The sequence below is a fragment of the Macrotis lagotis genome, chromosome X (genome assembly GCF_037893015.1).
Source record: "Macrotis lagotis isolate mMagLag1 chromosome X, bilby.v1.9.chrom.fasta, whole genome shotgun sequence".
Lineage (NCBI taxonomy): Eukaryota > Metazoa > Chordata > Mammalia > Peramelemorphia > Peramelidae > Macrotis > Macrotis lagotis.
Window position 1 is genome coordinate 692,245,153 of NC_133666.1, and position 112,002 is coordinate 692,357,154.

General features: G+C 42.2%; 1 protein-coding gene, 1 long non-coding RNA gene and 2 pseudogenes across 5 annotated transcripts; 2 read left to right on the forward strand and 2 right to left on the reverse strand.

Moving 5' to 3' along the window:
* Positions 1 to 12,377: 12,377 nt before the first annotated feature.
* MORC2 (MORC family CW-type zinc finger 2) lies at positions 12,378 to 66,783 on the reverse strand. 4 transcript variants are annotated; one of them, XM_074206365.1, is made up of 26 exons: positions 65,966 to 66,783; positions 55,005 to 55,058; positions 45,017 to 45,051; positions 36,038 to 36,106; positions 34,437 to 34,527; positions 28,762 to 28,870; positions 27,245 to 27,404; positions 26,331 to 26,442; positions 25,906 to 26,031; positions 25,375 to 25,454; positions 24,775 to 24,857; positions 24,125 to 24,210; positions 23,326 to 23,466; positions 23,080 to 23,234; positions 22,871 to 22,999; positions 21,854 to 21,959; positions 21,575 to 21,707; positions 20,853 to 20,927; positions 20,365 to 20,757; positions 19,208 to 19,351; positions 16,763 to 16,817; positions 16,330 to 16,471; positions 16,054 to 16,245; positions 15,863 to 15,956; positions 13,787 to 13,975; positions 12,378 to 13,067 (listed from the first exon to the last, which is right to left on the reverse strand). In XM_074206365.1, the coding sequence occupies exons 1-26, from the start codon at positions 66,031 to 66,033 to the stop codon at positions 12,999 to 13,001; spliced, it is 3,090 nt and encodes a 1,029-aa protein (XP_074062466.1). In that variant the 5' UTR covers positions 66,034 to 66,783; the 3' UTR covers positions 12,378 to 12,998. The 4 variants fall into 4 exon arrangements, with proteins under 4 accessions (XP_074062466.1, XP_074062469.1, XP_074062465.1 ...); XM_074206368.1 differs by lacking the exon at positions 12,378 to 13,067 and adding an exon at positions 61,110 to 61,173 and having other exon boundaries at positions 13,503 to 13,975; positions 65,966 to 66,782; XM_074206364.1 differs by lacking the exon at positions 12,378 to 13,067 and having other exon boundaries at positions 13,503 to 13,975.
* On the reverse strand, positions 28,877 to 34,429 carry LOC141501928 (small ubiquitin-related modifier 2 pseudogene; annotated as a pseudogene).
* On the forward strand, positions 46,124 to 46,936 carry LOC141496989 (proteasome subunit alpha type-1 pseudogene; annotated as a pseudogene).
* Positions 66,784 to 67,219: 436 nt separating the features above from the next.
* Positions 67,220 to 69,446, forward strand: LOC141501929 (uncharacterized). The gene is made up of 2 exons (XR_012472340.1): positions 67,220 to 67,466; positions 69,167 to 69,446. It is a non-coding gene; the product is annotated as an uncharacterized LOC141501929 (long non-coding RNA).
* Positions 69,447 to 112,002: the final 42,556 nt, after the last annotated feature.

The following is a 112,002-nucleotide window of genomic DNA, read 5'->3' on the forward strand; positions in this document are numbered from 1 at the left end:
ATTTGTTATGTGGGCCCCCAAATTAAAAATTATTTCCAGAACTGAATGAAATAATCCCTAAGAATTAGCTTAAGGAGAGTTAGAACAGATCCAAGCGTAGTGGAAAGTGCATTGGATTTGGAATGAGAACATGTGGTCACTTCTCCTCACATGGATCACATCCCCATCACCCCTTCGAGGGTAACAAAGGTTCTATGTACCCATTTGCTCTTCACAAGTATCCTGTGGGGTCAGTGCTGCTACTAATTTCGTTTCACAATTGAGGAAACCGAGGAAACCATTGACTGACTTACCCGGGGTGGCACAGCAAGTCAGTGTTGGTGAGGGGGCAGGGCTCTGCTCATTAGACTACATTGTAGGAGTAGCCCAGTTCGGCTGCCTCGTCTGAGTGACCTGAGGAGGGTGGCAGAAATCAGCCACTTCTCGTGCTGGACAGCTCCCTCCATTAGGAAGTCTTTGGCTTCATTGAGCCTCGCTCTGCCAGGACCTCATCCATGAGGGCCTCCCACCCGGGGTGCCCCAGCACCAAGCAGTCCTTTGGGGGAGCAGGACTAGGCCCCAGCGTGTGCTCAGCAGGAAGCCTTGGCACTAGCTACAGGGTTCTTGGCTCTGGGGGGGGGGGGGCACAGAAATCCTACCGCTAATCCCTTTCACCATCAACTTCCCGGCACCTGCAGGCTGAGGAAAGAGGGCTCTGTGCAGAGAAGAAATGGTGCTGACTCCCCCTCCCTGACCCTCCAGAGAAGAGGAGCAGCAGGCCCCTGGTTAAAGATGCCTCTTACTGCAAGGAGGGTTTCCCTGGAGACAGGAGCCTGGCTTCTAGTGGAGGACAGAGAGCGGCACACACTTCTGTGCTTGGACTCAGATGCAGACAATGGACTGCTTCACTCATGGGCACCTCTGCTTGGACCCCCACTGACTTCATAGCTACTCTGGCTCCCACCTGCCCCAGGAGGAGGAGGCAACAGTGAAGCCAGTGTCAGCGACTGAAGAGAGTGAGCAGGACCAGAGATAACTCAGGAACACCAAGCTGGAGGTCTAACAGTCAGGTCAGTGAACTGGAAAAGCTTCCTTTGAAAGGGATCTTGGAATTTAGATTGGGGTATATTTTAGCAGGGACCTTAGAACAGAGAAGGGACTTTAGTATGTGAAATTCTAGCTCTGAGCTTCTCTGCTCATTGAATGAATGTTCTCTTCTAACTGTATATTCTAGGGTCCCTTCCAGCTCTGAAATTCTCTGTTCTGAGGTCTGTCCAATCTCTGATATTCCATATTCTAATGATATCCTGCTTGTCTGCCATGAGCAATGCAGGGGATCAAGGAGGTCATTATTATCACAGCCAGGAAACTTAATCAGTCCCTCCCACCGTGAAGCTCGAGGTCAGGAGTTCTCAACCTGGGGTCCAAAGACCCCTTCCCCCTTCAATTCACGGATAGATTTTAGGGGACTGTAAACTAAGGGGGAAAATCACATCTCTATTTTTGCCAACTTCTGATTTCCTTTATAATTCTATGTATTTTTTGCATTTAAAATCATGATTCTAAGAATCTATAGACTTCACCAGATTGCTGTCCAAAGGGTCTTATAATAGCAAAAAGTTTAAGAATTCTTGCTCCAGGGGAAGCCATTTTTAGGGTTCTTTGGCTCCCTGTCTCACTCTTAACTTCCCAAAGAAGGAAAAACAAAATTTTCTCACCTCTATCTCCCCTTTGGTTCTTTTTTTTTTCCGCCCAGAGACTTTCTTTATATTGTCAGCATTTTAGAATAATGGCAGCATTTCTGGGAGACTTTTGAGGTCTCAGAATTTCGGAAAGGGATAGGATATGGTGGGGTCAGCACAGACTTAAATGAGACATTGGCTGAGGAAAGCAACTCCACTAGGAAGCAAGTACCAAAAAAGACAATGGGTCAGAAATCCTATATGGGTCTGGACAAAGATTCAAAGAATTTAGAGATAAGTGGTTTGAGGCCGTAGGCAGACAATGTGGTTGGGGTTTTTTTAGGTCTTTTTGCAAGGCAATGGGGTTAAGTGGCTTGCCCAAGGCCACACAGCTAAGTAATTATTAAGTGTCTGGGGTCAAATTTGAACTCAGGTTCTACTGACTCCAGGGCCGGTGCTCTATCCACTGTGCCACCTAGCCGCCCCTAGGCAGACAATCTGAGTCCAAAGCTCAATGACAGGTTCTTATCCATCCTCCCTTCCTCCTTTCCTTCCTTCCTTCCTTCCTCCCTTCTCTCTCTTTCCTTTCAAACCCTTTACAGTTTGTTTCCTCCCTTAATCTACCCTGCTGATCTTCTCATCTCTTTTCTCTTTTCCTCCTGTTTTCTTGATGAGTGAAATGCACTTATCTAGTGAAATGCAATGTACCGCAATTAATGTGTTTAGCACAATCACACATGTAGAGCCTAAAGTAGATTGTCTTCTGTCAGGGGAATTGAGGAGGGAAGGGAAGGAGGGAGAAAAATGTAAAACTCGAAGCCTTGGGGAAGAAAATGAGTGGTGAAAATGACTGTTGCTTGTTGTTGGAAAAACAAATTTTTTTTCAAATGCAATGAACCTGACTCTGTTGGTATTATCTTTCTCTCCTTTGAAGACTACTCTGTTCAAGTATCATCTGCATCTTCATTTATAGTTTTCTACTTTTGCACCCCAATTATAAGAGAATTTTCCCCGTCTTTCATCTCCCTCCCCCCTCCCCTATGTATTCCTCTTCCTTTCCCTTCTCATTTTTCTTTTAAGATTATTAAACAAAAAACAAAAGAACCTGCTTGGTTTTAAACCTTCTGGAATATTATATTCCAATCTCTTCACTTTTTTGCTCTTAAAAGTGACTTTCTGGTACTTGAAGATTTTTAAAAATTTGTTTTGTTGGGGTATTTTTGCTGCTTGTAATAATTTTCCTTTGACTTGAAAGTTCTAGATTTTGATTCTACTATAATTGGAAGTTTTCATTTGGAGATTTCTTTCAGGAGGTGGCTAGTGGATTCTATTTTTCACTTTATTTTCTGGTTCTAAGAAATATGGATTAGTTTTTTTAAAAAGGATTTATTGAAATAAACAGAACACAGCACCATGCTTCAGCTGCCTTTTCTTCCATCCAACAGGCCCCTTTACCCATTGATGAGTTTTTTCTGGAAAGCTCCATGTTGGAAAAGGGCCCCTAAACAATCATCCTTCATTCTGTGGACTATATACCCTGTCCCTGACTGGGTACCTCCTCCTCTCCTCCCTTTGCTTTTCTGCTCCTCTTTTATGTATTTCAACCTAGTCTGAAGCCTGCAAAGGAATAACCAGGGCAGGAATCTCAGACCAAAAGATCTGGCTGAAAATGACATTAGAATATAAGCTTTTTGCAGTCAAGAACTGACTTTCTTATTTATAATTGTACAATTAATTACATCGATTAACACAGTGTTTGATATAAAACAAGGATTCACATTTTTTTTTTAGTTTTAGGTTTTTGCAAGGCAAACGGGGTTAAGTGGCTTGCCCAAGGCCACACAGCTAGGTAATTATGAAGTGTCTGAGGCCGGATTTGAACCCAGGTACTCCTGACTCCAGGGGCTGTGCTTTGTTCACTGTGCCACCTAGCAACCCAATTCACATTAATTCTTGATGACTCACTGACTAGACTCTTTTCGTCAGGGTTTTCAGGTACTCCTCAATTAGTTTTCCAGCTGAGTTACTTTTGCTATAAGATGCTTTATATTTTTCTATTTTGTTTTCAGTCTTTCATCTTAAAAAAAAGTTAGCTTTTATGAATCATTATCTTCTATTTGATACATTCTAATTTTCACACAGTTTCTAGCTTTGGTAAGGATTTTCTTTTAAGTTTTGTCAAGTTGTTCATTCTCTTTTCAATTCTTTTTTCCAAAGCCCTCGATTCGTTTTCATTTTTCCATCACTTTCATTTTTTCAACAAAACATTTTAAAAAAATTTAAATTGTTGCATCTTTTCTATGAATTCTAATTGAACTTGGGCCCAAGAGATGTTTTTCTTTCAGGTTTTCCATGTAGATAGTTCAGGATCATTCACTTCTGCACAGTATAATAATAGCTAGCATTTATATAGTGCTTACTATGTGCCAGAATTGTAAGGGATTGTTGTGTGTGTGTGTGTGTGTGTGTGTGTGTGTGTGTGTGAGAGAGAGAGAGAGAGTACTGTAAACTTTCATCACCTGGTGTCCTCCAGCACCAGAGCACTATTTTACTGGTTGATTGTAGAGTGCCACAGGAGTGGGAGTGGACCAGGGCCTCGGGAGGATATTTAAGCACTTGTATTTGGTTTAATAAATGGAGAACTAGGAGAACTTTAAGAACTCGTCATCTTAGTCTTCCTTGTCTCCCACCCCTTTAGCTGGCTGGCCAGAACCTAACACTTCCTGAGCAGCTAGTCTAAAAGAAACTTAACCGAACCTTTGTGAAATAGATGTATAAAAAACCTATAGGTTTATAACTCTTAATTCATTTGCTCCTCACTACAACCCTGGGAGGTAAGAGTTACTATCATCCAATTTTACAATTGAGCAGACTGAGGCAAACAAAGGTTATGACTTGCCTAGGGTCAGAAAGACCAGATTTGAATTCAGATCTTATGGCTTCCCTTACTGCTCTATCTAACCTTGCTGCCTCATATATGTCACCATTTATGTGGGGTTCTTTTTTACTTTGCTTATGTTTTTAGTCAACTTCCTGACTTTAGGCTTTAAGATAGGGTTAGGCTCTATTCACTTCTGAGGGAAATCTCTGGTTCAGCTTGTACTATCTTGGGTCCTTCTGGGGCTTTCTTGGGGTATTTCTTATTCCAGGCTCTCGGGGACAGCTCAGACTGGGGACCTGCAAGTTTTCAGTGCTCCGAAAGTGGTCTGATTCAGGGTCAAGTTTGACTTCTGTCCCCATAGTCTGAATTCTAGAAGTTCCTGACCTGGGTTTAATGAGTCTGAGCAACAATAGCCTTACCCCTGGCTGGAATTCCATTAGACTTCTGCTAGTTTCCTTCAGAGAAGGCAAAAACTGGACTCTCGGCTTATTCCACTTTGTATCTGCTTTCCCCAACTGGTTTCAATACTACAGAACAAGATGCCCTCCTTTTATGTCTTGCCCTTTAGATTGTAAGCTCCTTTGAGAGTAGGGACTATCTTTTTGTCAACTGTATCTCCAGTGCCTAGTATGTAGTAGGCACTGGAGATAAAATCAACAAAAATTATAGTCCCTCTAAGTGTTGTAGTGGGTAGACACTGGTCAGGGTCAGGAGGACAGGCGTTCAAATCTGGTCTCAGACACTGGACACTTACTAGCTGTGTGACTTTGGGCAAGTCACTTCACCCCGATTGCCTCACATCCAGGGCCACCTGCAGTCATCCTGATTCCTATCTGGCCACTGGACCCAGATGGCTCTGGAGGAGAGAGGCTGGGGACTCAGCACAGCCCCACCTCAAATACTATTCATGTGCCTGTCATGGCATGACCTCCCTACCGTCATGGTTGTCTTCAGTAACAAAGGACAAACATCATCATCATCATCATCATGTAGTAGACACCTGATACATGTTTATCAGATTGGATTAGATTGGTTTTAACCACTATCAGCCAGCTAGAAGGCTCTGCTCTTTCATGGTCTGAGACTCCTGCCCTGGGTATCCCTCTGCAGGCTTCTGACTAGGCTGAATTCTGGACCTGTAGTACCAGTATTTAACATAGAGAAATAGAAGATATAGGCAGCTATGTGGCACAGTGAATAGAGTATTGGATCTGGAGTCAGGAAGACTCATCTGAGTTCAAATCCAACCTCAGACATATTTCCTAATTGTGTGATACTCCAGCCAGATTATAAAGAGGTAGATCCAATTAAAAACTGACTCAATACTTGAGACACTGTTTGACTATTAAAATACTCCTTTTTCCAACTATTTACCTCCATAAGGCTGGACTCTTTAAAAAAAACATATCTCAACCAAAGCAGCAAATTCCAATAGACTGGATGAAGAAGTAGATAGGAGAATCCAATTGCCTTCTACTGAGCCAGACATTAGATTTGTAAAAGTAAAATAATGCCACACTTCTTCCTAATTTTGTTTTGGAAAACAATGACTGTCATAAAAATATTTTATATTAACATTTAATATGTTTATTATTTTTAAATTAGTTAATATTTTTTAATGTTTCAGTTTAGTTCTCTAATACAGTAGATATTGAGAGATATAACCCACATAAACAAGCCCTTTGGGGAATCCTTGGTAACTTTTTAAGTGTAAAAGTTTCTGAGATGAAAAGTTTGAGAATGTTGGACTGGCCCATCTGCTTGCTGCCTGGACCAGAGACCACATCCTGTAGGATTTAACCTTCTTAGCCCTGAAGCTCCCACCATCCTCATTGGTGAATACCACCCATCTAGGTCAGCCTCACTTATCATCCATCCATCCATCCATCCATCCATCCATCCATCCATCCATCCATCCACACAATTAGAGTTGCTCCCAGAGGTCATTGCCTCCTTCACTACAGGTCCCCTAGCAACTGGATACTTGCTTAAAGTTTGTAAGAGAGGATTCTTTTTTAGGTATGGAGTGAAATAGATGGCTGCTGGGGTCTCCTCCAGCTCTGATAGTCTTGCGAGAACCAAAGGTCAGATTCTTTGACTGGAATCACAAGTTCTGGGAGGGACTGATTGGGAAGGCAGAAGATGGGGAAGATTCAGGGTGAAGAGAGTGGTAAGAGATGCCTGAGAAGTCGTTGGATACAAAATTGGAGCTTCATAGACTAGAGAAAAAAAGGTAGATTTTGAGAATCATCAGTAGTCACTCAGTAATTCATGGGAGCTGATAAGATCATCTAGTGAAGTAATATATAGAGAGCAGAGAGCTCAGGACAGAATCCTGAGGGACACCTCTGATTAGAGAGGGTGATGTGGAGATGATCCAGAAGAGAAGACAGAGAAGGCAGATCAGAGAGAAAAGAGGAATGTCCCAAAAACCTAGAGAGAAGAGAATATCAAGGAGAGATAAACAGTATCAAATCCTGCAGAGAGATCAGGAGAATGAGGATTGAGAAAAGGTTGTTAATTTGGCAAGAGATCAATGGTAACTTTTGAGAGAACAGGGTTGGTGAACAATGAGGTTGGAGGAGAAGATCGTAAGGGTTTAAGCGGGGGGGGGGGGGAGAGAGAAGTGGAGGACCTTATAGATGCCATTTTGAGTTAAATTCAAATTTAGCAAGAAACATGTAGGACAATATTAGGGATAGAAGGATCAATGAGTCTTTCAGGACTGGAGAGACTTGAGAATCTTTATAGGCAGTAGGGTAGGAACCAGTCGAGAGGGAGAGATTACAATAAGTGAGAGTGGAGATGATAGAGGGAGCAGTCTGTTGGAGGAGACTGATGGAATGGCATCACTTGAGCAGGTAGAGGGGTTAGTGTTGGTAAAGTTTAAAGGTGACTTCAATATGTAAGGGCTGATGGAGAAAGTGGCAGAAGGCATATGAACAACAGGAAATGAAGAGGGGAGAAAAAAAGCTCATAGTGAATGATCTCAACTTTTCAGTAAAATATGAAACAAGGTCTTCAGCTGAGAAGGTGGGGAAGGGAACTATGTGAAGTTTGAGGGGAAATAAGATTTAGAACTACTGTGAAGAGGGAATAAAAAGCTTACTTTCCACACTTGTACTCCTTGACAGTTATATTGTCATCTTTCTTGGCCATTATAAAATACTCCCATCTCCTGCACTTGGATATTTTCAATGGTCCCCCAGTATCTACCTCCTCCATACCTAGCTTGCTTTCCCTTCTCTTTTTCACCTCTTGACTTTCATGGCTTCCTATAAATTGTAGGTCAGGTCTTTCCTTCTGTCATCCCTGATATCCCTTCATTCTAGTGCCTTCCCTCTGAGATTATTAATTGCTTGAGCTTTATTCTGGGAACCAAGCAATATCCACTGACTTCCATTTAGCATAAGATAACATTAAGTTTTTCTAAAAAATAAAATCTACCTACCTGGTTCCCTGTAGCTAATCACGGACACTGGAATCCTGCAAATACCCATCTCTTATTTGTGCAAGTAGTAAAGACTCCGTATTTACCCTAATGGAAGAGTTGCTGCTAATCCTGGTTCTTCTTGAAGTCCCATAGAAACAATCGTTTTCCTCTTTTTTTTTTCAGGCTTCACACAATCATTCATGGGCTCAGCCTGTGGCAAAGTCCAAGGCAAGCACTGGCCAGGGCAGGAGTGCCACCACGTGGTAAGATCAGACTATAACACAACTTTGTCTTTGCAAGATACCCAACCTCCCCTTCCCCTAGCATCCACCCACATCCTATCTATAATTTCTCCAATTAGTTATCCAAGCGTTGCTTAAAGAGGCTCGGGGATGGAGAGTTTAGAATCACAAAAGTCTCAACATGGGAAGGACCTCACATATCATCAAAGGCAAGAGTTCCCCTTTCCCAACATCCCCAACTATTGTTAAGAGGAATTCACCCTGGCTGTCACTTGGCTTTGACCTTGACACATGACCTTGAACAAGTCCCTTCTCCTTCTGGGCCTTCATTTACTCCTCTATAAAATTAGGAGATTGGAGTAGATTGCTGCCTGAGATCCTTTCTCTGAAACCTCACCATCTTCCACTTGAGGACTGCTCTCGTGTTGTTTTGTCGGGGTGTGGGTTCAAACGAACACACTTGTACCTTCGACGTTTGACAATATGGCACCTGGTTTAAAAAAAAAAACACCTAGCTATAGCTGAAGGATCGTACCCCAATGCCTTAGATAGAACTGGAGACTGTCACAGTGATGAAGATGTTGAGGAGTGTGAGGTCTTGACAGGATAGCCCAACATTAGGATTGTAGATCTGGAGCCAGAAGAAACTTTACACACAGCAGTCTAACTCAGGCCCAGAAGGGGAAAAGGCCATGGACATTAATTGTAGAAAAACCCACATTCTCTCACTCATTGATTTTGAGACTTGGAAGAGACCTTAGTGGTTGAGTCCAAGCCAAGAGCCTCTATTATAACAAATTCCAGTCTCTGTTGAAAGATCTCCAAGGACAGGGAGGCCATCATCTTGTGAGGAATCCATCCCACTTTGGGGCAGTCCTCGTCATCGGGTGGCACTGTCTCTGTCACTTCCACTCATGGTTGTCCTCTAGGGCCAAGCAGGACTGATTATGGGCCTCCTTCTATGACTCCTTCTAGCTAAACATGCTCGGTTCTTCAGTTTTTCATAGGATGTGGGCTTCAGACTCTTCATTATTCTGGCTGCCTTCCTCTGGAAACTCCCCAGAGTTCTTAAACCAGAGCTGAGAACTGTCGGAAACTATGTATTGATCTCCAAGCAGCCCATCACCCTGCTCATACTGAGCTCAAAGTCCACTTAAATCCCCAGATCATCTTCAGAACTGCTGTTCCTCCATGTCTCCACCTTGTGCTTGTAGTATTGATTTTTGGGGAGACCTAAATATGTCTTTTTCGTTTACCCCTACTGAATTTCACAAGATTCACCCCAGTGCTAGCCTGTTGAAATCACATCATTATATATAATTATGACTAGTATTTACACCGTGCTTAACAAATAACTTATTTGATCCTCACAGCAACCTTACAAGGCAAGTGCTACTATCCCCATTTTAAAGATGAGAAAATTGAGCTTGAGGGAGTGACTTGCACAGTGTCACCCAGCAAAGAGTTTGAGGCTAGAGCTGGGCCCAAGCCAAGTGTTCTATCCGTTGAACCACATCCTATGGGGTCTGGATTCTATGGTTCCCCACTTGGCGTCATCTGGAAACTTAATGAGAATAATGCCATCTATGATTTTATCTTTATGAAATATCAAAGGGCCAAGTGCCAAGCCCCAGGGGACACCAGAGTTGCCCAAAAATGTACGATATTTACGGAGTCCAGCTAGCTCATCACTTCTGAATCCAGCCATCTATATTATTATTTAATCCTTCTCTCCACAAGGACACTATGATATACTTTATCAGAAGCATAGCTGAAATCTAATTAAACTCTACTCTTGGCATTCCTCTCATGTACTAATAGCTTAATGATCAAGTCCAAAAGGGACAAAGTGAGGACACGCATCCAATCCAGGTTCTTCTTTCCTGGCCCCCACCATCTCCCAAAGGGGGGTGAACAAAGTGCAGGTGGTTACAAGGACAGGCCAGGGTGAAAACTCAGAAGCAGCAATCAGACCCAGTGCACAAGAACTAAGGAAGATGATCTTCTGGTCAACCATTTATGACAAGTTTTTGTCTTTGCCGACTCCAGGAAGAGTATGTCATGAAACCATCCCAGGTCTTCTTTTTAAAGGCTATTTTCTCAGTTTAATCCCACGACCACCTCTACAAGCCGCCCCATAGCGATTTGGGAGAGGTCTCAAAGGTCTTAAAAAGGTAATTTTGGTAGTGGCAAAAATCATTCTGGGTACAAGTTTCTGGGGTATGGGGCCTCCTTTTTAGATCCATGGTAGTTGAGTTCATTTCCTGGCCAAGTTTTGTTTAGTCACATCTGACTTTTAGTGATCCCATTTGGGGTTTTCTTCAGAGATACTGGAGTAGAAGTCATTTCCTTCTTCAGCTCATTTTACATTTGAGAAAACTGAAGCAAACAGGGTGAAGTGACTTGCCTAGGATCACACTGTTAATGTCTAAGACCTGATTTGAACTTGGATCTTTCTGATTCCAGCACTCTATACACAATGCCACCTAGTTGCCCCTGGCCAGTAGGAGGCAACAATTGCCTTGGGAGAGCTAAGATAAGCCTAGGATCAATGATGCTTATGGCTTTGGGGTTTCCTGCCATCTGTGTACATTGGAGGAATGGCTCACCTTCCAGATTATCACTATTTAAGCTTAAAGTCCTTCTCTCCTTCCAATGAAATGCTTGGCTTCCAAATGGAGTCATCGATGACTAGATGGACATTGGGACACAAATCCTCCTGGTCTGATGCTATCATCGCCTACAGACGTGTTCAGTGATATCTGTGCCAAAAATCCATGGGTCTTAAGGCAGAGCTTCAAGAGAGACAGGGTGGGCTGAGTAGATGACATAGTGATCATACTATTAATCTGAGTCCCAACTTGAGTCCCAAGCCTTGAATCAATCCCAAGGCTTCCTGGATTCCTTAGGCAGACTGGAAGACAGAGGGATGGATACCAGTTAGGCCATAGTGGGACTACTGAATGCTGGAAGGCTCTGGTCAGTTTTCTTGATGACATTCTCCAGCACTGGGACTCTGCAGGCAGGAGAAACTGCCAGGCCCAGCTGAAGGCCACAGGCAGAGGCCTTCTCTTTGGCAGGTGGGCTCCCTTGGCCTCAGCATGAAGGCCCAGGACCTAGAACAGGCTGGGGGGCCTAGGAGAAAAGGAGAGAAAACAGGTCCCAAAACACTTGGGAGTCGCCTATACAGCTGTAATGGACAAGCTCTCAAGCTGCATCATTTGGGGATGGGGAAAATCAGAGGCTGGTCCACAACACATAGGAGTGTAGTCCAAACCAGATTAAAATGTAATTGGGAAATATTTAACAGAACAGATAAAAATACAATTAAACAGAGATAGTACATTTTAAAATAAAGTCAATATACGGCCCACAGGGGTCCAGTCCCTGTTTCTATGAGCTGAATACCACTGGTGTAGAGGACACAGCACCAGACTGGGGAACACAGAGAGCTGTTCAAATCCTGCCTCTGACATGGTCAAGATATTTCAGTTTCTTCATTAACAAATAAAAATAGCAGCAGCTAGCACATTTGGTGTGCTTTTAAGGCTTCCAGAGCACTCTACACAGGTTATCTCATTTGATCCTCATGACAACCCGAGAAAAACTGAGGCAGGCAGTGGTGAAATGAATTGCCCAAGGTCTCAAACTGGTGCCTGAGGCCAGAATTGAACACAGGTCTTCCTGAGTCCAGGAGCAGGGCATGACAGGTGTCACCTCCTTCGCCTCCTCAAGGCCTCTTGATGCCCAGGGATGATGAAATCACAGGTGGAGACTGCCCTCCCTGCCGTACCCCTCCCTCCACACGGATGTCGATGTGTATTTGTAGATACAGCTCAGTGACCGACTATACATTCCAAGCAAATCTGTTATGCCTGGTCTATCCAGGACAGATGACCAGACTCTTCTAAGGATTCTGCTGCCGGTGTAAGTCATTCCCACCTATGTAAGTCAGTTTAGAATTCCATTTGAGAGATCAGCCCCACACCTGGGGGGGGGGGGGTGTCTTTAGAAACCACTGAGTCCCACAATCTTCTTTTTTTTCAGAAAAGAAGTGGGGAGAGACAGCCAGGGTTCAAGCCCAGGGACCTGGTACACTGCTGTGGCATGGTAGGAAGTGTCCTCAAGCCAGCAAAGGAAGAAACAAAGATGGCAGGGCACAGAGTTTTAAACCTTTTATTATCGGGTCAGGGAATATCCGCTAGATGACGTCTCGTGAGGCATCCTCCTGGATCCTGCTCTCCGAAGGGTAAGAGGACCTGCCAGGATGCCCAGCCATTCCTGCTTCTTCCTCATCCCTCCTCCAAAGTCAGAAATGGAAAGAGCACCAAAATCCATGGATTCCACCAAGTGACTCTCCTGCCCCAGAAGGCCCCAACCCTCTCCTTTGGTGCCTTCATTCCAGAAAGTGGAGGATGGAGCCCCCTCTGCCACTGCCATCCATGTGCATAAGCAGGAAGATTAGGCAAAAGGAGAGAGGGCTTCCATTCCAAAAGGACTAACCCCCCACCAGAAGGGCCTCCTGCTGCTGTAAATGAAAAAGCATTACCTCGTGGGCTCTCGTTTCATTTAAAAATAAATATTTATAAACAAAGGGAGGGGAATCTGAAGAACTACAAGGTTTCTAAGCTTCTTGTGAAGACACAAGAGTCCTGGGTGGGTCAGGGCCCAAGAAGATGTGGTCCCGCGCCTACATGCCAGGCCAGGAGTTGCCCTTTGCGGTCGCCCAGGGCCACCCTGGCCACAGCGCTCGCCTCCAAGTTGCCCCGCTGGCACCCGGCTCAGTCTCCTTTGGTGATCAGGTCCTCGATGTAAGCATCCAGCTCATCATCGGTGTTGATATCAATGTCCTAAAATGGGGAATAAGAGAGAGGCTGAACCAGGCGGACATCCCAGGGGACTCTCAGTCCCTGCCCTCCAGTTTGCTGGCCCGCCCATCTGAGACCCTGGGGGGGAGGTGGTGAGGGGTACAGAGCCACCTGTCTTCACCTGGGGCCACCTTTCAGGCTTGGCAGGGACCACCTCTGTTGATCTGGCTGGCTGGTCAGTGGGGACCGTGCACAGACGATTCCCTGATACGTAGTTAAAGCCCTTCCTGTAGGCCACGGCTCTTCACACTGGCCTCCTGGCAGCTCCTCGGATGTCTCACCTCCAGCCTCCACATCTTTGCCGAGGCTGTTCCCCAAGCCTAGAATTCTCCCCCTCCAACTCCTGGAATCAATCCCTGGTATGCCTTCCCCAACACCCTCCAGCTGCTCCTGCCTCCCCCCAACAACAACTCAGAATAAATTTTGAATATATTTTACATTTACGTATAAATTTGAATGTTGCCTCTCCCAGCTTGGCTGTAAGATTGCAGAGACCAACGCAGGGCTTGGTGTATTAGAGGCGGCTCCTGAATGCTGAGAGACCCTCACTGTTGCCCCTGGAGATGGGGCTTTTGCCCCTGGAGATGGGGCTTTTGCCCCTGGAGATGGGGCTTTTGCCCCTGGAGATGGGGCTCTGTCTCAGAGATCAGGCTGCTCAGAGTCTCAGAGCTCAGAGCGGCACCCCAGGGAGGGCCACCCACCTCTTGCACTTTCTGGAGCAGGGCCACAATGTTTGTCCTCAGCTTCTGTAGCTTCTCCTCTGCCTCACGCAATTTCTTCTCGGAGGCACGGAGGTTCTCCTCAGAGGCCTTGGCACGGGCATCAGCACGGGTCTGGTATGAGTTACACAAATTCTGCAGACCCACTTCATACTGTTTGAAATACTCCTTCTGGAGAAGAAGAGGAAGAAGAGGTGGCGTCAAGGCAGGCAGAGGGGGGGGGGGGGCGGGGGGCGGGGCCAGGTTTGCATCTGAAGGGCTGGCCATTCTGAACACAAGACAAGAACTGAGGAAAAAGACCTCCCCCTTCCTGATCAACCTGACTTGTCCTAAACTCAGGCAGATTTTTTTTTTAGGTTTGTTTGCAAGGCAAACAGGGTTAAGTGGCTTGCCCAAGGCCACACAGCTAGGTAATTATTAAGTGTCTGACACCGGATTTGAACCCAGGTACTCCTGACTCCAAGGCTGGTGCTTCATCCACTACGCCACCTAGCTGCCCCTACTCGGGCAGATTTTTACAGGACTTCACAGGGACCCAAGAACAGCCCACCAGGGACAGTGTGGTACAGAGGACTTGAGGGTGAGGCAACTACGGAGACCACTAGGCCTGGAATCAAGAAGACTGCATTCAAATTCTGCCTCACACCCCTATATGACTGTAGGTGAGTCAATGCATTGCCTTTTATTTGCCTCAGTTCCCTTATCAACAGAATGGATAAAACAACCACTACCTGCCCTACAGATGTTTTGAGGATTAAATGTGATCAAATGTCAGATCACTCAGCAAACCAGAAGGGCCATGAATGCTGACACCTGCCCCTGCCCAGGTGCAGCACTCCATTGCTTCAGGTTCCCAAGGATAGGCTGCAGTGCAGCTGATCAAGGATGCTCCACATTTGATCACAGAACCCCAGAACCTCAGACTCTGCCTGAAGTCCTCCAAGGACTGCAGACTCTGGCCATCTTTTGATATTCCCAGTGTGTGTGGACAGTACAGGTTCCTTTGAATGGCTGAACATCTCTTCCAGAAGATTCTGCAGAGTGATGAGTCAGTAGGGTCATTCACTTAGCCTAGCCTCTTCCAGCTGGCTTCGAGGTTGGCCCTGGTTTGGTCACCTCCTTCAGTGAGCCATCTTGTCTCTCACTGTGCTGTGTCCATTATTTAAAGGTGGCCAAGCACAGTCCCTTTGGTCCCAGTGCTCAAGGAAGCCCAAAGGAGCTGGGTCTGTGGATGGGAGAGTCCTCTGGCAGTGAAGAGAATCTTGTTTCATGGAGTGAAAAGACCAGTACCCATCAACCCCTTGGACCTTCTCCATCTTTTAGGCACCTGTGACTGCTAATAACTACAGACCCCTGCTGAGTGAAAGCTCAATTGCTCCTATGCAGAGGATCCCCTTGCTCTGTGTTCTAGATGGGCATGTGTGGGCCCTCGGGCTGGGGGCCAGCCACTGGTGTTCCCTCAGTCACTTCTCTTCAGTTCTAACAAGGACCAAAAATTTCTTGCCAGCCTTTAGAATCTTCTAGAGTCCCTCAGCATCCTCCCACCTCTGGCACCAGACCAGCAGGAGGTACAATAGCTTCAGGCAACTTAGACCCAGACTCACTCAGCACCAGTCCCCATTGTTCTCCAAGTCTTGAATGTATGATGAGGCCCCCTCCTGAATTCCTTTTGACTCCCCTCTGCCCCAAGTCCAAGCTTCACAAACACAGGACTCTTGGAACCAAATTCACCTTGGAATTCCAGCCTAGGACAAGAAATCTGACCAGCAGGTCCTCAGCCTGAACTCCAGGTTATCATCCTCCAGAATGGGCTGCAGAATGCTGCTGCTGGGGGTATGACTGTACCAGAGCCAGCCAAAGGCACCTTAGTGGCCTTTCAAGACCCAAGGATCATCTTCGCTGTCTTCATCCCTTGACATCAACTGACAAGAGGTGGGAAGCTGCGGGGAGGGGAACTGAGGGAATGGGCTAGAGTGGGAGTAGTCACCTGGTGACTGGGGTGGGGAGGAGAGGGTGCTAAGGGATTGAGGAAACAAACCATAGATACCCTCAACTCACCAGAGGAAAGGCCATCAGCTCATCTGGGGTCATGGAACTCAGCTCCTTCTTTGATATTGGGAAGTTGGGAGGCAAGAAATACCGGAGACAATTCCTACAGAAAAAAGAAATTAGCCAGAGGTGAGAGATCAGAATGAACCTGGAAGGGGTATGCTGTGGAGGCCGACAGGAGCAGAAGCAGACGCGCTCACCGAAGGGTTTGGACCAGCAGATCCACTGTCTCTTGGCTGTTGGGGGCAGTGGTGTCCGGTTCGATGCGGATGCAGTCTGAGGTTGAAGGTTCAATGGTGATCACATCTTCATCCTCTTGTTGTGTGTCGGGGCTTTGGTACTCAGGGGAGGGGGGCTTCATCAGCCTTACGTCATCACTGCCTTTCTCAACCCTGGTAAGGGCCAGAGAGTCAGACTCAGTGTGGGCCCTCCCAGGACTGCCCCCCCCCCCAATCCAGCCCTGACACCTTCCTCACCAGCGGTCTCTCGGAGTGGTGTCTGTGGGCACGTAGTCAAACTTCACCTTCCAACGCACCACATGCTTGCTCACCTCCACAGCAGTCACACGACCCGTGTACCACTCTCTGTTCACCCGCACTTCCACATGGAGCCCTTTATCTAAGAGAGACGACAGTTACGGGGTTTCCACTGCCACCCCTGCCTTGGCTCTGCCACAGTTTGTCCCTCCTTGGTCCCAAGAAAGGACTAGGAGGAGAGACTGCCCACCAGTCAAAGCACAAGCCAGACTAAGCTTCTGAAGACAGCTCTTGGGTCAAGCTGCCATCAGAAGTCATCTGGGAAGAGAACTCGGGCCTCCTTGTGGCTACCGTACTTGGCCATAAAACTGGAAGTCTATGTTCTAATCCATCAACTCCAGATGACCCTACCCTCCTTCCTTTCCCTTCTCACCTTTCTGGGCTTTTTTCAGTTCTGTCAGGTCTTCTTCACTGGCACTGTCGGAGAGCTGCAAACAGATTAAAAAAAGTCTAATATGTCGTACAGAAGCGATCCTCTTGCCCCTACCCAGCAAGACCTGCTTCCTTGCCCTTTCTTCTCCTTGACACATCATTTCCAAAGGGGGTCTAAGGACAGGGGAGAGGGGCTGCAGTAGAAACCGAAGGGCTTGACCCCAAATGGCTGTGGGAATGAGAGTGAGATTGTGAGACCCTTGGCAGGAAGGGTTTGGGAAAAACTCATCATGTGTCCAGGCTGGAACACATGGACTTTTAAGATGTTTCTTAATTTCCAGGCAAACATCCAACAACTGAAAATGGAAGATGGGAAGTGAGGTCAGGTCAGGGTTGGAGAAAGAAACCAGGGGCCATCAGGATGGTTATCATGGAATCCATGGGAACTGATGAGCTCATGGAGAAGAGGACAGAACCTCAGGGTACCCATCGCCAGACAATGAGACAAAGGAGCAGCCAAGCATGGAGGAGGACAAGCAGGAGACTGAGAGGGGAGGGGAGGACTGGCAGCGTCCCAGGCTGCCTAGGGGTTGAGAAGAATGGAGAACAGGCCCTTTGGACTTGGCAGCTAGGAGACCCCGATCACTGTGGTGTGATGAGGAGGCAAGGATTATAGGAGAGGGGAGGTATTCCCAAGGGGCAACAGTAAGAAGAGACAGATGAAAGGCAGGGAAGAAGGGATGGGAGAGAGCAAAATAGCTGGGAGAAAGATAGGAACATGGAAATGCTGGAGGGATGGCTCTAACCTCCTCTTTCCCTTTTGTTCTCAGCTCCCTCCTTCTGCATGTTGTCTAAGCAGAGCACACGAATTGGGAAAGAAGAGAAAGTCATAAAAGGGGGATGTCCTGGAAGTCAGCAGGCTAGAGCTACATGGCAGCAGAAGTAGCTTGAGGTCAACTCAGAGGAGGAGGAGGAGAGGGACAGTCTGAAGTAGCTACAAATGGAGAGTGAGGGAGCCTCAAATAAAGAATATGAGTCAAAGAGCAGTCAGCTAGACATCATGGCTAGGGATGGTCACCAGGAGGTCAGGTCTCAATGAGGGCAAGAAGGAAGGACAGAGAAAGGAAAGTTTGTCGCCTTTAGTGTAGCTATTCTAAGGCACACCGTGAAATCTTGGAGTAGGGAGTGGGAAACAGACTAAGTTAGAATAATGAGAATGGATGAAAGCATGTCAATGATAGAATCTGTTAATCATGGAAGAAGAGAGTCAGACTCAGTTCCCTGGGCTCGGTCTTAGAGCAGGGCATTTTTGGAGAGCTGCAGATGTTCAAGAGCCTCAGAATGAACATTCCACAAAAGAGCCCAATGCTTCTCTCTTCCTGGAGTGTGGTTGTCAAGTCCTCCTCAAGACCTCAGCCTCTTGTCCTTATTCTTCTGGTCATTCTCTGGCTGGGTCTCCTTGGTTCTACATGCATTCCACACTGGCTGAGATTAAGAAGCCCCATCACCTCCTGGACTATTATTTTCCTGTCCAACACATTGGCCCTGCTTGTCAGCCTTTGTGGCTGCCTCCCTGAGGTCTCTGGAATCCAACAGGACCCTCCCACCTGGAACCTGGTGTTATTCACCATCTGGCTCCAATCTAATGGCCCTACTTCCTCCTCTCCAAACTGGGCTTTTCCCACCCCTTAAGGAGATTATCAAGGCTCTCTCTCCCTGACCTTAACCTGAATCCTTCCTTCTTGGCCTTCATGGTGCATCCCCAGCACTTGGCTCACAGGGATAGATGCCCACTGTGTCCAATGTGTATCGAGCAAGGGAGCTGAAGCAGAACCCAGATTCTAAGGGAACTAGAATAGAGAGGTTGCAAGAAAATGTGCCACAGGTCGGGTGGGCTTCCAAGGGTGAAGGTGCTTTTTAACCAGGAAAAGCCTTGGGAGGAGTGGCCCAGCTGCTCTGGGTCCCAGCCTCTCATCTCTCCTGCTTCCAGTTCCTCTTTCACAGTCAGAAAAAGGCACCAGATCTCTCCCTTGGTCCAAAAACTGCTGGGGTGTCCAGTAACTATAATGACTACAAATGCCTCCTGAGGACCCTGCTCCATCTTCCACCCTTGGTCATCCTCCTGCCGCAGGGTTCTGACAGAGGTGGCCACAGGCCTTGCAGACACCAACCTGTCCACGTGAGGCCTAACCCCATTGAGGACCCAAGAACCTGGCACCTTTGAGAGCCATCTCCAACACAAAGTCTGCCCCAACCCCTCCAAGGTCATAAGACCACCAGATTATCTAGGGTTGCATAAAGGAGAAGAATGAGGCTTGAGGAGGTCGGGGGGCGGGGGGGAGGGGAAGAGAAGGAACTGCCAATGGTCACCCAGTTAGTAAGTAGTTGCCCTCAAGGGGGCTCCTAGCGTGGTCTCCTGGGGAATGGGGTGTGAGGCCTCACTCACCTCTACAACAACTTCGCTTGAATCCTTCTTTTCATCTTTCACGACGAGGACTTTGCCCCGCTTGGATTTATCCTTCCTCCTATCCACATCTTCCTCAGCTTCGTCCTCTGTCAGAGGAAAGCTTCTCTTCCGGGCACTGACAATCTGGAGAGAAAAGGACAGTAGTTTACAATGGGGACCAGGAAGGTGGGGTTGTGTTTGAAGGGGCCCTTCCCCAAGAATCCCAGTTCCACATGCCATGGCCAACTGTTTGCCCAGCTGCTGAGGGGTGTCTTGGTTCCTAACCCCTCTGAGTCTCCCAAGATGCTCTGCCCCACATCCCTGGCCCCTTAAAAGAGGAGCCAAGGGGACTCCAGGAAGCCTCAGGTTAGAGATCACTTCTGACAGGTGATTTTCAGGTGAGAAATCGTAGGAAGCTAGCCAAACTGGGCCTCACTCTGAAGACACTGGGGTGGGGGTGGGGGGTTGAAGGGAGGAGGGAATCAGTTCACCTCGGAGAACTCCAAGAGGAAGCTCAAAGACAGGAGTGTCTTCTGAATGCACAAGGAGTGAGGGGCCTAAGCAGATCTCGGTCTAGGTTGGGGCAGAGGTGGATCTGCACTGGCAGAATACTTCTTGGGACTTTTCCTCATCTGGGTTTCCCCTGCACCCTGGGCAGCACCACCGTGGCAGAGAGAAAGGGGCCCTGCTCCCAGAAGGGCATTTCTTCCTTCTACCCCAACACTAAGGGCCACTTCCTTTTGCCCAAAGGGGTGAGCAGACCCAGAGCAGGACAGTCCTTCTTGAGCCCTCCCTTCCTCTAACATGCTTCTACTCAAGGCAGTGAGGTTCAAAGAGCCCTGGGAAGGTTCAAGTTTCTGTGGGCCTCAGTTTCCTCTTTGATTAAACAGGGATAACCCTGGTCTACTTGGTCCAATTACTTGAGAGACAGACTTGAATGGACACAGTGCCGACCTGAGTCAGGGTTTGAATCCTTGGACCATTCCTGGGTGATACACACACCCTTTCACCTTACCCGGAAGGTCCCAGGTGGCCCCAAGTCTAGTGTAAGCAAGGCTCAGATCAAGCAGTGGAGGGCAGGCCTGAGACCCCTGCATAGCTGGGGAGACAAGACTGCTGTGGGTGGGCTGTTAAGTGGTGGAGAAGCAAAGTATCACCTGAGGTTTACTGGGCGGGTCTGGCTTCTTGAGCACTGGGGTCTTCACCGGTTTGGGGATGGGCACGTCACGGGGGGGCCTGGAATTCAGCACAAGCGATGTGGGGGACCTCACCACGGAGACCACTCTGTGAGCCGGTTTGACAGTGGGGCTGCTGGGCTTCCGAGGAGTCAGAGCTGGGTGGGACATCCTGGATGTGCTGGCCTCCTCCTGGGCTGGCAAGTGGGTTGGTCTCGGGGAGGCAGACAAAGGGCCCCTTCTGGCTGGGAAGACTGGTCTGGGAGATGGTGGGGGTGGGGGCGGAGGGGGAGGAGGTCGACTCGGAGCATTCTTAATCACAGCAGGCAGTGGAGGGGACCTGGGACGTGGAGGTCGGCGGACAGCATGGGACTCCTGGAAAAGATGGGACAGGGTGACAACAGTCAAAACTTCATCTGGTCTCCCCTTGGAAAAGCCCCCAAGTTTGGGGGGGCCCTGGATGCACTTGCCTCCATGGCAGGCCTGCTGCTCACTTCCAGGGGTAACTTCTTCAGGTCAGCTTGGGATCGGATAGGAATTGTTTTCTGCAGGGAAGACAAATTAGACAAGTTCACCCATATCCCTTGATGCAATTAACAGCTTGCTTCTCCCCCACCCCCACCCCACTGAGTCAACTGAGCCCCACAGAGGCCCCTGTGCTTGAGAAGAGACAAGAGAGAGAGTCTGGGAGCCAGCAGGCTTACCAGACATTGGGGGACACACTGGGGAGGCATAGGAATAGAGGGCCTCGGATTAAGAGATGGAAGGGGAGTAGAGAAGGGATTGATGATTCAAATCCTCAAGAGAAGAGGACTTGGCCCAAGGTCAGAAGCATCTCTGTGGTGCCAGGCCCTCTGTTGGGCAACACCTGACCTCAATTGGCTGAGTGAGATGCTCTCTCTCTCTGGGGGACACACCCCAGGCACACAGTGATTGGAGGAGGAAGAGGGAAGCTGTAGAGTGGGGAAGGGGAGGGCTGCTGGGAAGGGAGGGGAGCAGGTGGGAAAGGGAATTCTAAGAAAGGAGGCTGATGGAGCCGGGAGGGTTCAGAAGTCCAGCTTGGGGCCCAGGCTGGAATCCTGCCTCTGGGGCCCCACATCCCGCCAGAAACGAAGAGTCAGGCCCGATCCCACTGGCTCCTGGCCACTGTCCAGCCTGAGCTCTGGCCCAAGGACAGCTGGGGCCCACCCACCTGCAGGGCTTCCAGTTTCTCCTGCTGTTGTCGGATCTTCTCTGTCAGCTGTTTCTGTTTCTCCTCTTGGGTCTTAAAGTCCTTCTTCAGGGTCCCCAGGGGAACTTTTTGCTTCTGCTCAGATGCACTGCAGCTGTGCCCCCCCCCAGACAGAAGGTGGTGCTGAAGGGGAACCTTGGGAAGCCCAGGAGCCACCAAGGGAACCTGCTTGGGCCCAGGTCTATTTTACAAGCATGCAGTGTCCCTGCCCTCTGGGAGCTTCCTCCCTAGGCCCCTCACCTGTCCTGCTCAGCATCAGGGTTCATTGTGCACACCCATGTGTCTGGATAGTCCCTTTCCACAGAGCTCAGCTGGAAGGGCAGCGTCCGCCATTTCAGACACAAATCTGCCAAATGAAGGGTCCTGGCAGTTAGCACCCCACCTGGGCCACTCATTTACCAAGTATCAAGCTCCTGGGTGGGGTGAGCAGAGGGGACCCAAAGGGTCCCACAACCATCCACCATGTCCTTAAGGAAGCAGAGTTCTCCAGAGTTCCGGACCCTCAGGGATGACAGCACCCCTCTGGTCTGGCCTCCATCTGAAACAGGCACCCCCCGTGTACCAGCCCCCTTCTCCTCAAAGTCACACTATATGTATCAAACCTCTTTGAAGACTTTCCAAAGCACTTTTCCTTATAACTAGTCTATTATATCCCCATTTTGCAGATGAGAAAGCTGGGACTTAGATGAGAAAAAGGACATGTCCAGTTTCTAAGTTTAAGAGATGAGACTCAAACTCAAGTCATTAGATACCAAAGGCAATGTTCTTTTCCTGACACAGCTGCCTAAAGATCTCCAGGGACAGAGAACACCTTCCCTGGGGTGGCTCCAACTACCAGGAGGTTCCGACTTCTGGGGAGCAGGAACTAGCTTATCTCTTGGGTCTTGCAGAGTGGCTGTCAGAGGGTCTCCAAGCACACAATATTTTGTTCTGAATCACTTCTGGATACTGCGTCTGACCACAGGCCAACTCCAAGCTACAAAGTTGGGAGGCAGGAAATCACCCTCACCCTGGCTGAGTCATTTCCGGACTTTTATATCCCAAGGATAACATGGGGTCGAGGGGGAAAAGTCCAGGCCTCCGAGAGAGTTCTCCTAACCTTGGCCCCCGGGGGGAGGCTGCAGGAACAGGAGGGGTCCAATCTGTCTGCAGTTCCTCTTAGCTGGTTCTGTCTGAATGTTATAGGGGAAGGCCTCAAAGAGGGCTCAAGGGGGTGGGATCTAGAGCTACCCATCGATCCTAACTCTCTGGACTCACCACACTGAATAGTGGTAGGGATCTCCATGGCTCTCCTCCGCTTGTAACGAAGCTCACTGGATGGGGGCTGGTTCCAGCTGGCTGAGAGGTAGCCAAACTCATCCCAGAACTTGATGATTCCTCGCTGGGCTGGAAGACAAACCGCCATCAGCCATGGGGAAGGGGGCCACAAGAGGCCTCGGTACCACTCCTCCCAATTGCCTTCTTACCAATGGCCACATCCTTCCAGTACTGGGCCAGGTGCTCGCCCATCGCTTTCAGCAGATGCCGATATTCTTTGGCATCAGCAAAGTCCTGCTTGTTGTGGGTGGGCTCCAGGACCAGATAGGGCACATCCACCACTCCAACAACCCCGCCACAGGCCCTGGGAAGGAGAAAGGAAGAGGCCCTTCATTCACAGACCCTCAGGGTCTCCAGAAGAGGCCACCTCCAGATGATTCTTGGAAGATACTCACATGCCTCCTTCCAGCTGCGGGCCCACCTTCTCGTACATCTTAATCAGACGACTACAATTGTAGATAAACATGCCATCCAGATCCCGTTGCTCAATGTTCACCCCAAAGACAAAGTTGAGCTCCTTCGGTTCCTTGAGGGCCCTGGACGGAAAGGAGATCCTTAGTTTGGCACTCACTTCTGAGGGATCCCAAGCTCTCATTCTGGAGCTTGTGGCAAAGATGGAAGGGAGTCCCCAGGACTTTGGGCCAGGGGGATGCAGACACTAGGACTGGGCCTGCGTTTCATGGGATACAGCCAATCAAGTCTGTGGGCATTCACCACATGCCTACTGTGCCTGGTCAGTAGAGCCCAAGGCTGGGGATTCAAGGACAGGAAGCTACCTGGGCCCCGCCCTCAGTCAGCCTGGAGATCTCCAGGGACAGTGGCTCAGAGGTGAATCTGAAGAGATGGTGGGACTGCCACAAGCCTTTCCCGATTCTCACAAACTTGGCTTCGATGCAGCCAGGGTGAAAAGGAGGCCACGTCTGGGAAGCACTTTATAACAAAACCTTACAGAGATATAAAAATGCTAGCTAACACCCCAAGGTCAGTTGGTGCTGCCCATCGGAGCATTTCAACTGAATCAAGGCCAATACTGCTGAGCTCTCCAGGCACCAGAGGCTGAGGCACAGGACCCTCAGTCACAGCGATGCTTGGGTGAATTCTGGTGCAGTGTGGGGGCAGGGCTGTGGGGAGGCATCAGGACGCGCCTGAGACTCAGTTTCACCAAAGGCAGAGAGGATGAGGCTCCGCACTCACCGCTGTTTGGCCTCTTTGATGCGCTTCTTAATGTCAGCTTCCCGGCGCAGGTTAATGGCAGTGCCCTGGACCTGGCGCAAGGCCACCTGGAGAGACAGGGAAGGGAGGAGGTTGGGCATCAATGGAGCAGTAACAGAAAAACAAAAACACAAACCCCCAAAGTCCTGACTCAAATAGATGCTGAGGCCCCCGCCCCTATCACATTGAGAGGCACTGGCTCTTAGCAGGAATTTTAGACTCAGTTGGAGGTACCCCCATTTTAGGGTCTCACAGCTCCCTCTTCCCTACCTGCTTCCCCTTCCTCCCCACTCTGAACATCAGCAGGAGCTCCCCAAGGGCAGGACTTGTCCTTAACCCCAGCAATTAGCATGGTGCAGGAGGCCCCCCTTGAGGTCACCAGACCCTGGCCTTCAAATATCTGAATGACTTTCAAGGAGCCAGATCTAAATTCAAGTGCTATCCTCAGAGGCCATGGCCCTCAGGCTGGACAAAGGAAGCCACCCCCTTCATCCTAAGTCAGTAACTCTGAGCACAGGTCATCCCCCACACCCTATTTTCTGTGTGAGGAGGATGGACAGTCAGCAGCCCATCTCCTGTGCCCTAAGGATGGACAGTGGGCCATCTTGGTGAAGGGGCCATTAGCCGCTTACCCTGGATTCCCGGGTGAGATCTCCTCCAAGTCTCAGTTCCAAAGCTCGGGCTTTGCTCTCAGCCTCACGAGCTTTGTCTTCCGCTGAAATCCAAACAAGGTCACACTGAGGGATGTGGGAAGGAAAGGGGAGGGCAGCCCTGGGCAAGTGAGGCAGTGGGATGGGGTGGCCAAATTCCAGCCCCACAATGCAAGAGTAGGGAAATCTGGGACAAGGAGCCAGTCCCAGGTTCTTGTGCACTTGGGAGGCAGCAGCTGGGGGCTGCAGCACTTACTCCCTATCTGACCTTGGGCCCCTATTCCCTCCTCCATACAACAGGGTGGGGGCATGACAAATCTGTTGACAATCTCTTCCCCTCAGCAGGTGGTGATGGTGGCTTAGCCTGCAAGGCAGAGATGGAGACCAAGAGATCTCAAAGCCCCAGTCATGTGGGAGGGAATCCAAGGCAGGAGAGGAGTGTCATCCCCTAGGACAAACCCCCATCTTTAGAAACAGAGGGAAGCTCTGCAGAGAAGAGTTGGGGAAGGGGGGCACCTTGTCCAGAGATGGAGGCCTGAAGGGGAGGCCAAAGGGCATATGGAGAAGGGGGGACTGATTTACCTATGCGAGCTACATGTTCTGCCTTCTTCACCTCCTGTTCGGCTCTCGTCTTGAAGCGGTTGGAGGTGTACTTGTACATCCTGTGACAGGAAAATGCATTGTTCCCCCAACTGTCCCAGATATGAGACCTGCCCCCCAAAAAAGGAGGTGTACCCTACTCAAAGGGCAAGGCCCTGCCCACTGGGCACTCCTAGGGCTATGATTCCAGGACACAAAAATGTCCCATGGCTTTTTGTCATGGCCCTCAAGTAGTTCAGCAGGAGTTCCTAGCAATGCCCAGTCTCTAGTTACCTCTTCCCTCTCACAGGCTGGGGGGAGCAGAAGAGGAGGCAGGTATAGCCAGGAAGAGGAGCTAAGGAATGGAGGCCAGCTCTGCCTCCCGTGATGCCCAGGGAAAGGTAGGGCTTCCTCCTCTCAAATCACAGGGCTGGGCTAGTTCCCATTCCGACATCCAGTGCAGAACCCCTTGGCCCCTTTCAATGGGCTCCACCCCAATTCTCTTGTGCCCCATGCCCCAAGGCCTGGGCCTACCTAGGTTTATACAAACAGCAGGAAAGACGCTTAGTCTGAACTTTATGGCCGTGGATGAAGATCCTCATTCTGGGGTCAATATAGAGTACTGCAGCATAGGCGCGGAAGGAGCGGCGCTCGGGCTTCCTGCAGGGATGAGGCTCTCATTGGTTTCTACCCCAGCTCATTCACAGACTGCCCAGTGTGGGCCCCGGGCAGCTCATCTCCCCCTCATGCCTTCCTGGAAAATGAAGGCTCAGCCTCCACACCTTTGTGTGGGGAGAGGCCTGGTGGCTTGGGGGCACCTTTTTGGGTCTCTCTTTTGCCAACTTCCCTAAGTGGAACTGTGCTGAGGACTTGAAGACACAGGGAAGGGGCCTCTCTGCCAGTGCCAAAAGGGTTCAAAAGGGCATGCCCAGCACCCACCCTAAACCCTCTCTACTCACGTGCCCTCAGGAGAAGTTTCGGCCATCTGGATGTCCCGGGGGTCTGACACAATGTCCAGCTCAGGTTCCCCATTGTCCGTGAGTTTGAGGTTAAAAATGATAACCAGTGTTCCTAGTGAAGTACAATATCAATATTTGTGTAATCCCTGTATAGAAGGGGGTCCTTGACACCTTTCTGGGCCCCGAGAAACTCCTCAGAAATAGAACTTTTGCTAGGCACCCTTGGGTCTGAAAATAATCTGACAGGACCCAAATGCTTGACTCTGGGGGTCACAGATAGACCATAAAGTTGTCCAAAATTCACACAAAGCCCCCACTGGTAGCCTAATTATCTTGCTATATCTTGCAAATCTCTGCTTCTTCCCAGGACTGCCTCCCCTTCCCTGGATGCGGCTGGAACCCTAAGATACTAAATTTCCCCCCCTCAAACCTGTGGGAAGCCCGGGAATATGTGACTCCCTCAGTCTCAGGAAACATGTTCAAACTTAATACAGAGAACCTGATCCTTTCCCACTCTGTCTAGGCCCCTATCCATACTGAACCACGTGTTTACATATGTTTTTAATACTCTGAGAAGACAATACATCTAACTGCTGCCTTTGCTTCTGTCTCCCATTTGCTCTCAGTACTCCCCCCCCCAAAAAAAACACTATTAAAAACCCTATCCCCTGAACACTCAGGGACTATCTGATTTGGGTCCTCTTCATCCCCAGGCAGTCGCTGGGAAATTAAAGATCTCCAAACTTATCAAATTTGGTCTCTGTCTCACTCTTTGGGTGCAGCACTAGAATACATATTGGATGTCTCTTATGCTGCTGGGGACCACTTTTGTGGTCAATCCATCACCCTGTCCAGGCCATCCCTCCACAGGATTCAGGGATAGCCATATCCACCTGGGGCTGAGGACCACTTACCTGTCTCCCCAGAGATCTTCTTAAATTGTTCCATTACTTGTTGTTCTGATTTGAAGGGTGAATACTTATAGATAAGTTCAATCTCAGTGGAAAACTTGTCCATGTTTTCAGTGATGGGGTGGTGATTCCTGGCACTCCAGGTGGGCAGTGGCACAATCACCTACAGAGGGAAGTGAGTTAGTCCTTTAAATAACATTGACAGGAAGGGGCAACTAAGTGGCCTAGTGGGTAGAGCACTGGCCCTAGAGTCAGGAGGACCTGGGTTCAAAGCTGACCCCAGACAATAATTGCCTAGCTGTGTGACCTTGGGCAAGTCACTTAACCCTACTGCCTTAAATAAATAATAATAATAAATAAATAACTGACAGGGGATGGGCTGGGGGCGGAGGCTGAGTTTGGAAGGAAACTTTGGTCTGACATGGACCACACACTGAAAGAGGGCCAAGATCAGGAAGGTCAATCTGTATGGCAGCCTCTGCACCACAACACATTCAGGAGGCCCTGCTCCCACTAGCATCCCCATTTTAGAGCAAGTGAGACATGCTCCAAGGGGCAGGCCCAAGTCCCTAGCTTCAAGTCAGTGTCTGGCCCAGCTCAGCAGGTATGAACACCACCTTACTTTGTATTATTTTTCCATTTATCATATACAAATGATCATCCCACTATATACTGGTCAGTCCCTCATTTGGTGAGTGAGTTTCCTTAAGCCAGTAGCTTCATGTGCCTACTTTGAAATTTGAAAATTGGTATTTCACAATTAATTATTGATTGAGAATTGTATCTCATCAGTATATCTAATCAGAACCAGTATTTGTGGATTAAATTCACATTTGACTGTACTGAATTGTATTAGTTAACATTTCAAAGGGTTTAATTTCCTTTTTCCTATGAACCAAAGATATTCCGATGGTGAGCCAATCTGGTAACGGTATCTTTGTCCATCAAGAGACACCCCAATGGATGTAAGTCAGAGGATGGAGGTCCACCTGCTGAGGAGCTGATGGAAGCAGCCCCAACTAAACAGAAATGAAACATGTCTGTAAAGTCCCTGGGTAAAGGCTTCTGTCTGTCAGGTGCATCCTTGATGATTGAAGGGCTTGGAATCCATGTATTGGTTTTCACCAGCCATACTAAGAAATTGATCCTTGTCAGAATGTGGTGGTCTCCTGTAGCTTGTTTGAAGAGAAAGGCCTGGCATAGGGTCTCCTACCTAGGACAGGAGCCCTGATCCCTTGACATCAGACAAGAGGTCATAATAATGCCAAGGAATGGCCCAGTTCCTTTTTCCTGGCCCTGAGTCCAGGACCAAGTTCCCAAGACACTCCACAAGGGCAAGAGCTTCCCCTTCTTCTGATGAGTGCCATGTCCCAGACAGCATCCTCTCTCTTCTGGAATGGCCACAGGCTCCCATTCTACAGACAGGGCTGGCCTTGGGTCAGTTTCAGAGAACACTGGCAGGCAACCCAGGCCAGCTGTGTCTGAAGGAACTCCCCAGAGCCAAACCAAAGGGTGCCTACCTCATCAATCCCTTCTTCTTCATGAAAAGTACGAGACAAGAAGAGGCAGGTCATGGTATCGTCCTTCTTGGTAAAGAGAATAAAATCCTTCCCAATACGCATGGATCCCCTGGAGAAGAAGAAAGAAAACAATTCTTTTTAGACATGGAAAGGGGGTCTCCAAAGAAGACTGACATTATCTCCTGGGAGGTGCAGAACACTTAGGGGGAAACCACAGAGCTGGGATGGGAAGTCAAGCACTGAAGTCATCTAGCACAGGAGAAAACAAAGCGATTTGAACCCAGGCTCCCTTCCAACACTTGAGCTCAGGTCTCAGCTCTGCATGGCTACAGACTGGACTTCTTGGAACCCCAATCTTGCCAACAAAGCAGAACAAGGGGAAGCAGCACATGCTGGCCCTCATCTCTCAAGGCTGACACCAGGATGGAAAAGTGAGGGAAACATTGCTCTCCATTGGGATGGAGTGACCATCATCCATTGCCAGTTCTGCCATAGAACAAATTTTTTTTGATGCAACTGAGGTTATTAGGGAATGTTCTGAGCATCATGGGATTTGATGTATAAAATGGCACCACTTCGCACAAAGTGTCCATCCAGACATACAACCCTCCAGGCAGCCACTTCTGGTCAAGGGTCCCGGGGCAAGTGGAGTGGGAGCTCTGTGGTCTCGTGTGATCAATATTTATGGAAACATTTATCTATATCTTATCAAGTAACCAGTATAAAACTTTGCTACTGTTCTTGTTAGGTTTCCACCTTTTTTTTGATGTGTCTCCCCATTTTTCCCACGTGGTTTTTCTGGGTGACTTTGCATCATGGGAGATTTCTGAGAGCACATGTCACATTTTAGAACTGGAAGTGCCCAAGAAGAGCTTGCATATCCCCCAAGAGCAATGTTCACACCTTGTGGTTATTAATTGCTGTCCTTTGTGCTCAAAGAAGAGCAAAATGGTATCACCATGTTGGGGTCAAGGGTTAACTTATGAGTTCAACTGTGTCTGATCAGACCAGGATAAAGCTTGGAAGACTCTCCCATAAGTTGGGAACAAATCATCCACATCTAAATTTTTTGTTTTAAACAAGAAGTTTATTTAAACAACAAGATGTTTGACTTGGAAGGGAAATCTAGGATCAATTTCTTTATAGTAATTTATCCCTACTGAGAGACAGAGATTGCCCTACATGGAACAGCTACGTACAAAAAAGTTATAAAATCGTCCTTGGTTTTACAATGATAAAAGAAAAACATTGAAAATTATCCAATCAAACAAGGTATGCAGGGATTTTTTTTTTGTGGGTTTTTTTTGTTGTTAAACAGTGAGAGCAAAATAACTTACTGAAATATAAAGATAAAAGTTGAATGAGCATGCCACTAATGGAGAAAAGGGATATTTTCACAGAACCAGTTTGTTTTTCCCCTCCCCATCTCCATTTGATGTTGATCAAAACATACCATCAGCCATTTAGTTTAAAAAAAATATGCATTATGCCTGTGCACATACACCAGTTACTTTATGTACAATAAAGGAATGGGGGAAGGGAATCAAAGAGAAAACTATACTGCAGTAGTCAGGATGTGGATGAACCAAATCTTGGTTTTCTAATTGTGAATGTATTGTTTTCCTTGGGAGCACAGTTCTGGAGTACAGTTGCAGGTTCTCTTTTTAGTAAACACCTCCTGTCTGCTGCTGGAATACATCAATTATATCTTCATCCTCCATTTCCAACTGTGCAGGTGTGTCTGTTTCATTGATTGGTTGCCCATCAAATTGGAATCTGATCTGCCTCACTGACAAACCCAGTCGTTCACAATAGGCTTTCATTAGTTTACTAAGTGGTGTGTGCCTCTTAATCTTAAATTGCACCACTGAACCATCTTGCCCTGCCACCTTCAAATTAATGTGGTCGTTGTTTTCAGTCTTGACTCCTTCCTTCGGCTTCTCGTCGGCCATTGCGAGTCTGGGGTCTCCTCAGCCGCCGCTTCACAAAAGAGGCACCAGGAGGGTCTGCTCCAAGGGAACAGGGGGCGGGGGGAGAAGCAGCAGCGGCGGGAGGAGGAGGAGGATGGTGGTGATGGTGAGGAGGAGGAGGAGGAAGTGGCAGTGGCGGCGGTGCTGAGGGCACGCACGTTCTCCATCCATATCTAAATTTGCGCATCTAGGGTTTCTTTGGAGCTGCTGCAATTCTGTGTCACTCACAGAGCGTAGCAAATTGGGCACCACTGAGGGCACACGCACATTCTCCATCCACATCTAAATTTGCGCATCTAGGGTTTCTTTGGAGCTGCTGCAATTCTGTGTCACTCACAGAGCGTAGCAAGTTGGGCACCACCGAGGGCACACGCACATTCTCCATCCACATCTAAATTTGCGCATCTAGGGTTTCTTTGGAGCTGCTGCAATTCTGCGTCACTCACAGAGTGTAGCAAGTTGGGCACTTCTGGGCCAGTGTCTCCCATGTCACATAATGGATTCTAAAGTTCTTCCAAGAGACCTTGAGAAGGGCCCTGTTTCACTTCTACTGATTTTCCTGAGTACCTGTCTTGTCTGTAACAGAAGGGTCTAGCCCTTCTCCCAGAAGTGATGGCACTGTCTGTGATCCCATCCTCAACCTCCAGGACCCTCTGCAGGCTCCATCCACAGGGAGGTAGATGGGCCAGGCTCCTCTTGAGAGCTTATTTGGGCTCCTGGCATTATGGGAATGGCTTCTGATCCACACAATCTTGTCTTTTCAACCTCTACGAATCACGTGACTTGTCCCCATTCACACAGTGATGCCCTGGATTCAGACACCCATCTGCTCACTCACATCTTGTACGAACTGAAAGGCAAATGGCCTTTGGCTGTGTGAGTCCCGCTGCCCGTCCCTGCCTATTCCTCCTCTGTATGGTTAATACATAAGATATAAGATTTTCCATGGTAAGGCCTTATTTAGCTACAGAGAATTGATGACCTCCAATTCACCCCGATGTACGGGGAGGGGAGATGAACAAGATTGATCTTATGCATATATTTAAAACAGATTGAGTATTCAAAAGAACCAATGAATGTCCTTGACTGGTCTTGGCCAGACCCTCAAGGCCATACTTGATTAACATTGCCTATCTCTCTTCAGGAACTAGCTATTCCTGAATGCAAACACCATAATTCTTGGGGTTTGGGAAGGGGTGACTCCCTCCTCAACTAGGAAAATTTGGTTTTATTCCACAAAAAAATTGGCAGTCTCACCCATGAAGAGGATGCTCTGTCTGAGACCTTCCTGATTGGGACTCTGGAGGCTGTACCTGGGGACTCCCCAGCTGCTGCTGAATCAAATGTTAAAATTCCCCTGAATTGGTGATATTTTTCTCTTAATATTTATGTTGGCTTTATTCTTCTTTTTTATTACATCAGGACTTATTGGTTACTTTTGCTGTAAAACTGATTTATTTCTACCTGTTTTATAATCTTTTAATTTTGTTGATGTGAATGTGTCATTTTGTAAGAGCAAATCAAACATCCTCCTCTAGAGCCATATCCATAGCAATTCTGTAGCCCTTTGAGAGCTCTTCCCAGCCTGTCCACACTGTCTTTGCAAGTTCACTAGACACTGAGCATTCCCTTACACACAAGACTTGATGTAACAGTGGCCTACCAATTTTCCTCTGTGAGGACCTGGGCCACTGCCTTCTCCTGACCCAATCAGACACAATTTCCACAACTGGGCATCAACAGGAAAGGGGGCATCTGAGTCATTACTTTTTGGTATCCTCCTGGGTCCTTTGGGAGGGAGGGGAAGCTAAAAAGGTCTGGGATTCTTTCCAAGGAAGATAAGAAAAACTGGGCTCCCCAGATATAGTTAGAGAACTAGGTTGTTATAAAAAGCCTGCAAAATTTGGACATCAAGATGTCCAAATGACTAGGCTTTCCAGGCCTCCCCTTCTGCTGATGGAAGCAGAGCTCCTGAACGCTCTTTTAGTCACTGCCACCCAGCTCCAGAGCTCTCTGGGTCTTTCTCCATTCCTGGGTCTAGGTGAACCTACAACTTTCCTGGAGGCCACCCAGGAAACAGGGTCTTGCTACAGCAGCTGGCCGCTGGCAGTACCTTGGTCACTGGAAGAAGCAAAGGCTGATTAAACAACAATACTGTTCCAAACCCCTTTGCTGGAGGCCTCAGGGGTTTATGGAATATTATCTCAGTCCCCCATGTCAGGGCAACAGTACTGGGTTCACTATGCACCCACGGATTCCTATACAGCCTTCCAGGACAGGCAGGGACCAGGGTTACCTGGAGTCCTATGTCATCACCTCCTTCCCTCCTATACCAAGAGCAATACTGATGCCGAGCCGAACTTCTCTTAAAGTTTTTCTTGGCAAATTCCTGGAATATGTTTTTCTTCTACCCTAATTTGGCAATGATGCTTCTAGATCCCAATCATAGCTACAAAAGAGGCCTTACTGATTATCTAGCCTAGCTCATCTCCCCTTAATTTGCAAAGGGGGGAAATGAAGGCAGTGAAAGTGTGCTTCTCTCAAACAATGAAAGGGTCTGAAACCAAGGCTTTGAGCTCCTGTTATCTCCATCACTCACTCCTCACTTCACCATCACCCTGGAGGCAAAATCCCAGAAGGGCACAGTCCTCATTTGGATAACTTCAATATGAAATATTTTTTAAGTACGTGGTGGTGGGGGGTAGACTATGAGGTCTGAGAGAAAGGAAAATTATTGATCAGGGAAGGCTTTCCATGGGAGATACTATCTAAACTGTCTTAAAAAGCACAGGTGGAAACTTCACAGGTGAAGAGAGGCAAGAAGAGCAGTCAAGGCCTGAAGGACAGGACTCCTAGATCCCAGCTCTATCCCTCATAGGGAGGATCCTCTCAGAGGCTCAGCAATTTCCTCAGCTCTGAGGAAGAGTGAATGGCTGTCTTGCCCGGCTACCCCTGCCCCCACCCCCAGGGCTCCTGAGGATCAAATGAAAACCATTTGTGATAAATTGTGGTCATTGTGGTTTGTGGGAAAGAGCTCTATGCAAAAGTTAAATAAAGATAATGATGATGACAATGATGATGTCCTTTATAATCCAGGCCTTGGTTACCCACTGGCGGCCCATCACTGCCCTCAAGGCTACAACCTGTCAGCTTTCCAATAGGTATCTCCTGGACTTGGCACCCCTTCCCCCCACCAACGTTGAGCATTACCCAAACCAGACTCGTACCCTTCCAGGCACAGCCACTGAGGAACTACCAGAACACCTGCTACAATAAGGTATTCCAAGTGCTATTGGTGGGGGGGGGGCCCCTCTCCCCCAGTGCATATAATGAGAAATTCTTTAAGGGAAAATGGACAACTACCCATCTAGAATCACGATTCATCTGGGGGAGCAGACACAGCACCCCCAACAACTGGCTTTAAACAAACACACCTTCAACAACTTTCTATCTCTCAAGAAAGTCTTAAGACCCTTAACTGGCTTCCAAATAAAATCTGGACCTGCCTGAATTGTCTCCCACTCCAAAGATGGTCAAAAGGAATCAATAATAAATATGTGGAATTTAGTGACTTAAGTCACTTAGGAGGATGAATGAGGAGGAGGCAGGGGCGGGGGTACACAGATAGTCTTTCATGTGGAAATCAATGGTATTTCAAGGTCTCTGGACTAAGCTAAGCCTTTGAGGGGCTGCCCCAATACTTACGATTTCAAGCCATTGCCATACTGCCCAATCTGTGTGGATTCGGGGGTCCGTTTGGCTGACTTCCCAAATTGTATAACGCTGGCAGCATCACCTGAAACACAAGACATAAAAGGAGTGGGAAAGGAGAATTTGGTGCCCTCATCATCTGAATAAAAAACCAGGAAATCCAAATGAGATATATATCAAGTCTCATAATCCAGTTCCAAAAATCAACTTCCAAGCTCAAGGTGTGGGAAGGCACCATGGTCAAGGACATATGGAGATGTCTGTGTGTGAAAATGATCTGGGGATTTTCATGAGCTCTGGATTCAGAAGCCAGCAGGGTGAGGGATGTGCCCCAAGCCTCCACAGGTCAATCTGGGAGACCAAGTGCCTTTCTGGGCACAAGTTTAGCTGGGGCATTCACTGAGAAGCTGCAAAGTTTCCAAAGATGGACAATCTGACCAGTCATGGGTCTCAGGCTCCTGGCACCCAAGAAAGTCAAAAGGGAATGAATGTCTGGCCTGAAGAAGCCCTGGCAGTCATGATTTCAGCAAGGCTTCAGGGAACAAATGTTCGAGTGTTCAACATCTGTCCTATAGGCAGCAGGACTGGGGTCAAGGAGGGATAAAAAAGCAAATGGGATAAAAAAGGGGATGGGCTGCCCAGGGAGGAGATGGGTAACCCTCACTAGATGGAGATAATGGCTTCTGACAAAGATCTGAGGGAAGGTCAAGATCTGGGCTAACCTAGCTGGTCTCTGAGGACCCATCTAGCTCAGTTATTCTGTGACTGGTCTTACTCAGCCTCCCAGTCTGAAACCCCTTCCCACAGAGGCCCGGACAATCTTCAAGCTTTTCCCAGACTCCATCTCCTAAACTTAGCACATTTAGGATCCAGGGCATGATCATCTTTGCTCTGAGCCTCAATTTCCCCAATGGTAAGGCATATGTTCTCTCTTTTCTTACAGGTGTGCCACTTTGTATCCCATGAAGTGCTACAGAAAGGGGAGCTGGGAGAGGGAAGCCAAGCTCAGAGAACTGGTGGAGGATGGAATTGGGACCCCCAATTATGGTCAGGCTATAACAAAGTAGGAAGCAAAACCACCTGGTAGGCTTCGGGGGTGCATTATCTAGCACCAAAAAGATGGATGTATAATTGAACAACCAATGCCGTCAATATGGCAAGGTCCTTCCCGGACCCCCAGTGCCCTCTAAGCAGACACTCAAGTCCCAGGCTTCTGTGCCCAAGGTTAGCAAAGGCCACTCTGCAAAAAGCAAGCCTGGTAAGCTCAACTTTGTTGCACCAAAGGATAGAATGCTACCAAAGCTGTGCTGAGAATGAGCTCCATAGACCCTAGTGTCTGGCCAGGCAGCATCTAAAGGCTCTTTACTATAGAGGTGCTTAACATGGGGCCCAAGAACTTGGATGAGAAAAAATACATTCCCATTATCACCAACATTTGTCTTCCATCATATTTCTGTTTGTCCTAGTTAATGCACTGAAAAACCAAAGAAGGGACCCAGCTTCATAAGCAAAGGTTAGTTGACTCTTGCCCAGGGGGCCTGTGAATCCCCTCCCTGTGAGCAGCAACTCCCCTGCCGCCCACCCCAATCACTTACTTGGATCCATTCCTGCACCATCATCTAGAAAGCAGAGCATGAAGCCTCCCTGGAGGTTCTCCCGGTGCTCTGTAAAGGAGACATCAAGAGAGACAATCAGTGGGCGGCCATGGGAGGCCCTCTACCATGACTAAGCCTTCCTTTTTCCAATCATCTTGTATTTTTTCAGTTGTTTCTGGAAGGATAGGGTTTCCCTAATGAGCTGGTCAGTTCAAATGGTGGCTCTTCTACTTCTTCCATCAGAATGAACCAAAACTTTGTTTGGATGTGCATATGCATGCAAATTAAATGGTCTAGTTAAAATTATGTGAAACCTAGTCCAAGAGAGACTAGAAATCATATCCCAAATGATCCCATTAATAAAGCCTAATAGCTAAAGAATGGCTTGGGGGGGGGGGGGGGAGCTAGGTGGTGCAGTAGATAGAGCACTGGCCTTGAGTCAGGAGTACCTGAGCTCAAATCCAACCTCAGACACTTAATAATTGCCTAGCTGTGTAACCTTGGGCAAGTCACTCAATCCCATTGCCATAAAAAAAAAAAAGAACAGCTTTGGGAAGTCTGGGGGAGCAGAGGAACAAGAACCCTTGAGAAAGCCAATAGGATGTAACAGAGAGTAAGCAGGGCAGGAAAAGCCCCAAATTTCCTTCTAGAAGCAACATACTATTGAGAAAAGAAAAAACTACTAGAAGGCCCAAAGTGGGTCACAAGGTCATCAATTTAGAGCCAGCTTTGTTGTAGCTCTATGAAAGCAATGCTGGTGAGAGGCTGCTTGTATCCCTGTCTAGCTATGCCTATATGGCTGAAGGGGCATAGCTTTGGCAGTGGGCCAGGGACCTGGGGGAGGGGGGATGGAGCAGTGGAGCCCTGAGGACAGTCCAGTCATAGACTGACCCCTCTATAAGGAAAAGAAACTCTGGGGGAATGGAACACAAAGAGCTCCTGACCTATCCCACTTGGTAATCAAATTATTGACATTAGCTCTGAGGGCTTGAAACTGGACTTCCCAGACCAAAATAAGTGTACACTATTTAGGAGAAAAAAATGTAAAATCCCTGAGGGAAGGGGATATCTTGGTTTGGTATTTGTATCTCCCCTAGAACCAGTTGGGTCTTGTCATGGAAAAAAGAGACCTGGAGACAGGAAGAACAATTTGCAAATCCAGCTTCAATCACTTCCTAGCTGTGTGACTTTAGGGAAGTCACTTAAATGCTGTCTGACTCAGTTTCCTCAATTGAGAAATGTGGTTAATGAGAGCACCTTGCTGACAGGCTAATTATGGGATCAAATGAGACATATTTTCGAAGGTGCTGAACAATTTCCTGCTCCCAGGAAATGCTTATTTTTATTCCTTCTTTTCTGGCAAATATTAAGCTTTTTAAAATTCATTTATTTACTATGCCACATAAAGATGGTCTCTGGGTCTCAGTTTCTTCATACAAGGGAGCTGAATTAGAACAGGGCTTAACCTGAGGTCTGAGAACTTGTTTTTCTAAAAAAATTATTTTGATAACTCTTTTCAATTTGATATATTTTGCATTTCTGATTTTTATTTAAATCCCAAACATTCTGAGAAGTTACCAGGCCAAGGGGCAAAGTTTCCTGAGCAAAGGTCACATGGCATTAGGTTTCCCTTTGAAGCCTTAACATTAATTTGTATCAAGGACTTCCTTGATTTCAGGCCTTAGGCTAATCTGGGTCCTGGGTCTACCATCTGACTGGGCAGTGCTAGCTTTTGGGATCAAAATGTTCTGGCCCCATCTCTTTCAAGGTTTTTAATATCCTCTTGCCCTTCATGTACTCTGCAGCCCAACCATAGGCTCTAATCTACCTATTCCTAACTCACAATGCTTTAGTCCCCTGCCTTTGTATTGACAGCGTCACTGCCTCCTCAACCCCCTCCCCCTTAGAATCCATCCCTGGCTTCCTCTGAGATCAGCTTGGTATGGACACCTATTTATATATATGTATATTCTAATTAAGGCCCCTTATATGGAGAAAGACCACAGGCTCCTGAGGGCAGAGAGACACTTTTTCTGTGTCTTCAGTGCTTAATAGAGTGTAGGCTCTTACTAAATCTTTATAATTGCATTAAATATAAACTGTTGGTAAGGCTGGGGTTACCTGTGGGCTGCCAGATTAGGACTAAGTCCATTCATTATAAATGGGTGACCTGGCTTTCCAATGAAATCTTCCAGGGCCTTTTCTGGGTCCAACTGACTCCCAAATGGGGAGGAAACACAAAGAGCAGAAAGGAAACTAGCCAAAGGAGAGAAGTCCTAGGCAGACTGGCATGAGAGCAATGTGGGGCTAAGGTCTAGGAGATGAGGAAAATGGATGCCTAAAATGAACACAACAGAATTCAAACTTTGACTCTGTAAACTTCCAACAGGTTACATCCTGGCTTAGATCCTACTAGAAACCTAAGCTGTTCTCTATGCTCTTCCAAGAAAGTCCCACCCAATATGATGACAAAGATGTTCCTCAAAGTCCTGAAGGTTTTACAAGTATCCAGGGAACAAACAAGAAGGTCTCCAGCTATAATCATTCACTTTGTCACATGACTCCCTCCTCTTCTGGACATTTCTTCAATATCATCTTTCATATTGCTTCTTGAGGCCTGGTCATCTTTGGAAAGGCAGTATAACCTGCTCTTACCCTTTAAGAGTCTTCCCAGCAAGTCTGCTCTCCATTAGGACTGCCATATTTGTCTGTCCAGTACCGTCAGCACTGCACAATTATCTAGGCACAATCCAATCCACTTTGATCATTCAGCTGCTTGTCACTCTGGACCAGAGAAGTTTTTCACACATTTTTTCTCCAATGGATTGTTAGACCAATTACTTTTGAATAATTCTGTACCTCAGTGGATAGTACCTGTTACCCATAAATATAAACATCTTAACAGGTTCTTCTGATTCTAAAGAGAATCCCCTGTTCCTCTTGGACCTGGCAAAAAGGCAGCGACAGAGGCAGATAGCTGTATATCATTCCTCAGTTGAGATAATCATTCATTTCAAAATTGAACAATTGACATAAGAATTCCATTCATCAAGGAACCATGCCCCAACATATTCCCTGGGGGGAGCTTTTTAAGGCTCTATATCAAACACCTTATAAAATTTAATTTCAATTTTTGATCATCAATAATCAGGTACAAACAGGGCTAGAGCATTTCCTGCACATTTGGGTCAATTATAAAAAGAAAACTTCATAATTGTAGAGAATTGTTAGTAAAAGGCTGCCTTTTCCCTTTCATTTGCATCCAAGATATCCTCAAAATGACACTGAGATAGTCACTCTTGATTTCATAAAGAAAAGCACAGAGGTAGTAGCTACCAATATACTCTCGATGGCCTTTTGGATATGATTCATGTGTGGTTTCCTCCAATCTTGTGGCTCCTTCCCCAACTGAGATAGTAAAGCAATTCCTGCATACTTTCATGACAATGCTGACAGCCTCTGTATATCTTTGGTCTGGTCCAGTTGAATTCTCAATTTCTTCTCTATGGGGATATTTCTCAATATCTGAGATGGTCCATCCCTGTAATAATATCAGCATATCCATTCCATTTTCTGTTTTTATGTTGTCCTCTTGTGAGGTTTATCCAAGAAAGACTCCAATCTTGGTGGGATGGGACTCAACTGAGTCTCAAATCAATGTTTCTTTACCCATTGGTCCTTCCATGGCTTTTGGCAGTTTTCTAAAACAGTACTTCCTGGAATCTCCCCTAGTGTCTTAACCAACATTGCCTTTATGGGCTCTCAGTTTCAGCCTGGTAAATGTTTGTTAGTCACAGACTTCTGGGCTCTTCTTTTTAATTGCCATTATCAAGGTAAATATCTCTGCCTTTTACTATTTCTCAATTTTCAGTATCAACAGCATATTTGAATTGGATAGTTAAATGAGATCATTCACATCACCTTTTCAGCCTGTTTTTCTTCTAAATTGATATTATGACCTTTACTTGCAGTCAATTCTCTGACTGCAAAGACGACCAATTCTAATGTGACTTTTGCACTGGTGACTTGGGTCATGTTCGTCCATTTAAACAAAGTCAATTTCATTTTTTCTTTTGCAGTGTTATTCAGTATTATCCAAGTCTAACAATAAAAGAAGGGATTCATGAAGGCTATGTTACATAAGACTCAAAATCCTCCTAAAATTCAGGCACATGCTTTCCTTCCCTAAGGTAAAGACTGCATATACTGTCAGATCAGTCACAACAATGACTGTTTTGGCTGAATCATGAGCTCCAGTTGAATTTGAAGTTCAATAATATGGACTGAATCCTAACTTGGCTGGCCAATACAACCAAGTCAACCTCTCTTGGCTTCAGTTCTCATCTGTAAAGTTCTTTGGAGCTCATAATCTATTATCTGATGGGTTGTGTTCCTTTGTTGCAAGGAGGGTTTCTGGGGATTGGAGGGTAGGGAAAAGAAAAGTGGGTATAATATGTGCAAAAATGAGCTATTTAAAAACAATGTTTAGATGATTTTTTTTTTTGCCTACTTAACCCCTAACTAAGCACTCCATTCTCTCTCCATGAATACCTTCCTTGTAACTTATAGAAGGGCCCTTCACAACATCAGTCATGTGGAAAATACATGGCTTATTCTTAGCACCGTGTCCAGACCAAACTGTGGCAAGTGCTTCTTCCTTGTCTTCAAATACTATTACTGATCATTGCTTCCATCAACTGAGTTCTGAGCTTTCTTGAGTTCTTTCTCTTCATGTTATCATGGTAGAAAAGTTCTAGCTGTACATATTTTCCTCAGTATGTACAGGTCTTCATTTTCCATCAGTCGTTTTGCTTGGTTTTTGATGTCTTGGAACATCATGAATATCATCATGCCCTTGCACTGGGTATTTGGTGGTGCCTTTTTTTATCCACTTTCTTTTGTATATAGTCTTCCCCACTTAGATTGGGAGCTCCTTGAAGGCAGAAACTCTTTGTATCTCTAGGGCACTTAGTGCAAAGCTTGTTTGTCATTTAGTAGAGCTTCATAAACATCTATTGAATTGAATTACTTAACTCAACATCTCTCTCCAGACCCTGTCAGACCTGGTAATGTGAAGCAGGGAACAGGTCCTAACTGGTGTCCCAGACTCAGAATTGGAAGGAACTTCAGATAGCATCTCGTCCTGGCCCCTCTCATAAACAGGAAACTTGAAAAATCCCCAAAAGAAGTTCTTCATGAAGACCCCCAGACCAACCCAAAATAGTTCCTCTTTGGTATAAAATTTTCCTAGGTTTCTCTGAATTTCACATTTAGTTTTTATTATAGCACAATAATATTCCATTCCATTCATAATAATCAATAAAGATTTAATGAGTACCAGGAACTCAGTACTAGGCTTTGAGATACAAAGACAAAATCCAGGTCTTTGCTCTTAAGAAACTTACATTTTTTTTTAGATTTTTTTCAAGGCAATGGGGTTAAGTGGCTTGCCCAAGGCCACACAGCTAATAAGTGTCTGAGGCCGGATTTGAACTCAGGCACTCCTAATTCTAGGGCCGGTGCTCTATCCACTGCGCCACCTAGCTACATTTTAATGGGAGAGACATTGTGCCCATACATTAATGAGGCACCATTCCTGGTAAGTAATCTTGGAGCTCTGTCAGTGCTGGGAATACAAAGAAAAGCAAAAAACAAACAAGTCCAAGAGTTCATTCCACTGGAGGGAAACAAGACCCTCAATAGTAACATCTGGCCCAAAAGCATGGTGACCTGGACGACCTGAGAACCCCTTGGGGGGCAACCATACAATCAGAGGGGAAGTCTGGAGGGGTGGAGTGTACTTCCAATGGATGATTTCAGGGCTGGAGTGTGAACTTCCACAAGAAAATCAAGTCTGGAGTGAAAATGCAGACTGAGAAGGACTCTTTGGAAAGTGAGATTTGAACAGTCTTGCAGGAAGCCCAGAAGGTAAAAAGTGAGAACTCTCTGGGTATGGAAACATTCACAAAGCGCCTGTGATTTGTCCACCTCCCAGTGAATGGGCACCTAGTTTGTTTCCACTTCTTTGCTTTTATAAACAATCTTGAATATATGGGTCCTTTCTCTGTCCATTTCCCTGGAAGACATGACTAGTAGTAGTAGTAGCAGTAGAATGAAGTCAAAAGGTATGTATACAATTCCATATTGCTTTCCAGAACTGAGCCTGTTCTTCCACAACCTTTTTGAAAAGTGCCATTTATTTCCTCTTGACTATCTTTATCAGTCTATTGATTCAAAGAATAATTCCAGGAAACACCAACTAGAATGATTTTCCTTACCACTTCATTATACGTTTGTGTGTGTGTGCGTGTGTGTGTATACATACACACACCCACATACATCTACACAAATTTAAAAAACCCCATACATAACCTTCTTATCCAAGACCTGTTATATTTTGAGTATAAAAATGTTTATGTCTGTTGATGATGGTTAGATTTATAATACAGAAAAACAAAAGGCAACACTAAAATGGATCTTCAGAACTGTCAGGTGTGAGGATTCTGAGCAATGGACATGCCTCAGGTCTTTTCTCAATTCTCTGACAGTCTGTGTCATCTTTTCCCTTGTGCCCACCTTCTTATTAAAGTCACCAAGTGTCCATTGCCCAATTTGGAGGACCCTGTTAAGTTTCATCTCTGCAGCAGAGATGTGTAGGCTGCACTATTACCAACAAGATCGCTTCTTTACTTCTGTCCATCTGGAGTCCACCGATGTAACATGATAATCAGGACTCCCTTAAGTAATTAAGTCAACTCTGCCATTTCTTCTGCCTCCCAATAGAGATGGAAGCATCAGGATCACACTGCTTGCCTTCTCAGTGGGTGAAAGACAAGTGGGAAGAAAATCTGGGTCTCTTTTATTTTTTAAAAAATGTTAATAATTTTTAAAAAGAGAATAAAGTTTACATAGTTCATTCCTTTAAATAGTAAGTTAATGGACAAAAGTTACAGGATCATGGATTTGGAGCTTGAACTTTAGAGATCATCTACTGCAACCTTCCCTCATTCTGCAGATACAGAAATTAAGGCACAGAATGACTTGGTTGAAATCAAAAAAATTTATCAGTACAGAGACAGAGCTCAATCCCAGATCTTCTATCAAAATGAAGGGGCCTGGACTGATGGACATCTCTCCCAGATCTTCCCAATGAGTGTTCCAGGATTCTATGGATCTTCTTTCATGATGAACATGATCACCTGTTCCAGTGGAAAACCAGGCCTTGACAACATATCTTTCAAATGATGATGTGCCCAACAACCTTTTTCTTGGTTTTTTTTTTCTTCTGGAACAAATAAAACTGGGCTTTTTTTTTGCCTAGTTTAGGTTTTCAGGAATCAAACATAGGGCAGCTGACCAAGTTCGGTGCATATATTCTTGACTGCAGGGTGAAAAAGAAAGGGGAAACTGAGCACCACCAGGGGACATGATGAGAGATGAAGTGACTATTTGCCTGGTACTTGTCAAAAGGCAGAATGTACCTAATCCCCAACAGAGAAAGAAGTGAGGCACATCAATTGTTAAGTCAACATACAGTCTTCAGGTATCAAAAATCTCATTAATGCTGTTCAAAATTACTTCAAATTTTTCAGAATAGCTGCGATTTATAATGTTAAAGTGCTTTTCATGTATTATCTTATTTGACAGATGAGGAAACCGAGGGCCAGAGAAATGACTTGACCAGGATCACAGTTAGCATCAGTCAAGAAACTCTACATTCTACCACGTCTCTTCCACAGGACCAGTTCTTCCTGAAAAAACATGACAAGAAATCTCCATGCTGCCTTTCTCTGCTCCCTTTCCAACTTTTCATTGCTCAAATAATAGAGAGGGAGAGGTACCAATAAAAATAATCAACATACAGAATGCAAAGTAATAAAGACACTGAGATTCTTAAAATATTATTGCAAAAAGACAGTGCCAATGAAGCATGGTAATTAGCTGAGATACCATGGAGCTTAAAATGAGCTAAGTTGCATGAGTTATTACCCTACCGGACAGAGGCAAATCTTTGCCAGTTAACACTCACAGATGCCGAGGACCCAAGGAACCAAGCATCTGGTCATTCTCTCTGAGGGCTTTGAGAGTGGGATGACTTGCTTTTTACCAGTGCAGAGTGGCACAAAAACAAATGAGTCCTTGAGAGGTAGTCTGGTGCATTCCTTAGCTGTGTGCTTCTGCTTCTCCTATAATATCCCAGCTCAGCCAAGGCCTAGGCATTTCACTTTCTTCTATATAGACAGATTGGTAGGTTGCCTGCCTGACTGATTCTGGATCTTCTGTCTCCATCTCTCAAATTTATTTTGATCTGCCATCATGCTATTTGCATGATCTTTGGACAGCTCATTTTGCTCTGTGGTACTTAATCTGAGGAAGACTTATTATCAGACTTTACTTTTGTGGGTGCATTTTTCCATAAAGGTCTTTTGGTTCAATGTCCTCATTTGAAGATGGAACTAGTAGCTGGGGATGGTAAATGACTTGCACACAGTCACATAAACAGTAACTAGCAGTGCACTTCACTGGAGTCCAAATCTGGTGTTTATTATCAGGGCTGTCTAACCTTACTTTTTAAAGTTTTTATTAAAACAGACACCATAAAGGGGCGGCTAGGTGGCGTAGTGGATAAAGCACTGGTCCTGGAGTCAGGAGTACCCGAGTTCAAATCCAGCCTCAGACACTTAATAATTTCTAGCTGTGTGGCCTTGGGCAAGCCACTTAACCCCGTTTGCCTTGCAAAAAACTAAAAAAAACAAACAAAAAACCCCAGCATATTTTGATTTGCCATTTAGTAAATTTAATAAAACCTTAAGTGGGCAGCCTAAAATCACCCTGCAGGCTACATTTTGAACAGACCTTGTTTATATCAAAGCAACATAAATCAAAATTAATTGTTCCTTTTCCCATCCCCTCTTTTTTTAGGTCAGGAATCACTACATAAAAAGAAATGGGTCATAGAAGACTACATCTCTGACTTACCTGCATAAATATCTATTCTGGTGGCATCAGCATCTCTAAAAAAAAGAGAGAAAGAAAATATCAGTGTCTAAAGTAGGACTACGAAACTAGCTGCCCTCAGTCAGTATTATTCTACACTCACGCCTCTTCAAAACATTTCTATAGCAGGCATTTAATATTTACCAACCCTGGCCCTTGTGGAGGAGTTACAAAGATTACAAGATGGTGGTGTTAAATTCTTACACCTGACTCTTCAGTCAGCAAAATGCCTTGCTTTCATACCTTTGGGTTATCTGGGCTCCATGGTACAGGGGGAGCCAATGAATGGGAGACATCTTACAAATGCTAGATAGGGGTAATATCTACAAGAAGACTAAGAAAAGTTTTCTTTATGTTATCATGAATCTTTTAAATTTTCAACTGTGATTTTGGCTTGTCATCAAGATCCTGGCCAGAGAAACCAGAGACAAAGTCAGATCTGGAAGGATTTTTTCAGAAAGGTCCCAGATTCCAGGAGGAATTGACTGGCCTTGAGGTAGACAGCAGCAGATGGAAATCAGTGTCAAGTCTTCCCCAGCCAATCATGTTCTCCCCAGGGTTAGGGGAGAGCAATGTTTCCAAGATTTAATGAAAAAGAATATCATGTGAAGAGAATACAACAGCAACCACAAAAGATCGTTTTGATTTCCCCTGATTCTGAAAAAGATATTTTTTCAAGGAAGTTTATCTATTTAACCTTCTTCCAAGCCTGAACTTGAGATGCAGAATTCAATCACTAGGGCAACCACCCAAAGAGGGCCTGGATCTATTTCCATAAGATAAAATTTCATTTAAGAGCTGAAAAGATCAGACAGTTGACAGGGCAACCTCCAACACCCTCATTAAACAGATGAGCAGAGTAACATGGGAGTGATGATCAACCTTGAAGGACTCGCTCATCAGTGCAACAATCGGGAACAATTTTGGCCTGTCTGCAAAGGAGAGTGCAATCTGTATCCAGATAAGGAGCTGTGGAGTTTGATCAAAGTTCAAGGACTATTCCCTTTAATTTAGAAAATAAAGCTCTGTCGCACGCCGAGCCACAGCCACGGCCTCGCCTGGTCCTCCTGCTCCGCCACGAAGGCAGTCTTGAGAAAATGTTTCGTAACCAGTGTGACAATGATGTCACTGTTTGGAGCCCTCAGGGCAGAATTCATCAAATAGAATATGCAATGGAAGCTGTCAAACAAGGCTCAGCTACTGTGGGCCTGAAATCAAAAACTCATGCTATGCTGTACTGGTTGCATTGAAGAGGAGCAGTCAGAACTGGCAGCTCATCAGAAAAAAATTCTACATGCTGATAATCATATTGGAATCTCAATTGCCGGGCTCACTGCTGATGCTAGACTCTTGTGCAACTTCATGTGTCAAGAGTGTCTGGATTCCAGATTTGTGTTTGACTGACCTCTTCCAGTGTCTCGCCTGGTGTCTCTAATTGGAAGCAAGACCCAGATACTGACACAACGTTATGGCCGCAGACCATATGGCGTGGGACTGCTCATTGCTGGTTATGATGATATGGGTCCTCACATCTTCCAAACCTGTCCATCTGCAAACTACTTTGATTGCAGGGCTATGTCCATTGGAGCCCGTTCACAATCTGCTGGTACTTACTTGGAGAGGTGTATGTCCAAGTTCAGTGACTGCAATTTGGATGAACTGGTAAAACATGGTCTATGTGCCTTACGGGAAACACTTCCTGCAGAACAGGACCTGACTACAAAGAATGTTTCCATTGGAATTGTCGGGAAAGATATGGAGTTCACAATCTATGATGATGATGATGTGTCTCCTTTCTGGGAAGGTCTTATGGAAAGACCATAAAGAAAAGCACAGCCTGCTCAATCTGCTGATGAGCCTGCAGAAAAGCCTGATGAGCCAATGGAGCACGAGCCTGTCTAAATCTGTGTTAGCAAGTCTAAAAGGAACACTTCTCTCCATATGACAGCCATTATCTACACTTTAAACCAGAATGAGATGTTCTTAGGAATCAGTCCTGGAAGGATTTTTCCAAGAAACCTAACTGAAAGGTTATAACTGGGTGCATTTTCTTTAAGAGGGAGCATGTAATCATTTTCTAGAAAGAATGGGGTATCAGCACTACTGTTTTTATATGAAAAACATATTGTCTTTATGATTTTAAAGACAACTGTGAAATAAAATTGTTTCAACTGATAAAAAAAGAAAAGAAAAGAAAACAGATTATCTTATTGTCTGATCTTGTTCTCTTAAACTTCTTGTCTCTTCTTTAAGGATATGATTTCTCTCTCATCACACTCAATTTGGATCAATGTACAACATGGAAACAAAGTAAAGACTGACAGACTGCTTTCCATGGGTGGGGTGGAGTGAGGAAGTAAGGTTGGGGGAAAAATTGTAAACTCAATATCTTTAATAAAAATAAATTAAACAGATGGGCAGAGTAACAAATGGTTCATTAAACCATCTGAGTTTTAAAAAAAAAAATCAACTTCAAGAATCCAATTCAGAGAAAATCTGACTAAACAGCAATTTGGGGTGGGTGGGTGGGGGGAACCACTCAGGCTGATTTTTTAATGGAATAAAGTCAATAGTGTGTTAGTTCCCATCACTCTGCACTGTCTTCAGCTGGTGCAATGGTGACATGAGAATAGGTTAAGACTCTAGGAGGGGGGCAGCTAGGTGGCACAGTGGATAGAGCACTGGCCCTGGAGTCAGGAGGTCCTGAGTTCAAATCTGATCTCACACACATGATAATTACCTAGCTGTGTGATCTTGGACAAGTCACTTAACCCCACTGCCTAGAAAAAAAAGACTCTAGAAGGAGGTGGAACAATTGAAAGTCACATGGTATGAAGAAGAGCTGAAAGAATCAGGAAGGTTTCCCTTAAGAAAAGCTTTTAGGGTGACCTGGAAAACTGTCCTGAGGAAAGAGGCTGATCCTTTTGGGGGGATGCTTCAAGGGTCAACCCAATCAAAGAAGTCATACAGAGGCAAAGTCTGACTGGTTAGTACTGTGGATAAGTTAGCTTAAGTCCTGTCTAAAGAGACAGAACTAGCCCCTCCTCTATTGAGGTGTTTAGACCCCAGCTGCATAGCAATATGCTGAGAACACTATGAGCTAATTCTCCAAAGGCCTTTTCAACTCTCATTATTATAGGACTCACTGGCCAGACCTCAGGAGAGAGAGGGTGCTGCGCTCTATGAGGAAGGTAGAATGGAAGCAGCTCAAAGGAAATGTGACATACATAAGAATATCCCAGTTGTTCACATGGACTATTTGTGCCCGATCTGTGGCAGGGTATCCAAGCTCATATTGGACTAATCAGTCACAGAGACACACTGTAATTTGTCTCAGTGATGCCATTTTGGTGGTCTTTAAAAGCAAAGGACAGTAATCAGTCGATTATAGGACCACAGTTAGTTTGGTCAATAAATATCTATGAAGCAGCACATACTGCCATGCATTGTCTCTGCTCTTGAGGAACTCACACTCCATTGGAGATTATGTGTTGGCTGCTGACCTTCATTCTTGAAGAGGATCAAACTGGCATCACTTGGGGCCAAGATGCCATGTGAACAACTGTGGCCAATCAGACCAATCCAAGTTTGGAAAGCTCTTACCACCAGTTGGACACAAAAATGCAAACAATTCTAAACCAAACAGTATAGAGAGGAATTTCTCATCAGATGGAAAGCCCCACAATTAAGAAGGCTGAGAAAGGCTTCCTGGACAAGGTAGGATGCTGAGACTTGAAGGAAGCCAGGAAAGACAGGAAGTGATAAGGAGGGAGAACATTCCAGAATCAGAGGTCAGTGAAGATGCCTAGAGGTGGGAAATAATTATCTTTTCTCAGGAATAAGCAGGAGGCCAGTGTCACTACACAAAGAGTAGATAAGGGAAGAGGAGGATGGGAAGGTGTAAAAAGACAAGAAGGGGAATGTTACATTATGAAGGGTTTTGAATATTATCAGAACTTTATGCTCCATCCTGCTGTTCCATCCTGGAGGGACAGAGATCTACTGAAGTTGATTAAGAGCACAGTGACATGTTCTGGACTCAGCTTTACAGAAATCACTTGAGTGGCTGAATGGAAGATGAGATTCCAGGTCCAGCCTTGGAATGACAGACTTAAGGCAGGCAGATCAAAATCAGGCAATTGCTATAGTCCAGGTACAAAGAAATAAGGCTCTGCCCCAAGGTGAGGGCAGAATTAGAAGAGAGAAAGGATCATACATAAGAGAGATTTAATCAACAGGTTCGGACAAGTCAGGATTTGAGAAGTGAGCAACAGTGAGGAAGTCAGTCAATAAATACTGAACAAACAGCTCCTGTGCTCCAAGTACAGTGCTAGGGATACAAATGAAAAAACAGGACATTAGTTACTGCCCTCAAGGAGCTTACAATTTAATGGGCAAGACAATATGCATTGCTTGACTTTTGTCTTTCATAACTGAAGATGACCATGACATCAAAATAATGGCCTGACAGGCACCTTGTGCAAAGACATCCTTCTCCCTGCCTCTTCCAGAACTGTCTATACCTGTGTCTTGTTAGTACAGGAAGCATGACTACTGGTGATGGTCTGCATATTGGAGGCCTTGGGGTCATTTAGATGTGGTTCCTCCCACGTAATTGAGGCATTACAGTAACACTGGACAAAGTGATAATACGATATTTTTGGTGACAAATTTGTGACATTCTTGATGGTTTTAATCATCGACACAGTGATAATCTTTTGACAACAGGGTTAAACATAACCCAGCATTTGATGGTCTAATTGTCAGTACGGTGATATCTGATGACAAGGCATCAACAGTAGGGCAAAGCTAAACTGTAATTTGATGGATCTATGCTACTCAGCTTTGCAACCATATTCCCTCCCAGAACCCAAAGACTTTGGTCTTCTGGAAGTGGCCCAGGGGTCATGGGAATAATGCTGCCAGTTACTACTCAGCATTGTTCATGGTCAGAACTACAATGGTACCTGACTATCTTCAAACCTCCAACTTTCATTCCTGATTAATGAAAACATTTTTGGCAAATGCTTGTGCTCTGATCCATCTTGTAACAGTCCAGAATTTCAGCTTTAGCGACACAATATGAATGTTCCCAGCCATCCTTCTTTATCACAGCCCCAGTTCTGAAAACCAACAAAATAGAACAGGGATCCTATTCCATTTTCTAGCTGGGGTATCAAGGTGACTTGGGCCTGCTTTGAACATCCTAATTTTTTCAAAGTAAACTCTTCAGCCCAAAGGGCATTCAGCTTAAGAGCACTGAGGAGACCCCTGAGAGGTCTCCTGAGAGGATGAGGCTGGTTCACCTCTCAGCACAACTGCCATTTCAATTCCAAGAGCCAACTATGAGCTTTTTTAATTGCAAGAACTTTAATAAACACTACTGAAACTGGAATCATCGAAATTGCTGGCACCAGACTTGCTTTCCAATAGATCCTAGTATAAGGATTTAAAATGGACTCATTGCAATGACAGGACCTTAAGAGTCCGGCATTGCTATTTTTCGTCACTGAACAAAAGGAACCTGAAAAGGCACCAGCAAAGCACAAGAGTACGCCTGTAGAGCCAAACAAAGGGAAATGAAGCAGATCAGTGAAGGGAAATGAAGTCAGCTGGAAAATTCTAAGCCAGTTCCAATGGAAGGGATATCATTCCATCCTGCAGCCATTCAATGCAGGGGGAGGAGAGGTAGTGTTGAGATGTGTGGTTTCCAAGCTGAATTCATCTTCTGCAGGAGGCAGGATATTTGTAAAGGATAAGCAGTCAGGAGACAGGGAAGACTAAAGATGAGTAAATATGGATGACAAAATAGGATTGTGATGAACATGATGGAATGGAATGGGATCACTCAAAGATGGGGAAGACATCTTGGGGATGTGAGGTGAGAACGGGAGAAGGAACTCCCAGTAAATGGTCTCAATTGTTTTCAGTAAAATATGAAGTTCTCAAGATTCTCAGCTGAGAGTAGGCAGAGTGAAGTGAAAGGGAAGTAGAACAGGATTGCCAAGAAGCAAGCTCCAAGATGTTCAGATATTTACTAAGTGAATATACTTCTTGACAAATAAATGGATGGTTCCTCCAACAGTGCAAATCCATCCATATCTATCCATTCTGTGAGAAGTCAGTCACATTTATCAATATTCGATTTTTGTTAGTCTTCTGGACTTCTTGAGATTGGCACAGATCCCAATGGAATACAAAGATTGCCTTTCATGGATTCTTCATCTCATTGCCAAACCAGCCTTTTTTTCCTGGTCATCTCTTTCTTGGAATGCTTTAGACTACTTCAGCTGGGGATTCTTCATTAACTACTGCCTTCTCATTCTCTCTATATATTTCTCCATCACTTTTTGGATGACCTTCAACTCCAATTGGGAGACCATGAGTAGATGACAGTCTAGTCATATAGCAACAACATCAGAAAACTGCTCTTTGGAATCATTAAAAGCACTGAACCACTGCTTATAGGTGCTATTCAGTTACAACCAACTCTCTGTGATCTTATTTGGGGTTTTTCTTGGCAAAGATACTGGAATGGTTTTGCCATTTCCTCCTCAGCTCATTTTACAGATGAGGAAACTAAGGCAAACCTGGGTAAGGATCAGGGATCACACAGTTCAAATCTGAGCTCAGTCTTCCAGAATCCAAACTCACATGCTCTATCCACTGAAACACTTAGCTGCCTCCTATTCAAACCGAAGTGGAAAATCACACTTTTGAGTAACTTGGGTATCTCACTGAGATGGTTCCGTAATATTCTAAGGCTTGATCTCACTACCCAGATAGATTTAGTTTTGGAGGGTTGAAGGATGGAGCAATGAACACTTCCCAAAGTCTTCCTTTATAGAGGGAATTCTCCATTTTCCATCAGCAGCTTTGCATCATCTCCACTTCACAGACCATGTTGTGAGTGTCCTTATTGGCTCCTCTGACCCTGGCTCTTCAGCTACCTTTGTATGTTGTCATCTCAGGATTGTGAGTTCTTCCAGAGCAAGAACTATTTTTTTTCTTATTGATGCTAAGCAATCCCTTGCACGCAACAGGTACTTAGTAAATGTTTACTGAATTGAAATTGAATTGATGCAACCAATATGTTTACCTATAAATAGGGCCACTTGGAATCTCTTCCATTTGAGCTATGACCTAAACATCCATCCAAACAGTGGTGAGTACCTCTGCTTTTAGAATTCATTTGATGGGAGTAATACAAATTCATTTCTTCTACGTCTTTCAGAAAATCTTTTAGGACTAGAAGGGGAGACATCTTGTTGGAGGAAAGCTTCATAGTATATATTTTGTTCTACTGCACATGTTCTTAACCTGAGGCCAGTGAAGCTTTTTAATATTTAGATATATGTATTTCAATGGAATTGGCTTCTTTTTAAAATTCTATGTTTTAGGCATTTGATTCTGAGAAGATGTCCATAGGTTGTGGCCAGCTACCAAAGGAGTCTGCATTCCAAAAGTTTAAGGATTGCTGCTCTATGGAATCTCTTTTTTCCTTTGGCAGTAAAAACAATGAATATAATGAAATCCACAGCACCTCTTCACATTTGGTCAATTATAGAACTATGAAGATGGGGTATGCCACAGAATACAGCTTGTGAAAGCCTTTTGTTCCCTTCTCAGACTGACTTTGATAATGAGACTGGTTGAGCTGGGACAGATGATAAAACCCCAACCTCCCTCTTCTCTCAATGGAGGTGAGGGCCAGACACTATCATTGGCTGTTAGCTGGGTCAACTGGTTTCATCTGACTTTTGTTTCCCCTAGGAGGATGATTAGACTGAGAAATGACTGAGGTATAGAAAGAAAAAACAAACACCCCAAAGGAGACCCTGGATGCATCTTCAGGACATTCTAAGATTACACTCAAGAATTTCAAGGTCAAGGCCTTAGGGATGACTGAAATTGTTGGTTTTGCATTGTCTTAATGAAGCAATAGCATTGTCTTAATGAAGCAATAGGTCTAACAAGCTTTCTCCCCTTTGGTTATCTTGACAGCTGGTACCCAAGCACACCCAACCCTTTTGTGTCCACAGTTCCAATTGAGCTACACTCTCTTTTTTGTTTATGAACCCTCATACAGGTCACACAACAATACTGAAGTCAGAGGTAGTGAATTCCACTGCCCCAATGAAGGTCTATCATAGAAAGCTTTGATTTTTTTTCATACATTCAATTCTCTCCTTTCAATTTCACCCTTAAAAACCCTAGAAAGGATGAAATACGGACATGAAGCAACTTTCTATTAGTCATGTTAAGTTTTGAAAAACTCTTATATAAAGGACATCCAGATGAAGATGTTTAACAAGGCAATAAGACTGAGTGGGAGCTCAGAGAAATATCAGGGCTGATCTTTACGGAGGGGAATCTTCTGAAGAGAGGTGATAATTGAATGTGTGGGTGATGAGATCACTAAGGCAGACAGAAAATCACTTTTTAGAGGAAAGAAAATGGAAGAGAATCCAGGAAAGGAGACTGAGAAGTATTTAGGCAGATATAGTGGCAGAGAACCAATAGAGAAGAGTGACATAAAAATCTTTTTTTTGTTTGTTTTTGCAAGGCAATGGAGTTAAGTGGCTTGCCCAAGGTCACACAGCTAAGTAATTATTAAGTGTCTGAGGCTGGATTTGAACTCAGGTACTCCTGACTCCAAGGCCAGTGCTTTGTTCACAGCCACTGAGCTGCCCGACATACAAATCTTAAGAAAATAATTAGGAGGAGGAAGTGATCAATAAGGTCAAAATCACTGAAAGATGAGGACTTGGAAAAAATCATAGGACTGAATAACAGTAAATATGGAGAAAGTAGTATTATTTGTGTGCTAGGGCTAGAAGCTAGAAAACAGAAGTGAGGGAAGAGACAAGAAATCCAGGCTTAGCTCACATCAACAAACTATAATTCCTTAAGTTAGGATCAAGGCTGATGTAAGAAGCAGGACACTCAACTGTTTAATGTTTTAGAGGATGGTAGAGGAGGAAGGAAAATGATTGATTACCTGCTTAAGAAAACTTCCAAATTTCAAAAAGGAAATAAGAGGAGTGGTTGGGAGACAGTAGAAATATGGAAGAAGGAAATGTAATACTTCTGGGACTAATGATCAGAACCCCAGGCTGACAACAGACATTCCTTTGGCAGATACTAGTTAAAAACATATCTTATTTAAATACATATCTTATTTTCTGGAAATTGGAAGAGAATAGTCTCAAGAACTTCAGGATGTGATTATCAGGAGAAACATCTGACTTAACTATCATGGAGTTAGTGACCTGCACCTGTTGTTAAACCAGGTCTTCCCTACTGTGTACTCCAAACCAATGTAGGAGCATTGGACTTCTTAAAGGCAATATGAACAAACAATAAGATCATGGGGGATGGAAAGAGAGACCTGCAGTAGCTGCAGGGCCTAGAATAGCAGAGTCAGTGAAGATGTTCCACATCAAACGTGATATTTGGTTCATGCAAATTGAACATCTAAAAATGAGTCACTGCAAGATCCTAAAAGAAAAATTCATATAGACTATTCTTAATAGGGCGGAAAAAAGGTCCCAAACACTGATTTTCAATAAGAATTAAAAGGAAAAGTTATTTCTAGTCAAAGCCTCATTAGTCAGAGGCTAATCACCTTGAAGACTTTGGCTGATGGAAATTTTTCTGTAATAGCTACAAGGGGAAAACCATCAGCAAACAAGGACAAGGGTTATTTATTAAGTGCCTCCACTGTCAATTTTAACCCATCAGCCTAAGCTCTTTTGCCTCCATTAAAGTCTTTAATGCTGGTGGACAAATTCAAGAAGTATTTGTATGATTCTGAAGTGAACAAGCAACTATCTTTTACAATATAACAAAAAATAGAACTCCCACTCATCTTGCTTTGGAGGACAAAGGTTAGTGAGTTAACAAAGATTCAACCATAACACCAAAACCTCCCATCCAAACAGGACAGATAAGCCCAAAGGATACAAACCTGGCATTGTCCACAAGCTCAGCAAGGGCTCCAAACAGGAACTCATGGGTGGTTCTGAAAGGTCAAAGGTAGAGTCAGTGAGGTCATCACAAAGACATCAAAACAAGCACCATTAGGAAACAAAAAAAAAATCTAAGTTATTATGGGCATCAAAGAATTGCCAAGAGGCTTCCCACTCACTTCCTCCAATTTACATATCTTTGGGTTTTTGGGGTTTTTTTTAGGATTTTGCAAGGAAAATGGGGTTAAGTGGCTTGCCCAAGGCCACACAGCTAGGTAATTATTAAGTGTCTGAGACAGGATTTGAACCCAGGTACTCCTGACTCCAGGGCCGGTGCTTTATCCACTTGGCCACCTAGCCGCCCCCAATTTACATATCTTTTGTATTTCTAATTTCCTGAATGCCATCTATCAGATGGTGCTTCTCAGCATCACAGAAACTCAACCCCCTCAAAAATATGTGACAAGGGAAGGTTGTCCACTATTTCTTACATTTCTGCCTCAACTCTACTTCTGTATTCTATTTTGTGGAGGAAACAGCTTCAGATTTAGAGAGAGAAGCCTTGGGAGAGAATGCTGGTCCTGACACTTACTACTATTCTACATGATACCAGTCTTTTTATTCTCTTTGGGTCCATCTCCTGATCTTGTAAAACTAGATTGGAAGAAGGAGTCACTAATCACCTTCCTGTTCTAGCTAACAGTTTCCCACTTACAATAGTGTTCCAGGCAGCTCTAGTTCAGTTCAGAATTATGGGCCCTCAGAGGTGAGAGGGAACAACATTCACACTTGCAAAGAATCTTCTCATTGACATACCCGACTGATTGGTCATTCTACCCTCAAAGACCTCTAGTGAAGGCAAAATCTTCTTTAAGAAAATTTTCTAGCTACATTTTGAGAGCTCTGCTATAAAGAGATGATTCCTGACAGCCTGTTTTCCCTGTTCCCTGCCTTGGCTGTCCAATCAGGACAGATTATAGTGATCCCATAACTCCCCATTATCAACATCATCCATTTGGGATGGATTTAAATCCTCATATACTTGGCTGATAAATCACAAGGTTGGCTCATATGGAGCAGTAATAGCTCCACTCTTCAAATGAAACATCTGGCCACCTTTCCCCTATCATATCTTTATAAAGGTGATTTCTAGAACCCAAATTTACAACTCTGAAATTCAGCCTTTCAAATCTTTTGGATTTGGAGCTTACTTGGAGTTATCCCTGTTGGCTTTGAGCCCTCTGAAAATTGGAGAAGTGTGTAGCACTGCTTTTAGAGAAGCCACTGACAAAAAGATGAGGTAGCAGTGGGCCAAATATAGATTCCAAAGGCCTAGAAAGCTCTTTCCAAAATGACATCAAACCACTCATTATTCTTTGAATTTGCCTTAATTAAACTAGTTCCACATCCACCTGGCTGTCCTTTTAACCCACTTCTCATTCAGGAGAGCAAGAGATTGTCAAATTTTTTGCTAAATTTTAGTCAATACTACACAAACTTAGAAATCCTTGATATATCAGTCCACCTATCAAAATTTCTTTGATAAAGCCAGGCTGCTTCTTTGGAATTGCTGCTGCCTTTTCATACTGTCATGAAGAATTTAATTCTAGAAAGTTCCCTGGCCTCTATTCTCTGGGAGGGGAAGGAAATCCAGACACTACCCATTTTTCAAGACTGCAGGAGGCTTTTCATCAAGGCCTAGCAATGTGAACTCATCAAGGACAAGTTGGAGCTTCTGTCCCACTCTCCCCCAATTATCAGGGGTATCAACTCCCTGCTGGCCATTTTTTGGAGGGGGGGGTGGGGTGGGAAGAAGACTGACTGGCCTTTTCCCTTAGTCACAAAGAATAATCTCCAGAATGCAGAAGCAAAATAAAAAATTAAGAATTATCACTTTCCACTGTGCCACCAGATGACACCCAATAAACCCTTTTGTTTACTTCACTTCTCAATTCTTTCCCCATTCACTCCTCAATTTCAGCACATCAAACAAAAACTCAAGTCAACATTTTCCCTTGATGAGGAAGACTTAGGATGAGACCAATTCAAGCTGAACAGAACCTGAAGGTCATCTAGTCCATACCCCATTATGTCACAGTCAGGGGAACTGACAAATCAAGTCGTGAAATGTGAATTCAAACCCAAGTCCTCTGAACTAAGGTCATCTATAAGACTTCAAGTGATAAAAGCACTGCAGGTCAACCAAACTATTGTACGGGGAGGAGAGCATTCCACTTTTTGTTGCTCTGTCCCACAATAATGCTTTGGGGTAAATTTTGCCTGTTCTTTCAGGTTTCCTGGGCAGACATCAATTCTAACACAACATAGGATGTCTTCATATTAATCTGCCTTTTGGCAAAGAAACCAATAATAATTACTAGTCTCAAAGCTTAAATCTAGATCCTATTCCTAATCTGAGGGCCACAGAATCCCAAAGGATCCATGCATAGGTTTCAGAGAATGTAGATGGGGGAAAATGGGCATATCTTTATTTTTATTTGTCACTAACAGAAAATTAGCATTTCCCACAATTATTGTAGCAATAAACATGAGCCTGAGAAGGGGCCCATGGTCTTCAGACTGTTAATGTGTTCTCTGACATAAATATCAGTAAAGAACACCAGATCTGGATCACAGCATCTAGAATTATTAAGAGTCCCTAGAGATTATCCATCCCAAGATTTTAAAGACGGAAACAAAGAACTAACATGGCCTGTACAGAGTCACGTGGGTAGTACTAGCACAAGTGTGACAGGAAACTAGATCCTCTTCCATTCCAAAATGTGTTCTCAAGGGCAGTGAATTTCTAGAATTAAAAGTCAACTCTACTTGAACCTACTGCTCACTCCCAAGGAAAAAAACTGTTGATGAAACTCAGCTACTAATCTTAATAAGCCAATTAATTAAGTGTAATTGGCTCCTAGTTCATCAACCATGTGAAGTTCAGTCTTTCAGGATAACAAATTCTCTTTGATGAAATCAAAGGCCCTCTGAGGTACAAAGCAAGGAATCCCTCAGTGTAAAACAAACAGTACCTTGGCATCTCCCATCATCTGCATATTTCTAAATACAATGAGGTTTCACTTTATAAACTGAAAGCGTTCAGAAGTCAACCTACTCAAAAGACAGAAAGGTCTCACAGGCCCCAAAATGTCCAGAATAGAACTTATATACTGAGATTGTCAGGGAAAATATACCTGGTACCTAGAAGGACTCAGGGAGGCACGAAAAGACTTGCATGAAGAAAAGCATAAGAAAACGATGCACATGGACAAAAATGTGAATGAAAACAAAACCAATGTAATTCTAATGACTGAGAAGAATGGGGAGAAGTTCCATTCTCTTCCATCTGGTACAGTTTGAGCTTTTGTTTGAACTATTGTGACTCCATCTCCCTTTTTTAGTTACAAGGCACAGTTTTCAGGGAGGACAGGGATATATTTGCAAATGAATATAATATTAAAACAAAAAGGCATCAAACTATTTCTTTAAAAATGAAAGAAAAGGAGCACGAGCCCTGGAGTCAGGACTACCTGAGTTCAAATCCGACCTCAGACACTTAATAATTACCTAGCTGTGTGGCCTTGGGCAAGCCACTTAACCCATTTGCCTTGCAAAAAACTAAAAAAAAAGTTAACATCCACTTCAACTCTTCCAAGTACAAAGATGACCCTGAATTTGTAACTGTTATATGAGGGGAACCCCAGTTCCAGCAGAGTCATCAAGGTGGAATACTTTCAAGGATAGGTCCAAAGAAGACCAGCTGAGTCAAGTCTGGAGAAATGCATTCATTCCCTGAAGGTGGGTAATGAAGTAACAATATTTGGGAGAACTCTCTCTCTGTACAACATACATTTATCCTTTCTCTGTCTGTTTCCTGACCAATGGATCACCGTACCCTGGGGAGATGGAGCAATTCAAAGTGGTCTCCAGGGGCCCCTAGTTCATTTCTGATTCTTCCCAACCTGTGTTGTTAACAAAGTACATTCTGGATGATTCTGGATACTAAGTAAGAGGTCCAAGGACCACCACTAAGAAAAAAAGAAGAACATATGAGAGGAGAAAACAAATTCTTCTGACTCCTTTTAAATCAGTTATTTTACCAAGACACATTCTGTTCAGGAGGAGGAATTCAATTCAAAAAACACTCAGGAACCTTCCTTCCTTCCTTTCTTTATATCAGCAGCTCTTAAGTAGCCTATTCAGATTTACTAAGTGTTTTCCTCACAATTACCAGCCTAGAAGACAGTAGGTTCCATTATGTCCATTTTCCAGATAAGGAAACTGGGGCTCAGAGAAAAGGGACTGATCCTAGCTAAGTAGGCAGCAAAGCCACTGCCTCTATGAATCATTATAACATTTATCTCTGGAATCTTCTTAACATCACAAGATTTTTAAAAAGCATTCTATAGTATTCCATTATGAAAACCAGAGAGAACACGAAGTTATAGTAGCTTATAAGATCAAGATCTGAGACTAAATTAAAAAAAACAAACAAACCACTTTGTATTAGCTCTCAATCTTTGTCTCTGATGACTCTCCCTTTGCTATTCTCAGACTGTTCCCAGCTTCTGAAACATTTGCAAGAACATTCAGAGGCTTTTTCTTAGAGATTGCAAACTCAAGCTACTTCTCCAAATATTAATTGGCTACTTCCTTCTTGACTTCTAGGAAAATCGAAGAATGAAAGATTTCAAGGAAGTACAATGCTCTCAGACTAGAAGAAATCTAAAAAAGAAACTTAGAAATTCACAATTAAAGCTATGAAAGGAAAATGCAGAATTCCAGTGCAGACATTTATCTGAGGGCCAGATGAGTTTAGCCAAGTCATTTCACCTAAGTCTCTGTTTCCTCATTTGTAAAATATGACTAATTATCATATTATCACAGTGTTATTGTAAAGAAAGCACTTACCATGTATACGGAGAAATCATAGGGAGGAAGGAAGAAATGCCCATGAAAACAAAGATATTTTCAGTGGCATGCTGAAATGGAGATAACAGTTCAAATGATTTTGACCTCAGCTACTTGAATCACAAGTGAAAATGCACCTGAAGATGAAGAGGAGGGAATGAAGGGAGAACAGAAATAGCTTTTGATTCTTCCAGAATCCCAAGGTAGACTAATATCAAAACTTTCCCAAATGGAGACCAGAAAAGAAATTCAACTTTTAACCTAGGCTTTCGTGAAATCAACATAAGGGAAAATTGAATAAAGAATGAAATTTCTTGATTATCTCTGATTATAAAGTTAAGGATATTTGTCCAATCAAATCCAAAATATAGTCTTTCAATGAGATGCTCACTCAGAAACTCTGAATCAGGAGACAATCACTTTCAAAGGATCACAGGATTTAGAATTCAGAGACCTAAGAGATCATATCTATCTCTTTCATCATTCAAAGAGGAAACTGAAGCCCAAGAGGGGAAGAGATTTGCTTAAGGTCAGTTGTTGCTGCTGTTCAGTTATATCAATTCTTCATAACCCCATTTGGGGTTTTCTTGGTAGAAACTGCCATTTCTGTCTATAGTTAATTTTACAGATGAGGAAATTGAGGCAAACAGAATGAATTGACTTGCACAGGATAACACAATAAGCTTCTAAGTGACTAGGCCAGAATGAACTCAGGTCTTTCCAACTTCAAGACTCTATGCACAATGGCGTGACCTGACTGCTTTTCAGTTCATATTAGATAATAGCAAAATCATGTTCACACCCATATCTTCTGATTCTAAATCCAGTCTGCAACCATTACCACATCCCAACTTTACCCTACCAGAAACCACCACACTGAAGAACACAGCAGCTGGAGAGCTTTAAAAAAACTTTAAAGGAAACAGTCTTATGGCATTTCCTATATTAATGCACATAATTATAAAAGATGCTTACACAAAAGAGCAGTCTTTCCACCTGAATTTAGAACAAAAATAGAATAATCTGCAAATTCCTTAAGCAACCAGAGAGTGGGTCAACCAGCAATCATTTGTTAAGCAGATACTTATGTGCCCTCAGGCACTGTAGACAAAGAGAGACAAAATTGGAATAACTCTTTTCCTGAGTGAGTCTATATTCTACTAAGGAAACAACTCATATATGGCACCTACAGGTAAAAAGACACAGCAGAGGTTCAGGAGGGATGTCCTTGAAGCTGACAGGCAGAAGAGAAGTCTGCAGGGAAAGGAGAAAGAAGCCAGTCTGGCACAGTTTCCTTTGGGATATTAGCAAATAGTTCCAGGGGTAAAAAGCAAGGCTCATCTTGGACCGCAACAAGAAAGTTTTCTGAAGCACACTCTGGTCCCAGGACTGTGTTATGCCAAGCACTGCCTCCAGATGCCAGGGCATCTTCCTGAGGGTGGGTCCCCACATCACCAGGTACTAGGGCAGCTTCCTCCAGACTTATTGCATGTTTTTTTTTTCCATTTCCATCAGTGGAGACATACTTCGAATTTGAAATAGAATTGAACTGAATTTCAGAAGAAAACAATCTCTCCAGGCCCTAACCAGGTTCTCCAAAGTCCCCGATTCCTAGGAGAGTTCAGCACATGTAGGTTCCAGTGCAGAGACATGGCCATGAGAGTCACAGGCCAATAGTTCTCAGCTAGCAAATATATATATACCTTAAAAAAAAAGAACTTGGGAGAGAATTGAGTCATCCTTGAACTTCCTGAAACCAGAACTCTGAAGGTACTTGAGAAAATTCACACTTTCCAATTCTTTCTCAGTGTGGTCTCCATTATCTTGCCCTATAAAAGAGCCAAGTCTGCTGAACAAGGACCAAGTCCAGCCTAAAATCCCATTCATTTTTGTCCTTTCAACAACCTCCCCAAAAGGAGCCTCTTGAGAGATGAAATGAGAAACTGGTCAGACAGTGGAGCCTGTGACCAGGCAGCCTGGTTCTGCTGCATGACCATGGGCCAGCAAATCACTCTTCTTCTCTAGGCCATTTCTTCATCTATAAAATAATGGGGCCTGAAATAATATGGTCTTTTTATCCCATGAGCATTATTACTAAACATTTGAAGAGCTTTTTAATTAAGCTCTAGTAACACATACCCTCAATCAAACTAAGAATGTTCATTAGAATCATAAAACATACCGAATGATCATTCTAGGCAAGCAAGAGACTTACTTCAATTTAGAATTGTAAAACGTAGATCATCAAATGCAAACTCGTTCTTCTTAGTCCTCTATTCATGGGTCCAAAAGATCAACTACTTAAAGATTGATTTTCAACAAACTCTACCAAAAAAGAACTTTTATATAGTTTCAGAGTTTAGAAGTACAAACTTTTTCTTCATAGCAGAATAAAATAAGCGTAAAAGGACTCATTAAGATGGTTTTATCTAGTTGTGCTCAGCTTGAACAAGAATCCAGAAATTATTAGGGTTAAGTTCAGCTCAGTGTACTTTCTTGGTTTCTAGTTTCTTCAAGAAGGAAATGTTCATAGCTAAACAGTTATTCAAATTTCTAAGAGGTTCAAATTTAAAAACTATTTTGTATCCAGAATAAATTACAATATCTGTGCTATATAAACTGATGTTTTAAAAAGCTCTAAGCTTTTAAACTGAGCCTAGCTAGTAGTTGGTACTTCCATATCAAGTTGCAGATGAGTAAATCAACATGAAAATATCATGTGACCATAGATTAGTCCCTAGGGTTAGAAAGAGAACCAAAGAATTCTGTCTCCAAGCCCCCAGGTCCAATTCCCAGGCCATAAACAATATTCAAAACATTCAAACAATTAAATGACTAAGATATACCACTATGACTCTGGAGAATAGGGTGTCTTACCACCTTCAACAAATTCTACCAAGCTGTTACTGTCAACTCTTTTACATGTACCAGATTTCATAAGCAAAATCAAAGCCACAGATACCATCAACTTCTGCCACTAACCACATCATAATCACACAATTGATATCCAGTTTCTAATGCAACTCATTAGCATAAACTAAACACAGTACCAAAGGTACAATGCACAGAAACCCTGAGCTCATTAAAAACAAAAAATCCTGAGTTCATTAAAAAACAAAAAACCCAGCAGTTCTGTTATAATATCTGAATATCAAAGAAAATTTTAAAATGGCCATAAAGGGTCACAGAAAATAATTTAAAGCCTAGCTAGAAATTCCTTCTGATGTCATCATCAGGGATAGGCACAAAGTGGGTGCCAGATTTGACACCAGGGTTTAGTGTGCCTCAACAGTAAAAAGACTTCTCTACCATACCTCTGGAAGCTCCTCACCCTGCAAGATCCAATCAGCCTTGATAATCATACCTCATTACTATCTTCTGTGCATCTGATTAATCTGACCTCAGACACCTCTTAGCTATGTCACCCTGAACAAGTCACTACATCCTGTTTCCTCATCTGTAAAATGATGTCGAGAAGGAAAAGGCAAATGGTAAACCACTCCAGTATTTTTGCCAAGAAAACAATAGAGTCACAAAGAGTCAGCCATGAGTGAGGGGGGGAAAAACACAAGGACCAAACAACAAAGCATGTGACTGTGGAGGGCGGAGCCATAAACTCTCAAACTTCCATTTAAGGAGAGGGCTCATTTCCCACCTAATAGCACTGCTCTGGGACTTCTCGACCAGTTCCATCTGAGTACCTTCCCTACCCTCCTTTTTTCAATTTTTCATGTGCCATCTTCTCCCATTAGATTGTAAGATCCTTGAGAGCAGGAACTGTCTTTCTTGAACATGACTAGCACTTAGTACAATGCTCAATTCATAGCACTTAATTATTTCGTTTTTTGACTTTTGTTTATTGACTACTGATTCACTGATTAACTGGTCTAAAAAAGCAACGTTTTCTTAATAAAGGACTCTATCTTATAGGTTCAGAATCATTCATATGCCGTGTCAGAGTTTAAATGAAAAGCTTAATTTACTGTGGTTCAGAGTAGCTGCTAAAGAGAAGATAAGCTCCCATCTTCCCTAAAGATGCTTTAGTAACTTCCATTTCATTGCCTCAAAGGAATTCATCATGTGTGAACTGCATGAATTTTGGCCTGACACACACTAAATTCTCAATATTTGTTTACTTCTTTCTGGAATTAGGATTAGAAAACAATTCTAACATTATGACTACATACTACTCTCAAGTCTCACATCAAAATCTAAGCATTACATTTATAAGGCCTCTAACTAATTCTAAGGACAAGAAATTGGCTCTTTATTTTCTACACGGAATAAAATATCTTTAAAAAGGTTGATTCTCTCCTGGGTATGGTTCATAAATTACGTAAAGGTGCTCAAGAAAGATTTAGTGGTTGATGCAAAATGGTGCCCCATCAAACCTTAACCATCAAGCTTTGGGAATAGGAGTAATGGTCTAAAAATTTCAAGAAATTGAGGCCATGTGCTTGAGGTTGAGAAATCTACTCAATCTGATGCCATAAATTGGAAGGAAAGAGAGATGAAAAGGCAAGGGTTAGACTAACAGACCTGTAAGACTCTTTCCTCTTCCAAGGGCCTATAACCTTTCTCAAACTTGAGACGTCATAAAATCCAGCAATTACAACTTTCAAAACATATTCATTCAAGTCTAAGATATATGCTAAAAAAAGGTCAGAGCTGCAAGCTGATATGATCTGAAACTCATAGGAAATCCCCAAACCCTCCTTTAAAATCATTTTTCTTGCACAAATTTTTAAATAAAAATAAACCAAAAGTGTTTTACAAGTACCAAGACTAATTGTTGCATTTCCTTTGTCTTCCCTTCCCTTACATCATTCCTAAGCAGATCCATCTGTCTTTATTCCTGATACTTTGAGTCTTCTGTGCTCTAGACAATGCGCTTTTGCTTTTAAGTCATTTCTGAAAGTAGCAGAAGAGATTTTCTCTAGATCAAAACAAATAACCCTGATCTTATCACTGCAGCAGCAGACAATTACTGCTTCCTAAGGGGAAAAAGAAAATAAGTCAACTCACATTTTCTGTAAAATTCTTCCAAGGAATTTTAAGAGACTAAGACATCTTGCATTTTTCTACCAGCACTTAGTAACCTGACAATGTGACAGTGAATTCAGAACCAGAAACTTCTATTTTGATCCAGATGGAGAACAACTCACCAATTAACATCAAGAATGACTTTGAAACTGCTTAACTCACTAATCAGAGAACCTCAAAATACTTACCTTCTTCAGGACTGTCAATGAAAGACCTTTCTAAATAACACACTAAACAAGTATAGCAATTCCCTGATTCTGGTCAGATCCTGGAAAAAAATACCAACAGAAGTACAAAAACAATACACTACCATAGGCCTCAAGACTCTAGAAGAGCGATGGTACTCTTTATAGGTACCCAAGACCATAGTAAATCATTTTGTGAATTGCTATATCCCACTAGCAGATTTCTTGACCAAAAATCAGCAGACATTCTTGAGATAAGATTGTTTAAGTGTGATTTAAATGGATGCTATCATGGCCTGGCAAGTACATACTGCTTGCTTATTCAACAGATGTGCACTCTCAGGATAGGAAATGCCTATTCTGCTCACCACCAGAAATAAGACTATTCTTCTTTTGAATTCAAAGTTCTTCTCCAAAATGGCTTCCTTTTTTCTAATACACTCACTCCAATAATCATTTCTTTTTTTGGGGGGAAAGGGGGTAGAAGATAGGGAGAAGGGCTGCTCCCACTAAAGGAGACGACAGTTGTCGTTTGGAAATCCTCCCTTGTATGGATCTTCTACAGATCAGTCAGCCTTCATTCAAAGCTTCTCCTTGTTAGATCAACACTGTAGAACAGCTTGAGCCAATAAGTGAAGTGGAGGCTTCTTCTGTATGAACTACCCAATACTTTGATCCCTTTTTCTTCTGAAGACTCCCCATGGCTTGATTCAACCTGCTGCACCTAGGAAATCTCAAAAGTCAAACCACAACTATGGTTCCAGCATTGAGAGGAATGCTGTTACGGGTGACTTTAGGAAGCACCCCATGATACTTACGAATTTGTATGTAGATATTCAAATGTCAGCTGAGCTCGATTCAGACTGCTGTAATTGGTAAATGCCATGACTGCTAGTCTCGTCAAAACCTGGACATGAGATCTCTACAGCCCACCTAGAAGACTTAGCTAAGCTTTCGATCGCTTACACTGCTTTCTACATCCAAAACAATCTACAGTTGAGGTACCACGGTTCCTTTTCAGTTAATTTCAGAAAAAAAAAAACATGAAAAGGGGGCCTCCAAGGAGATAATCAATATGTACTGATAGAGGTCAACTGTTCAGGATGCCGTGGGGAATGGTCTGGAAGCTAGCTGTCTTCAGGAAAGTCCAGGGGTGCTGAAGTTCCTCGGCCAGCAAGTCCTACCACCATTCGATGGGCGGGGTGGGGGTGGGGAGCTCAAACGGGGTTCTAGAATAGGATGTGCTTTCTTTCGTTTGTTTTTTTTTAATTGTCCTTTGGCGCGGGCCGGGGCGGATGCGGCTCCGGGCTCCGCGGGGATCGCTCGGCCGCTTGCTCTTCTCTCCGGCTCCGGGCCCGGGCTGCCTCCTGGAAGTCTTCGGGCGGCGGCGGGGCGCCCCAACCCTGTCTGCGGGGGGCCTCGCGCGGCGGGCGGTCCTGGGGGGCGCGGCCCGCTCTCGCCCGCCTCGTGGAGCTTCTTTACCAGGAGCCGGCGCTTCCTGGGGTTCTTGGGTGGGGGGCTCCTGAGCGGCGGAGGGTCTCGGAGCCGCAAGGTGGAGGCTGCGCTTCCTTCGAGGCGGAATGCGGCCGGGAGGGGCTGCGGGGCGGGGGAGGGGCCGCGGGGCGGGGGAGGGGCGGCGGGAGCCGGGGCGGGGGCGGGGCCTGCAGCTCTGCACGCGGCGCCGCGGCGCCGGCCCCGCCTCCTCCCCCTCGAAGGCTCCGCGGCCCGGGCCTGGGCCTCCGCCGGGCGGCGCGAGTCACGGGCGCCCCGCGGCGCGGGGGGTCGCCTGCTGCGGAGCGCGCGCCCAACCGCCCCCGGCCCCCGCGAACGTTGAGCTAACGGCCGCGGCGCGCGCCCCACCGCAGTCCATGTGCCGCCTCCGCCGCCGCCGCCGCCGCAACCGCCGCTTTGTCTGCTCCCGGCCGCGGTCTCGAGCACACTGCTGGGCTCCGGCCTCGCCCGCCCCACCCGTCTCGTCCCCCGCCCCTCAGACGGCCGCCGTCCAATCCCGGCGCTCCGGCCCGGCTCCTCCGACCAATCACGGGCCCCCGCCGCGGCGTCCATCATAGCCGCACAGCCCCGCCCACGTGCCATTCGAGGGCGGTGCCCCCGCTGCCGCCACCCCCACATCTGCAGACAATCGAGGAGCCCCGCCCCGCCCGTCCATCAAGCGGGGACGAGTCCCGCCCTCCGTCCATCCCGACCAATGCTAGCGAGCCTCTTCCTTCACAGGGTCCAGTGCCCGGATGATTCTGGCACTGGGACCAATGACTGCGGGGAACGCGGAGGGAGCGATGAGCGCAGGCCTGGTGGCATCACGTGAGTCTCCCACCCACGCCTTTTAAAGAGCCCTAGATGGGAGCGCGCCGCCTGCCTTCCCTTTTAAGGCGTGGCGGCGGCGGCGGTTAGGTCGAGTAGCGAGTGCAGAGCGTTTCTGCGGCGGGCGGGAAGTTGGGAAGGCTCGAGGTGGCAGTCCGGGCGCTCCTCCCCTCCCCCACCTCCCCACACGTGGCCGCCCTCCCGCCCTGGGGATCGATGATTCGGTCAGCCGCCGCGTGGCCTGGCGGCTTCTACCCGGGCCGGCGCCCGCGCCTGCGTGTTCTCGCCCCGCCCTCTGCCCCTTGGCGCCTGCGCGGAGGGGGGGCTGCTTGTTTGTTCCTTAGAGGCTTGGGCTGGCGCGGCGGGACCGGGCCGGAGGCCGGAGCGGCGGCGGTGAGGCCCGGCGTCCGGGCCGCGGGGGGCCCGGGGCGGCGGGAGCGGGAGGCCGCGAGGCGAGCCGCGGGGGGCGTGGGGCCCCCTTTCTCGCCCGCGCGGCGCGCGGCGCGGCCCGGCCCGGGGGAGGAGGGCGGGCTGCGGCTCGGCCGGGGCCCCCAGCCGCCTCGCCCAGAACGTGGCGCACCCGAAGCCTGCGCCGGAGGCGGCGGCGGCCCGGCAGGCCGGCCCGCGGAGGCCCGGCGCTGAAGCTTCCGGACGGCCCCACAGCCCCGGGGCCTGCTAAGGCTGGGGAACGGCAGGCTGCCCCAAGTCAGGTCCCCCCTCTGCTGCACACACCTGAATAGTCAAGGATTGCCCTAGAATTTTTTTCCAGCTGTGAATCTTAGGAGCTTGTTCAATTCTCTCCCCACCCCAATGTCCCCTTCTCAAGTTTCTTGTCTTTGGCGGACAGGCCCTATGAATCTGTATTTCCAAAGGACTTAGGCGACTTAGTTTCCTGATTTTATAGATGAGGGAAGTGAGATTAAGGGAGAGGGTTGACTCGTTTAGGGTCACGATGTGGATCCTGAGCTCTTCAAGTATCATTACAGCCCTCCCCAGCAGCTAGGAGCTATCTGGTTCTAGTAATTCTTGAACTGGAATTTAGGAAATCTGGGTTCTAGTACTGGTCCATCAATTAATTGAAAATAGGAGCCATATTTCCTCTGTGGGGGCTGTTTTCTTCTCTACAAAAATGGAAGCGACTTTACACGTAAAATTTTTAATGTTAGTTTTTAAAACTGCAGTTCATCTTCATCTCCTTCATTGAGGAGGGAGTAGTAGTATAGTCTTTCGAAATATTTCCATAATACTTATTGAAAAGTGTTTTCTAATCTTAACTTCAGTGTAGATAAAATTTAGATAAATTAGGTGCATTCTCCCCATATCATCACTGCTCGGTTTAGGAGGCATATCATGGAGAACAGAGGAGTAAAAGGAAGAGAATCTTATATTTATAGAAATTTGTAGGTGTGTATAACTAAGAGCTCCTAATATTGTTTCACAGACCAAATTTGTCCTAAGTAACGAATATGTTTTAGAAAAGAATTTGTTTTTATAAGAGAACATAATGGTATAATTTTTATGTATGTGAAATTTTTGTCAGTTTTTCCCTAAAATCTTTTGTTGCCTTATTTCCGATAGAGATGACTTTGGATCTTAGGCTCTATTTGTTGAATAAAAGCTCTGATAGGGTTACCAACCTGGAAATATTTCAAGGTAGGTAAATGACTGATTTTTTTGCTTGTTGTCCTGTTTAAATTCAGAGAGGCTCACTTCCATTGATGAATTCTTTTGACCACAGCAACTCACAAAGACTTAAGATTTGGAAGACTTCAAAATGGCTCAAGGATCCTTGCAGTAAGTAAATATTTGCCAGTCTTAACTACTGCCTCAAGCAGGTCTCAGCCAGAATCCTGGAATCATCTTTCTAAGAGCCAGAACTGGAAAAGAAGGCAGACCCCAAGATGTGGCTGCTGTAGAGAAAAACATCTTGAACATTTATCTCCAGTAGTTATATCTGAAAATACATCAAATGAAGTAGAATTATAATGATTGGTACATAGTCCTTTGAAGGAAAGGAGAAAAAAGCAACTAAAACTCAAGCTTGAATTTCTCTTAAATTCATAAGCTTTCCAAGGCATTCGTAGGAATAGTGCCATTGTTAAAATGAGTACCCTCACAAAAATCAGTCATAGTATGCATCACGCCCTGGAGATTCTATGTTGCAGTCTTTGAGGATCCTCAAGCAAATTAAGTAATCAATTTCAGGATAAAAGGTTCCTATAACCATAATGACCATGGAAGAAAGACAGAAAATTGTCATCACAGCCAGGATTCAGGAATCTTGCACAGGTGTAAAGCAAGGGCATCCAACATAGCTTTGGACTATAGTCCCCTTGTTTAAAATGCCTCATAGAATAAGAGTTGGAATACACTTCAGAAGTCATCTAACCCAAGCCCTCCCTGAAGTATGAATCTTCTGGTCAACATCCATGGCAAGTTGAATTCATTTTCTCCTCGAAGACTTCCAGTAATTGAGGAATTCTACCTCCAAGTCAACCTATTTTTATTTCCATATAGCGCTAATAATTTAGAAGTATGGTAGAATTTAGATCTGTCAGGGCTTTTAGATCACATAGTTGAACTCCTTTTATAGACCCAGGAGAAGGTTGTTCTGAAATTATTAAAATTGAGTGTTTTGTGCTATTTGGGTCATTAGTAATACCTCATACCAAATCGGGAAGAAAACCAGCAGTATGAAGATTTCCCCTTCCAGGCAAACTCCCTTATTGATTAATCTATTCAGCTGACAAGGTGTTCTGAAGGTCAGACTTGTGGAGGGGAGATAGACAATTTCTAATTGTCTTAGAGAAAAGTAGTTCATAAACTTCTCTTGGGGTACATGGAAAAGTAACAGATGAGAAAAAGGAAGAAGGCAATTCAGTGTTTTGTTTGTTTCTTTCTTCCAAAATTGCAGAGTTGGAAGGAACTCCAGGCCATCTAGTGTAAAACTTTTCTACCTCATACTTAGACATGCAGCCTTTGCTTAAAGACCTCAAATGATGGAGAATCTGATACTTACTCAAGCTGCCTGTTAATACTTTGGGAAAGCTCTAATTGTTAGGGAATTTTCCTTCTATTACACTTAAATCAACTGCCTCACTTGCTCCTGTATCAACCATCAGGGATAAAGCAAAACAACTCGAATCCTTACATGTGAAAGACTTTCAAGTATTTGAAAAACTTTCATGTCTTCTCTTCTGTAGGCTGAGCATTCCTAGTTCTATCAACTGATCATCAGTATATCCTTTCTATAAAACAAGACACCCAAAACCAGATGTGACTTAACTTCAAATGTAATACTGTAGGGGCAGCTAGGTGGCGTAGTGGATAAAGCACCGGCCCTGGAGTCAGGAGGACCTGGGTTCAAATCCGAACTCAGACACTTAATAATTACCTAGCTGTGTGGTCTTGGGCAAGCCACTTAACCCCATTTGCCTTGCAAAAACCTAAAAAAAAATGTAATGCTGTTGCCTCTCAGTGTAGGCTAAGATTGCAGTATGTTGCCATACTGCACTTTTCTAGATTGTCAGGCTCTTTTTAAAAATGTGACTCTCATCCAGTGTGCTAGCTAATACTTTGGGTCATCTGCAAATATGATAAACATTCCCCTTAGGTTAAAAATGGCAACTAGCACAGGACCAAGCATAGATCTTTGGGAAGCAATTAGAAATTTGACAGTGAAACATTGAGTGAGTTTGGCAATTCAAGCAATTCTAGATTCACTTAATTGAACTATCATCTAGCCTGCACCTCATTTTTCCTCAAGTATAATGTTCAGTAGTTAAATCAGATGTCTCCTAAGACCTAAAAGTAAAAAATTCCCCTTACCTTCCAGTCTAGAAACCCTATAAAAAGCAACAAATTTATTCTGTTGATATCTCAGGTGAACAAGCTCTGCATTATTACTGATTCTTTAAGTAACATAGAGTTACATGTAGTAAATTTTTTAAATTTGGCAGGAAATTGATAGGCTCACTGGTGTATTAATTGATAAGAGACCTGTTTTTGTATCTTGGAACTATTTATTATGGAGCAACATAAGTATATTTGGGTGAGTTGTCTCCCAGTTTCCACTAACTTTGAAAGATAACTGAAAGTAACTCAGTACCACTTTTGCCAGAACTTTTAAGAGTATTAAGCTCAGTATAAGTTGAGTCAGATAAAGAAAGCTAAGAGAAACAAGGACTTTATAATTTTTTTAAAGGGATAATTTGGTGGGGTTGGCTAGGTGGCACAATGGATAGAGCACTGGCCCTGGAGTCAGAAGTACCTGAGTTCAAGTCTGGCCTCAGACACTTAATAATTACCTAGCTATGTGGCCTTGGGCAAGCCACTTAACCCCATTGCCTAGCAAAAACTAAAAAAAAAAAATTTTTTTTAAAGGGATAATTGGGGAAACATTAATTGGGATGAATGGGACAAGGATAATTGATGACAGAGAACATATATATGTGTGTGTGTGTGTGTATGTGTATATATATACACACACATTGCCTACTCAACTCTTAATTTTACTTTGTTTTTCTCTGCCAAAAAAAAAGACCTTTGATTTGGAAAGGGCCATAAAAACCTAATAGGGGCATTGATATCTAGATAAGAGAAAACTGATGATTTGAAGTTCCCTGCACTGCAACCAATGGTACAGAACTTGAAAACAAGTCATTGCCTCAATATAAGGAAATTATTCATTTAAATGTTTTTCACAAGTTTGAAATCAGAAATCCACTGGACAGCATATTTTCAAATAAATGAGGCAGAACTAAAAACCTCTTTTCCTTGATCTCTTAAAGTCTGGATGACTACAGTTACTTTCCCATTTCCAACTCCAAAGTCTGTCTGCTAACTAGTAATAGTTTCCTGTTCAAATGTCTTAAAATGCAATTAGACCCTGAAATACTGTTGCATGAGCAATGAGGGAGATGACTTCAATGAAATTAATATTTGGATCTTGGATTTTGTGGAGAAGAGGGTTCTTGTGTTGGGATTTCTTAATTAAGGCTGGATAAATGGAGGCTGTGACTTGCCTCAGCTAATACTTTCAAAAAGGAGATTTGAATCCCCATCTCCAGCTCCTTGCATAGCTAATGTTTGTTAAATTGTTTGATTTTTCTTAGCTACTAAAGTTCTTTGAACTTATATCGTTGAAACACTAGGTCTGGCAGGGTGTTTGACATTGGAAAGATGTTGAATACAGATTTAATAAAAAAGACCTCTTTTCCACACAGCAGCAGTTTTTGTTAAAGGTTAAGAAAGTCAGTAAAATTTCTCTTATAATTATGGCTTAGTGAGAAGAGGGAAATGTTGCAAAGAAAAAGAACAGTAAAATCTTTTTTCATTAGACATTAACAGCAACATACTAAAGGCAGTGTGCTTTGCCAAAAGAACAGGGTCTTGGTTCTATTTACTCTGACTTTAAATCACACCTTCAGTTTCATTTTTTTTTCCATCTTAAGTATTTGATTTCTGGTGTCATATCTTAAGTCAATGATCTAGATTTTAAGAGTAAAGTCTTTATGGATTTCTTATCCCAAGAATCCAGCCTTCTGAAAGAGTAAATTGTTATGATTTTCTTACTCTTAAACTTTGAGTTTATAACACCTTTTGTGGGTAGTATAAATAGATGACCTACCCTTATAGGGGTCCTGGGCAAAGTACCTTTATTATAGACAGGCATTTCTGGAAATGGAAGTAAAAGGGCAAAAAAGTAGATTTGCCACTCTGCAGTATGCTTGGGAAAACCAATGCTGAACTTGTTCTTTTTGGAGGGACCATGGTGTAGTAGAAAGAAACAAAATTGAGAAGGTCTTGGTTTGAAGTTTGATTCTGCCACTTAACCCCAAATATCTAATTCAGGCACTTTCTCTCTGAATCGTGGTTTTCCTCATCTGTAAAATGAAAGAGAGCTAGAGTTGGTTAATCTTAAAAGTTTTTTACATCTTTAAATCCTATGGACTAATGAAACCAGTCATGGGAGAAATTTTATTTGTAAGGGAAGTAACACACTAATGACCTTGAAGTATTGTTAAGAAAAAGTGTAACAGCTGTGGTGGAACTTCTCCTGGATATAGAAATATATTCCCACTACCCTGACTCAACAGTGCCATTTGACATTTCACTGCAACTAAAAGCTTGAAAGGGGTTTGTAAAAGTGGCAAGAATATATTTTTTTTTCAGAGATTAAGGGGAAACGTGCCTTAGCATACAAATCTGTAAGAGAATCTTAGTGACCCCCCCCCAGTTCACATTTAGAATTTGGGGCTCAGGAATTTATAAAACATTTGTTCAATCCAAGCAGGAACCTAGTGTACAACTGTATTTTAACTTACAAAAGATCAGACTAAAATTTGAAAGCCATTTGTATTAAAGGAACACTAATTTATCTAGCCTTTACAACATATAAAAACTTTGAATGCAGTGATTTTACCGCTGGTTTTAATAGACTATATATATACACACATATATATATATAGGAAAAAGGACCCCAGACAAAAGAACTTAGATCACACCACAAAACAGATATTGGAATGAATCTTGCCCATCTGAGTCTACCAGCAAGTCAAATTGAACTTAAAGCAGTAAAGATCTTTAATCAGAACTTGCGGTAATGGTCATTTTGTCTTAACCCCTATTTTCTCTCACATTTGTAAGGCGCTAATAAGTTCCCTACATTCATGAAATAGCACAGAGTGGAGGAAGGTATTGTGCCTTGAGTAATTTAGGAAGGTAACCTGAGTTGAAACCTACTTCCTCTAATTTTTCCCATTTGTTCTTAACCAGACAAAACATCTAAATGATTTGGTTTTGGTTTTGTGCTCCTAGTTCCCAGTGGATGATTGGCACCTTACTGACTTTAGCTGGTTTTAACCAGCTTCAACTGGCTTCTCCACCCCCTTTCCTTCCCAATGAGAAATGATACTAGATAGAGGAAGGATTCCTATTTGAGAACCCATTGGCTCATCTCTAACTCAAAGCAAATCCCTGAAATCAGTTTGAAAACATCTCAATATCTTAATCTTCAGTGTTGTTTTGATCTAAGTGATGTTGAAAGACAATACTGGGGGTAGCCCTGCAGTCAGAAGTACTTGAATTCAATTCCAGTCTCAGACACTTAATAATTTACTTAGCTGTGTGACCTTGGGCAAGTCACTTAACCCCATTCCCTTAAATAAAATTTTAAAAAAAGACATACTAACTATAAGAAAGGAAGTCTTAAGTATGTTTAATGTGGAATGTCATAGAATGAATTTCCAAAATTAAGTATGGTGTACAACTGGATGAAAAGATGAGTACACAATTCCCTGTCTTTGGGCAAGGTTCTCAATTGTTGATATGGTTGACTGCTAAGTGCAAATAGCTAATGGATTATGTATTTTTTCTCAAATAGCTATTCCAACAATTATTAGAGCATGCAGTTTTAAAGCCAGAAGCTACCAAAAAGCCTCTAGCATACTTTTACCTTACAGTCTTTTTTTTTTTGCAAGACAACGGGGTTAAGTGGCTTGTCCAGGGTTATACAGCTATGTAATTATTAAGTGTCTGAGACCGGATTTGAACTCAGGTACTCCTGACTCCAGGGCTGGTGCTCTATCCACTATGCCACCTAGCCGCCCCTACCTTACAGTCTTAAGAGTTTTAGTCGAACCTAATTTCCTCTTAATTTGTTAGTTTGTTCAAGCTGAAGGTGTCTAGACTTAGTAATCAACATGAAATTTTGGATAGGTATATTGACATCTTGGTATATGCAGAAGATAATTGGATGTTAGGGTTTTTTGTTTTTAACTAGAATGAAAATTAGGCTGACCCATTCAAACCTGTAAATTTCACTTGCTAAAATCTTATGTAGATTGAGAATATCTGAAAGTGAAATAATTTTATTTTCACTTAGGTTTTTTTTCAGTTTCAATTCCAAATTCATTCTTTCCCTCCCCATTAGGAAAACAAAGATTTTGATAGCTAGTCATGCAAAACATTGCCACAACTTATATTACAAAAGGAAAAAAAGAACATGCTTCAAAATGCACTCAGTTCATTAGTTCCTTTTGGAAGAAGACAGCAGTCACAGTAGCTATGTCTTTCACAATTAATATTACAATATTGCTATTACTGTGCACAGTATTCTAGTTATGTTCACTTCAACTTACAGATCATCCTGTTTTTCTGAAATGGTGTCTTACAGCATGGTAATATTACATCACAATCATATATCATGACTTGTTCTGCTCTTCATGGGCATCCCCTCAGTTTCCAATTCTTTGCTACCACAAAAAGAGTTGCTATACATATTTTTGTACATAAAGGTCCTTTTCCTTTTTCTCTGGTTTCTGGGATACAAACCTAGTAGTAGTATTGCTGGAACAAGGGATATGCACTGTTTTATCATACTTAAGGTATGGTTTCTAATTGCTCTCCAAAATGTTGAGCTAGTTTACAACTACCAGTCCATTTATTTCAGTCATGTCCAACTCTTTGTTGGGGTTTTCTTGGCAGATACTGGAGTCATTTGCTATTTTTTATCCAGCTCATTTGACACATGAACTGAAGCAAATAGGGTTAAGTGACTTGCCCAGGCTCACAAAACTAGGAAGTGTCCACCAGATTAGGACTCCCAAGAATCTCCCTAAGCATGGTGCTCTATCCACTGCCCCACCTGGCTGCCAACAATGCATTATTGTCCCTATTTCCAACATCCTTGACAGCATTTGTCATTTTTCTTTTCTGTCCTTAGCTGATCTGTGTGAATTGTAGTGTCAGTGTTGTTTTAATTTTCATTTATCATAATTTAGAAAATTTCAATTTCTTCTGAAAACTACTTCAAATGACCATCTATCATTTGGGAAATAACTGAAAAAAAGTAAATGTAATTAGGTTTCAGATATATCGAGCAAGGATGAAGTATTGCATAGAATTTAAATGAGATAGAGATAGAATGATTAGGAGATCTAGAAACTCCAGATCATGACTAATGGAAGATGAAATTGGTGACAAAATAGTAGAAACTTGATTAAATATTTACATTTTTGATGATTAAAAGTATGATAAATAGGTAAGCGCCATAGCTCAAAAGGGGTTTTTTCCTCCAAATACCAGAAGGCTATAAAACTGGTTTGGGCTGAAGGATGCATATAAATGTGAACTATAAGGAGGTAAAATAAGTGATTCCAAGCTAAAGTCAATAATGACAATTTTACAAATTTGGATTTATTTACATTTTATGTAAAAAATTCTGAAATTCACATCCACCCCCCAAAAACCTCTCAGCTTTACAGTAATATGGCAGCTACCAGAGTTGAATGTCTTTACTCCTTACATTGAGAGATCTTTTCCTTGCTCTGCCCACTCACATGTTCACCCCTTATGTCTTCCAGTCAATGGGAATGGAGTATTCCTGTTCTTGTCTTACCCCCATGTGTCTGTTGTTGTGTGCTTTTACTTTCAGATCTCACTAGGCTCCTACGTGACTGGCTACACATGTTCCTATTTCTCCATCCCTGGCCCCCACATGTTTTTAAACCACTTTCTGGAACCCTCCCTGCATGGGTTGAAAGGCCCCCTTCTTGCCTCCTTCCCTCCCCAACAAGTGCAGGCAAATTTGCATTAAATCTTTTTTGTGGAGGTTTGCAGAAAGGTCCACTTACATTGAGAACCAGTTGTCACTAACAATCTGTATGCTGACACTGGTCCTACAGAATCCAGCATTACAGCCAATATAAGTTCTTTTTTTCCTCCTCCTTTGATAGGGTTATGAAAATTGTGAAAGCTTATTTTAATTAGGAGAATGAATCAAAAGTTGTGCCAGAAGCACCCAATCAGGAAGTGTAAGGCCTGGCTTTTGATCCCAACTGTTATCAACCAGCTCTGTGACCTTAGATAATGTGGTCACTAAACTTCCAAGTCCCTGTTAACTCATTTGTAAACCTAGAGATGATTGGACAAGGTAATTGAACCTGCACTCTGAAATTTTGTAAGTTCATAAAGTGTCAGGCATTTTAATGCAACATGAAATGGAACTGTAGAGTCAAAAGGAAAAGCCATGAAACCCAAATATTACTCAAGTAGATTTATTTTTGACAGAAAGTTATCAATTAATTAGACTTTTAATGAGGAAGTGTGGGACCAAGAATAGCTAAGCTATAGAACAAGAGAACAGTACTTGTTAGAGGAAGAAGCAATTTGTAACTGAAGCACATTTAAAGGAGAACCATGAGAGTCATTCTAAGGTTCCCTTATGTATAATTGGAGGTTATCCAAAGGTGTTTTTCTCCCCTTCTCATATTTCCATGTGCAGTAATCAGAAAAAATTCAGACCAGTTAGACAAATTACAACCCCTGTAAAACTCAGTTTTCTGATCAAGGAGTTGGTATCTTGGGAGAATAGGGTAAGAGCATCAAGTAGTTAATAAGGTTCAAAGTCAGATCGAGTTGAACTTCATTGTTTTTACTTGGGATCTTTCAGTCCATCAGTCCATTTGAGGCAAAAGAGCAAACAAAAGGTACTATAGGTCTATGCAAGCTGCAGAATATGATTCACATATACAAATACAGTGGCATCTGTAAAAATTTTAAGCCAAGCTTTGCTTTTGAGATTCTTCAGTCTTGAACTTATAGTTTCAAATTAAGAGAAAACATGCTAAAGTGATAAATTATTCCACATTGCCCAGCAATAAAATTCAAATTTCTTATGATTGAATAATAAAGTTAGAATACAGATTGCAAGACAACCGGTTAAGAAGCAGGGAAGTGGTGGCATGAATACAGATTTTTTTTTCCAAAGGAAAAAGACAGTAGGTAGAATCATGAGAATTTAAGGATGAGGTAGGTGTATGTAGGCAGTAGTGAATACATGGTAGGGGGAGACTGAGGGACTTTTCTAGAGGAAATCAGATCAAGGGTGTATTTTAAGGAGTTTAACCTTAACTGAGCATTCACATCTTCTGTGATTAGAGGAAAATGTCAGATTTAAGAGAGGAAACATCTTTGCTAATAGCCTTAATTTTTTCTTAAAATGTGAGAGGGAGGAGGGAGGAATGGAAAACCTTGGAATAACCACAGAAATGAGTGAAATTCAAATCATTTTGGGAAATGCAGAAGGATTACCTTGCTGCAGTAAGAGCCCAGTTGAGATTTTGTGGCCTAAATTTGCAGTGGATCCAATTAGCATAATTACATGATTTTCTCCAGCTCTGTTCAGTAGGACATAAGCTAGATCATAAGCAGCTTAAATGGATATTAACTCTGGAAATGACTTTTAGCAGTGACTAGACAGGTAGATGGTAATGTGCAACCTATACTTGTCCTGGGTCCAGCAATGCTATCTTGAGTAATGGGTGCAGTAACTTGGTAGATAGTAATGCACAGCACAACCTATACTTGTCATGGGACCAGCATTGTTATGTCTTCCCCTTGAGTAATAGGTACAGTTGCTTTCTGGGCATAGTTTATGCACATATCTTGGGGGTGGAAGTGGGACACCTGCTATAGTAGAATGATAGATGGCCACCCTAGTCCCATGTGCAGGATGCCTTTCCTAGACTGTGCCTACCTCCATTCCTGCATATCCTTTCCTTCCATAGTTGCCTTCCATTCATGCTGTGCACATGTCTTCATGGTTTTCTTGCAGCCCTTAAGAATCTCTTGCCTTTTGTGTCCCCATTGCTTTGCATGGGGCCTGCTACATGGTCAGTGTTTGCTTATGGCTAATGAACCAAAGACCCCTTTGCAAGATCTTTCCTTCAAGCCAGCTACTAACTTAAAATTTTTTCTTTTTTAGGGAAGGGAGGGAACACTTGCCTAGAGCTTTTGTCAGTTACTCTCTTGCTTCCCTAGAGAGAGATTTGGAATCTTCTACAGATTCCACAGTCATTTGATAAACATTAAACTCCTACTTTGAACCAGGCACTGTGCTACATGCTGAGGATGCCTCAAGGAGTTTATGATCTACTTGAGTGAAGATGCAGAAAAGGAAACAGAAAAGGTGAGAAGTCCCTAGTAAAGAGGCATGCTGACTATCCAGACAAGGTCAGCTAGATGGAAAATGAGATAGGTTTCCCTCTACTGTCACCCTCTAGTCTGATGGAGAAGGGTCAGGGAGTACTAAGGAGGTGGGAATTTCAGAGTTACCACAGAATCTGGGGAAATGTAGCCTTTGTTGATATCTCATCAGTGTATCGGCCCTGCCTTGATAGTTAAAGGGAGAGAAGCAAAAGTATTCTACCAGTTCCATGCTAATTTGTATTTTCTGAAGTAAGATTTTCACAGGATTCTTCCATATATGAAATTCTGACAATAAATGAGTATTATGTCATTACTTGTTCTTTCTACATTTATGAACTGAGAACATCAAGGTAGTAAGTCTGCATTAATTTGGGCTCTCAATAAGTCATAGATAGGATTTTCTGTCTATTCTCTACCTTTTTATTCTCCTAGTAATATCACTACTAGGTCTGTTTCCCAAGGTGGTTACGGAAAAAGGAAATGGACTTAGTGTTCTAAAATATAGCAGCTCTGTAGTGGCAAAGAATAATAGAAATTGTGAGGATACCCATCAACTAGGAAGTGACTGAAGTTGTGGTTTATGATTGTGATCAATTGTGCCGAAAGAAATAAGCTCAATGATCTTAGATAGACTTGTGTGAAATAATGAGTGAAATGAGCAGAACCAAGAGAACATAAAGTCATAATATTTTTGTAAGAACAACTTTGAATCACTAAGTCGCTTTGACTTATAAAAACCCAAATTAACTGCAAAGGACATATGAAGACACTATCTGCATCCAGAGAAAGAAAATGATATATAAGTACCTATTGAATAGATTTTACATATGTTTGTCTATCTCTTTAGAGAGAGAGATACGCATTTGTGTCTAACCGTCACGGAGAAAAGGCAAAAAAAAGGGAAAGTTGCATGATAACATTTAAAAGGAAAAGTTAGTTGCATATAATATGCACTTTCATGTAAATTTTTCCCATTCTGTGTTAAGGAAATGCTTGGTTTATTTAAATTCAGGATAAGAATTTTTTCAAACATAGTTTTAAAGTGGGTAGTTACAGCTTCTACCTAAGCATGTGCAGAAAGGAGGAAAAAGCCTATGAGATCCTTACTGGTGATACTCTAGGTGTCATTTAAAAATTCACCTTTGATTCTCCTAATGAAGTTGCAGGTTTCCGGCATATCTATCTGAGGTCCCATGAAAACACAATGTGAATTCTTGATGCCCTTGATCACAATCTAGTTATTGATAGACATTGATAACTAGAAAGACAAACTTTTTAATAACTTGCTCTCAAAACACTAAATTTTTAGAATGATTCCTGGCAAGAAAGAAGTGACTGAAGATCCTCTTCCTGCATCATTTTTAGCTGCTGTGGAACTCTCCGCTTTCTAGTTATATGGGTTTATGAAGAAATTCTAAGCCACTATGATTCTTTTTTGTTTTTTCAACACTTTGAGCACAGAAATTCTAGAGGTTTGCTTTTGATTGCTTTCAAAGTAAACAGTTTGCATTGAATAGGCAGCATTGGTTATTTGCTCATAACCAATTGATAACCCTCAGTCTGCAAGTGATCTTGTTATCCATTGTGATTTCGGGAAAGAGATGGTTTCAAAGGTGTACAACATTTGTTTACATATGTCCCCATTATGCTTTTTCCATTCTCTTCCCCACATATCACAAATTGTCTTCACTACTTCATGGTGATCACCATAATTTTGGAAATAGGTTCCTATATTAACTGGTAATGCACTCTAAACTTACAGTTGATAAAAGTCACTAGTCATTTTGGGCTGGTGGCATCTTAAGCATGTCAGTGGATTGAACTGCTTGTGTTTTGAACCTGCCCCAACTGATCTTTGCAAGTGATAGCAAGTCAGTCTAAGGAACTTTACCCAAAGTCCATTGTACCCATAAGAACTCATGCCTTACTGATGGAGATAAAAGGCTCTGCCCTGCATAAGGGAAGGGACAGGGTGGTTAAGAGAAAGTTCTAGTCTGCCAGTCTCAGGACTTTCCAAATGAGAGTCCTCATTGTGTCCTGCTTGATCATGTTTCAAGTTTCTTCAAACATCCAGTCATCTTCCAGTTTCAGGAGAAGATGCAAACTGCGTTTCAGACTGCTGAAAGAAAAGACTCTGGGAAGACTTGAGAGCAACTGACAAGTCCATGTCTTAAGCCCCAGCTCTACTCTAGAATACTCTAGAGACCTTCAGTCTGTATTATCTAGTATATATTTTATGTATAGTTTCTCTGATTTCTGTTTTGAATACTGATTTGAATAGTGGGTTTCTTTGCTATTTGTCAAAGATAAACCCTTGCTACACATGTGGGACTCACTGTTTTCTTCCACAGACCTTGGAAATGGTGAGATGAGGGAAATATGTAACACTGTATAGGGGAAAGGAGTGCTCCATGGAAAGGGATGTTGGGAGGAGCATAAGAGTAACTGTGGAGAGATGGCATATTCTACAAGTAGATTTGTGGTGGGTCCTCCCTGACCTCTACTCCTTAGGGATGCAGAACAGGGAGAAACTTGAAGAGGAAGGTTTGTATGCAAGTATGTAATCTTTTTATATGGGCAAAGAAAAGAAGCCAAGGAACTATGAGCAAGCCCACCCTCCACACTTCATTGCCATCCATTAACAGCTGGCTGTCCCTAAATACTAGTTACTTAGAAAGATTGGACAGTGCAGAAGAATTGAAAATGGAGGATAAATTCATTTCAAAATACCTTTCCTGTCTCCCCGACCCAGTAGATTTTGTTTTGTTTTAGATGAAAATTCCAACATTTTATTGTCTTATTTAGAAAAGAAGCTACAACAGGAATGAAACAATTAAAGACATCCTGCAGTACAGGGACACCTTGGCTCCCCATATCCTCTGGATAGCTAGAAACATTTTCCTTTTGTCAAAGTTTGTCAAAGACAAACTTAAGTGCCAAAACTTTTAAAATAACTTTGATACAAATCTTTCTCAAATACATTATATACCCCCATTCTTTTTTTTTTTAAGTTTTTGCAAGACAATGGGGTTAAATGGCTTGCCCAAGGCTACACAGCTAGGTCATTATTAAGTGTCTGAGGACAGATTTGAACTCTGGTCCTCCTGACCCCAGGGCCGGTGCTCTATCCACTATGCCACCTAGCTGCCCCTAAACCCCCATTCTTAAATAAAATATATTGAATAGAATTTAACCATTATAATACTGTAGTCCAGCAATGCCTACAGGATACATTGAGATATCTGGTGTTATCTGTCCCTAAACTAAATGACTCTAGACTGTCATTAAGTCATTGCATAATTTTAGTTTTTATGTTCCTTCTCTTTCTGATAGCTTTTCCCCATTTCCTATTGCTTTCAGTATATTTATATTTCCTTCTACTTTATTGCTTCTAATGAGCTTAGAAACCATATTATTATGTATAAAATCGAAGAAACAAGACACTGTGTAGGGAGATACGGTCTCTCCTATATGGATAGCATGAATTCTTTAATGCATGGATTTCAAAATATATTGATATCTCTTGGCTAAAAAGTACTGATTAGCAGTTGTGTTTGAAAAGATAGGCAGTGGTGGTGTTGGTGATACACAGACCACCTAGGGATTTGTTCTTAATGCTGATGTACATTTTTCATCAATAATTTGAATGAAGACTTAGATGACAAACTTATCAAATATGCAGATAACATAGAGAAGGGATAGCTAATGCTAGATGGCAGTCAGGAAAAAACTCCACAGGTCAGAATTATGAATCTATGAAGATGAAATGAAATAGAAATAGAATCTATGAAGATGAAATAGGTGAACCAGCTGATTATCTGTGTTCTGAGGTAGCCCCTTCACCCTCAAAGACATATTCCTCATGAGCTACAGTTATCAGAGCTATCATTTATATAGTGCCTACTATGTAGCAAGTATTAAACAATTTACAAATAGTATTTGCTGCCTGACCATTCCAGGAGAAATGCTAGAACAACAGAAGTCTTATGCATCATGTTCATCAATCTAAAACCTTTGATACTGTTGGTTGTGAAGGCTTGTGGAAAACTGGCAAGATTTGGGTGCTTGGAAAAGTTCATCAGTATTGTATATCAATTTAGTGATGACATGCTTGCCTGGATTCTGGATTCTGGATAATGGACAATGTTCTTGTACTTTCCCAGTCACCAATGGAGCAGGGATTGTTCTTATTCTTTTTTATGTTTTCAGCAATGTTGTCATTTATTTTAACAAGGATAAAAATGTATCAAGAGCAGCTACTACACTGATAGTAAATTATTTAACTTTGAAAGGCTATAAACCGAGACTAAAATGAAGAGAAAGTGCATGATTTTTCTGTTTACAGATGATTATTCAATGCAACTTTCAAAGGTGAGATGCAATAAAGTATAGATGGATTCTCTGCTGCTTGTGCTAATTTTGACCTGATAACACCAAGAAAACAGGGTCTCTACCAGCCAGCATCACAGTCCATTAAATGAAAATATTGAATGCTGCAGATATTTGGCAATATAGTTTCCAGGCATGTAAATGAAGATGATAAGGTTGAGGCTTGCATCATCAGAGCTAGTTCAGTGTTTGGGATACCCCCAAAGAAGTGTGGGGGAGAAGTGGTATTAAACTGCCTGTCAAACTGAAGGTCTCCCAGGATTTTTGCTGACCTCATTGTTGTATGCCTATAAAATCTGGATAGTATGCCAGCATCGTACCATGAAACTGAATTCCCTTAGGAAGACTCTGAAGATTGCCTGGCAAGATAAAGTATTGGACATTGAGGTCTTTTCTCAATACAAACTATCAAGTATTCAAATTCTCTTGTAGAAAACCACAACTCCAGTGCACTGACCATGTTTCCTGAGTGCCAGGTAGGTTTATCTGAAAGTATTTTATGGAGAGCTCACACAAGACAAGTACTTATATGGAAGTCAGAAGAAGATACAAGGACATTCTTAGGATCGATCTCTCTCTCGCTCTCAAGAACTTTGAAATCAATTGCATGTCCTGGGAGAGGCTGTCAAAACATTGCCCTTCATGGCATACCCACATTCAAAGAAGTGAATTATATTCTATGAGCAAAGCAGAATTGCAGTAACTCAAGAGACATGAGATGTACAAATTTAGAGATGTCTCCATTCCAAATATTCATGTAGACTATTTGGACTTGACCTGCAGTAGGGTCTTCTAAACTTGTAACTAGTCAACTACAGTTGGACACACTGTAGACTCCAATATAGTGCTATAATTTTGGTCCTCTTTAAGAACTAAGGACAACAACCTTCAAAATCAAGAACTCTATGAGACGCTGAGTCTTACTACTAGTGTGTCCTCTTTTTGCAAATGCAACAAGCTTTTGATGACCATCATTCTCTTGGCACAGAAAACCTTCCAAAGTAGCATCAATTTATGGCATAAAGAATTTGCCCAGGTTTACATAGGTCAACACTGGTACATAAAGCAGTCTATCAAATATTTAAAATTTTGTTCATATATTCCATCCTAATATCCTCTAAATAACTCCCAAAGGGTGGAAGTCAAGTTGACCTTTCTTGACCTTCTTCTGGTGCTTCTTCCTAGTCATGTATTTTCTTTTTTTTAATTTAGGGCAGTGGGGTTAAGTGACTTGCCCAAGGTCACACAGTAGGCAGTTATTTAAAGTGTCTGAGGCCGAATATGAACTCAGATCCTTCTGACTCTGGGGCCAGTGCTGTATCCACTGCGCCACCTAGTTGTTCCTAGTCATGTGTTTTCAAGTAAGGTCAATGAAAGGTTTAGCAATAAAATCATAATTCTTCACAGATTTTCAATAGAAGCCACAGAATCTTAGTAAAGTCCTTAAATTGTCCCACTTTTGGAGCATTGCTGGTTTAGAAATGCTTCTGTCTTTTCTGGACATGTATTCAGTTCTTTTTTTGTTCTTGGGCAGCTAAATGGCACAGTGGCTAGTGCTGGGGTCAGAAAGAAGTCTTCCTGAGTTCAAATCTGGCCTCAGACATTAACTAGTTGTGTGACCCTGGCCAAGCTACTTAACTCTGTCTCAGTTTCTTCAACTGTTAAATGAACTGAAGAAGAAAATAGAACACTACTTTGCCAAGAAAACCCCAGTGTGGTCACACAACTGTAAATGACTGAATAACATCATTTCTCAGTGGAATACCATATGACCTGTATAATTGATAGATGTTTGGTAAAGCTGGCATTTGTCAGTTGATAACTTCAGACCAGCTTCTTCTGGCTGGTCTAACACTCATCAAACTTCTTTCAGCATTTTTCTAAAAGCTGAGGTCATCTAGTATACCAACATATGGTTCATGTAACTCACTTTTCATCTGTTGCTTTGCCTAGTTTCAGCTCTAAGAACACTATTCTCCCAGAATCCTGTCTGGTGTCACCATGCAACTTAACTCAAGCCTTAACACCATCTTCTTTAGTCTCTAATCTCATCACTTTGCTACTGACTCAAACCTTGAGTTCACTAATACAAGCCTCTCTTTGCCTCCTCTTCCCTCTGAATAGAAGTCTGGAATACCAGACTGCTTCAAACCTTCCTTTATAAAGGGCAGAAACTGGACTTTCTGCTCACTCCACTCCACTCCACTCCACATCTGCTGATTTACCTGGTTTCAACTCCTCAGAACAAGGTGGACCTGTGCCATGCACCCCTCACAACTTAACTTTCCCACTTCTCTATGTATGTTATATTTCTCCATTAGATTGTAAGCAAGATTGAGGGCAGCTAGGTGGTTGAATAGAGCATTGACTTTGGAGGCAGGAGGACAGGAGTTTGAATCTGGATTCAGACATTTGACATTTACCAGCTGTGTGACCTTGGGTAAATCATTAATCCTGATTACCTTGTATCCAGGGCCATCTCTACCTGTCCTTATTCATATCTGGTCACTGGACCCAGATGATTCTGGAAGAGAAAGTGATGCTGGTGACTTAGCACAGCCCTCCCCCACTCAAATCCAATTCATGTGCTTGTCATTACATCACCCCCCCCCATATCATGGTCTTCGAGAATGAAGGGCAAACATCAAACAAGATTGAGGGCAAGGATTGGTTTTCTTTTCCTCATTTGCATCCCCAGTGTTTAACATGGTGCCTAGCACACAAAAGATGCTTAATAAAAGCTTTTTTGGACTAGACTCCAAAAGATCAAAGAAAGAAGAAAAGGTCCTATATGTACAAAAATGTTTATAGCAGCTCTTCTTATGGTATCATAGAACTTGAAACTAAAGGATTTCTATCTACTAAGGAATAGCTGAACAAATTAGAGCATATGAATAAAACTGAATGTTATTGTGCCATAAAAATTATGAAAGGAATTTATTCAGACAAAGCTGAAAAGACTTGTATGAATGGATGCAAAGTAAAATGAAAAGACAATTAGAATAATTTATAAAATAACATCATAAAGACAAGTGAAAGACTTAGAAATTCTAATCAGAGCAATGAGCAGTCAGAATTCCAGAGAACTCATGCTGAAACATGCCACCCATCTCTTGACAAAGATGTACTATACTCATGATGCCAAATGAGATGTGCTTTTTTTTGACACTGACAATGTAAGAATTTGTTTTGCTTGACTATGCCTATTTTTAACCAGGGTTTTGTTTTTCTTGTTTTTCTGATTGGAGTAAAGTGACTTAGCCAGAGTCACAACTTGTAAGGGTCAAGTATCTGAGATCAGATTTGAATTCAGGTTCTCCTGACTCCAGGGCCATATCTGCCCTCTTCACTCGGGGGGCTAGGGAATGAGAATAATAGGAAGAATAAAGTTTTGTTCACTGAAAAAATAAATAAGCCCAACCAAAATAATGGAGTTATAGACTAAAAATATAATTATGAAATGTACTTCTACCAACTGGTGTATGTGTGTATAAAATTTATACATTGTATAGCTTTTAGGCTGTTATATATGTAATAACTTGAAGATGTTTCTGGTTACTAAATATGGATCAAAACATGTGTGATGCCTTCAAATCCAACAAAACCTAGATAAAGATAGAAAATGATTGGGAGGTGGCTACTCGAAGATCAAGAAACCCCATAGAAACTGAAGCCAATCTCCTCTCTCTGGCTTGTTGATCAAGAATTTTTGGACCCCTAATATCAAGACTTGGCAGGCAGAGAAAAAGAAGGATCAAGAGGCTGAGTGACAGAGTTGAAACAGCAATGAAACAGAAGACCTGGCTTTAAACCTAATTTTGCAACTTTCTACTTAATTTTAGCAAGTGATTTTCTTTCAGGTCATTTTCAACTCTTAAATCCTAAAATCAACAAATGTTTTAAAAATTGTTCTCAATGTACCAGTCATAAAGTAGTTTTTTTTTTTGCTCAAACAGATTAGATTTAGACACAAAATCCTTCAACATTTCTCAACTTCCCGTCAGATTAAAAAAGGGAGTCCAAGAGTCACAAATCAAGTCTGGTGAGGGGAGGAGAGGGGGTTTTCAGGAATGAAATGCATGAGGCTGATGAATTCCCCTCAAAATAAGGGCTTTTTTCCCCAAGCTTAGAAAGATTTTTATGAATTGATGCACAATGAAATAAGCAAAGCTCAGAAAATAATTACAAATTGACTACAACCATGTAAATGAAAAGAGCAATAAAATGATGCTGACTACTGTGATTCCCTATTTCCAGGATCACATATAAATCCTTTTTAATGTTCAGTCCTTCATAATTTGTCCCTCTCCTAACCCTAACCTTCTAAATGTCTAATGTTCACCTTACACACAAATACACCCCTGTCGTATGGTCCAACACAACAGTCTCCTGACTCTGGCAGCACCATTCTTAACCCTTTCTCATTTCTGCTTCCTGATCTCCTTTGAGACTTAGCTAAAATTCCACCTTTTATAGGATTCCCAATCCTTCCTCATTCTATTTGCTGTTGGAACAACTATCCTATCTTGGCACATAGTGGGTCTTTAATAAATGTTTATTGATCCACTGCTGCTTCTGCATTTGTATGTGTGCATCTTAAATTCTATGAGTCTCAGTTTTATCTGTAAAACAAAGGGGTTAGATGATCTCTCAAATCCATTTCAACCCAAAATCTCTGATACCTGGTCATGGTAACTCTGTTGCTTGTCCAAGACCCTTGTGATACCAAATACCGTGAAGGAAAGGGTGGTTTGGGAAACTCTGGTGCAAAATACAGAAACTCATTGTTATATTCATGCTAAAATTGGTTGTATGTAATAAGGATATTTTATATTTGATAAAATATAATTAATATCTTAGGGGAAGAAATACCCATGACATTAACCCTCTATTCAGATCAGCGAGACAGCACAATATAGGGAAAAGAACCTGAATTTGACATGATACACCTGTAACAGCAACCTGAGAGTCCTCAGCTTCTTCATCTACAAAACTAAGTTAAGTCAGATATCTATAAGATCTTTTGAAGCTTTATGCAGTGAGCAACTGCCAAGAATAGAATAAAAACCTTCAGAGTACATAGGCTCATTGGACAGGGGGCCAGTAATTGAGGAAGAGTGAATCTAGAGATAAATGCAAGTCAAAAGGGACAGATGACCAGTGGGAGATGCCAAGCCCCATGTGGACATGGAGACCAAGCTGCACTGCATCCACTGATGGTGGAAGACTGAGCTATCAGTGAACCTGGAAAGCGGCCTGCCCAAGAGAATAGACCTTGTACTTCTAGACAGTAATATGCCCCTAGATAATTTTCAGAGTCTGGTGGGGAGGAGGAAAGAGGACATGTAGCAGGTGTGGACCAGGAAGACTTGGGTAAGGCCTTCAAGCTCCTCCTGCCCACATTCCCACCATAGATGTGAAAGAGAAGAGCTATGTGTAATAACCTGGGTAAATCCAGAACTAGAAGTTAGGCACATAGGAGTCAGTACCAGAAATACCAAGACACATAAACCTACAGTGAGATTGGCACAACACCCAGAATAAAGAAACCAGCAGAGATGGAGACATGAGGACCTGGAAAGAGAAGAGTCCTGGGAGAAAAGATCTGGTGACAAAGTGGAACACTGAGCTTCACTCAGACCTGGAGAGGAATATGAACCGAAAGGTACCAAATCTACCAACAGAAGCAGTGAGTGCCAGAGAAGGCAGACCCCCCTGGAGAGAGTAGAAAAACCAGGGCGTCACCAGGAGCCAGGTACTCAAGGACCAAAGGAGATGAGAAACTAGGGACAAGGTGCAGGGCCAGATATGACATGGTGATTGAGCCTAGGCAGTATCATTTCCTGATTCTATAAAATCCCATAGACTGCAGATCTTGAGAATGAAACAGAAGGTAATCAATTAATGATAATTTAATGATTCCTACTATGTGCCTGTCACTGGGCTAGATATACAAAGAAGGAAACAATGTCTCTTCTCAAAAACTTGTATTCAATTAGCAGGGATGTGAGTGTGTTTGGGGGGTATACATAATATATATGTAACTATACTGTAAATACTATATATAGTATATATACATAATATGTTTGTATAAACTATTTAATTTTTTAAATTTTTTTATTTTTGTACAAATGATATTTTTTATACATTACTAAAATATTCTTGTTTAAGTGTGAACATAATACACCCTCCCCCAAAAACCTATAGACCCTCATGAGAAATAAAGTAAAAGAAAGAGGAAAAAATGTGTTTCAGTCTGTGTTCTGATACTATCAGCTCTGTCTCAGGTGGATCACATTCTTTATAAATCCATCACAAAAATTACTTCCATATTTTTCCACTGTTGCTGATTGTAATCCACTCCATCCATAACTCCCCACTATCATATATTTTCTCTCTCCTTTCACTCTGTCCCTCTTCTAAAATGTGCTGTAGGGTAGCTAAGTGGCACGGTAGACAGAGTACTGGCCCTGAGGCCAAGAGGCCCTGAGGTCATATACCACCCCTGAGACCCAGCAACCACCCAGCCCCCTGGTCCCAGACAAGCCACCCAGCCCCTTGCAAGGAGTAAAAAAAAATGTGTTATATCTGACTATACTCTCCTATTATCTACCTTCTCCTCTATCACTCACACCCCCCCCCATTCCCCCTTCTCTCCTTTTTACTCTAGATGTCTATACCCTATTAAGGGTGTTTGCTATTTCCTCTCTGAGCCATTTCTGATGAGAGTGAAAGTTCCTTCATTCCCCCTCACCTTCTCCCCCTTCCATATCATTGCAATAGCTCACTGCAAAAAAAGTATGTTTTATATAAAATATCTTAGCCTATTCCACCTCTTCTTTCTCTTCCAGTACATTTCCCTTTTAGACATTGACTCGATTTTTACAATATATTCTATCTTCAAATTCAGCTCTTTTCTGTGCTTCATCTATAAAAGCTCCTTCTACCTGCTCTATTAAATGAGAAGGTTCATATGAGTATCATCAGTATCATTTTTCTATGCAGGAATACATGCAGTTCATCATTAAGTCCCTCATATTTTTACACTTCTCCACTCTCTATGCTTCACCTGAGTCCTGTATTTGAAGGTCAAACTTTCTGTTCAACTCTGGTTGTTTCAACAGGAACATTTGAAATTCCCCTGGTTCATTGAAAGTCCATCTTTGGGGCGGCTAGGTGGCACAGTGAATAGAGTACCAGCCTTGGAGTCAGGGGTACCTGGGTTCAAATCTGACCTCAGACACTTAATCATTACCTAGCTGTGTGGCCTTGGGCAAGCCACTTAACCCCATTGCCTTGAAAAGTCTAAAAAGTCCATCTTTTCCCCTGGAAGAGGATGGGTTTTTCTGGGTAGTTGATTCTCAGTTACATTCCAAGCTCTGCCTTCCAGAATATTATATTCCAAGCCCTATGAGCCCTTAATGTAGTTGCTGCACTGCTAAGTACTGTGTGATCCTGAATGCAGCTCCACAATATTTTAATTGTGTCCTTCTGGCTACTTATAATGTTTTCTCTTTGACTTGGGAGTTCTGGAACTTGGCTATAATATTCCTGGGGGTTTTTTAATCTCTTTCTGGGGGAGACTGGTGGATTCTCTCAATTTCTATTTTGCCCTCTGCTTCTAGGATATCAGGGCAATTTTCCTGTAGTAATTTAAAAATGAGGTCAAGGCTCTTTTCCTGATATGACTTTCAGATAGCCCAATAATTTTTAAATTATCTTTTCTGAATCTGTTTTTCCAGATCAGTTGTTTTTTCAATGAGATGTTTCACATTTTCTTCTAATTTTGCAACTTTTGGAGTTGAAGTATTGTGTCTTGACTTCTCATAAAGTCAGCAGCTTCCTTTAACTCCATTCTACATCTGAAGGATTTGTTTTCCTCAGAGAGCTTTCTTATCTCCTTTTCCATCTGGCCAATTCTGCTTTTTAAAGCATTCTTCTCCTCAATAACTTTTTGAACTGTTTTATACATTTGACCTAAGCTGGTTTTTAACATGTTATTCTCTTCAGCATTTTTTTGGATCTTCTTGACTAAGCTGCCGATTTCTTTTTCATGTTTTTCCTGCATCTCTCTCATTTCTTTTCCGAATTTTTCTTCTATCTCCTTACTTGATTTTCAAAATCTTTTTTTGAGCTCTATCATAGCCTGAGCCCAACTTTTGTTTTTCTTGGAGTCTTTAGATGCAGGAGCTTGTACTTCCTCATCTTCATGAGTATTTTGATCCTTCTTGGGATCATATCCAAAGTATTTCTCAATGCTGTTCCTCATTTTTCTCTGTTTACTCATTTCCCCAACCTGTGCCTGGGGTTTGGGGTGCTTCCTGAGCTTTTGAGTATTATTGGGACACCCCCCCATAAGGATCTCAGCATGTGAAGCTCTGACTGTTCCCCTGGTCTGTGAATGACCACAAACGCACCCCTCTGCCACAGGGCTGAGGTGGGGGGGGGCTGTTCTATGGGGGGCCTAGACTGCAATCAGGATCTGAATATGTTCAGAGCACCAGAGTCCTGTTCCAGGTACATAGGACAGACCTGGGAAGTCTCCCTCCCTTACCTTCAGTGGGCTGAGCACTCAGGGTTCATTTGCCTGGAGGCTCCTGGATGCCGGCTTCTGTTTCCTTAATCTGGGCTGCAGAAGTGCTGAGCTCCCTGAAGACCTGGCCTTCGGGGTCCCTCTGGCAGAGGTCTTCCACTGATCCTCCAAGTGTGCCCAGAGCTTTCCAGGATACAAGTCAGGAAACTGCTTCTCCAGCAGGAGCTGGGTCTCTTTCCAGGAGGCAGAAGTTTCTTCACTCTGGTGGGGCCGCCACTCTAACCCCGTCAGCAGAGTTTTCCCACTGTTTTCCAGGTACCTTGGTCTGGAGAATTGCCTGACTGGATCTTTCTGTGGGTTCTGCCTCTTGAAAATTTAGTTAGAGTCATAATTTTAAGATTTTTTAAAATATTGTGGGGAGAACACCTAGAAGAAACTCTTCTCCTGTCACCATCTTGGCTCTGCCCCTCTGTATTTAGTATTTTAAAAAATCATTTATTTACATTTATATGCACATGTATATTTTTAAGTTACAAAATTTCCTTCCACCCTCCCTTTCCAGGCCCCTTCCCTTGGCAGCAAACAGTCAATATAGCATGGTACATACAGATTTTGATAAACATTTTTACAGATTGGTAATTTTGGATATGAGGAAAAAGTAAGAGAAAGAGATACATAAAAGATAATTTTTATAAAATTTTAATCAGATTCTGAAGGGTTGGGTTTTTTGTGAGTTTTGTTTTGTTTTTCTTTCTCAGAATGGGGATAACATAGTCCATAGGCATCCAATACAGTTGTCCTAGCTCTCTGAACTGCTGAGGAGAGCTGCTTCCATCAAGGTTGTTCTTCTCACAGTATTGTTGTTGATGTGTACATTGTACTCTTTGTTCTACTCCCTTCCCTCAGCATCAGATCCCATAAGTCACTTCATGCTTTTCTAGAGTCTAACCATTTATGGTTTCTTATAGAAATTATAGACTTATAGAAACTATTCCATAGTATTCATGTACCATAACTTGTTTAGCCATTCCCCTATTGATGGGCATCCCCACAATTTCCAATTTTTTGCTACTACAAAAAGAGCTGCTGTGAATATTTTGGAACATATAGGACTTTTCCCTTTTTCTATAATTTCTTCTGGATATAGACCTAGAATTGGAATTGCTGCAAAGGGTATGAATAGTTTTATTGCTCTGTGGGCATAGTTCCATATTGCTTTCTAGAACGGTTGAATCCTTTCACAACTCCACAAGCAATGCATCAACGTCCCAATCCTCCCACAATCTCTCCATCATTGATCATTTTCCCTTTTTCTCATCTTGGCCAATCGGATAGGTGTGAGGTGATACCTCATTGTTGTTTTAATTTGCATTTCTCTAATCAATCATGATTTCAAGCATTTTTATATGATTATATATAGCTTTAATTTCTTCTTTTGAAAACTTCATATCTTTTTATCATCAATTGGGGAATGACTTGTGAACATATAAATATGCAATTCTTTATATATTTTAGAAATGAGATCTTTATCAGAACTCCTGGTTGTGAAGATTGTTTCCTAGTTTTCTGCTTTTCTTCTAATTTTGGCAGCATTGATTTTATTAGTGCTAAAACTTTTTAACTTAATATAGTCAAAATCATTCATTTTGCAGTTTATAATGTGCTATAATTCTTGTTTGGTCATTTATCCCCTTTTCATGGATCTGATAGAGTATTTCTTGGTCTACTAATTTATCTATGGTATCTCTATATCTAAATCCTAAACCCATTTTCACCTTATTTTAGTATGGGGTGTGACATGTGGATCTATAACTAGTTTTTGCCATACTATTTTCCAGTTTCCCCAACAATTTTTGTCAAATAATGAGTTCTTATCCAAGAAGCTGATGTCTTTGGGTTTGTCAAATAGTAGATTGCTGTAGTCATTTACTGTGACTTCTATAGAATCTATTCTGATCCACTGATCCATTGCTCTATTTCTGAACCAAACCCAGGCAGTTTTGATGACTGCCACTTTATAGTACAGTTTTAGATCTAGTAGAGCTAGACCTACTTTACATTTTTTTTCTTTACATTTTTTTTCATCAGCTCCTTTACTATTCTTGCCCATTTGTTGCACCAAATGAATTTTGCTACTACTTTTTCTAGCTCTGTAAACTAGTTATTTGGTAGTTTGATTGGTAAGTCACTGAATAAATAATTTAATTGGGCAAAAATTGTCATTTTTATTATATTAGTTCTCCCTAACCATGAGCAACTGACATTTTCCCAGTTATTTAGATCTGACTTTATTTAGGTGAGGAGTGCTATATAATTGTGTTCATACAGTTTCTGGTTTGTCATGGGAGGTAGATTCCCAAGGTTTTAATGTTGTCTACAGTTATTCTAAATAGAATTTCTCTTTCTATCTCTTGCTCTTGGACTTTGTTGTTCATATATAGAGATGCTGATGATTTATGTAGGTTTATTTTATATCCTGCTACTTTGCTGAATTTATTAATTGTTTCAAGGAGTTTTTTAGATCATTTTCTCAGGTTCTCTAGGTATATCACTATATCATCTGCAAGAGTGAAATTTTTGCTTCCTCATTGCCAATTCTGATTCCTTTAATTTCTTTTTCTTCTCTTATTGCTGCAGCTAGCATTTCTAATACTATATTGAATAGTATTGATGATAATGGTCATCCTTGTTTCACCCTGGATTTTATTGGAAATGCTCTGAGTTTATTGCCATTACATATAATATTTGCTAATAGTTTTAGACAGATACTATTTATTATTTTAAGGAAAACTCCATTTATTCCTAAACTTTCTAGTGTTTTTAATAAGAATGGATGTTGTATTTATCAAACACTTTTTCAGCATCTATTGAGATAATCATGATTTCTGTTGGTATTACTATTGATATGTTCAATTATGTTGAGTGTTTTCCTAATATTGAACAATTCCTGCAGAGTTGGTATAAATCCTATGTGATCATGATATATTATCCTAGTAATAACTTGCTGTAGTCTCATTGATAAAATTTTATTTAAGACTTTTGCATCAATTTTTTTGAGGAGATTGGTCTATAATTTTTTTGTCTGTTTTGGTTCTTCCTGGTTTAGGTATGAGCACCATGTTTGTTAGTGTCATAAAAGGAGTATGGCAGAACTCCTCTTATTTTTTAAAATAGTTTATGAAGAATAGGAATTAATTGTTCCTTAAATGTTTTGTAGAATTCATTAGTAAATACATCTGGACCTGGAGACTTTTTCTTAAGAAGTTTATTTATGGTTTCTTCAATTTCTTTTTCTGAAATGGAGTTATTTAAGCAATTTCTTTCCTCGTTTGTTAATCTGTTAATCTTGTATTTTTGTAAATATTTACCTATTTCATTCAGGTTATCCAATTTATTGGCAAAGAGTTCATAAAGTAGCTCTGAATTATATCTTTAATTTCCTCCTCATTGGTGCTTAGTTCACCTTTTTCATTTTGGGTTATTGGTAATTTGGTTATCTTTTCTTTTTTTTTAAAATCAGATTAACCAAAGGTTTGTCAATTCTATTAGCTTTCTCATAAAACCAGCTCTTAGTTTTATTTATGAAATTGATGGTTTTCTTGCTTTCAATTTTATTAATCTCTCCTTGATTTTAAGAATTTCTAATTTGGTATTTAATTGGATATCTTTAGTTCTTTTTCTTGCTTTTTTAGTTGTATATCCAATTCACTGATCTCCTCTTTCTCAATTTTATTCATATAGACATTTAGAAATATAAAATTTCCCCTCAAATTTTGGCTACATAAATTTTGGTATGATATCTCATTAGTAGTATTTTCCTGGATATAATTATTAAGTATTTCTATTATTTTCTGTTTAATCCACCCATTATTTAAGATGAAGTTATTTAATTTTCAATCAGTTCTTGGTTATCTTTCCTGACCCTTTATTACATGTACTTTTTATTGCATCTTGGTCTGAGAAGTTTGTATTTATTATTTCTGCCTTTCTACATTTGATTATAAGGTTTTGTTATGCCCTAGTAAATGGTCAGTTTTGGTGTAGCTGCCAAATACTGCCAAGAAAAAGGTATATTTTCGCTGGGGCGGAGCCAAGATGGTGACATGAAGGGATCCAGTCTTAGGAGCTCTCTGATAAAACTCATAAGCTAATGACTCTTAACTAAACTTTCGAGAGACAGAGCCCACAAAGGGACCCAGTGAGGCAGTTCTCCTACTCAAGGTAACCTGGAAAAGAGCAGAAAGGCTCTGCTCCCCAGGGTAGGAGGGGTGGCCTGCCAGAGCGAAAAAACTTCAGCCTCCTGGAGGCAGCCCCAGGGCGCTGGGAGCCAAGGCTCCCAGCAGCAGGGGAGTCTCCTGAGCTGCACCCGGGGGAGCACCCGGCACAAAGTGGGGGAACAGCAGGGGACCTCTGCCAGAGCGAACACCTGGAGCCCAACCCTCAGGGCACACAGCAAGCAGCTTGGTCTTTCAACAGCCCAGACCCGGAAACAGTAGCAGGTGGAGCCAGTAAGCAGGAGCCCCCAGGGCATGAACCCATTGAGCTGAGGGAGGGGAGTGAAGAGAGACTGCAGAGCTCTGTCCTCTGTCCCTGGAACAGGATTCTGGGCTCTGACCACATTCAGATCCTGATCCCAGTCTAGGCCCCCCATAGAACAACAGGGCCCCCCCATCTTGGCCCCTTGGCAGAGGGGGGCGCTTATGGTCATTCATAGACCAGGAGGGAGGACAGAGCCTCACACACTGAGACCCTTGTGGGAGTGTCCCAAAAGCTCAGGAAGCACCCCAAAACCAGGCCCAGGCTGGGAAAATGAGCAAGTAAAGAAATAAGAGGAAGACTATTGAGAAATATTTTGCAAATGAGCCCAAGAAGGATCAAAATACTCAGTCTGAAGATGAGGAAGCACAAACTCCTGCATCTAAAGACTCCAAGAAGAACAGAAATTGGGCTTAGGCTATAACAGAGCTCCAAAAAGACTTTGAAAATCAAATGAGGGAGTTGGAAGAAAAACTGGGAAAAGAAAGGAGAGAGATGCAGGAAAAACATGAAAATGAAGTCAGCAGCCTAGTCACGGAAATCCAAAAAAATGCTGAAGAAAATAGCATGCTAAAAACCAGCTTAGGTCAAATGGATAAAACAGTTCAAAAAAGTTATTGAGGAGAAGAATGCTTTAAAAAGCAAAATTGGCCAGATGGAAAAAGAGATAAGAAAACTCTCTGAGGAGAACAAATCCTTCAGACAAAGAATAGAATTCAGGGAGATTGATGAATTTACGAGAAATCAGGACTCAATACTTCAAAACCAAAAAAATGAAAAATTAGAAGAAAATGTGAAATATCTCATTGAAAAAACAACTGATCTGGAAAACAGACTTAGGAAAGATAATTTAAAAATTATTTGAATACCTGAAAGTCATGATCAGGAAAAGAGCCTTGACATCATTTTCAAAGAATTACTACAGGAAAATTGCCCTGATATTCTAGAAGCAGAAGGCAAAATAGAAATGGAGAGAATCCACCGATCCCCCTGAGAAAGAGATCCCAAAAAAAACCAACCCCTAGGAATATTATAGCCAAGTTCCAGAACTCCCAAGTCAAAGAGAAAATATTACAAGCAGCCAGAAGGACACAGTTCAAATATCGTGGAGCTGCAGTGAGGATCGCACAGGACTTAACAGCAACTACATCGGAAGCTGTTAGGGCTTGGAATACAATATACCAGAAGGCAAAAGAGCTTAGAATGCAGCCAAGAATGAACTACCCAGCAAGGCTGAATGTCCTCTTCCAGGGAAAAAGATGGACTTTCAATGAACCAGGGGAATTTCAAAGGTTCCTTTTGGAATGGCCAGAGCTGAACAGAAGGTTTGATCTTCAGATACAGGACTCAGGTAAAGCAAGGAGATTGGAGGAAAGGGGGGGAAATATGAGGGACTTAATGAGGATGAACTGCATGTATAGAAAAATGATACTGATAATATTCATATGAACCTTCTCAGTTAATAGAGCAGGTAGAGGAAGCTTTTATAGTTAAAGCACAGGAGAAAGCTAAATTCGAAGATAAAATATGGTGTAAAAATAGTCAATAGAAAAAAAAGGGAAATGGAATGGGAGAAAGAAAAAGGAGAGGGAATAGTCCAAGATATTTCACATAATAAGATTTTTTTATTACAATGAGCTATTGCAATGATATGGAAGGGGGGGAGGCATGGGGGAATGAGGGAAATTTTGCTGTCATCAGAGATGGCTAGGGGAGGAAACAGCAAATATACTCAATGGGTATAGACATCTGGAGTAAGAAGGAGGGGGGAGCAGGGGGAAAGGGTGGCGATGTGAATAAAGGAGGAGAGGATGGACCATGGGGGGAGAGTGCTCAAATATAACACATTTTCTTTTTTACTTCTTGCAAGGGGCTGGGATTGGAAGGCCTGCCCAGGACCACAGGGCCAGGTGGATTCTGGGCCTAAGGGGTGGTATGGGGGCTCAGGGCTTCTTGGCCCCAGGACCAGGGATCTGTCTGCTGCACCACTCAGTGACCCTACAGCAGAGTCAGAACGAAAGGAGAGAGAAAATATAGTACGTGGTAGTGGAGAAATAAGAAAGGAGGGAGTTGCGATCAGCAATGGCAACGTTGGAAAAATATGGAAGTAACTTTTGTGATGAACTTATAAAGAATGTGATCCACCTGTGGGGGGGAAAAAAAGCATTTTCCTTAAAAAGAAAAGAAAAAGGTATATTTTCTATTCCCATATAAGTTTTCTCCAGAGGTCTATCATGTCTAAGTTTTCTAAGATGTCATTCACCTTTTTAACTTCCTTCTTGTTTATTTTATTGTTAGGTTCATCTAGTTCTGAGAGAGGGAGATTGAGGTTTCCCATTATTAAAGTTTTGCTGTCTATGTCTCCTTGTAATTCATTCAGCTTTTCCTCTAGGAATTTGGTTGCTATACCACTAGATGCATACATATTTAGTAATGATATATCTTTATTACCAATGGTGCCCTTTAAGAAGATGTAGTTTCAACAAGGGTGCCCATTAACACCACTACTATTCAATATTGTATTAGAAATATTAGCATCAGCAATTAGAGAAGAAAAAGAAATTGAAGGAATTAGAATTGGGAAGGAAGAGACAAAACTCACTCTTTGCAGATGACATGATTGTTCTACCTAGAGAATCCCAAGAAATCATCCAAAAAACTACTGGAAACAGTTAGCAATTTTAGCAAAGTTGCAGGTTATAAAATAAACCCTCATAAATCTTCAACTTTTCTATATATGTCTAGCAAGAAACAGCAGGAAGAGCTAGAAAGAGAAATCCCATTCAAAGTAACCTCAGACAATATAAAATATTTGGGAGTCTATTTGCCAAGACAGATTCAAAATCTTTTTGAAAACAATTATAAAATACTTCTCACACAAATTAAATCAGATTTAAATAACTGGGAAAATATCAATTGCTCATGGATAGGTAGAGCTAATATAATAAAAATGACAATTCTACCAAAACTAAACTATCTGTTTAGTGCCCTACCAATCAAAATTCCAAAAAATTAATGAGTTAGAAAATTGTAAGAAAAATTCATATGGAGAAATAAAAAGTCAAGAATTGCCAGGAGCTTAATGAAAAAAAGTGCAAAAGAAGGTGGCTTAGCTCTACCTGATCTAAAATTATATTATAAAGCATCAGTCATTAAAAGTGTTTGGTATTGGCTAAGAAATAGAGTCGTGGACCAGTGGAATAGACTAGGTGTAAAAGCAGGAGATGATTATAGTAATCTGCTGTTTGATAAACCCAAAGAGTCCGGCCATTGGGATTAAAACTCCCTCTTTGATAAAAATTGCTGGAATAATTGAAAGTTAGTATGGAAGAAACTTAGATTAGACCAACACCTCACACCCTTTACCAAGATAAGATCCAAATGGTTACAGGACATAGACATAAAAAACAATACTATAAGCAAATTAGAAGATCAATGACTAGTCTACCTGTCAGATCTATGGAAAGGGGAACAGTTTATGACCAAGGAAGAGACGGAGAACATCACTATAAACCAATTAGATGATTTTGATTACATTAAATTAAAAAGCTTTTGCACAGATAAAACCAATGTAACCAAGATCAAAATAAATTTAGTAAATTGGGAAACAATCTTTACAACTAATGATTCTGACAAAGGACTCATTTCTAAAATATACAGAGAACTGAATATTTTTAAAACAAAAAGCCATTCCCCAATTGACAAATGGTCCAAAGGATATGCAAAGGCAATTTACAGATGAGGAGATCAAAGCAATCTAAAGCCATATGAAAAAATGCTCTAAATCATTAATTATTAGAGAAATGCAAATTAAAACTTCTCTGGGGTACCACCTCACACCTTTCAGATTGGCCAATATGACCAGGAAGGATAATGATCATTGTTGGAAGGGTTGTGGGAAATCTGGGACACTACTACACTGTTGGTGGAGCTGTGAACTCATCCAACCCCTTCTGTAGAGCTATTTGGTACTATGCCCAAAGGGCAAACAAAAAGTGCATACCCTTTGACCCAGCAATACCACTACTGGGTCTATACCCTGAAGAGGTGATGAAAAAGGGTAAAAACATTACTTGTACAAAAATATTTATAGCAGCCCTGTTTGTGGTGGCAAAGAATTGGAAATCAAGTAAATGTCCTTCAATTGGGGAATGGCTTAGCAAACTGGTATATGTATGTCGTGGAACAGTATTGTTCTATTAGAAACCAAGAGGGATGGGATTTCAGGGAAGCCTGGAGGGATTTGCATGAACTGATGCTGAGTGAGATGAGCAGAAACCAGAAAAACAATGTACACCCTAACAGCAACATGGGAGTGATGTTCAACCTTGAGGGACTTGCTCATTCCATCAGTGCAACAATCTGGAACAATATTGGGCTGTCTGCAAAGAGAGTACCATCTGTATCCAGATAAGGAGCTGTGGAGTTTGAACAAAGTGCAAGGACTATTCCCTTTAATTTAGGAAAAAAACAGATATCTTATTGTTTGATCTTGTTACCTCTTAGACTTCTTGTCTCTTCTTTAAGGATATGATTTCTCTCTCATCACAACCCAATTTGGAATCAAGGTACAACATGGAAACAAAATAAAGACTGACAGATTGCTTTCTGTTTGGGGGGTGGGGGGAGGGAAATAAGATGGGGGGGAAATTGTAAAATGCAAATAATATCTTTAATAAAAAATAAATTTAAAAAAATAAATAAAATTATAAATTTTTGTGTCCTCTTCCCTTGTTATTTATTGCTCTAATACTATTAATCAGGTATCATCAATCACAATTTGATTATTTGATTTCTTCATAAACTCATATTATCATGGTATCACCACAGATTATTTGCTTGATTGCTTGATAAGCAGCATTGACTCAAATAGCATCAAATTATAATTATCATTTTTTTACCTTACCCCTTTGCAAGTATCTTTTAAGTACCCACAATCATTCTCATGAAACCATGCTTTCCTATATATAGTATTCTAAAGGTTTTCATCCAAACCTGTCATTTCTTGAATTTGTGCTCCTCCCCCCCCACCTATTTTCTCTCATGCATTACCCCACCTACCCACCCAGGATCAGGTATTTAATCCATTTTTTAAGTAAAACAAGGCCTATTTTCTTTCACACTTTACCTACCCCCCCTCCCCACCAAGGGTACTTAGCACTTTGTTAAGTAAAAGAAGATCTATTCTCTGCCCCACTTTACCCCCACATCTCCTCACACAAGGTACTTAAACCCTTGTTAAGTGAAACACAGGTTTAGTTGAACCCTGATCTAATTAACTACAAGGATCTTAAAGATCTCTTAAGTACTTGGGAGTCTCTGACACCTGAAAACTTTACAAGTGATTGTAAGTTAGGGGAGATACTAACTCAGGTCCCTCCCAGTTTATGATGTTCACCTGAGAACTTTACAAATTAAGTAAATTACAAAGATACTGAATCAGGATGTTGAAGTTTATGATGCCCTCAATTAGACAAGGTGCTAAGCACCATAGGATTAAAGTGGGTCAAAGGATAATGAGACTTAAGTTTAAAGTTAACACAGCTGCTTTTCTTCAGGGCTTTTTGTCTCAACCATAGTGATGTCATCTTGGATCTCTTCAATGGAGAGTTAAGATCAAATTATATGGGGGAGGCTAGGTGGGAATAGTGGATAAAGCACTGGCCCCTAGAGTCAGGAGTACCTGGGTTCTAAATCCGGTCTCAGAAACTTAATAATTACCTAGTTTGCCTTGTAAAAACCTAAAAAAATCCAATTATACTCATATCCTTTAGGTTCATTCTCTTTAATTATATTCTACCCTTTAATTATCCTAAGAGAAGTAAAGTTCTAAAGAATTATAAATGTTATAGCTTCCCTTTTAGGGTTGTATACAATTTGATGGTCTTGACCACCATTTGTTTTGTTATTATTTCATTTTCCTTCCCCTTTTCATTGACCTTTTTATGGAATTCTTGAGTCATATATTTGGAGATTGAATTCTCTTTCCAGTTGTAGTCTTTGTGTCATGAAATTCTGGAAGTCCTCTATTTCCTGGAACATCCATCTTTTTTCCCTTACAGTATATGCTGAATTTTTTCCAGGTAGTACATTCTGGGTTGTAAATCCCAAGTCCTTTGCTGTCCTTTATATGGTAGTCTAGGTTTTCCAGTCTTTCAATATTGAGACTGATAGGTCCTGTGTGAGTCTGATTGTGTTTCCTTTGTATTTGAATTGTTTTCTTTTTGCTGCTTGCAATATTCTCTCCTTTATTTAAGGGGTTCTGAAATTTGGCTATTATAGTCCTTGGAGTTTTTATCCTCAGTTTTCTTTCTGGGGGGTTCTGTGGATTCTTTCAATGGTTATATTGTTACCCTTGTTCTAGTAGATTTGGACAGTTTTCCCTTATAATTTCCTGCATAATGTTTTCCAGGTTCTTTTTTTGTTCCAAGCTTTCTGGTAGTTTGATGATTCATAGATTGTCTCTTCTGGATCTATTTTCCAGGTCATTCATTTTTCCCTGAAAGGTACTTTACATTTTCTTCAATTATTTCAACCTTTTTATTTTGTTTGATGGAATCTTGTAGTCTTGTATATGCATTAGATTCTATTTGTTCAATTCTAATTTTTAGGGTTTTATTTTCTTCAGTTAGCTTCTGTGTTCCTTTTTTCCAGTTGATTATTTTTATTTTTAATGGAATTGATTTCTTTGGTCAATTTTTAATAATTTTCCTGTATAACTTTTATTCTTTTTTCCCATTTTTCTTCTTCCTCTCTTCTTTGGTTTTTAAATTCTTTTTTAACCTCTGATGAACTTTTGTATTTGAATCCATTTTATAGACTATTTTGATACTTCCCCTGAGAGTAATTTTTCACTGCTTTCTTTTTCAAACATGTCATTGCTATCATCTTTGTCTGTAAAGTAGTTTTCTATAGTGAGCACTCCTTTAGCTTTTTTGCTCATCTTTTTTTGTTTCAGTCTCTACTTGGGGTATAGGGAGTATAGAGCCAAGCTTTTTTTTTTTTTTTTTTTTTTTTTTGCTGGGGATGGAGTCTGAGCCCTTATTGTTGGTGAAGACATTGCCTATTCAGTCCAAGCCTTGCCTTTGCAGAGGCTTTTTTCCTCCTTTATGTCCAGGTTCTGACATAACAGTGGTTTGTTCCCAATCCAATCCTCTTTTTCCCCACCAGCATTTTCAGGGTTCATACTTTGTTTGGGGTTGGGATCCTCCCTGCTAGCTTTCTGTCTAGCTGCATGTTGTTTAGCTGTCATGCAGTCTGGATTGCACTATGGCTAAAAGCCTCCTGTTGACTTTCCTGCTCTCCAACCTCCTGGACCTTACTTCCCTTTTTTCCCCCAAAGAGGCAGACCTTCACTCAAGATCCTCCACAATGTCTACAGTTGAAAATTTCTTTGAATCTTCTCTTTTTCCTTGTTAGGATCTGTAATGTGAATGTCAGAGCAGAGTCTTCATTTATCTTTGGTAGGGAAAAGCTCCAGGAGCATGTTAGCTTCATGCTGCCATCTTGATTCTGCCCCTGAAATCCATACATATATTGATGAAGGCTAAAATGTCAGGGTGTAGTCTAGTTTGGGGTTCAAGAATGTGTGAAAGAATTCATAAAAGTCTTGACTCAGAAATATTCGGGGATAAAAATGGATTACTACATATTCTTGGAGTTAGCAGTATCTAAGGAAGAGAGAGGCATTAAAGGCAGTTGGAAGTGACTGATTCCCATTGGGGATAAGCAGCAACAGCAACAGCAGCTTAGGAGAAAATTTAGAACAATTGCAAGACAATTGCTGACAGTAACAGAATTCATCAAAGATAAGGACAGGGTTTATACTAGGGGAGCAGTATATGACATATATGCTGGGAATAGGAAAGCTAGGTGATGCAATGGATAGAGCACTGGCCTTAGAGTCAGAAGGACTGGAGTTTGAATCCAGCCTTAGAGGATACTTACTATGTGACCCTGGGCAAGTCACTTAACCCTGATTGTCTTGCATTCACAGTCATCTCCAGTCATCCTGATTCATATGTGGCCACTGGATCCAGAGGATTCTGGAGAAGATAGTGGGACTAGTGACTTAGTATAGCTCCCCCTCACTCAAATCCAATTCATGTGCTTGTCATGGTATCACCTCCCTTATGTTATGCTCTTTGAAAATGAAGGACAAACATTGCATACCGGGAAATGGGTAAGGGAAAAGTTAGGGGAAGGAGTTGGGGTAATTCCCATCATCTTTGTGGATTTACATCTCAGTACTCTTTTTTTTTTTTTAGGTTTTTTCCAAGGCAAATGGAGTTAAAGTGGCTTACCCAAGGCTACACAGCTAGGTAATTATTAAGTGTCTGAGACCGGATTTGAACCTAGGTGCTCCTGACTCCAAGGGCCGTGCTTTATCCACTATGCCACCTAGTTGCCCCGCTTTTTTTTTATTTTTGCAAGGTAATGGGGTTAAATGACTTGCCCAAGATCACACAGTTAACTATGTATTAAGTGTCTTGAGACTGGATTTGAACTCAGATCCTCCTGACTCTAGGGCTGATAGGGCTGATATCTTGATTTTTGGATGTGGCAAAAGAATCAACTGTTTTGCTTTTACAAGGGTGAAAAAGGGTATTGCCAGAGTCTCACAAATGTCTATAAGGATAATATATTACAAAAGCAAAGATTTCTGGTCTTTGTGGAAACTCAAGATGCCAACCAATTTACAGGAAGGAGAGAGTTATGATTAAAAGGAAAAGGTGAAATAATTTTGCAGGGGTTGTTGACCTACTTTGGGCATGCTAAAGGAGATCTAGCTGTTCTTGCTCATTACTGTAATGAGCAGGATAGACCAAATGTATGAGAGCCAGTGAATCACAGCCTATGGTTGGCATGAGGGGGCAGGAACAAAACCTTTCAAACTGCATAAAAGATCTATTTTAGGATTTCCCCCATCCTCCCCCCCTCGCCATGAAGGAAGTGTGCCATTTGGTTAAGATATCTTAACAAAAAACATTTTCATCACTCTGGACTAAGTATTCTTGAGCTATTTATAACACCAAGGTTCCCTTTCAATCCTGTGAAAACTATGCCCAGGGCATAGTTTGGGGAATATTGACGGAGACAATACTTCCACATTTGAATAAAACTGAAAGATTTACTGTTAATGCATTATCTTTTGGTCAGAAATAAATTCCTGTCCTGATATCCTCCTCATCTTGGCATGATGCTGTAGGGATGAAGTGAGAAATGATTTCAATGTTTGAGGAAGAAAAACTCCTTTAAAGCAAATTCCTTGGACCGATCAGTTGTTCCCCACAGATAAAAGCATTCATCTTTCTGTTCTAACTTGCTTTCAAAATATTTTTCAGGGAAAAAAAAAACAAGAAAAATCTGACTTGTCCCCTTCGTATGATTATTAGAGGGAACTACTACTTCCTCAAGCACACACATTGTAGATGAAGAAGAAGAAAGAGGTAGTTGATAAAGAATGCAATCAGAAGATGTGACTTTCATCCTAATTGGCCACATAACCAGTGTCATATTGATTTGAGTTTATCATTCCCCATCTAATCTTCAGTTTTCCTCAAACTGGGGCAATAATATTTTGAATACCTAGAGCTTAATGGGGGATGGAGTAAAGAGAATAGATCACTACCTCCATTTTAACAAGAAATAAGGAAAATCAGAGAGGGGAAGGGAGATAGAGCCCAAGCTTCCATCATTCTCATTTTTAATCTTCAGTTTTTTTCATTTTTAAATGCCTTGTTGTTAGGAGGATTAGATTTCAAGACTCACATCTGACACATTGACTATCTGAACTTGAGCAAGTCTCTTAACCTTTCAGAGCCCCTGGACAATTTTCTGAAACTATGTTAATAATAAATAATATAGGGCATATTAGTATTTCCACACACTCATGAAATCACAGCTTCTGGTCAAAAATGGCAACAGCAACAATAAAAAAAGTCATCTACTTCACAAGCTTATTGTGAAAAAAGAGCTTTATAAATTATGAAGGGCTAATGAAATGGGGGCTATAAGGATTACTAACCCTAACAAATTTTAAAAGGAGTTGTTGTTATGCTTGCATTAAGAGAAATCAAAGATGGTCCCCAGGGGCCACATTTGTCATATCCCAACCTCCAAACCATGGCAAATGTATCAGATGATACTGATGAGAATTACTTGGTGGATAGCCATGGCTAATTTATGATCTGCATATTTGGAAGCAATTCCCACATCAGGGAATTCATAGGGCCACTAGAGATGTTCAGGTTGAAAGGTTTTCCTCATTCATAAACTCTTGTGCTCTGCCTTTTGATGTTTAAATCAGATAAAACAAAAGTTTTGTAACAATTCCTGGAAAACGAATGGTATTACCAAACTGTACATTTCCTTGCTATCAAGAACCGATAGTATTGTTATCTGCAGAGATAAATGCCACTATGGGCTTAGTCAAAGGATACTGGCATGGCACCCAGGCTAACAGGGCAATTACAGCCTTTGACACATTCAAAACTGAAAATATGAGATGCTGACTTTGAGTACTAGACTTCAAAGACCTGGGTTCAAGTCTCTTTGTGGCCACTCAGCATTTCTATGATTTTACACAATTCACTAGTCTTAATTCTGTCATTTGTAAAATAGAGATGATGAGTGTTACTGTGTCACAGGCTAGTTTTCAGCTCTGGTCTTGGTTGACAACTTTCTGTGAGAGCTAGCTAGGAGCCCTATGCTGTGACTGTGTCTCCTTAGAGGTACCTACAGGGAAGTTCAGGATTGGATATTTTCTGCTTTAACAACTGAAGCAGGAATCTGAGTAGTGACTAGGTTTAGCCTGGAGTCACCAATCTGTTTTTCAGCATTTTGAACTCAAACCTTCCCCTAATCTCTGGAAAAAGGGGTATTAACTGGGATGAGAATTGCCAGGGAGAGCTCCAAATGGGGCTGGAAGTGGGAAAATGAATGTGGAATAAAAATCTTCCACCCAACTCTCATCTGTGATTCCAAAATGTTGAAGCATGCAAAGAGGCCACACCCCAGTAAACCATGTGGGCAAACAGGCTAAACCAGGTTGAGGGTAAGGAAAAGACCTCAAATCTAGAAATTAGGAGGGTGTCTAACCCAAGCATATGAAGACTCCCCCCCCACCCCAGCAGAAAGGGTGGATAAAAGCAATTTATTTCAATGACCATGAAAGCAGCTGAAATAGGTGCTATAAAATACTTGGAGCCTGATTAGGCATCTCTTGCCTCCTGAGTCATGGCCAGTCATCCTGATGTTAGACTTACCACTGAACTTTGATGACTTTGGAAGACTGCAATTCTGCCTCACTTCAATCCAATTCATGCATAAGTCAAGACATCACCCTGCAATTGGTCCTTCAAAATGGAGGCTAAACAACACTCCATCGAAAATCCACAATAGAACTTTACTTCACTGTTACCATTATTTGTTACTTTTACTAATGGAAGAGCAAATAATTGAATAGCAGGAAAGAGATGAAATCTGTATAGGTGTCATCCTAGATACACTTTCTCTTTCTATGTCTTTGTCTCCCTCTCTCTCAACACCTCTCCTACATAGCCTCTTCTCTCCTCTGGCACTGTTCCTTCTCTGATGCAGAACCTTATGAACCCCTACCTGGACTATTTCAATAGTCTGCTGATTGATCTGCCCCACTCCACTCGATCCTCCAAGTAACTGCCAAGGTGATCTTCAGAAAGCACAGGTTTGAACATGTAACATTCCCACCACCCCCTTCAATAAGCTCCAATAGATCCCTAACAGAATCAAATATAAAATCATCTGCCTTTAAAGCCCTTCAAATATTGCTCCCTTCCAACATGGAATAATTTACCCATCAGACTATGGAAAAGGGAAGTATTTATTTATTCAGTTTTTCAATTCTGACTGTCACTTTTATTTTTTTAATTTTAGAAAGGTTTTATTTTTGAGTTTTTACAGTTTTCCCCCAATCTTACTTCCCTCCCCCCCACCCCCAACAGAAGGCAGTCTTCTAGTCTTTACATCATTATGACCAAATAAGAGACAGCATTACAAGAAATAAAACTAATAATTTTGATTAAATTAAAAGGATTTTGTACAAATAAAACCAGTCAAGATTAGAAGAAAAGCAGGGGCAGCTAGGTGGCACAGTGGATAGAGCACCTGCCCTGGAGTCAGGAGTACCTGAGTTCAAATCCGGCCCCAGACACTTAATAATTACCTAGCTGTGTGACCTTAGGCAAGATGCTTAATCCCATTTGCCTCGCAAAAAAAAAAAAAAAGAAAATCAGAAAATTGGAGAAAAATTTATAGGAAGTGCCTCTGATAAAGGCCTCATTTCTCAAAGATAGAGAACTGAGTCAAATTTATAAGAATGCAAATTGTTCCCCAATTGATAAATGGTGAAAGATATGAACAGGCAGTTTTCAGATGTCAGATGAAGAAACAAAAACTCTTCCATAGTCATATGGGAAAAAAATGCTCTAGATCACTGTTGATTAAAGAAATGCAAATTAAAACAACCTCGAGGTACCTATCAGATCAATTAATATGACAGAAAAAGAAAATGACAAATATGGGGGGAAATGTGGCAAAACTGGGATATTAATGTACTGCTGTGAACTGATCTAACCATTCTGGACAACAATCTAGAACTCTGCCCAAAGGGCTATAATGTGTTCCTACCCTTTGATCTAGCAATACCACTACTAGATCTGTATTCCAAAGAGATTTTTAAAAATCCAAGAGGAGGGGTTAATGGTACTTATATGTACAAAAATTTATATAGCAGTTCTGTTTTTAAAAGAAAGATTTTATTTTGAGTTTACAATTCTTCCCCCACTCTTGCTTCCCTCCCCCACCCCCCACAGAAGGCATTCTGTTAGTCTTTACATTGGTTCCATGTTATATACTGATCTCAGTTGAATATGACAGAGAAATCATATTCTTAAGGAAGAAAACTAAAGTATGAGATAGTAAAATTACATAATAAGATAATGGGTTTTTTTTCCTAATTTGAAGGTAATAGTCTTTGGACTTTGTTCAAAGCCCATAATTCTTTCTCTGGATACAGATGGTATTCTCCATTGCAGACAGCGTAAAATTGTCCCTGGTTGTTGCACTGATGGAATGAGCAAGTCCATCAAGGTTGATCATTGCCCCCATGTTACTGTTAGGGTGTTCAGTGTTTTTCTGGTTCTGCTCATCTCAGCATCAGTTCATGCAAATCCTTCCAGGCTTCCCTGAATTCCCATCCCTCCTGGTTTCTAATAGAACAATAGTGTTCCATGACATACATATACAACAGTTTGTTAAGCCATTCCCCAGTTGAAGAGACATTCCCTTAATTTCCAATTTTTTGCCACTACAAACAGGGCTGCTATAAATATTTTCGTACAAGTGATGTTTTTAGCCTTTTTCATCATCCCTTTAGGGTATAGACCCAGTAGTTGTATTGCTGGATCAAAAGGTATGCACATTTTTTGTTGCCCTTTGGGCATAATCCCAAATTGCTTTCCAGAAGGGTTGGATAAGTTCACAGCTCCACCAACAATATATTAGTGTCCCAGATTTCCCACATCCCTTCCAACATTTATCATTGTCCTTTCTGGCCAGTCTAGTAGTTCTTTTTTGTAGTGGCAAAAAATTAGAATCAAAGGGATGCCCATGATTTGGGAAATGGCTAAACAAATTGTGGTATATAATTGTGATGGAAAAGCATTTTGATATAAGAAATGATAAACAGGATGCTTTCAGAAAAATCTGGAAAGATTTTCATGAACTGATAAAAAAAAAGAAATGTATAGAACCAGGAAAACATTGTACATAGTAACAACAATACGCTAAAATGATTAACTATGACAATTATTCTCAGAAATACAAATGATCCAAAAATGGATTCTGAAGGACTCATTGATGAAAAATGCTATTCACCTGCAGAGAGAGGTGAAAAGCATACTTTATATTTAACTTTTCTTCTTTTTCTTGTTCTTCTTCCTTTTTCTTTTCTTCTCTTCTTTTTGGTCTGAGTTTTCTTTCACAAAATGAATATATGGAAATATGTTTTGCATGACTGCACATGTGTAACCTTTATCAATTGCTTATGTTATCAAAGAATGGAAAGGGGTGGGACTGAGAATTTGGAAATCAAAATTTTTAAAAAATGCATATTAAAAATTATTTTTATGTGTAATTGGGGAATTTTTAAAAGTTTTAATTATTTATTTTCACATTACTACAATAATCTTTTTATGAAAATAAACATAAATCCCCCTTCTCCCCAAAAAAGATAGAGAAACCTCCAGAGAAATGAAGAAATGAAAAGAAAAGCCTGTCTCTGGGATAGATTGCTTTATCACAAGTCCATCAAAGAAGTTGCTTCTACATTTTTTCCCACATTTGCTATTGTTAGATTTATTTCCCTCCATTCTATTTCTCCCCCACTCCCATTTATTCTATTTTCTCTCTCTCTCATCACCTTCCCTCCTCAGAAGTATGTTATATCTGACTGTCCTTTCCCACGATCTTCCCTCTTTTCTATCACCTTCATCCCCCCTCTTCTCCCCTGTCCCCCTTCTCCCCATCCCTTTTCTCTCCTTTTTTCCTCTATGGTAAGATAGATTTCTATACCTATTGAGTATGCATATTATTTCCTCTCTGAGCTATACATGATGAGAATGAAGGCTCATTCATTCTCCTTCTCCTCCCCCCTTCTACTCCATTGTAAAAGTTTATTCTTGACTCTTTTACATGAAATATCTTAGCCCCTTCTTCCTCTTCTTTCTATTCTTCGTAGTATTTTTCTTTATCATCCATTGACCTCCATCTATATACTATATTATACCATTATATTCAGCTCCCTCCTGTGCCTTGCTCCTTCTAAACTGTTCTTATAATCAAGAAGGTTTATATGAGTTATCAGTATCTTCTCATGCAGGAACACACACCTAGTTCAACATCATTAAATCCCTCTTAATTAGCTCTATGCTATGCTTCACCTGAGTTTCTTCACTTGAAGATCAAACTTTCTGTTCAGGTCTGGGTCATTTCAACAGGAAAGTTTAAAAGTCTTTTCATTGAAAATCTATTCCTGAATAGACCAAG

What these genes read in the sequence shown, in the direction of transcription:
- MORC2 (XM_074206364.1), bottom strand. Translation starts at nt 66,033, where the DNA reads ATGGCATTTACCAATTACAGCAGTCTGAATCGAGCTCAGCTGACATTT. An exon ending in CAAGCGAAGTTGTTGTAGAG is followed by an intron (nt 16,818 to 19,207) that starts GTGAGTGAGGCC and finishes ATCTGTTTGCAG; the next exon opens with CTCTCCGACAGTGCCAGTGA. An exon ending in CTGCTGGTCCAAACCCTTCG is followed by an intron (nt 15,957 to 16,053) that starts GTGAGCGCGTCT and finishes TTTTTTCTGTAG; the next exon opens with GAATTGTCTCCGGTATTTCT.